Source organism: Mercurialis annua, linkage group LG5 (genome assembly GCF_937616625.2).
Source record: "Mercurialis annua linkage group LG5, ddMerAnnu1.2, whole genome shotgun sequence".
NCBI classification, from domain to species: domain Eukaryota; kingdom Viridiplantae; phylum Streptophyta; class Magnoliopsida; order Malpighiales; family Euphorbiaceae; genus Mercurialis; species Mercurialis annua.
The window spans coordinates 14,734,670-14,878,848 of NC_065574.1; the positions used below are offsets into that span (position 1 = coordinate 14,734,670).

The 144,179-nt window shown below is 33.4% G+C and overlaps 11 protein-coding genes and 4 long non-coding RNA genes across 20 annotated transcripts; 7 read left to right on the forward strand and 8 right to left on the reverse strand.

The window, feature by feature from the left end:
* Positions 1–8,124: 8,124 nt before the first annotated feature.
* Positions 8,125–13,052, forward strand: LOC126681514 (uncharacterized). The gene is made up of 14 exons (XM_056105862.1): positions 8,125–8,862; positions 8,962–9,069; positions 9,194–9,289; positions 9,372–9,464; positions 9,730–10,548; positions 10,627–10,830; positions 11,089–11,214; positions 11,296–11,391; positions 11,462–11,495; positions 11,700–11,826; positions 11,913–12,030; positions 12,113–12,633; positions 12,723–12,876; positions 13,032–13,052. The coding sequence occupies exons 1-14, from the start codon at positions 8,125–8,127 to the stop codon at positions 13,050–13,052; spliced, it is 3,255 nt and encodes a 1,084-aa protein (XP_055961837.1).
* Positions 13,053–13,612: 560 nt separating this feature from the next.
* Positions 13,613–16,873, reverse strand: LOC126683351 (uncharacterized). The gene is made up of 4 exons (XM_050379215.2): positions 16,486–16,873; positions 16,131–16,315; positions 14,283–15,905; positions 13,613–14,153 (listed from the first exon to the last, which is right to left on the reverse strand). The coding sequence occupies exons 2-4, from the start codon at positions 16,311–16,313 to the stop codon at positions 13,737–13,739; spliced, it is 2,223 nt and encodes a 740-aa protein (XP_050235172.1). The 5' UTR covers positions 16,314–16,315; positions 16,486–16,873; the 3' UTR covers positions 13,613–13,736.
* A 496-nt stretch (positions 16,874–17,369) lies between these two features.
* On the forward strand, positions 17,370–19,380 carry LOC126683352 (peroxidase 7). The gene is made up of 3 exons (XM_050379216.1): positions 17,370–18,203; positions 18,382–18,724; positions 18,814–19,380. The coding sequence occupies exons 1-3, from the start codon at positions 17,394–17,396 to the stop codon at positions 19,218–19,220; spliced, it is 1,560 nt and encodes a 519-aa protein (XP_050235173.1). The 5' UTR covers positions 17,370–17,393; the 3' UTR covers positions 19,221–19,380.
* Positions 19,381–20,092: 712 nt separating this feature from the next.
* Positions 20,093–32,617, forward strand: LOC130015466 (uncharacterized). The gene is made up of 2 exons (XR_008790680.1): positions 20,093–20,320; positions 32,331–32,617. It is a non-coding gene; the product is annotated as an uncharacterized LOC130015466 (long non-coding RNA).
* A 1,735-nt stretch (positions 32,618–34,352) lies between these two features.
* On the forward strand, positions 34,353–38,021 carry LOC126681515 (uncharacterized). The gene is made up of 7 exons (XM_050377057.1): positions 34,353–34,614; positions 34,744–35,125; positions 35,692–35,769; positions 35,873–36,131; positions 36,324–36,884; positions 37,065–37,496; positions 37,644–38,021. The coding sequence occupies exons 1-7, from the start codon at positions 34,353–34,355 to the stop codon at positions 38,019–38,021; spliced, it is 2,352 nt and encodes a 783-aa protein (XP_050233014.1).
* A 110-nt stretch (positions 38,022–38,131) lies between these two features.
* Positions 38,132–41,236, forward strand: LOC126679949 (uncharacterized). The gene is made up of 2 exons (XR_008790755.1): positions 38,132–38,627; positions 40,146–41,236. It is a non-coding gene; the product is annotated as an uncharacterized LOC126679949 (long non-coding RNA).
* A 4,807-nt stretch (positions 41,237–46,043) lies between these two features.
* Positions 46,044–49,109, forward strand: LOC126682707 (arginine-specific demethylase JMJ22). The gene is made up of 2 exons (XM_050378454.2): positions 46,044–47,464; positions 48,696–49,109. The coding sequence occupies exons 1-2, from the start codon at positions 46,125–46,127 to the stop codon at positions 48,934–48,936; spliced, it is 1,581 nt and encodes a 526-aa protein (XP_050234411.1). The 5' UTR covers positions 46,044–46,124; the 3' UTR covers positions 48,937–49,109.
* Positions 49,110–52,442: 3,333 nt separating this feature from the next.
* LOC130014621 (uncharacterized) lies at positions 52,443–55,312 on the reverse strand. Its single transcript, XR_007640996.2, has 4 exons — positions 55,059–55,312; positions 54,733–54,969; positions 53,936–54,020; positions 52,443–52,725 (listed from the first exon to the last, which is right to left on the reverse strand). It is a non-coding gene; the product is annotated as an uncharacterized LOC130014621 (long non-coding RNA).
* A 2,357-nt stretch (positions 55,313–57,669) lies between these two features.
* On the reverse strand, positions 57,670–60,936 carry LOC126679830 (uncharacterized). The gene is made up of 4 exons (XR_007640993.2): positions 60,683–60,936; positions 60,357–60,593; positions 59,560–59,644; positions 57,670–58,349 (listed from the first exon to the last, which is right to left on the reverse strand). It is a non-coding gene; the product is annotated as an uncharacterized LOC126679830 (long non-coding RNA).
* Positions 60,937–69,456: 8,520 nt separating this feature from the next.
* Positions 69,457–70,153, forward strand: LOC126682785 (CLAVATA3/ESR (CLE)-related protein TDIF-like). Its single transcript, XM_050378545.2, has one exon. It carries the CDS (start codon positions 69,669–69,671, stop codon positions 69,978–69,980), a length of 312 nt encoding a protein of 103 aa, XP_050234502.1. The 5' UTR covers positions 69,457–69,668; the 3' UTR covers positions 69,981–70,153.
* A 9,050-nt stretch (positions 70,154–79,203) lies between these two features.
* On the reverse strand, positions 79,204–89,275 carry LOC126680785 (uncharacterized). 6 transcript variants are annotated; one of them, XM_050375968.2, is made up of 14 exons: positions 89,132–89,272; positions 88,926–89,047; positions 88,394–88,537; positions 87,676–87,806; positions 86,252–86,485; positions 85,464–85,639; positions 85,097–85,197; positions 83,015–83,170; positions 82,491–82,546; positions 82,347–82,404; positions 81,211–81,331; positions 81,024–81,134; positions 80,706–80,862; positions 79,204–79,295 (listed from the first exon to the last, which is right to left on the reverse strand). In XM_050375968.2, the coding sequence occupies exons 1-13, from the start codon at positions 89,139–89,141 to the stop codon at positions 80,747–80,749; spliced, it is 1,536 nt and encodes a 511-aa protein (XP_050231925.1). In that variant the 5' UTR covers positions 89,142–89,272; the 3' UTR covers positions 79,204–79,295; positions 80,706–80,746. The 6 variants fall into 6 exon arrangements, 3 of the variants coding, with proteins under 3 accessions (XP_050231925.1, XP_050231924.1, XP_050231926.1); XM_050375967.2 differs by lacking the exon at positions 79,204–79,295 and having other exon boundaries at positions 80,373–80,862; XM_050375969.2 differs by lacking the exons at positions 79,204–79,295; positions 89,132–89,272 and adding an exon at positions 88,702–88,822 and having other exon boundaries at positions 80,373–80,862; positions 88,926–89,026.
* An 11,210-nt stretch (positions 89,276–100,485) lies between these two features.
* LOC130015482 (uncharacterized) lies at positions 100,486–101,080 on the reverse strand. Its single transcript, XM_056105733.1, has 2 exons — positions 100,656–101,080; positions 100,486–100,566 (listed from the first exon to the last, which is right to left on the reverse strand). Exons 1-2 carry the CDS (start codon positions 100,981–100,983, stop codon positions 100,550–100,552), a joined length of 345 nt encoding a protein of 114 aa, XP_055961708.1. The 5' UTR covers positions 100,984–101,080; the 3' UTR covers positions 100,486–100,549.
* A 6,497-nt stretch (positions 101,081–107,577) lies between these two features.
* LOC130015481 (uncharacterized) lies at positions 107,578–108,172 on the reverse strand. Its single transcript, XM_056105732.1, has 2 exons — positions 107,748–108,172; positions 107,578–107,658 (listed from the first exon to the last, which is right to left on the reverse strand). Exons 1-2 carry the CDS (start codon positions 108,073–108,075, stop codon positions 107,642–107,644), a joined length of 345 nt encoding a protein of 114 aa, XP_055961707.1. The 5' UTR covers positions 108,076–108,172; the 3' UTR covers positions 107,578–107,641.
* A 12,054-nt stretch (positions 108,173–120,226) lies between these two features.
* LOC126681516 (lysM domain-containing protein ARB_03438-like) lies at positions 120,227–121,362 on the reverse strand. Its single transcript, XM_050377059.2, has 2 exons — positions 121,178–121,362; positions 120,227–120,414 (listed from the first exon to the last, which is right to left on the reverse strand). The coding sequence occupies exons 1-2, from the start codon at positions 121,266–121,268 to the stop codon at positions 120,227–120,229; spliced, it is 279 nt and encodes a 92-aa protein (XP_050233016.1). The 5' UTR covers positions 121,269–121,362.
* Positions 121,363–132,398: 11,036 nt separating this feature from the next.
* Positions 132,399–133,628, reverse strand: LOC126680786 (transcription factor MYB10-like). The gene is made up of 2 exons (XM_050375971.2): positions 133,359–133,628; positions 132,399–133,160 (listed from the first exon to the last, which is right to left on the reverse strand). The coding sequence occupies exons 1-2, from the start codon at positions 133,543–133,545 to the stop codon at positions 132,403–132,405; spliced, it is 945 nt and encodes a 314-aa protein (XP_050231928.1). The 5' UTR covers positions 133,546–133,628; the 3' UTR covers positions 132,399–132,402.
* Between the last annotated feature and the right edge of the window lie 10,551 nt (positions 133,629–144,179).

Sequence of the window (144,179 nt, forward strand, 5' to 3'; positions counted from 1 at the left end):
TTAGGGTTTTGGGTTTAATGTGGTGTCCGGCCGACGGTTATATGATTCACATTCTGGGCCTCATGAATGTATTCTCCCATACATTGCGCTCAATTTGGACCAACAATAATTGAGCGCAATGTATGGGAGAATACATTCATGAGGCCCAGAATGTGAATCATATAACCGTGGGCCGGACACCACATTAAACCCAAAACCCTAAGGTAATGGGTTAGGTAGTCCATCCCACTTATATATTCCACATTCTACTCATATCTTTCCAATGTGGGATTTCCATCACACTTAATATTCAACAATCTCCCCCTTAAGTGTGATACCCTTCCACATTGGACCGGTCAACTTACCTCGGAACTAGACTCCAACCCTTTCGGGATAGTAGACCCGGAATCACCAAGTTCCACCCAGCCGAACCGGGCTTTGATACCAATTGTTGGTCCAAATTGAGCGCAATGTATGGGAGAATACATTCATGAGACCCATATTGTGAACCATATAACCGTGAGTCGGACACCACATTAAACCCAAAACCCTAAGGTAATGGGTTAGGTAGTCCATCCCACTTATATATTCCACATTCTACTCATATCTTTCCAATATGGGTTTTGGGTTTAATGTGGTGTCCGGCTCACGGTTATATGGTTCACAATCTGGGTCTCATGAATGTATTCTCCCATACATTGCGCTCAATTTGGACCAACAATTGGTATCAAAGCCCGGTTCGGCTGGGTGGAACTTGGTGACTCCGGATAGCCATCCCGAAAGGGTTGGAGTCTAGTTCCGAGGTAAATTGAGCGATCCAATGTGGAAGAGTATCACACTTAAGAGGGAGATTGTTGAATATTAATTGTGATGGAAATCCCATATTGGAAAGATATGAGTAGAATGTGGAATATATAAGTGGGATGGACTACCTAATCCATTACCTTAGGGTTTTGGGTTTAATGTGGTGTACGGCTCACGGTTATATGGTTCACAATTTGGATCTCATGAATATATTCTCCCATACATTGCGCTCAATTTGGACCAACAGATTCCTTCCATAAACGCTCCTCTTTCTCTAATTATTAAAAAAAAGTCCAACTTAACATCATTCTCAAATTCCGACTAACAAAAATTAGGAGTGTGCATTACAAAATATGACGATTTGAATTTCTCAATTATCGAATAATGATGTCTTTAATGCTTTATTGGGTTTAAAAGATAAATAAACACTCAATTTGCTCATGATTTGAGTCCCACCTCTATCTTTCCTATGTGAAAGCTTTATAAGCCCCACCAAGAACTTGTGGATAGCTACGACATGAGACTTTCATCTAATTAGGACCGGAACGAAATATTTCATAAGCTTTGTTATAATATATAAAATAAAATATTAGGGTTTAAATATATAAAATAAAATGTTAGGGGAAGCAGGACGAAGCTAGAAATAATTTAAAAGGAAGTCAAATTTTTAGTATATCATAAATTAAAGTATCATTAGGTGTAGTTAAAAATATAAATTGGGCAACATATTAACAAAAGGAGAATTAATAAATAATTTTATAGTAATTTATGAACCATATTACTTAAGAAAAGAAAACAAAAGTTAGGCATTTATGTTACATGTATCGTCGACGGAGGAGGAAGTAAAACTAATAAAAAAAAAGGCCTAATCACTTAAAAACCCCTCAGCTTTAATTTTTTTTTTTCAATTTCACCCCGACGTTAAAAATTTGTCAAGTTCACACATTATGCTTGATTCATAATTTTACCAATTCAAAATACTTAAATTATAGAGAATAAAACAATTTCAACGCAGTCAGAAGCTAAAGATGACAATTTGTCTGCTTTGATATATCCCAAAGTTCACATGTAAAAAGTTGCAAGTTGAGCCCAATTTGAGATTTTAGGCTTTAAATAGTTGTACTTACAAAAACCTTTCTCCCATGTAGAAATTTCAGCACACAAAGTTTACACTAAAAGCAACGGGTGGTTGGTTTTAGCCAGCAAACATGAAGTTGCTAACACTTGTCAGTTAGAATGATGCACTCACAAGTCATAACTATTCATGATGCCAAAATACATTTTCTTTTTTATGAATAAAGATCTACTCCCTCTGTTTCAATTGAATTGTCCATTTTACCTTTATCACACAGTTTAAAAAAAACACTTATTGTTTATGAATTTTATAAAATTTCCTTTAATTTTCTTATCATACTCTTATTTAATATAGAGTTCATTTAAAAATTTACTTATTAGTGGATTTTTAAATAAGGACAATATAAAAAAGTTGAGTGTAAAAATTAGTTATTTTTTAAAAGTGGACAAGAATTTTGGGACAAAAACATTTCTCAAAGTTGACAACTCTATTAGGACGGAGAGAATATGAAAAATTAAAGAGAATATCACAAAAATACCACAAAAATGGCTCAACATTTCATACATTATCACTTAACTCCATTATTTATCATTCCTACCACAAAAGCACAAAAATTTACAACAAACACCATTCCATTAAAAAGGTGAGACATGGCAAACATGACATTATCTTAATAAAAAGAAATAAAAACAGCTAGCACATGTGATTGGCGTGTCAGAGCGCGTCAGAGCGTCAGCCAATAGCACGCAAGCATCAACAAATTATAGACACAGTTTTGTAATATCATCTGATACATCTCTGATACATCTCCGATACATCTCCGAGATATCATTGATACATTCTTCAAAAAGATAAAATTGACAGTTTTTTATTTATCTTTTAAAATATATTTTGATTATATATCGTATTTTACTATTCCTGTATATTTATAAATATAAAAAAATCCACAAAATTATTCAAAGATATATTTACAAAAATTAGAAAGTTAGTTTAATTAACTACAATAAATAATTATGTATCAACGATGTATCAAACAAATATATGTAAAAAATATATAGTGTGTAAATTTAATAAAAATGTATAAATTTAGTAAAAATGTATCTATCATGTATCTATTTAAATACATTTAACAAATATATCTATCGTGTATAAATTATGTATCAGCGATGTATCTATTAAATACATTTAAAAAAATGTGTCTATCATGTTTATATATATATTTTTTTATAGAATTTGACGATGATTTATTTGAATATATCAGATATGTATCCACGCTATAAATAATTATCCAACGATGGCAGTCCTTGAAACTATAGAACTTGACAAATCAGAAATGTATCAGCGATGTATTAAATATGTATCATATATGTATCAGCGATATATTAAATTATATGTTTGATAATTTTTCAATTTTTAACGTAATTTGACAATAGTCTTTTTAAATATGTATAAATTATGTATCAGATATGTATCACATATGTATCCGATATGTACCAAATATTTATCGAATATTTTGCATTTCTACTCATTTTTTTCCTTTCTTCCACCTTGGGCTTCCGGTCAAACCATAAAATCAAACCGATCGAATATAAACAAAACAATAAATATAATAATACTAATTGAAATGAAATAATTATTAGTTTTATTACATATATGTTTATAAGCTTTTTAAAATATAAAAATGAACCAATCGAATTATGTATCATGTTTAATATTTTTTTATAAATATCATGTATTATTATGTATCAAAAATGTATCACGTATGTATTCGAGATGCATTAAATATATATCGGAGATGTATCAAATATTTATCGAAAATTTTGCACTTATACTCTTTTTTTCTTTTCTTCCACCGTGGGCTTTCAGTCAATCATGAAAACAAACCGATCAAATATATATAAAAAAACAATAAATATAATAATACTAATTATAAGCTTTTTTATATATAAAAACGAATCAATCGAATTAGTCAGTTAATTTAATTAATGTATCAAATATGTATCTATCATGTATAAATTGTGTATTAGAGATGTATTAAAAATATATTCAAATTGCAATTAAATATAGTCGATTAGAAATCAATAAGCACTAGAAAAATTCATTTTAATTAGTATTATTACATATATGTTTATAAGTTTTTCTCAATATAAAAACGAACCAATCGAATTAGTCAGTTATTTCAATTAATGGATCAGATATGTATCTATTATGTATAAATTGTGTATAAAATGTGTATTAAAAAATATTCAAATTACGATTAAATGTGATCGATTAGAATTCAATAAACACTAGAAAATAACCTCAGCATCAATAACATATCCAAAAATGCACTATCTAACATTCAAAGATTAAATATTTATACTCAATTCATTAAAAATAAAATTAGAGATGTATCAAAAATGTACCGCAAATGTATCACAAATGTACCAGAGATGTATCCACTCTATTAACAATTTTCTAACGCCGGTCTTGATTTATCAGATTTTGAAAAATAAAATAAAATTGATTCATCTTGCAGAACTATAACAATAGAGGTATTATACTCATTTAACCGAATAAAAATTACAAATAAAAGTAAAATGAATTTAAAAAATGAATTTAATTTTATAACCAATCTAAAGTGAAGAGTAAGTAAAACAAGTAGGGAGCTTCACTGTTACCTTTTTTGCTTGTAAAGTGTCATTTCTTCTATCTTCCGGTATCATTTGAAAAAAAAACAAGTAGCAACAAAATTAGGCCATTGAAATTCATAGGTACACCTATCGAGTTCAAAGTCTAATAGCAAAAGTGCTATATAATGGTTCAGTAATTTTCACAAACAGGTATTCATTCATCCATACATACCACTAAAGATATTCATTATCCATATATACCACTAAAGACATTGAGTACCATCAATTTACTATTAAAAAAATGAAAGAGTATTAAAAAAATTCAGATGAATATATAAACATATAAGTGTATAACTTGTATTAAAAAAATAAAAGAGTCTCAGGTGCACCTTTTGGTGCAAATTTTATTTGTTCAGAATGACCCGCGCGTGATGCGCGGGTCATTTATTAGAGCAGAAATTTGTTAAGAATAGCATGTGCAGGTGCTAACATAGTGGGGACTTTTTTGGTCTAGTTGAAAACTTAAATGAGAGGTGGTATTTTATAAAATGAAAATTGTAACAAAGTAAATAAATCAATTAATATTGTATTATGTGAAATAGTGAGTTATTATTGTGGTTTTTTTGTTATTTTCTCAAATTAAAAATATAGCAAAAAAATATATTCAAAACTACTCAAGAGGCTACAATTTTGAGAGACGAATAAAAATGAGGTCACTGATGCGGAAATAAAATAACCAATTTTTTTTTTTAAATCCAAACCTGAATAAAGAAAACTCATATTACAAATTTTAAAATAAAAACCAACTTATGAAAACAGTTGAAAATCCATTCGTCTCGGTCACAGTTTTCTCTTCAAGAACTCTTTTATTTCCGCTCTTCCAAATTTTCCAAACTAGAATAAACCACAAAATTTCCCACAATTTCCATTATGAACCTCTCATAACCATATTTTGCCATTGTATAGAAAAAAAACTCACCAAAAGAATCCGGCACAACCCATGCCATATCTATTCTATGAAGAACACCACACCAAATACTCCTCACATATACACAGTGAAAAAAAAGATGGGACTGAGATTTCACAACATTACAAAGAGCACAAGATGTATTATCAAAAGAAATAATAAAACGCATAGCAAGGAACTCTATTACGCAAAGCAACCCAAATAAAAACGTTAATGCGAGGGGGTGCTGCCGATTGCCATACTCGAATAAAAGGCTTATAAACAATCATAGGAGCACCTGGACTTACCTCATTATCATCCAAATCCTCATGAATAAAAGAGCTCACATCAGCCTCATTAATAATCGGTAGAGCAGCCTCATTGGATGCCGAAGTAGCTGTTGAATTTGTAGCAGGGACAACCAAAATGGTTGCAGAAGCAGATGCTAAAACACCATCTGGGCCAAAAGATACAACATCATGTACATCACCCATACCATGAATATGATTAAAAACACTCTCAATAATTTCCAAAGAGACATTTCCAAAAGATCTACATTTCTGGACGACAACAAATTTACAAAAAGAAGCCGAAAAGTAAACAACAGAGGAAGAGTTCCAAGTAATTGCATCAACCCTCCTTCAATAAATCTTAATGCATTCAAATTATTCTGAAAATCTTGAAATAACAACAATTTCGACCCTCTCAAACAGCATCTCCACCTCTACTCATCTCGCCAAATATGATTAACAAAAGCACGCTTTTAAATACATAGAGTAAAACGTCTAAGAAATAATTCTAATGTGGTTCCATTTTCTATCCAATTATCATTCCACAACGCAACAAGCACCATCCCCCATCTTAAGACGAACATTATCTATAAAAACACCACTAATAAATTTATCATTGCAACAACTCTTTTTTTTTGGCTTAGTCATTCAAAGATATTTCATTTTTTCATTTTTTCAGTTTTTCTTTATTTTGTATTATATTTCAACCTTTCAAAGATATTAATTCTAATCTAATTTTGATAAGTATACATGTTGCAATTATAACGGCTTAATACATAGTTTGACCTCTGAACTTGTACCCTTTTACCCATCTAACCCCTAAACTTAACGTCTCACCTATCAAACCTATGAACTTGTTAAATAATCCGATTTGACCCCTGAACTTGATAAATATGCAAATATTGAACCCTTCGTGTCCACCTGTCACTTGAAACGTTCTAGAAGAAATTGTGTACGGAGGGGTTCAATGTTTACGTATTTATCAAGTTCGGGGGTCAAATCGGGTTATTTAACAAGTTCAGGGGTTCAATAGGTGAGACGTTAAGTTTGGAGGTTAGATGGGTAAAAGGGTACAAATTCAGGGGTCAAACTATGTATTCAGCCCAATTATAACCTACTCAATTTTTTTAAAAAAAGGCTCAAATGTCTTTGACATTTTTATTATTTATGACTAAACCTTTTAACTTAATTGATGGCAGTCTTATTTTACAAGTATTATTCATTAAAATAAAAGAAAAAGTTAGACCATAAGTAAAAAAAATTACAAATATGTGTAGTTGGCTACAATTGAAATGTATTTATTGAGATTAGATTAGAAATAACATTTTTAAACATAAATTAAAAAATTAAAAAAGATAAAAGATTAAAGATGAAATATTTTTAAGTGACTATATCTGTTTTTTAAAAAGGTTAAACCTATTTTAAATTTTTTAAACTATATGATTTTTTATTAGGGCTTTTTATATGTTTTACGGGTTTTTCCAGCCCAATATCTTTTATACGGGTCAAGCAATTTCTTTACTTTTCATACCGGGTTTTATTACTTTGTTGACCTAGAATTTTAAATTCTTATCTTTTTTACGGAATTCCTTCTCTTAGCTCTGAATTGGCGGTTTCTTTTTCTTTTTCCTCTGAAAATAGCGGTTTCTTTTCTTCTTCTCCACACGATTTCACAGTTGCGCACGATCTCCATTACTTCATTTCCATCTTTATTGCTTCTTTCTCGCTCAACTGTTGCTCCTCCGTTGTTAAATACTTGTGAGTTTCATTTTTTTCAATTAATTTTGCTACTGTAATAACCGGTAATTGCATTTTGATTTTATTGTCTTTGATCTTATTTCTTTCTTATTTATTTGCTTGATTTTGTTTATGTTAATGATTTTGAGGTTTTAATTGTTATTTTGTTGTTGCATGTTGCTTTTAATTTGTTCTATTTTAGTTTTGTTTACTTTTTTCGCTTTATGTTTACATTTTATCATTATTAAATTTTAATTAATGTAAGTTTTAACTGATTTAGGTTTAGTTTAGTTTGATTTTCTTATGTTATTGATTGTTAGGTTTTAACTGTTATTTTGTGATTTTATGTTGCTTTTACTTTGATTTATTTGCTTTTTTTTTAATTTTTTTTGCTTATGTTTATATGTTATGATTGTTAGGTTTTAATTGATTTAGGTTTTAATTTCCCAATCAATTTTTAATTTGAATATGTATTTGTTAATTTGTTATTTTGTTAAATTTAAAATCAGTTTATGTTTACTGCATGTTGATTTTTAATCTGGCTATTTATTTTGTTAATTTGTTAGTGTTTTAATTATAAGTATAGTCATTTCATTTTTAATTTTAAGTATTGTTTTGTTATGTTTATTTTTTTGAATTGTTGTTGTTTGTTATTTAGTTTGTTAACTTCATGTATTTATAATGCGGAGAAAGTCAGTTGGTCATAGACCGTCGAGAGGACTTCCGTCTGTTGCCATGGATTCTGATTCGCAATCTGTGGATAAAAGTGTGGATGAAACAATGTCGCAAGAAACTTTTATTGCTGGTGTTCTGAGGAATGAAGATTCTGAATCTATTCAGAATGAACCGTCTGTTACAATTGATTCTGAATTAGTTGATTCCGTTTTAAAGAGTCAAGGTGAAGTGTTGGAAAAAGCTACATCTGGTGTTGGAGAAATGAATGTAGCTGATGCAATAGAGCAGCGTAGTTCAGTGGAAAATTTTAAGGATGTATCTGAAAAGGAGGATTTAGTGCCTAAAGGAAATAAACCTAAAGTCGTTCGTGCTTTTGAGCGTCGAAGAAAGAGAGATGCTGTGGTTGATTCAAACCTTTTAAAGTCAGAAACTGTTGAAACTGAAGTTGCAACTGCTGTTCCAAAGTTAGCGAAGCAGCCTGTCCGTTCTTCTAAGCGTGTTAAGAGTAGTCCGAGTGTTGGTACTGATTCGATTGCTGTCGAACTTGCGAAATTAAAGGCATCGTATACCGTGAAAAAAGCAGTGAATCAAGTTTCTTCTGAAACTACTAACAGTCCAAGCCATGCTGTTAAACCTAACTCTCCTGAGAAAACTTTGAAGAAAAAGACCGGTGTTAAAAGAAAAGTTTCTTTTGAATCTACTGATTTGGATAGTGCTGCTGACAATGTAGACAATGTTGATAAGGTATTAAACTGTTTTTGTTTTTATTTTTTTATGTTGTTTTTATTATTGTTGTACATATATGTCTTAATTGTTTTTTGAAATCTTTATTTTCCTTTTCAGCAACCTGTTGTTCAGAAAAAAATCACTATTCCAACTTCTATTTTGAAAAAAAGAATTCCTCTTCAAAAGTCTGAATCTGAAGATGTTTCTGTTAATAAGTTAGTGAAGGTAAGTTATTAATATTATTTTTTTAATTTTTCTTGCTTTACAGTTGTGTTAAACATCTTTTTTGTTTTGGTATTTAATGTTTACATTCTGTTTAGTAAATGTTACTTTTATGTTAATTTCCTAGGCTGTGAATAGAAGATCAAGTTCTGGTGTTTTGAATAAAAAAACTTCTTCTGAAATTGTTGATACTAAAGAAGAACAAGCTGATGAGTGCTATAAGGTAATTTGAAATGTTAAATTATTTTTAAATATAATGTTTATTTTATGTTGATATTATGTTTACATTCTTGTATTTGTTACAGCCTGTGAAGAATAAGTCTCCTTCTTCTGCTGTTAAGAAAAAAGCTTCTCTTCAGTCACCTAAATCTGAAGTAGTTATTGGTGATCCCAGTCAGGTTATCTTTTGTTAATTCTTTATTTTTTTTCATTTTTTTAACTATTTTGTATATTTTTGTTTTTGAATATTTCGGTTTGTTAATATGATGTTGAGTTGCTGTTAATGTTATGTTGATATATTGTTTTTTCCAATGTAAATATTGTGTCTGAGTTTTTAACTTGCCATTTTTAAAAAAAATTTATGTATATTGACATTATGTTTAGTTGTTGCACATTGTTTTTGTTTATATACTATCTTATTGTATTTGCTATGTTTCTTAATAGATGTGGTCTCCCCGATGGAATCATACTCAATATTCTTCTACAAGGGTTGATCACTGTATGAAGCAGAAAGTTGTGGATAATTTGAAAAGGAATTTGTCTGAGGAGCAACTTAAACTGTTTAAGGAGACTTCTTTTGGTTTTGTTTTGGATTTGCCTGCTTTTAGTTTGCATGGTCAAGTGATACACTCTCTCCTGTCAAGACAGCTTAATCATCCGCAACGAGACGAACTTTGGATTGGTGTTAACAATTTAAGAATTAGATTCAGCATAGAGGAATTTGCTGTGCTAACTGGTCTGAATTGTGTTGGGGAAATTCAGAAGATTGTTGATGTTGATAAGACTAATTCTTTGGTCGAGAAGTATTTTGTTGGCGTATCCAAGTTGAACAGACAGTCCGTTACAGAGTGCTTTTTGTCTAAGCGATGGGAGTCGGACGAAGATGCTGTTAAAATTGCTTTTTTATATGTGTTAGAAATATATTTTCTGTCTGCTGTTGATGTTACTTTGGTGGAGCGGCACCATTTAGACATTATTGATTCCGGGGACTATAACTCATACCCGTGGGGTAAAGAAGTTTTTGCTGTCACTCTTAGGTCGTTTAAGAGCAAACATATTTGCCAAAAGCAAGAATATGGTTATTACAGAGTGGTTGGCTTTCCTATTGTCCTGCAATATCTGTTTTATGAGTGCTTCCCGACTTCAGATGGTGTTATTTCTACGAAGCTTGGCAGCTATATTCCAAGATGCTTGAACTGGAGTGTTGGCAAATCTGTGAATTTGAGTGTGTTGGACACTGAGTTTTTCAGTTTAGGGTCCAAGGTAATTTATATTAATTATAATGTTATCTTTGTTGTTTCCATTTTTTTTAAATGTGTTTTAACTGTTTTTTAAATGCAGCTGGAGTATACAAGGATTATACCTACCACTGATGAAAGGAATAGCTTAATGTTGGATGGCTTTTTTGGAATACAGAAGAAGCAAGCTGCTTCTGATAGAAGACAAAGTGTTGATGCTGTAGCTGATGATTTAATTGACACAAATGCTGTAAATCCTAGTCAATCAACAGGAAATCAACATAATCTTAACACTGTTTTTGAGAAGGTCTGTAACCTTGAGAAGCAAATTATGAGTATGAAATCTGAGCAGAATCATGTTAAGAAGCAAATGGAAGATTATCATGTTGATTTGAAAAAGGACATTTCAGAAGTTGGTGCTGCTCTTAACAGTTTTGTGATAAAGATGAACCAATTTTTTGAGAAATCAGCTGATGTTGCGGTATATTTTTAATTCATTTTATATATTGTTTTAATTTATTTTTAATATTGTGAATATGGTGTTTATTTTATGTCTCAACTTTAGCATGAGAGTGATAAAGAGCGTCGAAAGGACGATAATGAAGTCTTACCGCATAGAGTTGATGGTAAAGATAATGGTGATAAAGAAAAGCAAGAAGTGTCTGATAAATCTGCGTTTGTTGATAATCAGGTATGTATATTTTGATATTTTATTACCAGTTTATAATAATACTGTTACTTGTTTCTTATTTGTTTTTTGTTTTATATGAAGATATCAATGGAGGATTCAGATGTCGTTTTTACTGATTCTGAATTGGCTAGACTTGACGAGCAACTTGTTTCTATATATAGTACTCGTGAGGCTGATGTGAGTTTCTTGTAGTGTAATTGTAGTTGTATTTTTCAGTTTGGATATTTATATTTTGTTTTTTATATAGGCATTGTTATCAAGTCAAGCAGCTTCTCAACCTGGTAATGTTTTCTCATATTTTTTATCAACAAGTAGTTAACATGTTGTTAATATTTGTTTTAAATTTTATGCTTTTATATCAACTGAATATTAACACAATGTTAACAACATGTCAACATATATCCTACGTGTTATTGATTTGTCTTATAGTCAATTGAGATATTTCTGCACATATAGTTTTTGATAATGTGTTGATTTTTTTACAGTTGTGAATGTAGCTTCATTTGAAGATTATCCGTGCCCTTTTATGGATAATGAGTATAGCTTGCTAGATGCTTATAAAGATTGTGAAATCTTTAATTGGGTTGAACAAGGATTTAATAAGAAGCTTCGGTAATTTAATTGTATTACCTTTTTTAATTAATTTGTTTTTTTTTCATGTCAATTAATTTACTGTTGATTATTTTTTTGTTTATTAGAATTTTTACCGGTAGATATGGTGTAATTGATCCTCCTTTTAAGTTTGCTGGCGAACTACAAGCGAAGAAGAAATGGCTGCATACATTAAATTTTGTGGGCTGTGAACTCTCTACATCTGTAAGTTTAATTTTGTTTTGTTTTTATGCATTAATTTTTTTATTCTAATTTAAAACTTTGTTGATTTTTTTTTCTGTGACAGCATGTTGATACTGTCTTCCACTATTTGAGAAAGAAGAGTGTATTGTTGAATATCCGGAAGCCAAATTTTACAACTGCAGACTCTAGTTTTGGTCAGATTTTGGAGGCAGAATATCGATCTTTTCTTGCTGCCGGTTCGAAGGCTATTGAAATTAACGCCAGTAATACGATTCTTGAATATTACGTGGGTCAAGGGTGTGGATACTCAAAGCCATGGACTGAAATCGATGATCTTCTCATTCCTATCATTGTTACAGATCCAAATCATTGGATTCTGGCGCGTGTTAACTTTGAAGATTGTAAGGTTTATGTTTACAATTCGATGAAGAGTCCGACGATGGATGCCATTGTTCACAATTATATGCAAGCTTACATCCATTATCTTCCCAAATTTCTGAAGAACATGGACTTTTATTCAACGAGGACTAGTTCTAGTTCATTTGCTCTTACTTCAAGTTTGGACAGCAGATACGAGTCATTTTCATATGAAAATGTTCCCTATATGCCAGTTCAAAGTGACAGGTCAGTTCTTTTGTTTTTTGTTTCTACATTATTTGTTTTTATGTTGATTTTTTTTCCGTATTTTTAACTTGTTTCATTTTATTATGCAGCGATTGTGGTGCGTTTGTCTGTTTATTTGCGGAGCATTTCATAAGTTCTAAGAGAATTCCTTCTACATTTTCATTAATGGAAATGGAAACGTACCGTAATAGGCTTGTTCAAAGCTTGATTAAGTATGGGAGGTGGAAGCAAAGTGTGAATCTTGTAAGTGATGGTGAAGAAGAAGCAGGACCTCGAAAAGATTTGAATGCATAGAAAAATATAGGTTGTTGGTTCTGTTTTTATTTTTAGTATTTTGTTATTTTTGTTATGTTATTCTGAATTTGAATCATACGCTGTTTTTTTTTTTTTGTTTTCAGAATGTTGATGTTATTACTTGATTATATTTTAAGTTTTTATTATATATTTAGTTGATTGATGTATCTTTTTTTACTATTTTTGCTCATTAACAAATTGAATTAAATTGTATTATTTTATCCCGCTATTAACATTTTTATCAAAATGTTAATGTTAGTTTATTAACACTAAAGTAACACATAATCAACAGCATTTTAACATAGCTTTTAAAAAAGACAAAATGTTAATGTTAGTTTATTAACACTAAATTAACACATAATCAACAGCATTTTAACATAGCTTTTAAAAAAGAGCAGTGTGTTTTTTCATTCTATTTGAATATTTAAGTACAATACTTTACTACTATTATTTATTAATCTTACTAATTATCAACATGAGATTAACATAATAGTAACACAAGGTCAACATTAATATGTTAGTTTATGATATTTTAGTTTATGAACAATATGTGAACCATCCATAAATGTGGTAGTTTATGATATGGTTTTTTATGAACAATTTATGAACCATCCATAAAATGGTAATTTTATGATTTGACAAATTTTTCCATTTGAAAATACTAATTATCAACATGAAATTAACATAATAGTAACAGAAGGTCAACATTAAATGTAAAATTTCAGCAAAAGTCATATTGTTTTATGAAATATATGAAATGAATTCAAAGTATTTTTATTTAATACAAATAAATCTTTCCTGAATCATAATCATCTTCTGCATGTTTTTTTATTGTGTCCCGTCTTCTTGCAAGCTCCGCATTTATTTTTTGACTTTTTTTCATTTCCTCCCAATATGCGCTTCTTTTTTGGTCTGCCAGATTTGGTTCTTGATTCAGGAGGCAGCACGATTATATCTTTTATTTCTTGCGGCGTATTCCATGTTGATTTATTTGTCATAGGATATACTGTGTGGTTGTACGTGTTGACGTACGTTTCCTTCATGTAGTATTTGGAACAATAGAGCAAAGGGTCCTTGTTGTATTTCCTTATAACAGCAACTGCATGTGCGCAAGGAATTCTATCTGTTTGAAACCTTCTGCAGCAACATGTTCCTGTTTCCAAATTAACCGAGAAGGGTGTTTTTGTTTTAGTCACAGTATATATATTGTCATTTGCTGGGCTGACCTGATAACAAAGAATTCAGTTAAAAAATCAACACATGATTTGATAGATCAACAATATATTAACAACAAGTCAACAACATATTAACATCAAATCAACAACTTATTAACAAATTTTAATTTTTAGAAATACCGTTAGATGCAGAGATCGAATGTAGTTTTCATTCAATATATCTTCAGCTACTTTTGACATATCTGTCTTTAATGATCTTGCACAAATTCTGTTTGCATGAGTCCATTTTTGCACAAGGGAACGTAGAAACTCAAGCATGGTCGTTATAGGAAGTTCTCTTGCAGCTATGTTTGTTGCATTTAATGACTCAGCAATGTTTGAAGTCATTGTTGAATACCTGTTGTTGGTGGAATAAAGTGTTGTCCATTTTTCGAAACCAACGTCATTTAGGTACTCCCTTATCTTTGGGTCAAATTTGTCAAGTTCTTCCATGTGTTTCCCAAACTGCTCAAGCGTATATGCTTTTGCTGCCCCAAAAAAGTGCTCTCTGATTTCACCTTTTGCTCGTCTATATCTTGCTTTGACATTGTTAAAAAGATGGTAAGTACAGATTCCATGATGTGCTTCCGGGTATACTTTTTCAATTGCTTTTTTAATACTGTCGTGTCGATCTGAAATGATGCACATTCCCTCTCTCACACCAAATGTTTCTCTAACTTTGTTGAAAAACCATTCCCACGAAGCATCATTTTCTGAATCTACGACACAAAATGCTAGAGGAAAAATTTTATTTGCAGCATCTTGAGTTGCTGCCGTTAGAAGCGTTCCTCCGTAAGCTGCCTTTAGGAACGTACCGTCAACAACAATTACTGGTTTGCAAAACCCCCAACCCTGAATTGATGCATTCAACGATATGAAAACATAAAGGAATCTCTCTTCTTTTGTTTCCAATTCAGCTACAGAACCTGGATTTGTTGATTTGAGCGCATGTAGATAAGAAGGCAGTAATCGGTATGATTCAGCTGGATTACCCCTTGTAAGCTCTAATCCCTTTTCTTTTGACCGCCATGCTTTTTGGTACGTCAGTTCGACTCCATACTCTTTCTTCATGTCTCTAATAATATCGGCCGGCGTATAAACAGTTTTGAAGTTTGCATACTTATCTTTTACAAAATTTCCAATTAAATCTGACGTGGCTTGTCTTTTATCAGCCATTCTCTCTCCCACTTTGCAGCTGTGCACCTTGTTGAATTTTCGCACGATAAAGACATTTGATCTTTTATTTCTCGAAGATCTCAGTTTCCATTCACACTCTGGTTCATTGCATATTGCTATATATTCAATCTTGCACGACTTGTAAGATCTGAATTGGAAATGATTGTTGATTGCATAAATGCTTAATATAGTCTTCAACGTGCGCTTGTCTTTGTATTTCTGCCCTTCTTCTATTTCTATCGCCTTTACTTCATCAATGACCATATTCTCTACGTACGGGCTCTCGACTTCTTGATCTTCATTTAACAAATTTCCGACATTTGTTGCATATTGAAACATGTTTGAAACCGACTCTGAATTATCAATATTTGTTGAGTTGTCTTGCTGTTGACAAACTTCTGCATTTCTGTTGATGTTTTGTTGTGTTGATCTCGATGATGAAACATATAATGATATATCTCTCATTTTTTTTTCAATTTCAATGCAAAGTGGAAACTGTGTTGGATCTGATTGTTTGCTTTTCATCTGGAAGTAGAATACTAAAGCATCATTATCTTGTATTATTAGCGGTGGATAATCTGGTTTAACCTGTATAAATTTTAAAATAAACAAAGTTTAAATATAGATCAACATGTTGTCAACATGAAGTCAACAATAAAACACTACATATTTGAAAAATTATATAACATTAATACATCATTAACATAATATTAACAATATGTAAACATAATAATAGTAATTATATTCTTACATGATTTTATCAACACAAATTTTAATAAGTTTGTATTGAAAGAATTAATAAATTTACTTTACCTGATACTTGATTTTCAGATTTTCTTCTTCTAAATTCACTTGTAGCTGGTTTGCCAATAATTGTTCAAGATTATTCATACTAGAATCTTTTGGAATAAGAAGTCCCTTAACAGAAAAATCTGTATACTGGAGTTTATCATTCCAATAGCCATTATACTGAATAAAAGTTGCAATTGTATCCATTCCTGATTGAAAGTCAACATTCAAATAAAAAATCAACATTGTTTCAGTTTATAATGTAGTTTAAGATTTTGTTTTAGAATTTCAATTATTACGTATGTTTATATATTTAATCAACATTACAAATACATTAATATCAAAATCTACAAGAAGAAAGTATAAATTTGAGTCTTACTGCTTATGGAGATCTATATTTTCTCGATTTTTCAAACTGTTGATGAAGATGAATAACAGTTGGCTGTAAGATCTTATCTGAGAGAGAAAAACGCCGATCTGAAGATTAATTTGATATTTCAGTGTAGAAGAACACGAATTGAGAGAGATAAAAGTTGAGGGAGAGGAGCTGAGAGAGATGAGCTGAGAGAGATGAGCTGAGAGCGAGGAGAGAAAATCTAATTGTGATGAGAGAGAAAATTAGTTGATTTATGAGGGTTTGACTTGGTCAGCTTATATATGACATCCGTATAAAAGTTATAATTTTCAGCGCTGACGGTAGTTTTCATATTGAAAACTATGGGCCGTATAAAAGTTATATTTCTACAAAAGATGCATGTTTCTGTAAAAAGCCCTTTTTATTACCTGGTCCCTCATCTTTAATTTTGCATTAGAGGCCCCAAATTCTTTTTTTTAAAATAATTGGATCTTTAAATTTCTACTTTTTTCAGTGATTAGGTCATTTTCCGTTCCTTAAAAGGACCCAATTGACAAAAAAAAATAGAAGTTTAAAAACTGGAGAAGACAAAGTTAAAGATGAGGAATCAGATAATTAAAAGTCGTATAATTTAAGGATCCAAAATGGACTTAACCTTTTAAAACTAATTACAAAATGATATGCAAGTCAATCATTATTATTTATACATAAAACAAAATGTTGATTGATACAACAATAAAATCATTATTCCATTAAACTCAATTCTACATGGGAGCATGTCATTCATAATATTGAGGAAATGCCTCTCACGTAGTTCTCTACCTAATCAATAAAATATAACATGTTTCTTTCAATACATAAATATGCCCATTTACTATATAAATCAATACATTTTTGTAGATCCATACTCAATCACTTAATCCATAAACACCATGAAGCTCCTCATTTCTTTAGTTTTTCTTCTCTTAGCTTTTCAGCTGATTTCAGCCTCTCAGTATTACCCTGATAATTCATCACCTCAGCGACAGTATCCCGAAAATAATGCTGATCAGAATCAAAAGGAGCCTGGAAATTACTCAGAGCAACCTGCAAACTACTCCGAGCAAAAGAAAACGCAGCCTGAAAATTTTTCGGATGAAAAGGGGCAGTCAGGAAATTATTCTGAGGAAAAAGAAGAGAAACCTGTAGATTATGCCAAGCATAATGAGTCACAGCCTGCAGGAAATTATGGCCCTGAAAATTCATCACCACAGCCACAGTATCCCGAAAATAATGCTGATGAGAATGAAAAGAAGCCTGGAAATTACCCAGAGCAACCTGGAAAGTACTCCGAGCAAAAGAAACCGCAGCCTGAAAAGTATTCTGAACAAAAAGAAGAGAAACCTGAAGATTATGCCAAGCATAATGAACAGAAGCCTGCAGAAAATTACTCGAAGCAAAAGGAAGAAAAGCCAGAAAATGATGAACAGTCTGGAAACTATTCTGAGCAGAAAAATGAGAATCCTGAGAATTATTCTGAAGAAGAACAAGGAGAAGAATACGGCGACGGACCTTCACTCACCATTTCAACTTTGCTTGATGGCTTGCCTTCTTTGGATGATTTGCTATCTTTTGTTCATTATCATAGAAGCTGTCCAAAAGCTGAATCTATTATTAACAGAAAAGTCAAAGAATGGTTCAAGAAGGATTATACTGTTGCTGCTGCTCTACTAAGGTTGCACTTCCATGATTGTGCTGTCAGAGTAAGATTTTATAACACTTACTTTCAGTTTCATTATTGATTTATTCATTCATTCATTGATTTTATTTAAATAATATTAGATTTACTCCAAATATGGTCCAAATTTATATTTATTTTAAAACATAAGTTTTTGACATAAATATTGAAAGCTAATTCAATTAATAAAATGACTTCAATAGGGGTGTGATGCATCAATTCTGTTGGACTATGAAGGAAGTGAAAGAAGAGCAGAAGAAAGCAAAAGCCTAAGAGGATTTGAAGTGATTGATGAAATCAAAGCAGAGATTGAGAAAGTTTGTCCTAAAACAGTCTCTTGTGCTGACATTCTTACGGCCGCCGCTAGAGATGCTACTGTTCTTCTTGGCGGTCCGTATTGGATGGTGCCCTACGGAAGGAAAGATGGCAAAGTTTCTGTTTATACGGAGACAAGATTAGTCCCGACGGGTCTTGAAAATATTACAACTCTCATTGAATTCTACCAGTCTAATGGCCTCAATGTTGTTGATTTGGTTGTTCTTTCAGGTGAACTTTCCCATCTCATCTCATTTTGTTGTCCATTATAATATAATCGAGTTGAGCTAACTCGTAACCTATTCGAGTCTGTTTTTCAGGTGCACATACAATTGGCAGGGCAACATGCGGATCAATTCAACACAGGCTATACAACTACGAGGGAACAGGCAAGCCAGACCCGTCACTTGACACTAAATATTTGAACTTCTTGACAAGAAAATGTAGGTGGGCATCTGAATATGTTGATCTTGATGGTTCGACTCCAACTACATTTGATAACGAATACTATCAGAATCTTCAGAAGAATATGGGGCTTTTAATGTCGGATCAATTGCTTTACTCCGATCCTAGAACTGCTCCTCTCGTTGACACATTTGCGTCTGCACCTGAAGTTTTCTATCACCAGTTTGCTGTTTCTATGACAAAGCTTGGCAACATCCTTATCCCTTCTGTTCTTGATGATGGGGAAATTCGAACCTTTTGCGGTTCTGTTAACTCTTACTAGATATAGGCTTTTGATCTTTTGTTTTTATATAATACATATTGGGTTCATTTTATTGAATAATTCTCCAAGATTTTGGTGATTGTTCTGTTGTTGTTTATTCACAAAAGTGAAAATCTTGTTCATCAATCTAATACAAATTCAAAGTTGTTTTGATCGATCATTCTTTCTTGTATTGATAGTATCATAGCAGTATTTTTTATTTTGGATAGATGATAAATTATAAAGTAAAACCAGGATTGGAAGGGAAAAATGATCCGAAATAAATAATCAATCACCAGATTTTATCAAGAATTCTATGCATCTAAAAATATCATTTTCAGAAAGGTTAATTACATATAAAATCACCACCTTTACACGAATTTTCAAAAATAACACGACCTTCAAAACGTGTCAATTCAGGGCATCACCTTTCATTTCTTTTCAAAATTAACATGAACACGTTTTTACATAAAATTTTGCTGACTTGGACATTCAATGGGAGTGTCACGTGTCATGCCACGTCAGCAAAAACGCCACTAAAAATGTGCCCATGTTGTTTTTGAAAAGAAATGAAAGGTGGTGCCCTGAATTGATACGTTTTAAAGATCGTGTTATTTTTGCAATTTAGTGTAAAGGTGGTGATTTTATATGTAATTAACCCTTTTCAGAATAAGGAAAATGAGGTGAAAACAAACAAGCATGGATCCATAAAGGTATGTAGGTCAGCTCTCTATCCATTGGTCCGATCTCCGTGTAAAAAGAATATGGATCTTGGGCCAAGGCCCAAATCCACTCCGATACTTAATTTAGTCAAAGGTATGACTGGTATATTAGGAATATGCTGACATATTAAAATGGTATGTACCTATAAAAGTGGTTTTGGGTCCTGCATTTATAGGTCAACGTGTGAGTCTTTCCTTTCTTCAGCGATGTAAGATTTTATACGATTCCATCATTAATCCCCCTTCCATAATAACCGTTTCACTTAGATATTTCATATTTATGTCTAATTTCCCTTTGTGAAATGGATTGTTCGTTTGTTGTTTCTTGGACTCGATAATGGATTTGATCTCTCTTTTTGCGCATACGCCCTTTGACAGGCTGTCATGTCTTCCCTTCGGGTACTGCCACCGTAATTTCATTTCCACTTTCTATTTTAAAAATTGTCTAAAACATTTTGTTGCTGGGTTTTATTGTTATCTCTTATATTCTTTTTGTCTCTTTCTATCTCTTTCTTCTCTTCTTCCTTTTTTCTCTGGTTTTGTTGTTTGTTCTCTGCTCATACAATGTTTTTAAAACCGGACCGGACGGTCGAACCGGATTAATCGAAAACCGGTCACCTGTCCGGTCCGGTTAGATGTTAAAAACAGAAAGTGCAAAAATGTAATACCCCGTAGAATTATAAGTGTTTATTTTCGTGTGTGTCCGATTTTAATTGATTAGGACCTCGAAAATAGTGAATAAATTCACGTGATGAATTTATACGTGTGATAATGTGATTTGGTATGTGTTTGCCTTGAATGTGATTTTTTTGGCAATTTTACGTGTTAAAAGTGAATTTTGTGATTTTTCACTAAACACCGTCAAAATAATTGTTTTAAATATTTTTAAAGGTCCAAAAATATTTTAACTCAGCCCATATGATATGTTTTAATGTTTTTGAATATTTGGTAAAGTTGAGTTTATTTTTCCCCTAGAGTTCGAATTATTTACAAGAATGCCATAATGGCAAACTTGTAAATAATTGAAACATCAAATTAATATCTAGATATTTTATCTAGACCAACTTGATGCCCAAGTCTTTTATCATCTTCTCCATTTGAGTGTGGGTGCCGAACCATTTAAGATCAAAATACAAAAATTTATTCTTTGATTTCTCTCAAAATTTTGTTAACGAAAATCGTCGGGAATATTGCGTAGATCGTTTATGTGTATTTGCATGTTTGTTTGAGGTATAATTTCAAGCTCAAATCTTCGTTTTTAGTTGCTGATGTTGGTTGAGTTTTAGAAACATGCTTAGGATGGTTAAATATTGATGTTTGATGGATAATTAACTAATTTTAGTAATTGTTTATATGGGTTTCGGTTTTAAATAATTTTTTCCGTGAAAATTAAATTATTTATTTAAATTTCTGGGCTGATCTAAATGATGAACTTTATATATGTTTTAAAGTGTAATTTTTGTGGATTAAAAATGTTAATTAATTCGGGTGTTAATTTAATTAGTTGGGTTTCGATTTTTAATGTTTTTAAAGCTTAAAAATCGCTTAAAAGAGTAAATAAATGAATTTTTAATTTCTGAAAATGAGTTTGTTTATGAATGATCTAAATGTTGGGTTGATGTTGATTATATGCTTAATGGTTAATTTTTAACGGTTTAATAATCGGGTTTAATTTTTAATAACTCTATTCGGCTAAAATTGTTTAAAAAGGGTATTTTTGTCATTTTTAGTTTCTGGGCAGAAAATATTCATGAAAAATTTATGAAATATGTTTGATAATTATTTGTGGAGTTTAAATGATTTTTGTGAAGTGTTTTGACAGATTAATAATCGGTTTTGATTATTAGTGATTATTTCGGTTTTAATGGTTAAAATAATGGAAAATATTATTTTAAAAATTATGGGCTGCTGTTTTTACAAGGTGAAAATTAAAAATGTATTTGAAATTGATTTTGGTGAATTTCGTTGTAAAAATGGCTTAAAATGGATTTTTAAGCGTTTTTGAGTTTTCCGGCCAAAACCACCGGAATACGGTGACCGGAGTGTGAGTAGAGGGGATAGAGCATGTTGGCTCAGTCCTAAGCTCAGTTGGCAGCAGTTAGTGCCGAAATGTTTTTGGCAGAAAATAGGGGGGGCCGAGCCCCGGGTCAAAAATATTTTACGGAAAAATATTTTTGGATATTTTTGAATTGTGATATGTTTGTTGATATTTTCTAAAAGTGTATTTTTAGAAAATTATGTGAATTGAATATGTGTTAGATTTATAATTCTATGTTTATTTATTGAAATAAATAAACTATGTGGTGTATCGTATAGAAATACGATGACGCGGAAAGAGATAGTCGGAATCAAATTTGGTTTGTGATTATGTGGTTTATATGGTTGACTCGGTCTAGAATATATCCTAGAATTTAGAGTTAATACATTTATTAATGTTTAATCTCTAAATTAGATCCAGCGAGTTTTGTCGCGGAAACCGGCGAGCAAAGGTTTTGAATATTCGACGGGTGATATTTTTATATTTGGAATAAGCGAGTACTGTGAGTGTGTTTACAACTTATACTGCTAAATATTAGTATTAAAAATATTGCGAACTGCTTTACATGATTTGCAAATGCTTCATTTTATTTTGAATTTAAATCGCATGAACTATTATACATAGTTTTGAAACCGATTTAGATTCATTGAAACATGCTTACTATTGGGCGGCAATAGTGCTGTGTGATCACCGATATTGCATTTAGAATGGGTTGCATGTGAAAATGGTATGTGGAAATCTGGATGACGGTCTGGAAGTCAGGCGACGGCCTAGACATATGGAAACAGATCTTCAGAGGCAACGGAATATAGACGACCAAAGGCAGTTAGAGAAACTGCCGAGATCTGAGAGGTTGAACCTTTTATTAAAAAAAAGTGAAATTGGCGACAGTATTTATGTACTGCCGAAATCCGTTGTATTGTAAGAAGAGTCTGGGACTTTCAAATACGTAAAATAAGAGTAATCGGATTTGACTGGCTAAAAGTACAAAAAGAGAAAATAAATACGGCCAAAGGAAAATAAAAGGTTAACCCGAATGGAATGGAAAAAAAAGGAATATTTATGTTTCCTGTGTTGAAAGCATATAGGAACATGAATCATGGTTTAGGGTTTTGTCACGACCCAATCTCAGAGCCGAGACCGGCGCTAGGGAATGGGAGTGGTTGCTCCGAAACCCGTAGCAAGCCTAAGAACGTAAAATAATTTTTCGCGAAACATAAACGTCATGCATGACATAAGCAAACACGTGTCATGCAGAAGCACACATGCCAGGCACACATATCCTCTGGCAGCCACAAATATATATAACGCAGCAAGCGTAAAACGTTTAAAACTTTAAAACGTTAAAGTAATATTTACAGTAAACTTTATATACAAGCTGACTGACAAAATACTTATCTACTGCAGCTCTAAGAGTAAAGTAATGTTTCTTTACATACTCAAAAATACAGACTTCTGGGAGTAGGATAGAAGTCTGTTGCTTCAAAGCGTCTTTATCCTGAAAGGAAATTTGTGAGGGGTCAGTATATTGGGATATACTGAGTGAGTTCATACATTTACTAATAAGTATTCAAATAAAACATAAAATCGTAATCAATCATATGCAGCCAAGTACAGGATCCGATTGAAACCTTAATCCTCAAACATACTAATAATCAATCAATCAACCCAATCATAAATATCAATTGCGAGTCCGACTCGCTGGTGGCCTTGCCACTAGATACGGGGACTTCCAGGCTACACCGTAGCCGAGTTCACTCTCGTATCGAAATCATAACCCAATCGTAAGTTTCATATTCATCATCAGCTCCCAGCTGAGTTATATCAAAAACTGGTGATCACACAGTCCTATTGTCGCCCAATAGGTAGCACGTTCCATCGGATCAATACTGGTTTCAAATCAAGCATATGCAATTCGTATAAAAGTTTCACATATAAAACATGCGGTTCGATTAATAAGCAATATAAAATAATTGCTTAAATAAATACTTTAAAAGCAAATCATATAAACTCACTGAAAATGCTTATCCAAAAATACGTCGGGGCTTTAGAAACGTCAAGCTTCCCGAACTCCTGGTCCAGCTCTTTCTTGCCTCGCTGGATCTAAAACAATTTCAAAACATTTGACTCACATCAGAATCCTATTCTAAGATTGACTCTAGACTCAAGATTCGACACATTTTACTTTCACTAATCGTCGTGCTTCTCACGCATATCCCATTAAACGATATCAAACTCGTTTACGGATCGCAGATTACTTCTAATTCAATCTTCTTATAACCTCATTAGGTTAACTACTATTCGATTTCCGATTCAATACGTGAATTCCATTAATTCAATCGAGGTACGAAGATTCAGAGTGCGAGAATCGAAGGGTGCACGCTCGTGCAGGGAGGTACACGTTCGTGTACCTTGATGGTACACGTTCGTGTACCTTGGTACACGGTCGTGTACCACATGTTGGTACACGTTCGTGTACCTTGGTACACGGTCGTGTACCACATGTTGGTACACGTTCGTGTACCTTGGTACACGTTCGTGTACCATTGATGGTACACGTTCGTGTACCACAAGTACACGATAGTGTATTGTCGTGCACGATCCCCCGAAATCGATTTCCGGGGTTTCCGACCTGCTAAATACGTAAAAACGCTCCAAACTCAACCAAAACGCATATTCTAATCTCAAAACGCTATATATCAATCCTATACTCGATAAAACGATAAAATCGTTTCGTGGCCTAAAACTTTGAATCGATATAACTTAAAATATAATCAACGAAACAGTAAAACGTCAAGCTTACCGTGATTTGCCTCGAGAATACGATCAATTCGAGCTATTAAACGTCGAAAATGGACGAGAAACGGAATCGAGCGACGGAACCGTAAGCCTTCGTCGAAGAAAATGAGAAAGGAGAAGAAGTTGGAGAGTGAAGGATCTGGATCCTTCAACTGAAGGAAATCTTATGTATAATGGCTAACTTGCCATTTGGTCCTCGAAACTTTTCAAAAGTTTCAATTTAGTCCAAAACCTATTCAATTAATCTTTCTATTAATTCAAATATGTATTATTTATCTCCGAATAAATAATACTAACTTAAAATATAGATTTTCATCGAAAATCCTCCAATTTCTATTTTCGGGCTTAATTGGCTAATTTGCACTTTAGCCCCTAAACTTTTCAAAATTTACAATTTAGCCCCAAAATGTATCCACATCCAAATTTTCAAAATTAATTCCTTTAATCCCGCTAATTGACTCATTAAATTTTATTCTTGAATTTCCGATATAATTAAATTAAATTCTCCTTAATTTAATTTATCGGAAATCACGACACGTGGCACGACGTAATTATCTTAAAATATTTTGGGGTATTACATTCACCCCCCCTTAAAATAAATTCGTCCTCGAATTTAAAATTAGCCACGTACCTTGAGTAAACAGATATGGATATTTCTGCCTCATATCCTCTTCTGTCTCCCACGTGCACTCTTCTACAGATTGACTTCTCCAAAGAACTTTCACCATTGGAATTCTTTTCGTTCGCAATTGTCGTATCTGCGTATCGACAATCTGCACTGGCTGTTCTTCGTAAGTTAGTTCCTCGCTCACGTCCACCACTTGTGGTTGAATTATTCGAGAAGGGTCTGGTACATACTTCCGAAGCATGGAAATATGGAAGACCGGATGAACTTGCGACATCTCATATGGCAAATCTAGCTTATAGGCAACTGAGCCTATACGCTCCACGATCTGATATGGTCTGACATATCTCGGAGCCAATTTACCCTTCTTTCCGAAACGAATTACTCCCTTCATCGGTGATACTTTGAGAAACACGTAGTCTCCGAGCTGAAATTCGATGTCTTTCCTTTTGGGGTCCGCGTAACTCTTCTGTCGACTGGAAGCAGTATTCAAACGTTGCTTTATCAACAGAACTTTTTCTGATGTAATCTGGATGATCTCTGCTCCAGTGAGCTTTCGTTCACCGACTTCATCCCAACAGATAGGGGATCGACACTTGCGACCGTATAATGCTTCGTAAGGAGCCATCTCGATGCTTGAATGATAGCTGTTGTTGTAGGCAAACTCGACTAGAGGTAGGTACGTATCCCAACTACCTCCGAAGTCTAATACGCAAAGTCGAAGCATATCTTCTAACATTTGAATCGTTCGCTCAGACTGTCCATCCGTCTGAGGGTGAAACGCAGTGCTGAAATTTAATCGCGTTCCTAACGCGTCTTGTAAGCTTTTCCAGAAATGAGAGGTAAATACGGAACCTCTATCTGAAACGATTGACACGGGAACTCCGTGTAGGCTCACGATCTTATCGATGTAGATTTCTGCCAACTTTGCTGCAGAATACGTCGTCTTGATAGGTATGAAGTGTGCTGACTTCGTCAAACGATCCACGATTACCCAAATAGAGTCAAACCCTTTCTGCGTCTTGGGTAATCCGATTACGAAATTCATCGTGATCTGCTCCCACTTCCACTCCGGGATGGGTAACGGCTGAAGAAATCCGTAAGGCCGCTGATGCTCCAATTTGACTTGCTGACAAGTCGGGCATTTCGCCACGAACTCTGCGATGTCTTTCTTCATTCCGCTCCACCAATACGTTGATTTGATGTCGTGGTACATCTTCGTGGAACCAGGATGAACGCTATAGATTGTTCCATGAGTCTCCTCCATGATCTTTTGTTTTAGATCTTCCATATCTGGAACGCACATTCGATTGCCGTATTTCAAGATTCCGTTGACGATACTGAAATCTTGACTCTTTCCTTGTTGAATTTCCCCAATTAGATGCTTCAATTGAGGGTCATCCACTTGCAATTCTTTGATCTGATCTATCAACGTCGATTGTATCGTTAATTGAACCATTAGGTTTCCGAGAGATGAGATCTCAAACTCAACCCCTTGGCTAAATATCGTATGAATCTCGTTGATTAATGGTCTCCGCCACGTCGTTGGCCTTGCCTGGATGGTATTGTATTGTGCAGTCGTAATCTTTTAGTAGCTCCATCCATCTCCGCTGTCTGAGGTTTAATTCTCGTTGGTCAAAAATTTACTTCAAGCTTTTATGATCTGTAAAGATCTCACACGTAGCGCCGTATAAATAATGTCTCCAAATCTTTAGCGCAAAAATCACCGCTGCTAACTCTAGATCATGCGTTGGATAGTTCGTTTCGTGCTTCTTGAGCTGTCGCGAAGCGTACGCTATTACTCTATCGTGTTGCATAAGAACACATCCTAGTCCGATTCTTGATGCATCACAGTAAACTGTTAATCCTTCCGTTCCTTCTGGTAGTGCTAAGACTGGTGCCGTCGTTAGGCACTCTTTCAGTTTCAGAAAACTGAGTTCACATTGGTCCGTCCAGTTGAATTTCGTGTTCTTTTGAGTTAGCTTCGTCAAAGGTACAACGATCTTCGAAAAGTCCTGTACAAATCGTCTGTAGTACCCTGCTAAACCAAGGAAACTTCTAACTTCCGTAACCGATTCAGGCCGCTTCCATTCTATCACAGCTTTGATCTTCTTTGGGTCAACCTTAATGCCACTTTGTGAAACCACATGACCTAAAAAAGCCACTTCCGTTAGCCAAAATTCACATTTAGAGAATTTGGCGTAAAGCTGATGCTCTCTTAGTGTCTGTAGTACTATTCGCAAATGTTGAGCGTGCTCTTCTTCTGTACTCGAATAGATTAAAATATCGTCGATAAATACGATCACGAACTGATCCAAGTACGGTTTGAATATCCTATTCATCAAATCCATGAAGGCTGCTGGGGCGTTCGTCAATCCGAATGACATAACGAGGAACTCATAATGTCCATATCGAGTTCGGAAAGCAGTCTTTTGTATGTCATCGTTACTAATCTTCAATTGATGATAGCCTGATCTCAGATCAATCTTGGAGAAAAACTTCGCTCCTTGTAACTGATCGAATAAATCGTCGATTCTGGGTAACGGATACTTATTCTTAATTGTCACCTTATTCAGCTGTCGATAATCGATACATAGTCGAAGCGATCCATCCTTCTTTTTCACGAACAGCACTGGTGCACCCCACGGGGATATACTCGGCCTGATAAAACCACGATCAAACAATTCTTCTAACTGATCCTTAAGTTCTTTGAGCTCTGCTGGCGCCATTCGATAAGGAGGTATCGATATCGGCTTCGTGCCAGGAGCCAATTCGATACAAAATTCAATTTCGCGATCTGGGGGTAATCCAGGTAATTCCTTTGATAAAACGTCTGGATATTCCGACACAACTGGCACGTCACTTAAATTTACACTTTTCTTTCTCCATGTCTCGTACTACTGCTAAGAATCCTTGACATCCCTTCTTCAACATATTACAAGCTTTAATAACTGAAATGATACTCGTAGAAGATTCCATCTTATCACCCTGAATTGAAACCGCTTCAATTCCAGGCGTGTTAAACGTTACCGTCTTCTTCCGGCAATCCACATTGGCATAGTGCTGAGCTAGCCAATCCATTCCTAGTATGACGTCAAAAGCTAAAACCTCAAGTAAAATCAAGTCAACTAACAAATCTCGTCCTTGAACTTCCACAGGACAAGACGGGTAAACGATACTAACTTCCACACTCTCGCCAACTAGGGTAGCTACGGATAAAGGGTTCCTAAGGTACGCTGGTTGCACTCCTAATTTACTAGCAAAACTAGGCGAAACAAACGAATGCGTAGCGCCCGGATCAAATAAAATTAATGCGTCTTGAGAAGCGATAGGAAAGGTACCTTGCACCACTGCATTAGAAGCCTGAGCCTCCTGAGGATTCAGTGCAAAGACCCTAGCCTGACTTCCGCCAGCCTGCGAAGTCTGACCAGTTCCACGTCCTCCGCCATTTCTGCCTCCTCGATTCGCATAACCACGGCCTCTCTGGCCAGTAAAGGTACTTCCTGTCTGATCATATCCTGACGCTATCTGCTGCGCGGTTCTCTGCTGCTGATAAGAAGGCTGTACTACAGTAGTCATTGAGCCTTGGGGCATCTGTCTCGGACAGTCTCTAGCGAAATGGCCCCGTTGACCATAATTAAAACATGCTCCATTAGCAGTGTAACACGCGCCGTAGTGCCTCCTATTACAGTTCAGACATAAAGGAACTCCGCCTCCCATGTCACTCATCGATCTGGCACTAAATCTAGTGCCTGAAGTACTGACTCTAGTCCCACACCGAGCTCTCTTATTTCTCTGTTGACGTGATGAAGGTCGAGAATAACTCCCAGCATATGATCGGGTAGGTGCGCTCTGTACGCTGCGAAACATATTATCTCTCACAGGTGCAACATTGGAAGGGTCAGGAATTCTTCCAAAACGGATAAGAGAAACTTCCATTTGCCTAGCACTATCAATCAGTTGCACTAGGATTCTTCCTATATCAGACGTCAGACTCACAAATTCAGCTCCTAGACCCTCTACAAACCTCGAGTTCACTCTAACAGGGTCTGTAGTCAGGTCTGGTGCAAACCTACTCACTCTGGTAAACTCCGTTACATACTCTTGCACAGACCGATTGCCTCTACTCAGGGTCAACCACTGACTACGATAACTCTCCGTCACCACATATGGTAAAAAGTATTCCTTAAAGTGGTTTGCAAATTCAGCCCAGGTCATAGTATCCATGGTTGGCTGAATATGCTGCTGAAACCAATCTTTCGCAGGTCCTTTCAATGACATTTCCACCATAATGATGGTCTGTCTCTCATTAGCTTGCAGGCGTCGAGCATTACGTTCTACTTCTTCGAGGAAATCGAGAGCATCGCCTGTACTGTCAAACTTAGTTGGCTTGAGGCGCATATAAGCCAAAACGATATCTCGATCAGTGAAAGCAACATTGCGTAGCTGTTGCTGTTGAAGTTGTTCACAATGCATATTCTGCACCTCTGCCTGATTAGCTTGCATAGCCGCAATTCCCGTAAGGAACTGATTCAGATCAAAACCCACAACATTAGGTTGCTGGGCTTGCGCTTGCACTCCAGGTGCCTGCGCCTGGGCCTCTTGGCCACCACCTCCTCCCTGAACAGAAGACTCATCTTGAGCTTTTGGATGGACGTCATGCGCCCCTTCTATAACATTTTGTGCTGCAGCGGCAGCTCGCTCTACTTCTTGTCGTTGGTCAGACATCCTGACCGAGACAAACATCGTTACTTAGCTACATAATCGTATATTATCGCAAATGCATATCGTATTGGACGTGCATCTCATCACAAGCGAACACACACGTAAGACAGACTCACATCCTAGAGGGAAAGCTGAAAGTTTGAAAATCAAATGAATACGTAACAAAGACAAGACTCGAGTCCTATGTGCTGCAATAGATTCCTAGGAAAAATCAATCACTCTTCTGACATAGGCAATGGTAACTGGACCATGCTCTGATACCAACATTATCACGACCCAATCTCAGAGCCGAGACCGGCGCTAGGGAATGGGAGTGGTTGCTCCGAAACCCGTAGAAAGCCTAAAAACGTAAAATAATTTTTCGCGAAACATAAACGTCATGCATGACATAAGCAAACACGTGTCATGCAGAAGCACACATGCCAGGCACACATATCCTCTGGCAGCCACAAATATATATAACGCAGCAAGCGTAAAACGTTTAAAACTTTAAAACGTTAAAGTAATATTTACAGAAAACTTTATATACAAGCTGACTGACAAAATACTTATCTACTGCAGCTCTAAGAGTAAAGTAATGTTTCTTTACATACTCAAAAATACAGACTTCTGGGAGTAGGATAGAAGTCTGTTGCTTCAAAGCGTCTTTATCCTGAAAGGAAATCTATGAGGGGTCAGTATATTGGGATATACTGAGTGAGTTCATACATTTACTAATAAGTATTCAAATAAAACATAAAATCGTAATCAATCATATGCAGCCAAGTACAGGATCCGATTGAAACCTTAATCCTCAAACATACTAATAATCAATCAATCAACCCAATCATAAATATCAATTGCGAGTCCAACTCGCTGGTGGCCCAGCCACTAGATACGGGGACTTCCAGGCTACACCGTAGCCGAGTTCACTCTCGTATCGAAATCATAACCCAATCGTAAGTTTCATATTCATCATCAGCTCCCAGCTGAGTTATATCAAAAACTGGTGATCACACAGTCCTATTGTCGCCCAATAGGTAGCACGTTCCATCGGATCAATACTGGTTTCAAATCAAGCATATGCAATTCGTATAAAAGTTTCACATATAAAACATGCGGTTCGATTAATAAGCAATATAAAATAATTGCTTAAATAAATACTTTAAAAGCAAATCATATAAACTCACTGAAAATGCTTATCCAAAAATACGTCGGGGCTTTAGAAACGTCAAGCTTCCCAAACTCCTGGTCCAGCTCTTTCTTGCCTCGCTGGATCTAAAACAATTTCAAAACATTTGACTCATATCAGAATCCTATTCTAAGATTGACTCTAGACTCAAGATTCGACACATTTTACTTTCACTAATCGTCGTGCTTCTCACGCATATCCCATTAAACGATATCAAACTCGTTTACGGATCGCAGATTACTTCTAATTCAATCTTCTTATAACCTCATTAGGTTAACTACTATTCGATTTCCGATTCAATACGTGAATTCCATTAATTCAATCGAGGTACGAAGATTCAGAGTGCGAGAATCGAAGGGTGCACGCTCGTGCAGGGAGGTACACGTTCGTGTACCTTGATGGTACACGTTCGTGTACCTTGGTACACGGTCGTGCTTCTCACGCATATCCCATTAACCGATTTAGATTCATTGAAACATGCTTACTATTGGGCGGCAATAGTGCTGTGTGATCACCGGTATTGCATTTAGAATGGGTTGCATGTGAAAATGGTATGTGGAAATCTGGATGATGGTCTGGAAGTCAGGCGACGGCCTAGACATATGGAAACAGATCTTCAGAGGCAACGGAATATAGACGACCAAAGGCAGTTAGAGAAACTGCCGAGATCTGAGAGGTTGAACCTTTTATTAAAAAAAAGTGAAATTGGCGACAGTATTTATGTACTGCCGAAATCCGTTGTATTGTAAGAAGAGTCTGGGACTTTCAAATACGTAAAATAAGAGTAATCGGATTTGACTGGCTAAAAGTACAAAAAGAGAAAATAAATACGGCCAAAGGAAAATAAAAGGTTAACCCGAATGGAATGAAAAAAAAAGGAATATTTATGTTTCCTGTGTTGAAAGCATATAGGAACATGAATCATGGTTTAGGGTTTCATATGAATCGGTAATCTGAAATGCATTGCTTTCATATTAATGTTTATTAGTACATGTTGTACGCATTCACTCAGTTTTTATAACTGACCCCGTTGAATTTAATATTTTTACAGGCGAGTAGTTTGAGGTGTGGATTTCCAATTTCTTGTTCCGGAAATCCCTAACTTGAATAAAGTGAGAATGACTTTCCTTTATGTGTCTAGAGTTGCAGTAGCTAGAATAAATGAACGGTGATACCTTAGTAGTCGTTGGACTTATTTATGCTTTATATTTTATTATAACGCTTAAACTTTGATATTATGTAATATGTGAATGCTGTGCGAAAGTCCGAGCGACTGCACTTTAATAAAATGCGATGAACGCATCTGCATAGTGAAATGCAGTTAAGTCCATAGAGAAATGGCCTGCATGGTGAAATGCAGTAATTACCATAGTAAGATGGTATGCATATTGAGATGCATTATAAACCATGGTGAAATGGTTTTGAAACTAAAATGCAATAATTAAAGAGAAAATTATGTGCATGTTTTAAATGGTAATTTTTATAAGAATGTTTTAAACTGCGATTTTTAAAATATTCGAAAATGATTTGAATTCCGCGAAATTTTTTAAGTGATTTTTAATGTATTTTTAAGGCTTGCTACGGGTTTCGGAGCAACCACTCCCATTCCCTAGCGTCGGTCTCGACGCCGAGAATCGGGGCGTGACAAAGTTGGTATCAGAGCAATTATCTAAAAATGGTTTCATTGCCTAAGAAAGGAGTAATGAAAGATGGTATCATTTCCACTAACTGAGTGATAGTCGAAAAGTGGTTGATAGTAAAGGTGGTATAAGTCGTTGATTCCTAGTGCCAAGTAGGTTGACCTTAGGATTGATGAATTGATATAGAGTCTACTGCAACATATAAGTTTCCGGTCATGTCATTTGTTAAGTCATCATTTGTTTTTAAATATTCTCAGCTTCGCTCTAGGAGTGAGTCTGTATGTTTGCTTTGATTGTGAGATTGTGGTGATTAGTTGCGATAGTATACGATTAGAACGTTTAGATAGATTCTTAATAGACGATGTGCTTTGATCAGAATGGCTGATCAGCATGAGGAAAACATTCAAGAGGAGAATGTTCATGATGAGGAGTCCGTTCATAACGATGCGATACCCGCAGCAGGCGAAGGTCGTGGTCGTGGACGTGGACGTGGTCGAGGTCGTGGTAGAGGCCGTGGGCCAAATTTTAATATTCCGGGCTTTGATTTTGAACAATTTTTAGCTGGCATAGCAGCCATGCAAACGAATCAAGTGGAAGTGCAGAATATGCATAGAGAGCAGTTGGATTACCAACAACAGAGAGTTGGTGCTAATGTTGATCGTGATCTCGTTATGGCTTACATGAGGCTTAAGCCCATGAATTTTGATGGATCGAACGATGCGTTAGATTTCTTAGAGGAAGTAGAAATGAACGCTAGACGTCTTAATGCTAGTGAAAGACAGTCTATACTGATGGTGGAGATGTCAGTAAAAGGATCTGCGAAGGATTGGTTTCAAAGGCATATTCAACCAAGTATGGGAGAGATGACTTGGAATGATTTTGTCACTCGATTTAAGGAATTCTTTCTGCCGTTTTCAGTAATGGAGAATTATCGAGAGAAACTGTTGAATCTGAATAAGATAGGAAAGACGGTGCAGGAGTATGTGACGGAGTTCACAAGATTGAGTCGATTGACACCTGATCTGATGTTGGATAGAGATAGGGTGAATTCAAGGTTTATTAAGGGGCTAGGACCCGAATATATTGGATTACTATCTGGTGTTAGAAAGGATTTGGTGCAAATCATCAATAGTGCACGCCAGATGGAAAGTACTTTGATCCAATTTGGAAAGATCAATGTTTCTGGTGAGCTCGTAAGAGAAGGAACTGCTAGTTCGAATACGAATAGGTTCATTGGACCATATCGTAAAGGATTTAAGAAGGGAAAGAAAGATAGGAGATTCGGTACGTCAGGATCAAGTTCTAGTGGGCGAAGTTCAGGAGGAACAGTACCACTATGTAATACTTGTGGAAAGAAGCATTTTGGGGTATGCTTTATGACGAGAGGTTGTTACACGTGTGGATAGCAAGGTCATTTCTCAAGAGAATGTCCTATGTCTGGACCACAAGGTTCAAGTGCTAGTGTTGTTCAACCAGTGTTTCAACAACCTAGACCTGTATATCCTGCAGTGTCTGGGCAGGCACAGAACCAGAATGTGTTTAATGGACAACGTGGAAGAGGATATGGTTTTGGTAATCGTGGTGGAGGAAGGACCACAGGCGAACGAGGATCTGGAGCAACCGCTAGCGGAGGGCAGGCTAGAGTTTTTGCGATCAATCCTCAGGAGGCGAATACGTCGAACGCGGTAGTGCAAGGTATATTTTCAATATCTTCGCATGATGCATCAATTTTATTTGATCCCGGTGCTACGCATTCATTTGTATCGTCGAGTTTTGCATTAAAATTAGGAATTCAACCTGTGTTTTTGCAAAACCCATTGTTAGTTGCTACACCTGTAGGCGAAAGCATAGACGTTACTGTAGTATATCCGTCGTGTCCTGTGTTAATTGGAGAGCGAGAATTGCTTGCGGATTTGTTGTTGCTTAATGTTTTAGAATTCGACGTCATCCAAGGAATGGATTGGTTGTCGCAACATTATGCAAATGTGGATTGTAGAGAGAAGATAGTGACGTTCCATGCACCTGGAACTGAACTTATCTCTATTCGGGGAGAGAAGTTGGAAACCCCAAAGAGTTTAGTCTCGGCTTTGAAAGCGAGAAAGATGTTAAGTAAAGGATGTCAAAGATTTTTAGCTCTGGTACGAGATATTCAGAAGGAAATTGGAAATGTGAATGATGTACCAGTAGTGTCGGAGTATTCTGATGTGTTTCCAGAAGCGTTACCTGGATTACCACCAGATCGAGAGATTGAATTCTGTATTGATCTAGTTCCTGGTACAAGTCCAATATCGATACCTCCGTATCGTATGGCACCAGCAGAACTAAAGGAGTTGAAGGATCAATTAGAAGAATTGATTGATCTTGGATTCATACGACCAAGTGTCTCACCTTGGGGAGCACCTGTGTTGTTTGTAAAAAAGAAGGATGGATCTATGAGACTCTGTATAGATTACAGACAACTCAATAAGGTCACAATTAAGAATAAGTATCCTTTACCCAGAATTGACGATTTATTCGATCAATTGCAAGGAGCGAGGTACTTTTCGAAGATTGATCTGAGGTCTGGTTATCATCAGTTGAAGATCAGAAATGATGATATTCCAAAGACTGCATTCAGAACAAGATACGGTCATTATGAATTTTTGGTGATGTCATTTGGATTGACAAATGCACCAGCGGCTTTCATGGATTTGATGAATCGGATTTTTAAACCGTTTCTAGATCAATTCGTGATAGTGTTCATAGATGATATCTTGATTTATTCGCGCACAGAGGAGGACCATGCGCAACACTTAAGGATTGTGTTACAAACTTTGAGAGATCATCAGCTTTATGCCAAATTCTCGAAGTGTGAGTTTTGGTTAGAAGAAGTAGCATTTTTGGGACATGTAGTATCTCAAAGTGGGATTAAGGTAGATCCTAAAAAGATTGAAGCTGTGATGAATTGGAAAAGGCCAAGTTTAGTGACAGAAATTCGTAGTTTCTTGGGTTTAGCTGGTTATTATAGACGGTTTGTGCAAGACTTTTCTAAGTTGTCTGCACCATTAACTAAGTTGACTCAGAAGAATGCGAAGTTCATTTGGAATGATCAATGTGAAGTGAGTTTCCAGAAGCTGAAGGAGTGTTTGACAACAGCTCCAGTTCTGGCATTACCTTCTGGTAGTGATGGACTTACAGTCTATTGTGATGCTTCTAGGATCGGGTTAGGATGTGTACTGATGCAACATGGACGAGTTATAGCTTATGCTTCTCGCCAGTTGAAAAAGCATGAAGTTAATTATCCAACCCATGATCTAGAATTAGCAGCGGTGATTTTCGCATTAAAGATTTGGAGACATTATCTATATGGAGCAAAATGCGAAATATTCACTGATCACAAGAGTCTGAAATACATATTTGATCAGAGAGAGTTGAATCTCAGGCATATGAGGTGGATGGAGTTGCTAAAGGATTATGACTGTACGATACAGTATCATCCCGGCAAAGCTAACGTAGTGGCTGATGCGTTGAGCAGAAAATCAGCAGGAAGTTTAGCTCATGTTACTTTAGTTGAGAAGAGACCAATGATTAGAGAAGTGCATTCGTTGTTTGATCAAGGAGTTCAATTAGAGGTTTCGTATTTGGGGAGTTTGTTAGCTCAAATGACGATTAAACCTACATTGAATGATCAGATTAAGGAACTTCAGACAACGGATCCTCAACTAAAGCATGTTATTGCAGAAGTTCAAAATGGAATGAACTCTGAATATAATATCAAAGATGGTATTCTGAAATTTGGTACTAGGGTGTGCGTACCAAATGTAGAGGAATTGAAACAGAGAATTATGATGGAGGCACATGGATCTAAGTATAGTGTTCATCCTGGTTCTACCAAGATGTATCACGATGTTAAGCAGATGTATTGGTGGAATGGTATGAAAAGAGATATAGCAGAATTTGTTGCTAAGTGTCCGATATGCCAACAAGTTAAGTTGGAACATCAGAGACCATTTGGATTTTTGCAACAATTACCAATACCAGAATGGAAATGGGAAAGAATAACCATGGATTTTGTCGTTGGATTGCCTAAGTCGCAACATGGTTTTGATTCGATATGGGTTATCGTTGATCGAATGACAAAGTCGGCTCATTTCATTCCGATCAAGGTTACCTATACAGCAGCAAAATTGGCACAGATTTATATTGACAAAGTAGTCAGTTTACATGGAGTTCCTGTGTCAATTGTGTCAGATCGAGGATCAGTTTTTACATCCCGATTTTGGCAAAGTCTGCAAGAGGCTTTAGGAACGCGTTTAGATTTCAGTACGGCGTTTCATCCCCAAACAGATGGGCAGTCTGAAAGGACCATCCAGACTTTGGAGGATATGTTAAGAATGTGCGTTTTAGATTTCGGAGGCCATTGGGATGAGTATCTACCGTTAGTAGAGTTCTCATATAATAATAGTTATCATTCCAGTATTGAGATGGCACCGTATGAGGCGTTGTATGGACGTAAGTGTAGATCTCCAATTTGTTGGGAGGAAGTTGGAGAAAGAAAGTTAACAGGAGCTGAAATAGTACAGATTACGTCTGAGAAAGTGCCGTTGATTAAGCAACGTTTAGAAACTGCATTTAGTCGGCAAAAGAGCTATGCTGATGTGAGGAGAAAGGATATAGAATTTCAAGTCGGAGATTTTGTGTTTCTTAAAATATCACCTATGAAAGGTGTAATCTGATTTGGAAAGAAAGGAAAGCTAGCGCCGAGATATGCAGGGCCTTACGAGGTTATTGAGCGGATAGGAACGGTAGCTTATAAGTTAGCATTACCGTCTGAGATGTCGCAAGTACATCCAGTGTTTCACGTGTCGATGCTTAGGAAGTATATTCCTGACCCTCATAGACTTATTCAACCTCAAGAGGTTGAGATAGACGAGGAGCTATCTTATGAGGAAGAACCCGTAGAAATTGTGGATACCCAGATTAGGAAACTCCGTAGTAAGGAGATACCTATGGTAAAAGTGCTCTGGAGGAGCCGTACAATTGAGGAATGTACGTGGGAAACAGAGGCGGATATGCGGAAACGATATCCCCACTTGTTTGCTCAAGGTAATAGTTTGTTTTGAAATTCGAGGACGAATTTCTTATAAGGAGGGGTGAATGTAATACCCCTTAGAATTATAAGTGTTTATTTTCGTGTGTGTCCGATTTTAATTGATTGGGACCTCGAAAATAGTGAATAAATTCACGTGATGAATTTATACGTGTGATAATGTGATTTGGTATGTGTTTGCCTTGAATGTGATTTTTTTGGCAATTTTACGTGTTAAAAGTGAATTTTGTGATTTTTCACTAAACACCGTAAAAATAATTGTTTTAAATATTTTTAAAGGCCCAAAAATATTTTAACTCAGCCCATATGATATGTTTTAATGTTTTTGAATATTTGGTAAAGTTGAGTTTATTTTGCCCGTAGAGTTTGAATTATTTACAAGAATGCCATAATGGCAAACTTGTAAATAATTGAAACATCAAATTAATATCTAGATATTTTATCTAGACCAACTTGATGCCCAAGTCTTTTATCATCTTCTCCATTTGAGTGTGGGTGCCGAACCATTCAAGATCAAAACACAAAAATTTATTCTTTGATTTTCTCTCAAAATTTTGTTAACGAAAATCGTCGGGAATATTGCGTAGATCGTTTATGTGTATTTGCATGTTTGTTTGAGGTATAATTTCAAGCTCAAATCTTCTTTTTTAGCTGCTGATGTCGGTTGAGTTTTAGAAACATGCTTAGGATGGTTAAATATTGATGTTTGGTGGATAATTAACTAGTTTTAGTAATTGTTTATATGGGTTTCGGTTTTAAATAATTTATTCCGTGAAAATTAAATTATTTATTTAAATTTCTGGGATGATCTAAATGATGAAGTTTATATATGTTTTAAAGTGTAATTTTTGTGGATTAAAAATGTTAATTAATTCGGGTGTTAATTTAATTAGTTGGGTTTCGATTTTTAATATTTTTAAAGCTTAAAAATCGCTTAAAAGAGTAAATAAATGGATTTTAATTTCTGGAAATGAGTTTGTTTATGAATGATCTAAATGCTGGGTTGATGTTGATTATATGCTTAATGGTTAATTTTTAACGGTTTAATAATCGGGTTTAATTTTTAATAACTCTATTCGGCTAAAATTGTTTAAAAAGGGTATTTTTGTCATTTTTAGTTTCTGGGAAGAAAATATTCATGAAAAATTTATGAAATATGTTTGATAATTATTTGTGGAGTTTAAATGATTTTTGTGAAGTGTTTTGACAGATTAATAATCGGTTTTGATTATTAGTGATTATTTCGGTTTTAATGGTTAAAATAATGGAAAATATTATTTTAAAAATTATGGGCTGCTGTTTTTACAAGGTGAAAATTATAAATATATTTGAAATTGATTTTTGGTGAATTTCGGTGTAAAAATGGCTTAAAATGGATTTTTAAGCGTTTTTGAGTTTTCCGGCCAAAACCACCGGAATACGGTGACCGGAGTGTGAGTAGAGGGGATAGAGCATGTTGGCTCAGTCCTAAACTCAGTTGGCAGCAGTTAGTGCCGAAATGTTTTTGGCAGAAAATAGGGGGGGCCGAGCCCCGGGTCAAAAATATTTTACGGAAAAATATTTTTGGATATTTTTGAATTGTGATATGTTTGTTGATATTTTCTAAAAGTGTATTTTTAGAAAATTATGTGAATTGAATATGTGTTAGAATTAGGGAAAAGGTGCAAAAATGACCCTAATGTATAGCCCGTGTCTCATGTTGGCACCTCATGTATTTCGGATCTCAAAAAGGACCCTAACGTCTTGAAAAAGTGTCAAAAATGACCCTTCCGTTAACATTTCCGTTTAAGGCCGTACACATTTATGTTTAACGTCGTCCATGTTTTGTGTTTTTTTGATACTTTTTCGCAACGTTAGGGTCATATTTGAGATCCGAAATACATGAAGTGCCAATAAGATACATGAGGTATACATGAGGGTCATTTTTGCACCTTTTCCCGTTAGAATTATAATTCTATGTTTATTTATTGAAATAAATAAACTATGTGGTGTATCGTATAGAAATACGATGACGCGGAAAGAGATAGTCGGAATCAAATTTGGTTTGTGATTATGTGGTTTATATGGTTGACTCGGTCTAGAATATATCCTAGAATTTAGAGTTAATACATTTATTAATGTTTAATCTCTAAATTAGATCCAGCGAGTTTTGTCGCGGAAACCGGCGAGCAAAGGTTTTGAATATTCGACGGGTGATATTTTTATATTTGGAATAAGCGAGTATTGTGAGTGTGTTTACAACTTATACTGCTAAATATTAGTATTAAAAATATTGCGAACTGCTTTACATGATTTGCAAATGCTTTATTTTATTTTGAATTTAAATCGCATGAACTATTATACATAGTTTTGAAACCGATTTAGATTCATTGAAACATGCTTACTATTGGGCGGCAATAGTGCTGTGTGATCACCGGTATTGCATTTAGAATGGGTTGCATGTGAAAATGGTATGTGGAAATCTGGAAGACGGTCTGGAAGTCAGGCGACGGCCTAGACATATGAAAACAGATCTTCAGAGGCAACGGAATATAGACGACCAAAGGCAGTTAGAGAAACTGCCGAGATCTGAGAGGTTGAACCTTTTATTAAAAAAAAGTGAAATTGGCGACAGTATTTATGTACTGCCGAAATCCGTTGTATTGTAAGAAGAGTCTGGGACTTTCAAATACGTAAAATAAGAGTAATCGGATTTGACTGGCTAAAAGTACAAAAAGAGAAAATAAATACGGCCAAAGGAAAATAAAAGGTTAACCCGAATGGAATGGAAAAAAAATGGAATATTTATGTTTCCTGTGTTGAAAGCATATAGGAACATGAATCATGGTTTAGGGTTTCATATGAATCGGTAATCTGGAATGCATTGCTTTCATATTAATGTTTATTACTACATGTTGTACACATTCACTCAGTTTTTATAACTGACCCCGTTGAATTTAATATTTTTACAGGCGAGTAGTTTGAGGTGTGGATTTCCAATTTCTTGTTCCGGAAATCCCTAACTTGAATAAAGTGAGAATGACTTTCCTTTATGTGTCTAGAGTTGCAGTAGCTAGAATAAATGAACGGTGATACCTTAGTAGTCGTTGGACTTATTTATGCTTTATATTTTATTATAACGCTTAAACTCTGATATTATGTAATATGTGAATGCTGTGCGAAAGTCCGAGCGACTGCACTTGAATAAAATGTGATGAACGCATCTGCATAGTGAAATGCAGTTAAATCCATAGAGAAATGGCCTGCATAGTGAAATACAGTCATTACCATAGTAAGATGGTATGCATATTGAGATGCATTATAAACCATAGTGAAATGGTTTTGAAACTAAAATGCAATAATTACAGAGAAAATTATGTGCATGTTTTAAATGGTAATTTTTATAAGAATGTTTTAAACTGCGATTTTTAAAATCTTCGAAAATGATTTGAATTCCGCGAAAAAATTTAAGTGATTTTTAATGTATTTTTAAGGCTTGCTACGGGTTTCGGAGCAATCACTCCCATTCCCTAGCGCCGGTCTCGACGCCGAGAATCGGGTCGTGACAAAAAAACCGGTCAAAATCCGATTGAATGGCTGAAATCCGATTTTTAATCAAAACTGTGAGAATCCGATTTTTTGAAATTTTTTGCTAAAAGTACCTGGTTGGTTGAAACTGACAGTGTAAGTTTCTTTCATATAGGACACAGGTGCATTAATAGAAATTCTTAGATAGAGTTAGTCCACCACGTCATCCGTGTACTAAACTTATCACATAATGACACGTCATTAAAATGATGGCAATTTTGTAAAATTATTATTCAAATGTGTAAATAAGTAATAAACGAATTTACAAGATTGCCATTATTTTAATGACGTGTCATTTTGTGATAGGTCTAGTTCACGGATGACGTGGTGGACTGAGTGTATCTAAAAATCTCTCGTGCATTATTTCTTTCTAAAGGATTGTTATAGTAGATTAGTAGGCTTTTTGATTAGTAGCTGTTTATTTACTTTTTCTATGTTACATACTTGAATTATTTTTCTTATGGAAATATTACATACTTGAATTGATTCTATTTGTTACTGTGCTTCTTTAATAAAATTGATTCTATTTGACCAAAAAAAAAGTATTATAACTATAAATTTATTGAATAGTAAATATAATATACTCCTGTACATATATATTAACCAAATACTTTTTCAATATATTTTTAAATAAATACAAAGTATTGTTGAAAAATTTAAATATAATGTTTAAAAGAAAACAAATATTTGGATTTGGAAATTGAGAAAAATTAGTACAAAGTAGTTAAACGCGCGCAGTAAAATGTAATAATTGTTTTTATTTATGCTTACTATCAGTTTTTTATCTAATGAATAATTATATAATATATTTTTTAATTAAATAATTTATATTTATTATAATTAAAAATCCGGTTGAACCTGGTTGAACCGGTCGAACCATAAACCTCCGGTGAAACCGGTTTGATCTCCGGTCCGGTTTTAAAAACATTGCTGCTCATGGCCAAAGATTACAGAACCTCTTTTGCTTCTTTGAAGAAGTTTTCTTGTTCGTTACAAGTTGAAGATCTTATTACCATCTGTAGTTTAAATCACTACTAAAAAACAGCCATTTAGAGATAGATTTTCCAGCTGCTAAACGGTCAAAATTCGTCGTTAAACACGTTTAGCGACAGACTAACTTATCGCAAAATTTTGTTGCCGCAGATTTAAATTCATCGCTAATTTTTTAAATAAAAAAATTAAATTAATTAATTAAATATTTTTGATTAAATTGTAAAAAAAAATATTATTTATTTTGTCGCATACCGTCACCCACACATTCGTCATAGGTCACCCTCCGTCATCCACCCGCGATTTTCGCAAACTTCACAACTTCCTAGTAGGTAACACATTTTTCCAATGCTCCCACCCAAAACTCTTCAATTAAAAGGTTCCCTGCGCGTGACTCCATTTTAATCAATTCAGATTCTTGTTATATATCTAACTATATCTATATCTATATCTATATCTATACTATATATAAAAGCACAGATGAGGGGGGACAGGTAAATTTACTGAATAATCTTTTTCAGTTTACTACTAAATAAATGTTTTATAGTCATTAACTAATTAATTATTTAATTAATCACTATTGTAATTAAAGTCCTAATTAGAATAGGTAGCTAAATTATCTCCAAAATAACTAAATTGCATCTAAATTAATAGGAATACCTATCTTTTTAGTTTGATTGAACTATAAAATTAAAATATTGTATTTAGTTAATATATTATTATTTAAATTTCTATCTTATTATTTTAGTTATGGTTATTATAAAACTAAAAGAAGAATAAATTCAGTATGGAAAAAAAATTTAATAACCGAATATATTATATTTACTTTTATAAAAATTCTTAACTAATTTAAATTAATTATAAATAAAAATTGATATACTTATAATAAATTTACCAATATGTTCATTGACGAGTTACGTTACGAGCTACGTGCATAGCACGTAATGCGAAACTAGTTATATTTAAATGTACACTTCTCTTCTAGTAGGGTTGTCGAATGCATTTTTTTTATTTCAGAGCATCCAAAATAGCACACGGCTTAACTTGTCCCTCACTCATTTCCCACACAATCAATTTGGATGCAGGACTTAGTCCACTCATCTGACGATATCCCTCATGATACACAGCTAAGGCATGTTTGTGCATACTCGTAATCTCAGCCTTTGGAACTATAATTCATGCATTGCCATACAATTTTACCGCAATCTTGAAAGTACATTCACACGCTTTCGTATTTATATTCTTTTATGCAGCGGAATCTGAATCTGTGAACGATCCTCTGCACCGCTTACCACAGTTACATTTCAAAATCTTTTGTGTCCCCCCAATTTTGTGAGAAGAAATAACCAACTCAAACCCAATATAAATATCAATTCTTTTTTCCCAGTAAATAGCTCATGTATCACTTTAAAACGTTTTCCACTTACGAACTATTCGCTATAATCGATAACGTCAACGCCAAAATTTTCTAATTGAACCCTTAAAATGTAGATAACTGATTTTAACATGTGAATTAATTAATAAGTAACCAAATAATAAAATTAAACTAACTAATTAAATTTATCACTAAATCCTAAATCAATACTAATTAAAGTAATCAATTTTAGTTAATTCGAAATGATTATGTTTAATTAAAAATTAAAAAAAATAACTGGTGGCAACATTTCTGGTGACCGTCGCCATCAGTGAGGATACGTTTATGGGAATGAGGAGATGTTTTCCAATAAACGTCTCCTTAGAGGGAGGACGTTTTCCGGAAACATCCTCCCTCTGGACCGATGCAATCCGGGTGCGTCGGTCAAGAAAAGTTTTTGAATTTTTTTTTAAAATAAAACAGAAAAAACTAATTTCTTTTATCTCAGGAGTTGTTTCAAAATTTTGATGCTCGTTTTTGACTAATTGGAATCATAATTCGCCATTACGGTTTTAGTACTCGAATGAGGTTAAGACGTAAATTTTTAATGTTTTTGTTAAAATGGCAATGAGGTAATTTGGAGGGGTAGTAACTAGTAATTACGGGTAGATATAGTAAAACTCTTGATTAATGAAAGTCTTTTTTTTTGGGACGATGACAAAAGTACCTAAAATTTTAAAAATATTTACAAAAGTATCTGTAAACTTTTTTTATTTACAAAAATACGACTGATTTAAAATTAATTACAAAAGTATCAAAAAAATGAAAATTAATTACAAAAGTACGATTTGTATAATGTCGGTATAATTATGGTATAATTTTGGAATATTAAAACTATAAATCAGATAATTTAAAAATAATATTTGGTTTATTATTGGTATAATTTCAGTATATTTTTGGTATATTGATTATAAATTTTTATATATATTTTCTAGTTGATAACATGTATTTTTTTTATGTGTATTTTTCACTATAGTTGGTAATGAACAAAACAATTTGTATACTCTTGGTATACTGATGGTATAATTTTGGTATATTATTAATTTAATTTTCAGTATACGATTTGATATAATTTTGGTAAATTTTTATTTAATATTAATAAAATCTCAGTATGTATAATGTTGGTATAATTTTAGTACAATGTTGATATAATGTTAGTTTATTAGTATACTAACATTATACCCACAGTATACACCGTATGTTTGATATTATTTTTTTATTTTTTTGTACTTTTGTAAATATTATTAATATTTTTGTAAATGAAAAAAGTCAACATATATTTTTGTAATTATTTTCATTTTTTTTGGTAAATGGTGTAATTTCCTCTTTTTTTTTAAAAGAGAGAAAAAATCAAGCCCATTGAATAAAAAAAAGGCATAATTACTTAAAAATCACCCACGGTGAATTTTTTTTATTTACAACCCGACGTATGAAAAAACCGTTTATACCCTTTTTTGGGTTTTTAGGTTCACCTCTACCCTAAATAAGGATACAATTGACAATTTAATTAATTTAAGGATGAAAACATTAAAGACAACTAAATCTAAGGGTTATACTATACTTTTTTATGGTTGAAAAAATACAAAAAATTCTCCAGCTTTAAAAATATTCAACCGACCCACTCCGCGACGAGCTGCCGCTGCTCCTTCTCCATCAGAGAAGGAGCTGTCTGATGGGTCTCCGAAATTATTATTTTTCTTTGTTAAAATGTTTTTTACGGTTTTAATTTTTTTAAGAAAATGATGATATTAATATAAATTTATATAAAAAAAATTATTATTATTTTTTTAATTTTTATTTAAAGAAGATGGTGTTTTTATATAAGTAATGACATGAACGTTTAATTAGAATATGAGTTAAAAAAAATTCAAATAAAAAAAATTAATTTAATACTTCGGATAGATGTGAAATATAAAAATTTAAAAAAAAAAGATATGATTGATTTTTTTTTCTACATCAAGATATAAAATGAAAAAAAAAATCTAAAAAAAAACGTTTGTTCTGTCCATGGAGTGACCTCGAAACCCCTTACTAAAACCCTTCACGGTTTTTATTCAAAAAAAAAAAAAAAACCCTTCACGGTTTACCCCTTATCTGCGAGCTCCTCTTTGAAGGAGCCATACCAGACACCACCATCTTCTAACAATGCTAAGTTGCAGAAACTTGTTATTTTCTCGAAAGAGAAACAAGTTCAAGCCCAAAAACAAAGCCAAAATCAGAACTACTCCAAGAAAAAAACAGCTACCCATTTCATTAAATCAAGAAAAAAACAGCAACCCATTTCAGCCAACAGATCAAATTCAAGATTATGAGCCAGTATCAGAAGATGACGATGATGTTCAAGGCTTTCGCCTTAAAAACACAGCTCCATCTCACACTTCTTATGGAGTCCAGCCATTGGGCAATCTTTACTTCAATCCAGGCTCTTCCAATTCAAGAAACATTGGTCTAGGTAATCTCCACGCCCTAACTGATGAGCTTGTTCTTGACATTCTTGGACTTCTTGATGCTACCCAATTGGGTATTTTAGCCACTGTTAGCAAATCTTTTTATGTTTTTGCTAATCACGAACCTTTATGGAGAAATCTTGTATTAGATAACTTAAATGGTGGGTTTTTATTTAATGGGTCTTGGAAATTAACCTATGTTGGTGTTTTTTGCCATTCATTCGATGTTTTGAGCACCGGGATATGTAGTGTGAAAGTTAGAGACTTTTATTCTGATTATCTTTTCCAAAGTTGGTTATGTGCTAATCTTGAAATGAAATCTGAATGGCTTGAGAGGGATAATATTGTTAGAAAGAAGGGTCTTTCTGTTGAAAAATTTGTTTCGGGTTTTGAGGAACCGAATTACCCGGTGTTGCTTGAAGGGTGTATCGATAATTGGAGTGCGTTGCGGAAATGGGATAGGGATTATTTAGTTAAGGTGTGTGGTGATGTTAAGTTTGCGGTTGGACCTGTTGAAATGAGGCTTGAGGAGTACTTTAGGTATGCGGATCAAGTGAGGGAAGAAAGGCCATTGTATCTATTTGATCCGAAATTTGCGGAAAAGGTTCCAATTTTGGGTTCGGAGTATGATGTGCCTGTGTACTTTAGAGAGGATTTGTTTAGTGTTCTAGGTAACGAGAGACCTGATTATAGGTGGATTATAGTTGGCCCAGCAGGGTCTGGTTCGTCATTCCATATTGATCCGAATTCAACGTCAGCTTGGAATGCAGTGATTAAAGGGTCTAAGAAATGGGTGCTGTTCCCACCTGATGTGATACCGCCTGGGGTATTTCCAAGCCCTGATGGTGCAGAGGTGGCATGTCCTGTTTCTATAATTGAGTGGTTCATGAATTTTTATGAGGCTACAAAAGAGTTGAAGAAGCGACCAATTGAGTGCATCTGCAAGGCTGGGGAAGTTATTTTCGTTCCCAATGGATGGTGGCATTTGGTTATCAACTTGGAAGAATCTGTTGCCATCACACAGAATTATGTCAGCAGGTCTGTAATTTCATTCTTTTTATAATGCTTCTACTTCTGAGTTTTGGCCAATGACGCTTAGGTAATTCATCAGAGCACACTGAAAGCACATTACCCTTAATTATTAGGTGAGGAAGGTTTTATAACTGCTCATCTGTTTTATTAGACTCACACTGTTACAGGTAGGATGGTCGCTCTTAAACTTAACATTCGTACTAGCAAGTCATGAAAACTAGTAAACTGTTTGAGCATAAGCCTGGGGCTTGCCTTTAACAACTATGGCAGCAAGTCATGAATACTAGTCAAAATTAACCTCAAGCACACCCAATGATATGTTAACAATAGGTCATAGCCATTAAGAATTGCTAACTATCTCCGAACAGGCCTTTATATGTTTGGTCTTTATCATTCGAGATTGAAAGGAGAGAGCGTGTTGCTATTTGAATACCTTTAGATCTAACATAAAGAACAGAGGACTTTTAGAAATTAGTATTTCCACAATCAAAGTATGTCGTTCAAAGTAGGGTGTATCATAGACATGGACATACCGTTGATCTAAGTGGGTATAATGTGAATGTTAACATCTACTCCTGGAGGTTGTTTTTTTTTTTTTTTTTTTTGGGGGGGGGGGGGGGGGTGGGGGGGTCTTCAATTTATATGTTTTCAAAAATGCAAAAATGACGCAGAAATAGTCAATGCTGTGGCTGGCTTACTTGTGCCTCATGGATATGTGGAAGTCAGTTTTCTTGTTATTAATGTAGACTCGACGTCTGTGCATAGAATTGAACTTTTCTCAGCGACCAAGCTTATCGAGGGCTTTTATTTCTTATCTCATAATATAAATAGATTGATGAGGTAAATATGGAAACACACTTCTAGTCAGACTTAGTATGGTACCAAGTTGTTTCAAGTCGCTTTTCTCCTTGAACGTTAGCCTCAACCTTTTTTTATCTTTTAAATCTACTCACTTCTCTCTCTTTCTGTTTGTCTCTCTAGCTCATGTGTTCTTTTCTAAAATGAAATACAGATATTCAGAAAGAGATCAATCTAATCAGAATATGACAATCAGCCACACAAGTTTGAACCTCATTTTTGATTAAGTCATCCCTAGGAATGCAAGCTACATAGAGGAATTGTAGTGATTTCAAATTGCTTACTTTCTTTGAGTCGTCTGTGCAATATACTTTTAGGCTTTTAGGGTAGAAGATGAAAAAAGGGAAAAAATAAATATAACTGCTGTTCTGTGCTGCAGGAGAAATTTGTTGGATGTTTTGGAGTTTCTTAAGAGGCCAAATGCAAATGAGTTAGTATCAGGTACCCGAGACCGTGTGAATCTGCATGACAAGTTCAAGAATGCTATTGAAGCAACATTTCCTGGAACCATCGATGGTTTGGAGCTTAAAGCTGAAGAGAAAAGGGCACAACAGAAAAAACCTTCATTCTGGGACTCGGTAATAGATTCCCATGCTGGAGCTTTCAAGTTCAGTTTCTAAAAAAGCACCCTTCAAAGATACTTGTCAAAGGTAACAGACTATTGAATAACGCAACTAGTACATTATGCTAGGGCACCTAGTATACTATTCTAGTCTTTTTTGACTGTTAGCAATTTAAACGACACATAACTTCCATAAAAAGAACAATGAGAAATAATTTTGATTTTGATTTATTTATTGATTTTTCGTTGTTATTTATTGTAATTTGTTCCCGCCTGATATCGGATGTCTTGTTTACATAATCGAGTGGTAGATGAACTTATACATGCTATAAAAGATTGGGTGAGGATGGTTTGAGTGGCTTATAATGCTTAAGATTCAACTGCCGCATAACCATCGGGGGTCAATGGATTGGGCCTGCAAGTTAATTTAGGCTATTACACCTTTTTGAGTGTCTTTAAGGACGCGGGATCGTTATTTTAAAGTCCAAGAATCGTTGTTTACTACTCAAATGGGTCTGGAAATTACTTAATGCAGATATGAATTCTCATTGGTTCTCAGTTATTTTTTTAAGTCCTTCAATTGAAAATTTGTTCGATTTGGAATCTAATAATCCGGCTACTATGTCCCATCTCTGGAAAGGTATTCTCGAGTCTCGAGTTTATCATCATAAAATTTGGAAACTCTTCTATTGTTAGGTTTCAATTACGCTGGGCAATGGAAGACTTGCCCACTAATGGCATGATAAATAGGCGGGTGATTGTGTGATGCTAACTCGGTTCCCTAGCTTGTTCAAAATTTCCAGAAATCCTAATGCTCTTAAGTGATATCTTTGACGATTCAAGTCAGTCTTTCTCCAATTTTTCATGGAAACGGCATCTAAGAATAGATGAGCAGCAAGCTGTTTCTTTATTGTAGATTTTGTTATCCTCTTTTGGCTTGAATTTTGCAGCTTCAGACAGGTTTTTCTGGTTATAAAACCATCATCATTCCTCTCGCTCAATGTCAGTTCTTCTCCAGCTGAAAATGAAACCGGAATTCGTATAGTCATGCACTGTACATATGCTTGGAAATTCTGGTCTCACTTTACTAAGGCTTGCAACATTTCTTGGGCAAGTCCTCCTCCTCTGGGAATTTTATCTAATACTTGGTCTAATCTTTGCAAGAACGGTATCAGAATCTATGACAGCTTCTTTAGTATTTTTGCATTTTAGAATTATGAAAAACAAGAAATGATAAGAGTTTTCAAGAACGAGTAAGTTTCGATTGGTGCTTTGGTTTACAGCTCCATTTGTAAGGAGGTAGTTTTTTACAAATTGCATCATCGAGTATTTAGCTATTCGGGAAATGATGTTTACATAAATTTAGTCCTTTTCTGTAATTCAACTTAGCTATATTTGTCTTTTTCTTTGTCCGCTGTGTGGTTGTGCTAATATATTTATCATTTATCCAAAAAAAAGAGAAATAAAGAGAAATGGACTCTAAACGATTAAAAATAGAGAAAATTACACCAAATCACTCAAAAATTAAAATATTTGTGTTTATAACCCAGCTTTTTATTTTTTGCAAAAATCCCTCTTTTTTCAAATCATCTTTCCACGCATACCTTTTTATTTTTTAGTTTCCCATTCTATCCTTATTCTCTATTTCTACTATTATTGTGTGCGTATTACAACAATTTGCTTCAGGCCGGAATCAATGGACAATCTCATCTCTCCCCAACAATATCTCCGCCGTCACCACCAGCTTACCCATTGTTTTCATGCTTAACGTAGTCATTTTTTTGCTTCCTTCCTATTAATAAACTTGATGATTTCAATGAAAATTTTCTTAAGATCTACCATAAACACTTCTCAGATCTACAGTTATTTTAAAGAAAAAGGAAGAATGAGATGAGATGGTAATGATGGATTCTAAGGCACCATAATTGCATAGAATTCTTGCCAATTGTATAGATTTTATAGCATCCAATTTGTTGAAGCAGCAAATGGTCCAGCTCCGCCACTTGAGTGAGATGAGAAGACGATAAGAAGAATTGATCCAAATGATTATAAGTGGGATGAGAAGATGATAAGAAGAATTGATCCAAATGATTATATTAATTTAGTTTTGAAATAAGTCTGAATTATATAAATTTTAATTTTTAATTTTTGAAAAGAATTTTAAATTTTACTTGTAGCAGTAGTGGTGAGTTTGGTTGCTGGAAACATCCTTTCTTAATTGAAAGTGGTGAGATGGGTATTTGAGGGTATTAGGGGTTTCATTTTGTTGTTATTGGTGCATGGTGCTGGTTTTTTTGGTGGGTGGAGGTTGAAAATGAAATTAATGAAGAAGAGGAGGAAGAAAATTACAAGATTAAGGACAAGAATTCACCACCTTGCATAAAAAGCCTATTTTCTTGGACTTTGATTATTTTGAATATAAATTATAGAAAATATTACCATACATTCCAAATTCTAAAAAGTTTATGTTAGTGACCAAATATAATTTGTCACTATATATCCTAAATCAACTTGATGGAACTTCTATCAACTGAAATACCTTAATTCAAGTTTTAAAAAAAATTGTATTGATGTTCAGTACAATCTTAACTCACATTTTATATTAAGAGAAATTTGAGATTTAGCATAATATACAAACTGAATATCTCTTTTAAATGAAATGTATTTGACTGTTTATAAAATCAAAAATCAACCTGATATGAACCTGATGTAAACTTATATTAACTGAACTACCTTAATTTAATTTTTAATAAAAATTTATTTTCCCGCTCTTTGCAATCTTAACTGATATTTTATATAGAGAGAATTTTGAAATTTATTTTATATAGAGAGAATTTTAAAATTTAGTGTAATATACAAATTGAATATTTTTTTTGAAGTGAAATGTATGTGATAGTCTATAAAATTAAAAATCAACCTGATATGAACCTGATGTGGACCTAGATCAACTGAACATCTTAATTATACTTTTAATAAAATTTATCTTACTACTTTTTACAATCTTAAATGAAATTTTATATAGAGAGAATTTTGAAATTTAGTGTAATATGCAAATTGAAATCTTTTTCAAGTGTATTGTATTTGATAGTCTATAAAACCGAAAATCAACCTGATATTAACCTGATGTGAACTTATATCAACTAAATTATCTTAATTCATTTTTTTTATAAAAATTGTCTTAATGTTGTTTACAATCTCAATTGACATTTTATACAGATAAAATTTTGAGATTTAGTGTAATTTACAAAATGAATATATTTTTTAATGTATTTGGGAGTCTATAAAACCAAAAATCAACCTGATGTGAACCTATATCAACTGAACTACTTTAATTCAATTTTTAATAAAATTTATCTTGCTTTTCTTTACAATCTTAAATGGCATTTTATATAGAGAGAATTTTGAGATTTAGTATAATATACAAATTGATATCTTTTTTAAGTAAAATGTATTTAACAGACTATAAAACCAAAAATCAACCTGATGTGAAACATATGTGAACCATATGTGAATCTATATCAACTGAACTATTTTAATTGTCACGACCCAAATTTATGAGTCGCGACCGGCGCTAGGGAATGGGAGTGGTAGCTCCGAAACCCGTAGCAAGCCTAAAATCCTGTGTAAATTTTTTTTCTCAAATCAAATTATTTTCATATATCAAAATACATGTGACCCCATTTTACAAAAATATCAGAGTTAAAATGCGCTATATAAATACATAGACAAAGACATCTAGACTACTGCGGACCGCTAGAATGAAAACCTTCTTTAACTTCTTGTGCAAATGACTTCCGAGAATTTAAAACTTCGGAAGCTTGACTCTCCAAATCATATCATACTATTCCTGAAAAATGGGAGGAGCAACGGGGTCAGTATAAAACTGAGTGAGTTCACCAAATTACACGCAATATCACATAAAGGGTTAAAACCATTGAAAACCCATTTTACATATAGAAAATACTCCTTTGAAATCATATTTCATACCCTCTCTACTTTCCTTCATAACTTTTTGTTTATTTCATAAACTTATAGTTTATACGTATTTGGCATCTTCGATTTCTTATTATGGTGTTGATATTTTTCTTTCTCGTTTTGTTGCCTTAATTTTCGACAGAATCTTAAATCGTAGTTTATATCATCATGATTCTAAGTCGAATTAAATCATTGGCAAGTCTCTTGTGACTTGATCCTTATGGTTGGGTCCCGAGATAGTTCAACCGAGTTACCTTCAACCATATGGTACAGTCCCGAGATAATTCAACCGAGTTACTTGTACCATTTCTCAATCCCAAACGATCGATAGGAGTCCCGAGATAATTCAACCGAGTTACTCCTTAGACACGGGTCCCGAGATAGTTCAACCGAGTTACCTTCGTGTCTACATTCGGACTCTGCACCCTGCAGGTCTTTTGAACTTAATTGTCGATTCATATGATTCCTATTGACATTTAATAGGAGTGTTTGTTCCGTATTGTTTCGCGATCTTGTTTCGTACAATTTCTCGATGTATATTTACTTTTTATTTCGTATGAGTCCCGAGGACTATTATCGAGAATGGATGAGATACGGGTCCCGGGATAGTTCTACCGAGTTCGACCTCGTATCTTAGTTTTTATTATTGGTTGTACCATAGTACAATTCTCACTTTACGTTTACTAATTGATTTTGTATTTTTCGTTCTGTTATATTGATCCTTTATGGACCATGGCATGCACATTACAATCTACACGCATACATCTATCACACGCACGTATGGGTATTTATTATGTTTGATAGTATATATCGGAATGTACTATATTTCCTTATTCATATTTGATTCGATGTTCGATTTCATATTGTATAGCTTTACCCTTCCCCGGTATTTAAATAAGTATATTCTCTTTGTTTATTTATGTTATTATGAAAATAACATAATACAATAAACAGGTATTTCAAAACATATATACGTAGTACATTTGCAAACATATATTTCAAATATATAAATATTCATATAGCCTTTCGTATGAAAATACGCGGCTTTATGAATATTGACGAGTAATTTAAAGTGTACTCACCACTTGCTATCCAAATTCTTCAAATAAACACGAAGACATCTCGATCTTTTCCCCTCGAGCCTTGTCGACAGTCGCTTCGTCCGATCTATGTAAATATAATAATAGCAAGAATTAATAAAATTCTAGCTATTTTTAACTTATCCAAAATTATGTTTCTAGCCAACTTCGGCTATCGAAACCGCTTACTTAAAATAGTCTGACCCCTAAACAAAATTGACATTCTTAAAGTTTAGAACGTCGCCTACAACTTTCGTTTAGGTCTCGGACCATGAAACGCACCCGAAGGTGTCGAAAACAAGCTCATAAGTTAAGACCTTGAGCAGTCCCGAAATAATAGGGCAGATTACACCCCAAAATGTTCTGCCTAAAATGAATACCGTAGAGTCCGATTCAACAGAAACTCAAACTTAAACAATTATAGTTAACATCCTAAAGTTTCCGTATCAACAAACGGAACGTGATTTAGAGTTATAAAACTCGAGATATGGTTCACACAAGATGGCTGTTCTGCAAGAACAGATTCTACAAAACGTCCAACTAGTTTCCGTAGTAACGTCTATTAAAACTAACTAAACGAAAGCCAATCCGGGGCATGAGAGGGGCTGGACAGAGTCTACTAAGGTCAACAATACACAAACACAATCCTCAAACTCACCATCAATTCATTCAACAATTCAATCAACAACTAATCCTATACACAATTCAATCATCAAGCATCGCTAATCATCACAAAACTCTACTCATTTCTCATTTAATTTCATCAATTCAAACTCATCCAACTTCAAAAAATCCCTTACCTTAAAGATAGTCCATGACCGAAGCTTCCAAGCTTCAATTCATCATCAAAAATCCTCCATTAAAGCTCCATTTCACCTCGCATCAATCAATTAAACAAAACCCCAATTACACATCATAAACTCTAATCTTTACTATCATCAATCCATGAAAACTAACCATGAAACCTAAAATTGATTTTCTTACCTTGAAAACCTTAGCTCCATCATCATTTGCATCCAATTCAAGCTTATAAACACCTGACAACATCAATTAAACACTAACTTCATTAAACCTAAAAATTCCGAAATTCACAGCTTAAACCTCAACCATATTTTGATTTTCTTACCTCAAATTGAAACCATAAATCTGTAGATAATCGTTTCCTCGTTCCGTGGCCGCAAGAATCGCTAAATTTCGTTGAGAAACGAAGAAGTTATGATCATTTGAATTTTGGAGAAAATTGGAGAAGAAGGGCTACGGGTTTCATCCTTTCTTGCTGCAAATTTTGGCTTGAAATGAATGAATATTCATTCATAAATGATGGTAATAAGTGAGGTAAAAGTCCATTTAGATCCTTGAAGTTGCCACCTCCTTAACCTTCATTTTCTAACTTTTCTTTTGTCCGATTTAGTCCACTAATCCTTTAATCATTCGGTTCTCGATGAATTCCGTATTATTTATTTTCCAAATAAATAATATTAGTATCATATCTTATAATATCACTTTCAACAATTTATTTTGGCAATTTTGGCCAAAAACGCTCAAATTTCCATTTTGAGCTAATTTGCACTTTTTCTCACTTTTTCGTCCAATTTAGATATTAATGACTATCGATAACCACTTTATCGATATTATTTTCTTATCTTGAGAAAATAGAGTAGAACACAACTTCCTCCGGAAGTTTTTGGTTAAAAGTCCACTTTAGCCCTTAAAGTGGCTAATTTGCACTTTAATCCTTATTCTTAACTAATCGTCAAACTATCTTCTAAAACGATTTCGTATACTTACGAAATTTTGACGATCGTTTATTAATAATATTTCACGGACCTTGGCGTGAATATTATTCGCTCTGACTTTCCAACTTATTTTTTTTTTATTCCTCCTTTTTTTTTGTCTCGATTAAATCCAATTTATCGCATAATAATTTTCCATTTAAATTATTATTCTACGATAATTCCAATAGACCCTCTTCGGTCTAAGTCCTTATTATCCAATCCTAATTTGATTTTCTCGTTCTTAATCTTTACGATTATGCCTCGTGGCACTACACGTAATACCTCAAAAATTTAGGTTATTACAATCTTCCCCCCTTATAAAAATTCGTCCTCGAATTTTTCATAATCTTCTAATATCACTTAACCAATCCTTGTTCAAACCTTATCATTCACTTCCTTCCACACTTCCGCTGCGATACTCTGATTAGTTATTCACTAACTGTTGACTTTACAATTAGGTTTATACGGTCATCTCGATATACTTATTGAGTAACTTCTTATGCTAACAATCCTAACCATCTTGTTACTTCTTGATTCATAACTATTATGAATCAATTCTCTTTATTCGACCTTTCTGAACAACATATGTTTGTTCGTAGGGTTCTTATCCCCTGACGTAACTAACTTCTATGTTTGATTTCCTCATCCTAGAGGTAAACGTTCTTCGAGTTTAAACGTGGCCGCTATCACTTTACATATTTGTAAAGTAGCGTCGTTGTTTTGTATTTAATATACAAGACCGCTTTAGAGATTTGCAATCCAAATCTCGATATATTGCGATTCGCATTACACTACTCGTCATTCTATATACTTGTCGTGTTACATACGTATATTTTCATATAGGCCTAACAAGATGATCAGTCTTGTCCTATGCCTCTATATACAGAGTCTTTGTCTGAGCTTACTTACGTTGGAAAACTCATCCGTTTAAAATCACGATACTTTTCATTTCTCAAATCATGTCATAATTGTGCACCGGTGTGATGACTTCTCTCATCACAAGAGTTGCAATGACACTCCTCTTTTCTTTTCAGACACACAATGTATATGATGCATGTCCTACTAGTGAATGCAATATGGATGTAGTGATGCAATTCTATTCGTGTCAATGCAATGTCATTATGAATCGTGTCCGGGCACAATTATGTCTTTTCAAAACATTTTATTTCGATCAAATACTTTTATTTTCATAAAACGGGGTTTACGTAAGTTGCTCTCGACATAAGACTCTGCACTATCTATTAATTATCTTTCTATCGTTCGCAACTATTTACATTCTTTACACATGTAAAGATGCAACTCTATTCGCCTGATTCTGACGTCATTCAAAAGACACGTCCTAAACGTTCGCGTTTACACTAGGCTAGCTCAAAAGGTCTGATCACTTTCGAGCTTCTAGTGTTTGGACTTCATGATGTTTGTCTCGATTACATCGTATATCTGGTTGTGTCTAACTAGAAGTCGTCGCGACAACTCTGTCTTTTAGGAAAAAGGTTGTTTCGTGTTGCCCGTGGTATCGTACTACTCGGGATGTGGGCATTCTTTCACGTGGTAACCTTGTTGTCCACATCGAAGACATATGTATGTCCTCTCTTGACAGCTACTCGAGCATCTCATATCACATAGCGAGTGTATGAAACTTGCATAGTTGGAACTTCCTTGTTCCGACGACAAACTAATAGTGCTTGCCCTTTTTAGCTTCTTTCCCTTATCTATCTTTCCTATAAATCCGACTATCTCGCCTTTCTAAAGTCTTGCGAGCATTTCGCTCAGCATAGACTTAGCAAACTTTGCATCATTGAATCATAAGAAACTATTTCTATTCATAACAATCGATTACAATATATAAATTTCATGTATCGTATAAATTATCATAGGCTTACATACCTGTGAGCATATCACTCTCCTGAGTGATCGCGCTGCAAACATACATATCTTATTTGTTACATCACATCACTCGTATAATATCCAATCCAACCAATTTATAATTCAATCACTGTCCATAACGATATTCATACATCATATGAGTCTCGAGAGTATATAACTCTTCGCAGACTATAGATACTCGAAAGCGTATTGCTTACTCGAGTAAACAAAAACATATATTATGCTCGCGCACACATCTAACTCGACTCCTAATAGCACATATAGAAGGGGACGTCTTCGTAAAACGTTTGAAAAATCGATGAAAAAGATGATAACGTTCAAAAGACATGACTGGAAATCCCTATAATCCGCAGTAGTTCCTAGGAAGTAACTGACTCTTTCCTATACTCCAATCACAAAAGAACAATGGCCTAGGAACACTAAACCATTGCTCTGATACCACCTTTGTCACGACCCAAATTTATGAGTCGCGACCGGCGCTAGGGAATGGGAGTGGTAGCTCCGAAACCCGTAGCAAGCCTAAAATCCTGTGTAAATTTTTTTTCTCAAATCAAATTATTTTCATATATCAAAATACATGTGACCCCATTTTACAAAAATATCAGAGTTAAAATGCGCTATATAAATACATAGACAAAGACATCTAGACTACTGCGGACCGCTAGAATGAAAACCTTCTTTAACTTCTTGTGCAAATGACTTCCGAGAATTTAAAACTTCGGAAGCTTGACTCTCCAAATCATATCATACTATTCCTGAAAAATGGGAGGAGCAACGGGGTCAGTATAAAACTGAGTGAGTTCACCAAATTACACGCAATATCACATAAAGGGTTAAAACCATTGAAAACCCATTTTACATATAGAAAATACTCCTTTGAAATCATATTTCATACCCTCTCTACTTTCCTTCATAACTTTTTGTTTATTTCATAAACTTATAGTTTATACGTATTTGGCATCTTCGATTTCTTATTATGGTGTTGATATTTTTCTTTCTCGTTTTGTTGCCTTAATTTTCGACAGAATCTTAAATCGTAGTTTATATCATCATGATTCTAAGTCGAATTAAATCATTGGCAAGTCTCTTGTGACTTGATCCTTATGGTTGGGTCCCGAGATAGTTCAACCGAGTTACCTTCAACCATATGGTACAGTCCCGAGATAATTCAACCGAGTTACTTGTACCATTTCTCAATCCCAAACGATCGATAGGAGTCCCGAGATAATTCAACCGAGTTACTCCTTAGACACGGGTCCCGAGATAGTTCAACCGAGTTACCTTCGTGTCTACATTCGGACTCTGCACCCTGCAGGTCTTTTGAACTTAATTGTCGATTCATATGATTCCTATTGACATTTAATAGGAGTGTTTGTTCCGTATTGTTTCGCGATCTTGTTTCGTACAATTTCTCGATGTATATTTACTTTTTATTTCGTATGAGTCCCGAGGACTATTATCGAGAATGGATGAGATACGGGTCCCGGGATAGTTCTACCGAGTTCGACCTCGTATCTTAGTTTTTATTATTGGTTGTACCATAGTACAATTCTCACTTTACGTTTACTAATTGATTTTGTATTTTTCGTTCTGTTATATTGATCCTTTATGGACCATGGCATGCACATTACAATCTACACGCATACATCTATCACACGCACGTATGGGTATTTATTATGTTTGATAGTATATATCGGAATGTACTATATTTCCTTATTCATATTTGATTCGATGTTCGATTTCATATTGTATAGCTTTACCCTTCCCCGGTATTTAAATAAGTATATTCTCTTTGTTTATTTATGTTATTATGAAAATAACATAATACAATAAACAGGTATTTCAAAACATATATACGTAGTACATTTGCAAACATATATTTCAAATATATAAATATTCATATAGCCTTTCGTATGAAAATACGCGGCTTTATGAATATTGACGAGTAATTTAAAGTGTACTCACCACTTGCTATCCAAATTCTTCAAATAAACACGAAGACATCTCGATCTTTTCCCCTCGAGCCTTGTCGACAGTCGCTTCGTCCGATCTATGTAAATATAATAATAGCAAGAATTAATAAAATTCTAGCTATTTTTAACTTATCCAAAATTATGTTTCTAGCCAACTTCGGCTATCGAAACCGCTTACTTAAAATAGTCTGACCCCTAAACAAAATTGACATTCTTAAAGTTTAGAACGTCGCCTACAACTTTCGTTTAGGTCTCGGACCATGAAACGCACCCGAAGGTGTCGAAAACAAGCTCATAAGTTAAGACCTTGAGCAGTCCCGAAATAACAGGGCAGATTACACCCCAAAATGTTCTGCCTAAAATGAATACCGTAGAGTCCGATTCAACAGAAACTCAAACTTAAACAATTATAGTTAACATCCTAAAGTTTCCGTATCAACAAACGGAACGTGATTTAGAGTTATAAAACTCGAGATATGGTTCACACAAGATGGCTGTTCTGCAAGAACAGATTCTACAAAACGTCCAACTAGTTTCTGTAGTAACGTCTATTAAAACTAACTAAACGAAAGCCAATCCGGGGCATGAGAGGGGCTGGACAGAGCCTACTAAGGTCAACAATACACAAACACAATCCTCAAACTCACCATCAATTCATTCAACAATTCAATCAACAACTAATCCTATACACAATTCAACCATCAAGCATCGCTAATCATCACAAAACTCTACTCATTTCTCATTTAATTTCATCAATTCAAACTCATCCAACTTCAAAAAATCCCTTACCTTAAAGATAGTCCATGACCGAAGCTTCCAAGCTTCAATTCATCATCAAAAATCCTCCATTAAAGCTCCATTTCACCTCGCATCAATCAATTAAACAAAACCCCAATTACACATCATAAACTCTAATCTTTACTATCATCAATCCATGAAAACTAACCATGAAACCTAAAATTGATTTTCTTACCTTGAAAACCTTAGCTCCATCATCATTTGCATCCAATTCAAGCTTATAAACACCTAACAACATCAATTAAACACTAACTTCATTAAACCTAAAAATTCCGAAATTCACAGCTTAAACCTCAACCATATTTTGATTTTCTTACCTCAAATTGAAACCATAAATCTGTAGATAATCGTTTCCTCGTTCCGTGGCCGCAAGAATCGCTAAATTTCGTTGAGAAACGAAGAAGTTATGATCATTTGAATTTTGGAGAAAATTGGAGAAGAAGGGCTACGGGTTTCATCCTTTCTTGCTGCAAATTTTGGCTTGAAATGAATGAATATTCATTCATAAATGATGGTAATAAGTGAGGTAAAAGTCCATTTAGATCCTTGAAGTTGCCACCTCCTTAACCTTCATTTTCTAACTTTTCTTTTGTCCGATTTAGTCCACTAATCCTTTAATCATTCGGTTCTCGATGAATTCCGTATTATTTATTTTCCAAATAAATAATATTAGTATCATATCTTATAATATCACTTTCAACAATTTATTTTGGCAATTTTGGCCAAAAACGCTCAAATTTCCATTTTGAGCTAATTTGCACTTTTTCTCACTTTTTCGTCCAATTTAGATATTAATGACTATCGATAACCACTTTATCGATATTATTTTCTTATCTTGAGAAAATAGAGTAGAACACAACTTCCTCCGGAAGTTTTTGGTTAAAAGTCCACTTTAGCCCTTAAAGTGGCTAATTTGCACTTTAATCCTTATTCTTAACTAATCGTCAAACTATCTTCTAAAACGATTTCGTATACTTACGAAATTTTGACGATCGTTTATTAATAATATTTCACGGACCTTGGCGTGAATATTATTCGCTCTGACTTTCCAACTTATTTTTTTTTATTCCTCCTTTTTTTTGTCTCGATTAAATCCAATTTATCGCATAATAATTTTCCATTTAAATTATTATTCTACGATAATTCCAATAGACCCTCTTCGGTCTAAGTCCTTATTATCCAATCCTAATTTGATTTTCTCGTTCTTAATCTTTACGATTATGCCTCGTGGCACTACACGTAATACCTCAAAAATTTAGGTTATTACATTAATACAATCTTTTAATAAATTATTTTGATGCTATTTACAATCTTAAATATAAAAAGAATTTTTAGATTTAGAGTAATATACAAATTGAGTATCTATTTTAAGTGAAATGTATTTGACAGACTATAAAACTGAAAATCAACCTGATTTGAACCTGTATCAACTGAACATATAAACTATTAAAAAATTAACTAAAAATCAACCGAGAATTTTCAGATTTAGTGTAATATAAAAAGAGAAAATAACAAAATTACCATAAAATGGCTTCTATTTTCACACAATATCATGTCATTATAATAAATTTCATCTATGCCATCTTTTAAAAAAAAATTACAGCAGTGTCATTTTTATGGTGTCAGTGCGCGCCAGCGCGTCAGGCCAGCTGACGCGTTATTTAATAACACTGACCTGCGGGTCAGTGTATCAATTAGACCCAATTCAACTGCTGAATTGGGTCCAATTTATTTTGTACCCAATTCAGCAATCTGAATTGGGTATTCATTTATTGTTTTTTGATTTTTTTTTTATAAAATAGATGATTTATTTATATATTTATTTGAATTTTAAAATATTAATTTTAAAAATATAAATATACACAAATGATACAATTTTAAAAAATAAGTATAATTTTATAAATTATGCATCGAATACATTGTTGATATAAATCGAATACGGATCTAATGTATACATAATATATCTATCATGTATATTATGTATCAGAGATGTATATATTAAATATATTTAAAAAAAATATATATTATGTATAAATTATTTATCAACGATATGTCCATTTAATTTTAAAAATTGTACCTAGCATGTATAAATCGTGTATCAGTAATGTTTCATTATTCGTTAATTCCGGGTCGTTTTGTTGCATTCACTTATAACAAGAAACAACCACCATCGTTTGTTGCAGCACCTGTATTTTGGTGTATTCTTCTTTTATTAAGTGCATTTAATTTTTTTTTATCTATCATGAATAAATTATATGATAAAAATAGCACTATCATGTATAAATTATATATCAACCATGTATCTATCAATTACATTTGAAATGTATTTATCATGTATAAATTATGTATCGAAGATGTATCTATTAATTACATTTAAAATGTATCTTTTATGTATAAAATATATATCGGAGATGTATTGAATATGTATCAGAGATTTATCTATCATGTATAAATTTAGAAAAAAAAAAATCTAATCATGTATGTACCAAATATGTATAAAACAATATACATGTGATGTGTAATAAAATTTTCGATTCGTCAAAGATGTATAAAATATGTATAAAATATGTATGTAATAAAAGTAAAAAAAATGGTTCGAACAATCAAATATGTATCGGAAATTTACCAAATATGTATCTGAGATGTATCAAATATGTATATATATATATATATATATATAATAAAACTTAAAAAGAAGATGTATAAAAATAAAAAAAGATTTGAATGATCAAATATGTATCAAAAATAAATCGGAAATGTAACAAATATGTATCAGAATTTCGGAAAAGTATCAAATATGCAGCGGAAATGTATCAGATATGTATCGGACATGTATCAGATATTTACCACAGATATATAAATGTATGTCGCAGATGTATCTAATTTTTAACTACTAAATCTGGACTATATTTAAAAACAAAAAAAGTAGTATATTGCAAAAAAATTAGACAAATATAACTACTAAATCTGGACTATATTTAAAAACAAAAAAAGTAATATATTGCAAAAAAATTAGACAAATATAACTTCATACTCGCCCTTTACAGTTTACAATGTAATTAAATATGCTTGGAGAGAATTTATTATTCAAACTGTCAGAGATTATTGAAATATACTCAAATACAAGAATTACTATTCTAACTAGTTTTTATTATTTGCTAAACAAACTTATAAACACAGGCTCTACTTAAGAAAAAATAAAAAATATTAAGCAGATTCATACAAAAGATGGTTGTTTTCATCAGTTAAAATCTGTGACACATGCCCAACCCTTTTAGTTTTGCATAAAATGGACAAAACAAAACCATAAAAATCATATAAAAGAAAAAAAGAAAAAGAAACAAAATCCATTGAAGCCTTATCATATGTAAAAAAATTGACAGGCACAAAATCAACCACACAAGTACCCAATTTGAGCACCATATTCAATCTCTCTTATTTTTTCTCTATCCACAAAAACCTTTGAGAACACAGGTAAGACTTTATGCAAGTTTCATTCTTTTCCTCTCAATGTTTCAATTATTCTGAGTTTCTATAACTCAGATTGAAATGTGTTGTTTTTAACAATAATGCCGGCCACGATGAAAGTCCTGATGCTCAACGCAATCCATTGTAGAGTCTGTTCGCCGGATTTGGATGAGGTGTACCTAACACCGCCGTCGGAGGAGAAGCTGCCTCGCTGGATCTGCTGGTTGCTTCCGTCGGTCTGGAGAAAAGAAGCTGCTGGTTGCTACCGCCGGTCTAGAGAGAAAAGAGCTTGCCACTGGTCTTTATTCAGAGCTGTTGCCTCCGTTCATGGAGATTCTTGTTTGTATTTTTGAAGATGATGATAAAGAGGCGCGTGTTCTGTGGAGAAGAATGTTAAGAATTTGAACAAAAATAAAAGAGATCATGACACCTGTTTCTCTATTATAGAAGAAGAAAAATGACAGTAGATGAAAAGAAATCATAAAAAATGGCAGCGATGAAAAGAAATTATAAAAAATGGTAGTAATGGAAAGAAATTAAAAAGTGTGGTATTGTGCGAAAAAAGGAGTTAAATAGTGGGTTTTCTTGTTATTTTCTCATATAAAAATTGAATCAATATATAAAGTGACATATAAACTACTAAAAATTTGAAAATAAACTATATAAGATTTTTGCGGCGGTCTGTGTAAATTCAATGTTAACTTGACATCAACTTTAATTATAGAAATCAGTAGTCCTCGATTTGAACTGTTCACACTGAATTGAATATCTCTTTTAAGCGAATTATATTTGACAGTCTATAAAACCGTAAATCAACTTGATGTGAACCTATATCAAATGAACTACCTTAATTCAATTTACATTGAACTTTATAAAATGAATTTATAAAGTTAACTTACTCTAACCAAAGTAAATCTTTTAGTAAATTATTATAATTTTAAAAATTGACTTAATATCTACTCAATATAAATTTAATATCAACTCAATATAAACTTAATATCAACTCAACATCGACTTAATGTCAACTCAATGTAAAGTAAATGTCAAGCCTTAATTTTTTTAGTAAATCATTATAATTTTAAAAATCAACTTATTTTAATCACATTAATTAATATAAAATAAATTATTATTAAACTAATTATAAATATAATATTAACTTATTTTAATCAAATCATTAAAATAAGAAGAAAAATGTAAATTTTAATCAGGAAAACTGAATTATGTATAATCAAAATAATAAACAACAAACAATATTTATATTTTTAACTATCTTAAAAAATAATAAGACGAACAATATAATTGCAGTAGTGTTTGCCTCCAAATTCATCCATTTTCTTCTTCAAATGGCTGTCACTTTCTTCCAAATAGTTCTCATGTATTTGTTTCTGAATCATTACAATCTTAGTGATCATTCTAGTAATTATAACAATACAAACACAACTCCAATTCATAATAGTTGTGCCTGCAAACACCATATTTTTCTTCGCTTGCAATTAGCACTCATCAATGAATATATGAGCTGTACATTTTAGAACAAGCACAACCTTTCCAATCAAAGAGCTCTGCTCGAGTCTCAGTTTTGATGTCTTCAAAGCTGCAACTCTAAGATCCAGCTTACAATTCCACTATATCTCCATGAACAAATACTAATTAGAAATGACAGTGGAAACATCAAAATTTTGAATAATAACACCTTTATTGAGATTCTATAATTTGATTTGTTAATAATATAAAGAATATAATTTGCTGTCATTTTTGTAAGATAAAATCAAATTACATCGATTAAATCTCCTTGTGAAAGCTACTGCCATGATAAAGATAATCACATCAATGATTCTCTTCAATCTTACCGGCGATGGATCTTTGTTCGACCACCGCGCCGCCGTTCGACCACCACGCCGCCGTTCGACCACCGCGCCGCCGTCTGATCATCGCGCCGCGACCACCGTGCTGCTGGTTTGACCAACGCAGTCCAAGCAGAATGATAATACTAGAGCCGTATTCAATTTTTTGTTCTGTGTTCCATTTGGGAAGAAGAGGGCATAAATGTCCTATTTAATGTTAAAACCAATTTATTTTGAGTCATGAGGGAATTGTGAAAAAATTTCTATTTTTTTAAGTGATTACTGCAAAAACAAAAAAGATGAGGTAAAAACATAAGACAAGACCATTTTTAGGGGATTCTTGTAAATTACCCTTAAAAATATATAGATTATATTAATTACAGAATCATGCTCTTTTTGGGCTTTAATTACATGGGTACTTTTATCTCCAAAATATTACATGTATACCAAATAATGTCAAAATATTACACACAATACCAACTTTGCTGACGTCAGTGCGCGTCAGTAGGCCTGACGCACGTGTCAGGCCTACTGACACGCTGTCTAGTGCACCAGCACAATTGGTGCAGTGGCTAGCACATTGACCCGCGTGATGTGCGGGTCAGTTTGTTTGGATCATTCAAATTGAAAAATTCAAAGGTCTGTTTCTTTGAATTGTTCACTTTGAACAATTCCAAAATTTATTAAAAATATTTATTTATTTTATTAAAAATATTATTTATATATTTCCTCTTAAATATAACTATTTATGTATTTATTTATCTATTTATTCAAATTATACTAAAAAATAACTTGTTCTAAAATTCTATTACTAATATATATTTTTTTAAATTCAAAAACATTATTTATTTATTTTCTTACTTTTTATGTCTTTTTTTAAATTTTAGATTTTATACATCTCAGAAACTTATCGAAAATAATTTGTTTTATATATCTTTAAAAAATACTAATATTAATTTTTTAAAACATTTTGGATCAAGAAGTGAATTATATGTAGTAAATTAAAGTTTAATCAATTTGATACATACAAAAGACATTTAAAATATTTCCAATACATATTTGATACATATTCGTTTTTCAAAATCTTTTTCTTTTTTATGTCTTTTTTTAAGTTCTATTACTAATATTTTTATACATATCGGCGACTTGTCAAAAATTTAATTGAATCAACTGATGCATATATGATACATACAAATGGTATTTGACAAATATATTTGATGAATATCTGATACATATTTGATACATCTCCAATAAATATTAAATACATATTCGTTGTTTGAAACCTTTTCCTTACTTTTTATGTCTTTTTTTAAGTTCTATTATTAATATTTTTACACGTCTCAAAAATTTATCGAAAATTTTAATACATGCTTTACATATATATTTTCTATATACATTTTTTTAGATGTAGTAAATTGAAGTTTAATTAATTGAATTAATTGAATTTTTAGATTATCATTTTTTTATTTTTATCAATTTAATTGAATCAAATGATGTATATTTGATACATACAAAAAGTATTTGAAAAATATATTTGATGCTTGTCCGATACATATTTGATACATCTCTAATACATATACAGTACATAATTGATATATCTCGAATACATATACAGTATATAATTGATATATCTCTAATGCATATACAGTACATAATTGATACGTATTCGTTGTTCGAAACTTTTTCCTTAGTGTTTGTCTTTTTTTAAGTTTTATTATTAATATTTTTATACATCTCTAAAACTTATCAAAAATTCTATATTTAATAAATATGGATTTTAAAAAAAAAATTATATGATAAAAAATGCCTACTTTTTCTATTTTTATGAGACGAAAAAAATATTTTTTATATTTATTATATATTTTTATATTTTTAAATTATAATATTTTTAAATTTTAAGATTAAGATTAAAATTAAAATTAAATAAATAAATAAATATTAGTATTTTAAAATTTATTAAAATATTAGTATTTTGGAATCTAAATATTAAACAAGAAAATAAATAAGTAAGATGAAAAAAATTAGATAAACCATTTTTTTTTAAATGTGAGGTTAAATTTAAATATTAAATAAATAAAAAAATTAAAGAAATAATTTGATTTAAGAAAACGGATAGGTTAGCTGACCCGCGCGTCACTCGATTTAACTCCTGATGCTGCTGACGTCATAGTAGGTATTAAATGTAATTTTTTACTGAAAATTTATGCCGCGTGTTATTTTTTTATACTGATTGTACCGCATGAAAAGTCAAACTCTTTTTTGGACACTTATGTAACTAACCCTAGATTACATATTATTTTCGTTGGTATTAATCCTTACTATAGAGTCCAATAAATTTTTAAAATAAAAAGTATAACCCCTATCATTAAAAGCCCAATATTTATATATTTACTGGATTAATTACTATTACGACCATACAATTTAGTCCGAAATACTATTTTTTCATGAGTTTTAAATTCGACCATTTTCTCCTTTAATTTTATTTTTCAGCTAACTAAAACCCCCTAATGAAAGGGAGTTAAATGTGGGAAAAGATATACTCCTTCCTTCCCACAAGCATAGGTGAAATTTCTATTTTGAGTATTCCATAATATAGACAAAGTTGCTATTTTAATTTGAATTGTCAACTTGAATTACCACTATTATCCCTCATTAATTTTAACCACTTTTACTATATGTTCTCTTAATTATCATTAATTATTACTTTATTCAATACAAAAATTAATAATAAATTTAGTTTTTCAAAATTATATCACAATTCCAATAACAATTGTTGTTTCCAAAATAGATAGTTAATAAAATTTAAAATATCTAGATTATTAAATCAAGGTATAATAAGAAATTGACAAATATATAACTAATTTAATTTTTATTTCTTAATTTTTGTGCAAAGTTGGTTAAGCCTATCTTTATGAGACCGAACGAGTATTTTTTTTAGAAATTCATAAGGGAATAGTATCCCGGAAGAAACTTCATGTGGATTAAACTATCTCTTATTTATTTATATTAGAAATATTGGTGGGAGTAATTGATTTTATATAGGTGAAAATGTGACAACCCCACATGCTTATGAGAGTGTTTAGGTTCAATCATAACCTAATAATTAGAACTAGTTAATAGGTGGTTGAACCTTTACACTTATAAACTCATTTATATTTATTCTTTTAAGCAATGTCGGATTATCTTTAACAATAATGACTATAAAAATATGGGACCCTTCAAAATTTATTTCCCTAATTATTAAGGATTCAAATATAAGATAAGAAATGAGACTAAATAGAGTGATTTTTAAAATATCAGTTAAAACTCACATTACATGCAAAATAAAATTTTATCCATTTATTCATTTAACTCCTAAAATTAACGTTTCACCAAACCTCCAAACTTGTTAAATAATCCAATTTGACTTCTAAACTTGATAAATACATAATTAAACTCCTCTGTATATAAATCCTTCTAGAATGTTTCAAGTGCTAGGTGGACGCAGAGGGGTTCAATGTTTATGTATTTATCAAGTTCAGTGATCAAATTGAATTATTTAGCAAATTCAGAGGTTTGGTAGGTGAAACGTTAAATTTAGAGGTTAGATAGGTGTAGCGAAAAAGATTGATTCAACTAGATATGTCGTGTCTGCATTAAATCATTTTTAAAAAATAGTACAAGTTAAGAGGTAAAACTATATATTAAATCAAATATTTTCAGGACATAAAACCTTGAAAGAATAAGTCCTCACATATTGCTAAAGCACTCCACCCCATATTTGTTTTTCTTTCTTTTCTTTCTTTCCTTTTATTTACTCTCTTTATCTCTCCCTCTCTTTTGAATTCTTATATTCTTAATATCATATATTTTCACAACCTATCCCTTTAAAAAAAGAAATCTCAATTCAGTAATTGTAATTGGCGCCTACACATTTATATATTAATCATTTACATGTTAAGTAAGCTTTTACTTCTGATGCTTCATTCTTTAATAATCCACTAAGTTTTGCATGGCTAGTAGTAATACTACTAGAAGCTGTCATCTAATCTCTCTCTATACCACTTCTTTCACCATCTTCTTCCTTCTTTTATTCACTGTGCACTCATCCATGGCTGCCCGAGATGTACAAGCTTTGTTGCACAACAGCACAACAAGATTCGGAGAAGGCGATGCGAAGTTAATTTCAAAGGACAAACGTAATATTCCTCATGAAGTAAGGTTTAGAAGAGGTCACAGATCTCCATTGCCATGGCAAGAAAAAATGTTGAATGCAAGTGCACATGAAGTTCCCAGTGGTCCGAATCCCATTTCGAATAGGTAAAAACATAAATAAAATGAACCATTTCAGTTCCCTAATCATGCATATTTTTGGTTTGTGTTCTTGTTTTTATTTTATTTTAGGGCAGAGGGATAGAAATATATGTATACGGTAATTATAGCAATTTTGTAATGAGATCACTACAGTTTATTCTTATTATTATTGTGTTTCCCAAACAGATTTTATCCTACCAATGATTTAACTCTTAAGGATATGCATATGGTAAATGCTGTCTTAGGGTTTCTTTTTCTTTTACTTTTTCTTTTTTTGATGTTGAATGTAATCATTAGTACTATGCTACGTACACTTAATATTTATCTACTTCTCTTGATTATTGCTGTGGTTGTCCTTAACCATAATGTTCTTATCACCCAATTTTTTTCCTTTTGTTTCTCTCTTTACTATCACTATATCAAATCTAATGCATACATATATGGAAATCAACTAAATTTATTTAAGAAAGGTTGTATATTCGTTTTTTGATGAATTTGTTTTATGGAAAACAAAAAAGTAAACACAAATTAAATGAAGAACTTACGAGCGAAGGGGATGAAGTATTTTTCATTTAAATAAGCTTTCGAATATGCGGTTAGAAGAATAGTCTATTATTCCTTGCACTTAAAACATCATTTTTTTCATTCTCTTATTAATTTTATTTCTTTTTCGGTCACCGGTCACTTAGTCTCTCGTCTTGAAAACAAAAGTTATGAGGTTTAGTTATTCTAAATAAGCTCTTGAATTTAAATTGTTTTTGAGTGAAAAATTAGTTACTAAGGTGCATTTAAAAAGCAACCATCATAAGGGAAAAAAAGGAGAAAAGGCCCAAAAATGAACCGTTGTTTTGCGTGTAAAGTCATAGGAGTCTGGCATCCAAAGCTGCAGTGAATGGTCCATTAATGGTTAAATTTCATAAAACACCCTTGAAATGTTGAATTTAGTGAAGAAAAAGGCCTTGATTTACTTTGTTTGTATTCTTTACTTGACTGCCGTGCTGCTACTTTGAGTTGTTTCTTCTATTGGCTGCTCTTGAATGTCTTTGAACATCAACTTCATATTTTTAGAAAGATTTCAAATTTTTCGAAATCATGAATGTATGTGTGCCTTCATTATCGTCCAATCCAAATTTCTATGCAATCATAGTCTATACATGCATTCTACGCATTTTAGTGCAATCCATCATAAATTGATGGTTCAGATTAATCTATCATACGATAAGGATTGATTCTAAAACCCTACTTAAAGAATATGCCAGTATCGGTATTTGTTGATACAATTGTTGTAAAAGAACTGAGCACGATGAGGCTAAATCGTGGACTAGGTTGCTCTCTTTTAAACATTTTGCGGTACAGCTCGGTGGTGTAAAGCTGACTAACAACCACGGCGTCCTTAGAATAAAACAACCGGAAAAATATTGTTCTCACTGCACTGTGAAAACAGCTCTATAAACACTTCTATTGCTCTGTATTGTTTTTTCCGTGTGTTTTGAAATGAAAAGAGGGACCAGTATTTATAGGCTCAAAAAAAGTTGTTGGAAAAGAATTAAATATGAAAAATAAATTGAAAACATTTTGATAATAAATTGTAGTAAAAAACGTATGGAGCAGTTTAAGAGTTATGTTTTATCTGAAAAGTAAAAAATGTTATGTAATAAAAAATTATTTACGTATTTAAAAATAATAGTGTCAACCGAACCATCCAATCCAAACCAGGCCGGCCGACCAGACGGGATGCACATGTGTGATAAACACGGAAGGATGTAACTCCTAGCCTATTGGAGAAGAAGGCGGCCACTGTTCGTCTTCTCCATTCTTGGTGACTGTCCTGAGTGCGAGAGGGCGGCAGCGGGACTAGAATTTCGTGATGAATTGTATCTTTGAATAAAAATGAAGTTTGGAGATTAATCGAAATTTAATTTAATTAAATAGAATTTTAAATTAGTTTTAATATATTCATAAAATAAATTTATTTGATTTAAATTAGTTTAAATTAAATTTAATTAAATAAATTAAAAAATTTAATTAATTTTAATTTTTTAATTAAGAAATATTTAAATTTTGAATTTAATTTTGATTTGATTATCAATGTGGTTTGGTCAGATGCCACGTCAGCAATTTGCTGAATTAATAGTGACGTGGTAAATTAATTGGCAAAAAATCGGCTCGATTTAAAAATACAAAAATAACGAATATGTTAAAACGGGCTAGTTCTGCCGATTTTTAAAAATTTGATTATAGCTGACAAACGCGAAAAATCTTTTACATTCATTATAGATTATAAATAGATATATGTATAGCAAACATATTAAAATTGTGGATAGATAGATTAATTAATATTTCATTAGCGATTACGAGCTGTACTTTTATTTGTTTTATAATTACATTAATATGTTATAAGCAGTAAAAATAGTTACGGTTAATTTTTATATATCTTAATAGTAAATGCAGAGAAGAATAAAAAGAATTGAACAATTTCTTGCAAAGTGAATAAGGATTTTGATTAAGAGTTTAAGTTTCTGTGAAATTTGAATAATCAAGGTGCCCTACAAGTTAAAGTGACAACATAAATTTGTAATTGATTATATTCCTTCACTTTCCATGATTGTAAAAACTTTGTTAAAAGAATGTTTTATCACAGTCAAGACAGACACACCTATATTTTGCTAATATTTTTGTCTTGGCTTAAGAGTCTCTTTCTTTTTCTCAATCCCATAACAACAGTTTTCACTAAAATAAGCTATTAACTTTTCGGATAAATACTTAAATAATTACTTTCTCCATTTTTGAAATATTTGTCCATGTAGCCATTTTTACATAAATTAAAAAAATATTAAATATGTCTAAATCTATAAATATTTTTACTAAAATACCCTTTTCTTAAAAATTATTGATGTTTATAATTATGAACTTCTCATTATATTTTTGTATTTTTTTGTGAATTAATAAGGGATATGTATAAAAATAATAACTGTAATTTTTTTTGATATCATAGAATCGCAAGTATTTTGAACCAAAAGAATTTTTCTAAAGTGATAACTAATATAAAACGGAAATAGTATATATTATTCACATGAATAATGTTATATAACTCTCTTTTTAATTTATTTTTTTAACTTACATGACGTGGCAATAAAAAAATAGAAAAATTAAAGGTTGGTTTTTTAAATGTACACTTTTAAAGAAAAATTGGACGAATAAAATATGAGAATATCACAAAAATACCACAAAAATGGCTCAACATTTCATACATTGTCACCTAATTCTATTATTTATCATTCCTACCACAAAAACACAAAAGTTTACAACAAACATCATTCCATTAAAAAGGTGACACATGGCAAACATGACATTATCTTAATAAAAAGGAATAAAAACAGCTAGCACATGTGATTGGCGGGTCAGAGCGCGTCAGAGCGCGTTAGAGCGTCAGAGCGTCAGCCAATAGCACGGAAGCATCAACAAATTATAGACACAGTTTTGTAATATCATCCGATACATCTCTGATACATCTCCGATACATCTCTGATACATCTTCGATACATCTCCGAGATATCAATGATACATTCTTCAAATAAATAAAATTGACAGTTTTTTATTTATCTTTTAAAAATATATTTTGATTATATATCGTATTTTATTATTCCTGTATATTTATAAATATAAAAAAATCCACAAAATTATTCAAAGTAATATTTACAAAAATTAGAAAGTTAGTTTAATTAACTACAATAAATAATTATGTATCAATGATGTATCAAACAAATATATGTAAAAAATATATAGTGTGTAAATTTAATAAAAATGTATTAATTTAGTAAAAATGTATCTATCATGTATCTATTAAATACATTTAAAAATATATCTATCGTGTATAAATTATGTATCAGCGATGTATCTATTAAATACATTTAAAAAAATGTGTCTATCATGTTTTTATATATATTTTTTACGATTTATTTGAATATATCAGATATGTATCCACGCTATAAATAATACTCCAACGATGGCAGTCCTTGAAAATAGAACTTGACAAATCATAAATGTATCAACGATGTATTAAATATGTATCATATATGTATCAGCGATATATTAAATTATATGTTTGATAATTTTTCAATTTTCAACGTAATTTGACAATAGTCTTTTTAAATATGTATAAATTATGTATCACATATGTATCACATATGTATCCGATATGTACCAAATATTTATCGAATATTTTGTATTTCTACTCATTTTTTCCCTTTCTTCCACCTTGGGCTTCCGGTCAAACCATAAAATCAAACCGATCGAATATAAACAAAACAATAAATATAATAATACTAATTAAAATGAAATAATTATTTCATTTTAATTAGTATTATTACATATATGTTTATAAGCTTTTTAAAATATAAAAACGAACCAATCGAATTATGTACCATGTTTAATATTTTTTTTATAAATATCACGTATTATTATATATCGAAATGTATCACGTATGCATCCGAGATGCATTAAATATATATCGGAGATGTATCAAATATTTATCGAATATTTTGTACTTATACTCTTTTTTTCCTTTCTTCCACCTTGGGCTTCCAGTCAAATCATGAAAACAAACCGATCAAATATATATAAAAAACAATAAATATAATAATACTAACTATAAGCTTTCTTATATATAAAAACGAATCAATCGAATTAGTCAGTTAATTCAATTAATGTATCAAATATGTATCTATCATGTATAAATTGTGTATTAGAGATGTATTAATAATATATTCAAATTGCAATTAAATATAGTCGATTAGAAATCAATAAGCACTAGAAAAATTCATTTTAATTAGTATTATTACATATATGTTTATAAGTTTTTCTCAATATAAAAACGAACTAATCAAATTAGTCAGTTCATTCGATCAATGTATCAAATATGTATCTATCATGTATAAATTGTGTATCAGAGATGTATTAAAAATATATTCGAATTACAATTAAATATAGTCGATTAGAATTCAATAAAATATGTATCAGAGATGTATACATTTTTTAAAATATAATAACAAACCGATTGAATTACTCGGTAGATTTAATTAAATCGATAAAAAAAATGTCTGAACGATCTAAATTATATATCAGAGATGTATCAATTATGTATCGGAGATGTATCGTATATGTATCCAAATATGTATCGAAACTACAATTTGTTTAGCATAGTTGCCTAAGAGATCAGACCTTCACTGTTTAATTTTTTTCTTGCTAAAAATCGAACACAAAGGAGTTTTTCTTGAAACTCAGAGAAAATAGAGCTGAAAATATGAAGTTTGTTCTATATTTTTGTTTCCGTACACTATTTTGTCTCTAAAATTTTATTAATTTTCAAATTTTGTTAATGGGTTCCACTAGAATCCATTAAATTGCAGTACTAACTTAGCTAAACTTGCGTGTCTTAGTCTTCACCGGCAACCACTTTTTCAACGGCAACAACCGGATTCATCCCTTCATCGGTAACAACGGCCAGACACATCGCCAGTGTCTTCTTCCCATAAAATCATCAGTAGATGATTCCTGATCTTTTTCTTACGGTCTTCATCATTAGATGAAATAATCCGAGTTAATAAAAGCCGATTTTTCTTAAAATGTTAACTATTTTTTTTTTTGAATCTGTACAGTGTTGGTGCAGTAAAAATTTAGGAGAAATTATGAGAATTTAATTCTTTCTTTTCACTGCTAAGCATGATTTACTATATGGGTGTGGGTTTGGAAAGATGACGATGAAGAAAGAATTAACTATAGGTGTGGGTATCTAGAAAGATGGTGCTGGTGAAAAGTATTAGAGAAAAATTGTAAGGTTGTAATAAAATAGGTAAGGAAGTAAACTGTATAAGAAAAAAAGTATTGTGTGAAAATAGAAGCTCTTTTTATGGGTTTTTTGTTATTTTCTCATAAAATATTACCACAAAAGAATAATTATAAAAGATGCGTTAAAAAAGTGGATTATATAATATTTTTCTATTCACACAGTCTGTGAAGATTGACATTATATTTTACTTTCTAAATAGGTCACGGCTACCCTAGTTAAGTCGGTGAATATTTGTCAATAATTTTTGAAAAAAAAATTATTCATAAACTAATCCATTATATTATGAGACGTTATTAAAATATACAATAAACACGTGGCATGCATGCTTGGTGTCTAAGCCACCCAAAGTAAAAGAGTGGTTATAGTTTTCAAACAAAGGGCTCTCTAAGTCTTTAGAGAGATGTGACATAAAGAGAAGATACTAAAATTGAACTTTGTTCATTTAACAGAATCTGCCTACAAACTGCATTTGTTTCTTTAAGCTTACTACAAAATGTAGTTATTCTTTTTCTACTTATAAATTCATATGAATTAAAAATACTTATGTTATGCAACCATTTTTTTCTATTTTAGTTGATTGGTTCGGTAGGCTGAATTGTGTTTGAGATTAAATATTCCAATGTCTAATAAAATAATTTTTTTTATAGTTTTAATGAAAATTAATTTTTTAATTAATTTACAATATTTTAGAAAATTATTAAACTGCATATGATTATCTAAACAGATTAGATAGAAAAGTTCTTTTTTTATAATTCCTTGTGATGCCAAATATGTCATAGTTAATATTTGATTAAATATATTTTTAATGCATAATTTTAACTATTTTATTAAATATATCTTAAAAAATATAATTTAACTGCAAATTGAAATATTGTATCTGACCCTTAATTTAAACATATTCTCGACCACATAGTTTTTATTTTAACTACCCTACCTAAAAGGAAACTGTCTTCGCATAGGAATAATACGGATTCTCTCAAGTTCAAATGAACTTGAGAGGGTTAGTTCACGATCTACACCGTTCAGTGTATAATAAACGATGTAGATTATTTTGATTAAAATTGTACATTTTTGATCTATACTGTTTATTTTACAATGAACGATGTATATCGTGAATATGACCCTCTCAAATTTAAAATGAATTTGAGGAAATCTCATCCATCCGCAAGAGTTTCTCTTGCAGAGCAACCCTAGACTCAAACTCTCGACACAGTTACTTCTTTACTCGGACGTATGAAAAATTTCGCCAACCTTTTTTTTGATTGATGATTAATTGAAATCCTTTCAAGTATATATTCTCCCTCTACAACTTACAACTCTTCTAATTGTGATGTTGTGGTTAGAAAGAGCAAATACAAACTCTATTTATAGTCAAGAGTTAATGGATAAATCCAACACTCTTAGGACATATATCAAATACATGTGTAATTATAAAAAGAAATTGTGTGCTTAGACATATATTTTGTCTAAGTACATGTTCATCATGTAATTAGTGAAAATCCAATTTGGATAATTCCATTAAGTATGCTTAGTGCTAAAAACATGAGTTAATTCCACTAATTACTCATTTTAGCCATTAATCGCATAGACTTAGATAAAATATAATTAGGTTTTTTTTAAATTATAATATTTACAAATTAGCTAATATGTACTCTCTCTTTTTTTATCTTAAATCAAATTTGAGACATGTTTTTTATTTATTACAAATTTGATCTTTCGTAAAACAATTGGTTGCACACCCTATTATGCGTGACTAACTAGGTTCACATCTATATACAACGAGAGACATAAAAAAATGCTTGTGTTTATATTTAATAATTAACATTAATTACTAATTTTCATAAATTGTGAGTGACGTAGCAACATATCACGACTCTCAAATAGAGATAAATGTTTCGATGCATTCTTTATAAACCAATATTCATGATTAGCGTACACTTAAAATTCCATTCATCTCAAATTTCGATCTCGACTAATGTCATGGATAGTCAAACATTGTTTGTTTCGGTCATTACCTCATCTCTCAATTCTAATTTTTAATAAATATGACTTCCACTAGAAACAACTTTCTAGTGTTAGAACTCATTCTAATTAAATCATATACACTAGCGCAGATTTTATCATCCATCAAGAACAATTTGAGATAGCATAGAATCTTGTCTCCGGATGAACCGTTTTTAGGTTAAACCCCTATATTCATAAACAACTAACTAGAGTCAACACATCCCGCGACCCTAACTCATAAAAGATCTAGAAATAAGGAGTGTCAAACTCTAACCACATATATACGAGATAATGTTACCGCAAGTCCAAGAACATATGTACAATCATGAACTAGATGATATTAAATTGACCTTGATGATATACCATATATAAGTCATCTAGCATCACATTATCAACCTCTTGAGTGTTCACATGTTTATTCTGAATCTCATCAAGTAATATGAGACTCACTACTTTCTATAATTACTACTCTTTACTAATCAAATAAAGGTGACGATCTTTTTGTGATAATACGATGCCATATTCACAGGGCCCATCGATTGTGAACATTTATTTAGACCATTTGTATAATAGAATATGTTTGTCATATTCTTAACACCTTAAAAATAGATTTTATCGCAACGTGATAAATACGATACGTAATAAATGAACATTTAATTCATATATATATGTATGTATGTATCTTTGCCATTTGAGATTTGTTGATACAAATATACAAATAAAATGATCATAGGCACATACTACTAATAATATTTTAATAAAAAAACAGAGATGACTATGCATTATATATATGTCGACATCTCATTTATCTTTCACATATACATAAGATACAATTGTCCCGATCACCATTTGTCGCCACTACTAACCACTGCTTATTCGATTTAAATTTTTTTGTTTGCATTCTATTTACATGCGATTTATTTTAAATTTACATTTAGAAAAACTATAGTTTATCATTTTTTTTATTTTTCAATTTGTATATTAATTTCCAATAATATTTATTTTTAATAAATATTTTAATTAAACTAAATTTATTTAAATTTATGTCAATTCACTGATGATTACTTTAAGTTAATTTATTTTAGATCTAGCACTCACTTTTCATTTAGTTTATTTTAGATTAATTTATTTTTAATTAACATTTATTTTTTTCATAACTCTACACTTGCATCCATTTTTCATAATCCATTAACGCGTGTAACTATCTCATTAGTCATGCATTTCATATATATTACTAAACATGTGCAAATATAGAATTGGGATTCGCTCAAGTTCATTTGAACTTGAGCGAATCATGTTCACAATCTAAACCGTTTATTGTAAAATGAACAGTGCAAATTAATTTGATTGAAATTATATTTCTTTTATCTACATCGTTCATAGATCGTAAATATAACCTCCTCAAGTTGAGGGAATCACAATCTGCAAATGTATTACATATACAAAACCACTATAAGACCACAAGTTTGAAACCTGGCAGAAGCAAAATATTAAAATTATAATGAGAGAATGTGAACAAAAAAATTGCATAAAAATAATTAACGCTAACGTAAACTTTGGAAAAGTTGTAGAACACAATTTCTTTTTTATTTTTATTTATTTTTGGAAAATGCTGAGGTGAAAATTGTACATGTATATATATGCCCCTTGTTTTCTAGTTTTTTTATATATACCACATGCGCAGCCACATCAACATATATATTAAAGATCAGACCATTCTCAAATAGGGATGACAATGGGGCGGGTCTCCATGGGAATTGGGGAATCCCCTCCCCGTCGCCATTAGAGGTGTAACTGAGTCAAGCTAACTTGCGAGCTACTCGGGATTGACTCGAAAAATACTTGAAATCGACTCGACTCAAATCGAGTCAAGCTCAAGTTCGAGCTACTCGAGTTAATTATCGAGTCGAGTTCGAGCTCCAAAATACTTGACTCGATGAGCTCGCGAGCCTAATCGAACTTCGGTTAATTTACCTTTTTACCCTTTTTATTTATATATATTTATAATAGTACCTTTATTTTAATATTAAAATATAATTTTTAAATATTTATATTGATAATCGAGTCGAGTCGAGTCGAGTTCAAGTCTCATTTATTCTGTCGAGTTCGAGCTCGAGCTCCCAAAATAAAAGTCGATCGAGCTCGAGTCGAGTTTCGAGCTTAAGATTTTAGAGTCGAGTCGAGCTCGAACTTGGCAGTGACTCGGCTCGGTTACACCCCTAGTCGCCATCCCTAATTTCAAAGCATTAAATTGTGTTTTGGCACCTATTCTTACATGAGGAGCTTACTTGAACTACAGATCAACTTTAAGGGCAGATTTGCACCTTTTTCCTATATCCTAGTCCTTTTTAAGAACACAATATTCTAGTTCACGTCAACATCAATACTACCATTTCCATAAATCTCGAGCAAAATAGCTATGATTTTACAATCCAGGGACTCAAATTGATGAATATTCAAAACTTTGAAGTCCGAATGAAATGAATATAGCCTACAAGTAAATTATGTTGTCGGTATCAAAGCACAAGTTTTCATATAACAGGAATATAATTAAAGAATGTGCCAAGACCCTAAAAATGTGCTGAGTACCCTTCATATCATTCTGATTATGATTTGTGTTTTAAAGGTTCAACCCTCATAGTTGTTAGTCGTTAGATTCGAAAAGCCACCAATTCGATGGACAAGTACAAGCACCCTTTTGCTACCTAAATATATTTATTGTGCACCTGAAATACGCAATAACCTATGTTTTTCCTAAGGAAAAAAATTCATAGAGAAACTAAATAAAGAAAAGTGTTATTTCCTAACTAGTATCTACCTAATAGCAAATTTAAACAAAATTGGCAGCTTTGTAAAATGCATCAAATTTCTTGCATTTCAGACCTGCTTTTTTGACGAACTGGTCCCCATTTGAGAACCGTGAATCATGACCAGTGCATGTAGAATAGTCCTTTCTCCGACGCACACCATGTTCCCCAGTTACTCATCTCAGATAAGCACCCTTCATAGCTTTCATTTTCGCTTGGTATTCTCTTAGGTCCTGCATACAAGTTTACCATTTAACATCAGCTTAACAAACATATTCAAATGCATCTAGAAGTTACCCCTCTATTTATAACCTCCCTCCCCTTCCTTCCTTTTTCGGACCCAATTAAGTCTTTACAAGCATAAATAATTAAAAGTTAGTCCTAGTGGGCATACTCTCAGGTCCCTGCCAGCGAACAGTTGAGAGGACGGAATCAGAAATTTTTTCTTCAAAAAGTAATTCACCGGACTTTATGCTCCAAAGACGTAAATTGCAGTCTTCTCCGCCTAAGTAAAACGATAATAAAAGGATTAACTTTGAATAACATCAAAAGAAAATAAGACAGATTCAAATGATGTAAACCTGCCATCAGAAATCTCTCAGTTTGGTCTACTCCAAACTGTAAACGAGTATGCGAATTTACATGTCCTTCGTAAGATTGTATTGCACCTCTCTTAGCCATACGATGATCGTAAAGCTTGATCTGTAATGGGAGATAAATGGAAGAACATAAGAACTTGCTAAAACATAATACTTGGTTAGCAGAATATAGAGCACTCTGAAAGTGATATTACAACAGAACACAAGGTCTGTGGGATAAATGTTCTTGCATTATTATTATTTTTGTCATTTGACATTTCTCCACAGACAACGAGCATCAGATAATCGGCCTGTGTTTCTATATTTCAAACAAAAGTTTGACTTTGTTTTTCAAGTTGTGATTAACGATGTGGATTAACACAAAGGGGTCTAGGAAAATTTGGCTATTAGAACAGCATGATATCAAATCTCTTTAAGCTAACAAAGCACACACTCCAGAGTATGGAGCGAAAACCCTCGAAAATAAGATAAATAGTAAATATTTTAAGGAAGGAATTCAAGAATCAGTTTTCATACATGTTGGTCAATTTAAAGTTAAGATAAGAAATACCACAAAAGCAATCAAAGGCGATATATGATAAAACATAACCCTCCAACAAGTCATGACTCATCTGAAACCAGCATATAATAGCCATCAAACAGCATCAACTAAGTTTGAAGTTTTCATTTCATTGGTCAGATCAACTCAAGTTTTGTTTCCTACAAGATCTATGATAGGCATATCTACTTCTAAGAACTTAGTCTCCTTGTGACAAATAATGATTATCTCTAGTCTAGGTTCAGTTATCATAACTATTTGTTTCCAAGAACAATGCCTTTAAGACAACAAATAAAAACCTAAACTGTTTCAGACTTGGGCCTCTATTTCCCCTCACTACACCTTCCTAGTTCCTAGAAATACAAAAACTCGTAGGCAAACAAACTTCAATGGAGTAGAACACCCACATCAAAAAGAAAAAAGCAAAATACAACAAAAGACATCTATACTATAAATAGGTAATACCCTACACAGATACTCTTAACTATATTCTTTTCTAAATGAAAAGATCCTCCAGATTAGTTTTTTCGATAAACATCCATGTTTAATTCAAGATTCTAGAGGCAAACAGAGAGCTTACCGATCCGTCCATGGAGCTGGCCAAGAAGTACTGGTCATACGACTGAAGTGAAACCAAACTAGAAGTGTAAAACAAGGGTAAATTACATAAATTCAAAAGCAAACTTATAAAGTAGATAATAATACAAATTTTGTATTCACATACCAGCATATAGATGAAGGCATATACAAGGTGCAAGAAGGATCTATATTTCCTCTGAGCTGCAAACCATCACATCAAAGTGAGTTGCCATAATTCCATTAAAAACAGCAGTTCTAGACGGGTAATCAAGTTTTGTCGAAAAACAAGTTTAAAAGCCCACACACTAGTGTAAGTATGGTCTGCTGGTTTTTTAATCATTCTATTTGAAAGTGGAAGTGCCTAAAGAGAGTACATCGCATGAAACAAAAATACTACATAGTTAATAAACTAAATTCTAGCGCCAGATACAAATGGTCTGCCCGGTATTCTAATTTAAGAAAAATATGCACCCCATAGATTTACCAACAGAGCTGATCTCGGTTGGAACTTAGTACAATCTAAGGTGTTCATCAAATTTCAATAGCCACGTTAGTCATGCTAGAAGTTCTTGATATCTTTTAACAATTTTCTCTATAGGAAATGCCAATTTTTGAGACTTCAGATTCATAATATGATGGTTTAACAGTTTATTAAAGGAAATGCAATACCTCAAACCACTGTTTGCTGGAATTTTGACGAGATGTAGCAAACTGTGAATAAGGTATTCTGTGTCTGATGAGTCTACCAGAAAACCCTTCTCGTTTTTCCCGAATATCCACTGTCAAAATTGCTCCGTTTCTCAAACCACACAAAACATTATTACCCTGTAGCAAGGAGAAATAAGCTAGATCAGATCCAAAAGAAAAACCTGGATAACAGATGCATTTTCTTTTTCACATAGAATAGAATACAGTTGGTTGGATAAAACACAGATCGGACTTATCCAAATTCCATGGAAATGATGCCATTAGCATTGTTATATACTTTCCAGTATCAGACCTCAAAAAGTGCACCAAGGTCCTAAAAGCTGGTCAGATGTCATGTCAGATCTTAATGGAAATCTAGGCATCAAACATAAACAAAATGTTAACAAGGTGGGATGCAGAAAGTTATGTTAGTTTCATTATCACGCCATCAGAAAATCTGCATAGGAAAATAGTGTATTTACAAAGTTCAGGTTTTCCTGAGCCCATAAAAATTACAGGAGGAAGGCGCTAAGAGAAGCCAAGGGATCCTAGTGCCTGAAGCAAGGGGCGCGGGGCGCCCAGTGCAGGGCGCGATCCTTTCAGAAGAAAGGCGCCAAAAAAAAATTACACAATAAAATATGTAAAAAGTACTATGATCATAAGGAGGGGAGATGTTGTCTTGATGGGCTGTTTTTGCTTACTGTTGATGTCTTCTTTTTCAAACAATCACTTTGTTGCGTTTTGAAGAAAAGTGTATGTTTTCAACGTTAAATTAAAAAAATTGAGTTATCAGGGTGTGGGTGTATACCAACAATGCTGCCTGAGCCATAAAGAAGCAAATTCTTATCAGTGAATGCTATATGTGTGTGTTGAAAATACACAATTAATTAATTTAAAATTGAGAGAGAGAAAATATAGTAACATGGAGAAGAAAGTAATAAATTAGTATCTCCAGGGTTTCTGTATAGTTGTGTGGCTAGAAGTTTAAGAGTCTGTCTTGAAAATCAGAAAACAAAAAAAGAGGGAAGAGCCAAAATGTTGAAGCCCATCTGTTCTTTCTAGTTGTAGCAGGGCAGGGAGTCACCATCAAATTTCAACAAGGGGCATGGATTCTCCGGACAGTTGGGATAAAAAAGGCATCATTATTTGTGGATAGTTTTACACACAGGCAGCCACTAGTCTCACACACAAGTGTAAGTTCATTCTCCAGCATATTTGTGTGTGTCGGAGTTGTGTGCATCTTTGTGTAAGAGATAGAGACAGCAATTTCAACAAGTTAAGAGTTTGGAAAATTTGAACAATTCTTTGATTTATCAAGCCATTAGACTTCTAATGCACAGGCAACAAGTCATCTAACTTCTTATGTTTAGTCAACATGGGCCCTCTTGCGCGCAGTTATTTTAAGTAGAGATTACGCTATGCACATAATAAAGACATAGAGGTAGCTTTTTGAAGAAGCTCTATTTCTTAAAAACAATAAGGGTTAAATGCAATTTCATACACCAACTTTGACCTAATTTGCAATTACAACGTAAACTTTTAAACTTGGCAATGTCGGTAATGAACTTTGCACTTTTGGCAAATCGATACACCAATTATTTTCGGGACAATTTTGCTGAGTTGGAAGCCGGAAAGAACACGTATACTAACACAATGGATTTCAGTATTTGCCACGTAATTTGGCACGTTTGCAAATGAAATCACAAACTTTAGCGTAATTTGCAATTACAACACTAATTTTAAAATTTTGGCAAAAACAGGCACCAACTTTTACTTTTTGGCAAATCGAAACACCATTTATTTTTCAACTTCCCGACTTCCAACTCGGCAAAAATGTCCCGGAAAAATATCGGTGTATCAATTTGCCAAAAGTGCAAAGATCATTACCGATATTGCCAAGTTTAAAAGTTTATGTTGAAATTGCAAATTAGGTCAAAATTGGTGTATGAATTTACATTTAACCCAAAAAATAATCTGCTTTTTCATTATCTCGACTTCTGCATATAACTATAACAGAAAGCAGTGAACAACTAAAGTTGAGACATAAGATGATTTGAATGTTACCGACTGATCAAGCTGCTGGGCCAAAACATCACTTTTACTTTTACAAATCCATGTGGACGTTCCTGTTTCCAAATTCACCATAGCAGCTCCAAGACTTGTTCCTAACAGCCAGCAAAAAAGATCAACACGTTGACATCCAAACAATATTAGGGATCTAAAGCCAACTCATGGGCAAATTACAGGTTCAGCAAATTGACATTGACTGCAATTACATTTCCATTCTACATGCTCAAGTGGAAAAAATAAAAATAAAAAAGTAGCAGAACCAAAACCTGAGAGAAATGAAGCAAAGCTAATATGAAAACATGCAATTCCGAAACAACATACAGCACAATTAAAAATGTATAGCTAAAGACAAAGTACATACCGATCACTGCTTGACTTGCATTGTGATTACAATCAGCAGTCCAAATGGTACAGTTGAAAGAAGCAATCTCACGGACCATTTGTCTTATAGAAGTAATTGAATAAGGATCTAAAGGTTCTGGAATATTGAGTAAACAAACAGATCCACCGGCTGTCTCGGATCCCAGAGTAGTTATTCTGTTTTCTTAGATTAAGGAATCCAGGTGCAACAAGACCTTCCTTTGGTTGAGTTATTATTCAAGTGTAATGTGATGTACAAAGCAAGAATAGTAAAAAGGATATCTCAAAAGAGCAAACAAAGACTTCTAAAAATTGAACTCCGATATGCAAATTAAAGGAGTCACATATTAGGTAGATACCTAAGAAGGCAAAAACAGTTATGGAGGAATCCAAAAAAAATAGCTTGCCTAAAGAATTGAATCTGATAAAAGATGCCATCAGTTCTCTCTAGTCCAAGGAAGTGCACCAGTCCAGACCCCTTATAAATTGAGAATAAACCCACAAAAGCACAGCCAGTATGCAATGCCCAAAGAGACAAAATCTATCAAGAATCCAGACAAGGTTGCATAACATAACAACGAAGATTTAGGAACTTCCAATCAAACTTTGAGAGTTTCGGATCGTAGCTTAAACAATTTTAATTGCGAGGACCTTTAAAAATCACTGCTGTCAGGGAGCTTCACATGAAAGAAGACGATCCTCCCACTGCTCCACAACAGAATTTCAAACTATATTATAAAATAGAAGAGCAATTTGTAAAGAGAATAACCATATCCATGAATAGGATACAAGCCTCGTTGGACACTAAAATTGTCATCAGCAGCATATGGAGAGTGCCTTCCTGACATTTTAATATAAGAAATATTTGAAGGCATATACAGTGAAGCTCCTGCAGGTTGCCAAATATGTCCAGGGGCCTTGCTCCACTCTGCTTTAGTTTCTTCAATCACAGGACTCACACGATCAGGCATGAATTTTATCCCATTATGAGAACGTTGTCCAGGTTTTCCAGTTTCCAAAAGACTGCAAAAGCACCAAACTTCAAAAGAAAGAGTGGGTAATGGACAACAACCCAGGTGTAGTTGAAACTTTAAGCACAACAAATCTACATGGGGTACAGCATAAAGATTAATGTTTGATGTATAAATTTGCTAATGAGAAACGCTAAGCTTAGTGCAATAACTTGTAAAAGAATAAGGAAAAGAAACAGGATAGTGATTAGTTCCTATAGAAGTAGAAGTGAATTCTGCTACTGAACTTGAGATATTGCAAACAATAATATATGATGACTTTGATGATAAGGAATGGAGGCAGGACAAAATCTATTTTTAATTGAGGAAAAGAATGCACAAAAAGACACCATAACATAGCCAAGCTGGAAGCACACACCAATTGTCATGGATAGAGCCAATTGGATCATGGCAACCGACAACAAATTATGAGGTCATATCTTCACAATTTCCCACATTAGACAAAGGCAATGTAATGCACATGCATAATCAAATGACACCATAGATGCACCTATTAACTTACTCTTGCTGCTAGTAAATCTCTCAACTAGGACAAAGTACAAGTGCCCGACCCCCTCTTACCCCACAAATAAAAAATGAAAACAAGAAAAAGAAGTACCATAGCTAAAGCTCTGAAGAATGAATCAAAAGATGCCACTAAGAGCATAATACTTTATGTAGTATATAAAAGGGATAATTATATGTTTTTTTCATTTTAATCATGCTGTTTAAATTGTCATTTTCATGCACGAGCTACCACCTTTTTTTCAAATTCATACACGGTGGCAGTGCTGAGGTGTCACGGCTCCATTGGTGTAATTCGCTGAATGAATGAGTGTCATCTCAGCGCCGTGTATGAATTTGAAAAAAAACGATAGTTCGTGCATGAAAATGACAAAATTTAAACTGCGTGATTAAAATGAAAAAACATGAAAAGTTCGTGATAATATAAAATGACCATACATGTTTTGACTGTAATCCTCAGTTTGAGATTCAATCACAGAAGCATTTTTAGCTACATATAACTTCCACATATAAAAAAATTGTTTCAATTAAGGATTTTATGTTGTCTCTCCAAATTTGGGGATGGCTTTCTTTTTCGAACATAAGCAATTGGAAGAAAAAAAAAAATTGGATCACACGCACATTGTTTTGTTATAAATGCTTGCATAACTAATAAGACTAGATTAAATTTGATTATACCTTAAGAACCCATTTGTGCCTCCTGTAATGAGGCCATGGACCTCAGTTTGACCTTCTAGAGTTTGTATCCGCATAAGAAATTGGTCTAAAGCACCATCACCCATCTTTTCTGTCCCCCGAAACTTCCAGACCTGCAAGACATATGACATATCATATGAAAGAAAAAAAAATCATTCCGCAATTTATAGAAAAACTAACAAAAACCACCAAAGATTTTAAAAAATCAGCAATAAATTAGAAGTAGGCACGACGACGATGAACTGCAAATCATCTAGACAGACACTGTAAATGTTTCCCATTCTTGATATACAATTTCAAACTTGGCTGGGCGAAAGTAATATGATCTTGACAGTGGTTATTAAGGGTTAAAAAAACTATGAAAGCATCATTCAATGAGGTTGGCCAAAGATGGTATATGGAAAGAAAATAGAATTTTCCAGAAAAACAGACTAAATAATAAAGAAAATCGTAGTTTGGTTCTGTTCTTCCCTTCAATAACTTTAAATGAATCCATAAACAAGGTAAGTATCCAACTTTACAAAACGAAACCATCGACTTTAAGGTTAAGTCCGTAGAAACTTAACTAGAAGCAGCTTTTGAAATTAAAAATTTAGTCATTCATAAATTTCCACAAGAATTACAACTCACAAACAGAAAAGCGAAACCAGAATGATTCATTTAAATTAAAAAATGATAAGCCCATATTTAATCAACATACCATAGGCTGAGATGCTTGTTTCTTTAAAACTTCCTCCATGAAGTTACATTTCCCTTTAATAGAATCAACAAGGTTACCACTCAATTCCCTAGCCTGAAGCAGCTTAGAAGTTCTTACTCTATTTCTCCTACAAAAATTTGTTCCCTGCAATGAAATAGCTCCAAATGAGAGCATGAATTAATGACCGATAATTAAAGAACTAAACGAAAACAAGCTAACGAGGAAGTGAAAACTAAACAGATTCCAAATCCAAACTTAAAACATAACCATTTTTTCTAGGGTTATTTATTATCATAAAAAATCCCCACCTTACGCGGTTTTTTCGAATTAAGCACATTTTACCAAACGTGGCACCCCACGTCCCAACCTTTCCAAACTTTTCATCCTATAGTCAGTGCCATTTTAGGCGTTTTTTCCAAACTTTTCATCCTATAGTCAGTGCCACAATGCGAAATCAATAATGTGCAAAATTAGTAGTAAACAGCAGTCAATCAATCAACAGAATTACTAGAACAACTTAAGAAAAACTGACCTGGGTAGGGTTTAAAGACTGTTTTTGAGCAGTCTTTTTAACTGCAGAGGAAGAACCAGGAATTGGGCCCTTGAGAGGGAAGTACCTGTTCTTCTCGGCATCATAATAAAAACCGGCAAGTTCTGATTTTGAAAATTTACTGTTAGTTATGAATTTATTGATGGATGAAAAAAAAATTAAAAATTGTAAAAGTGATGAAGAAGAACCTTTTGGCATGATATGTAATTTATGGAATCAGGGGAGCTGAGCCACGGCTTTTGTTCTGTTAATCTGTTGGCTCTTCTTCTGCCGCTTCTGATTTCAAACAGTTAGACCCAAAATTTCTTCCTAAATTTAAAACTAATGGCGAAAGGTAAAAAAAAAGTTCTAATTACATAAAAAAAAGAAACTTTAAATTTTTTTCGTTGATATTTTGACTTTGTAGAAAAAATCATTTGTATCTAATTTTTGTTTATTATTTTTCATCCCTACCCAACAGAAGGATATAATTGACAATTTAATAAATTACAAGATAAAACCATTAAAAACAACTAAATTAAAGGTTATATCATATTTTTTCTATTTTAAAAAATACAAACAAGTCCTTCAACCTGAAAAACGTTCAAATATATTCTAATAATTAATTAATTTTTTTATATTAAAAAAAGTAAAAAAAATTTTAAAAAAATTCCCGGAACAAACCGAGGAGTCGCCACTGCTCGGGCTGGTTTAGGGGTTGCACAAGCAGTCCCTAAACGTGGCTGCTGCCCACACCTTAAACAACCTCGGTTTTGCTCCTGGAGCAGAACCGATCTTGTTGGAACCTATCCCGACGTGCTCACGCCACATACGAAGAATTCCCGACAAAAAAACGCTATAAAACCGACCTCCGAACACCAAATAATTCATCTCAACAACTAATCACAAACCATAAATTTATCTCTACTTAATCTCAACATAGCTCAACAAATACCTAACCAATATCAGTTCTGCAAGTTTTACCTTGAGTCTTGATGAAGTGACTGTCCAACCAAGCCGAAATTAGCAAAAACGAATGTCGGAAAATGAAGAAATAAGCTCTGTCGTCCTTTTGCTCTAAGAAAAATAACGAAGTGATGGTGATGAGGTAGAGGGTGCAGCAATGGAAGGTTCAGAGAGTTAGGGTTTTTGGTTGCTATCTAAAATGAAGAATGAACTTTGTTCCTGGGCGCCTTATCACTGATAATGCTTTTGTGGCGTTTGAGATGTTCCACTCAATGGCTAAACGGTCAAAGAGCAAAAGGGGGTCGGTGGCAATCAAGCTAGATATGAGTAAAGCCTAGGATTGGGTTGAGTGGTCGTTTTTAGAGGGAGTGATGGGGAAGATGGGTTTTCCAGCTCATTTTATTCGGCTCATTATGAGTTGTGTTAGTTCGGTTTCCTTTTCGGTTATGGTGAATGGGAGACCTCGTGGGAGAACTGTGCCGCAGCGTGGTCTGAGACAGGGAGACCCAATATCTCCATATCTCTTCCTGTTATGTATGGAGGGCTTGTCGGCGTTGCTGCGAAAGGGCGAGAATGAGGGCAGGTTGTCGGGTGGAAAGGTTTGCAGAGGGGGTCCTACAATTAATCACCTTTTTTCCGCTCATGATAGCATTCTCTTTGCTAAAGCTAAAGTCAATGAGATTAGGTATATAAAAGATGTTATTAATGTCTTTGAGAGGGCTTCGGGCCAAGTGGTGAACTTCGATAAGTCAGAGATGTTTTTTAGCGCGAGTACCCAAAGGCAATTCGTACAGCAATAGGTAATATCTTAGAAGTGCGAGAAGTAGGGTATTTCCAAAAGTACCTAGGAATGCCTACGATGATCGGTAGATCGAGAAAGCCTATATTTGCTTTTCTTCGCGATAGACTCCATAAGCGAATGGATGGGTGGAAGGAAATTTTTTTATCAAAGGCAGGGCGTGAAGTATTGATTAAGTCTATTGTTCAAGCTATCCCTACCTATATCATGAGCTGCTTCACTTTGCCTATTTCTTTTTGTAATGATATGCAGAGGTCTATGGCGAGGTTTTATTGGAGTGGATCTGATGATAAACGAAAGATTTCGTGGGTAAGTTGGGAAAAAATATACAAAGCGAAGAAGTTTGGGGGTCTAGGTTTTCGAAACATTAGAGCATTCAACTTAGCGATGCTCGCTAAGCAAATTTGGAGATTACATCAATTTCCAGATTCGTTATGTAGGAGAGTTTTCAAAGCTAAATATTATGCTAATTGTAATACCCCAAATAATTAAGTCGTGTCACGTGTCGCGAATTCAGATAAATTAAATTAAGAAGAAATTAATTTAATTATATCGGGAATTTGGAATAAGTTTTATTAAGCGGTTTTACGGGAATTAAAGAAATAACTTCGAAAATTAATATATAAAATATAAATCCCGTAATGGAATTTATTTCGCCAAAGTCCGCGAAATGATTTATAGCATTTATAGTAAAATTCTCGGGTCAATCGGAGACCTTTGAAAATTTGGACGCGGATGCATTTTGGGGCCAAATTGCAATTTATGAAAAGTTTAAGGACTAAAGTGCAAATTAGCCAATTAAGCCTCGAGAATAACAATTAAAAGATTATTCATGGAATATGATAATTTTGGGTTAGTATTATTTATTTGGATATAAATAATATGTAAGTAATTGAGTTAAAATGAGAAATTAACTATTTGATTAAAAGGATAAGTTTTAAAGAGAAATGATTTAAGTTAAAGAAGTGAGGGATTAAAATGATCTTTTAGCCAAACGGATATAAGGATTGAAATGAGAAAGGAAGCGTCCAGAACCATAAGCAGATCACTTTCATTCATTTCCTTCGTTCGTTGGTTTCTTACGGTTCCGTCGCTCGATCTCCGTTTCTCGTCCGTTACCGACGTTCTATAGCTCGAAATGATCGTATTTCAGTGGCGAATCACGGTAAGCTTGACGTTTTATCGTTTGGATGGATTAATTTCATTATATATCGAGTTAAAGTTTTAGTCCACAAAACGATTTTATCGTTTTATCGATTATAGGATTGAATTTGGATGTTTTGAATAGAGATCAAGCGTTTGGGATGCGTTAGGAGCGTTTTTACGCCTATGGCATGTCGGAATGCCCCAGAAAACGATTCCGGGGATTGTGCACAAAAGTGCACGAACGTGCACCATCAATGGTGCATGAACGTGCACCTATACATGGTGCACGACCGTGCACCCCAAGGCACGAACGTGCACCTGGATCCTTTCGCCCTATCGTATTGTTTTGCGACCCGTTCCGTATTCGCATATCGAGATTGAAATGGATCGATTATCGATGGATTGAATCGCTAACCTAATGAGGTTAAACGTGAGATAACTTGGAAATGATATTCGATCTGTAAACGAATTAGATATCGTTTATCGGAATAAATACGTGAGAAGCACGACGGTTGAAGAGTATGACGTGTCGTGTCTCGAATTTGGAATCAATCCTATAATAGGATTCTGATAAGGGTCGAATATTTTGAAATTGTTTTAGACTCGGCGAGACAAGAGGCAGATGGACAAAGAGCTCGGGAAGCCTTATGGTTCAAAGCCCTCAAGTGTTTTTGGATAAGCGTTTTCTGTGAGTATATTTTAATTACTCGTTAATATTCATAAAGTCGTGTATTTTCATATACGGGCGACTATATGAATACTTATATGTTTAATAATATGTTTGAAAAAGTATATGTATGTATGCTTTGAAAACGATTACTTTCCGTATAGTGTTGTTTTAAGAATAACATAAATAGATGAAAAGAACATATATGCTTAAAATACTGGGAAAGAGTTAAGCAATGTAAATCGTAACCAAATATCGAATAATATACGAGTATCGAACCAAATATGCACGAGAAAAGTATAGTACATTCCAATATGTACTATTATTCATATGTTTATAAAGAAACATAGTACGTTCCCATACGTACTTTTAATTATAATGAATACCATATGTGTGTGTGTTATAGATGTATGATTGTAGATTGTAATGTGCATGTCATGGTCCATAAAGTATCAATAACAGAACGGAAAAAATAGAATTAAGTAATAAACGCAAAAGAAGAATGGTACGATGGTATAGCCTAATATAAGAACTGAGATACAAGGTTGATCTCGGTAGAGGTATCCCGAGACCTGTATTTTATCCATTCTTGATGATAGTCCTCGGGACTCATATGAAGATAAAATCAAGCATAATATATTAAGAATCAATGTGAGATAAAAGTAATAATTAAGATATGATATAAGACACATCGGTTGGCATGGCTATCGATGTCAGGTGATTAAAAACATATCGGTTGACTTTACTATCAATGTCAGATATGTAAAATATATCAGTTGGCTTTGCTATTGATGTCAGATATGCGTAACACATCGGTTGGCTTTGCTATCGATGTCAGACAGGTGAAACACATCGGTTGGCTTTGCTATCGATGTCAGAAAGATGAAGTTAGAGAAGCTTAATGAGAAGAATAAAGACACTCAAAATTATAACAGTAAACAAAATATGTTAAGTATGTACGTAGTATAAACGTACATGAGACATAAGAATAAGGCAAGGATATTAAGTGCGTCTATAATATAAACGCTTAGTTTATGACACGTACATGACCTATAAAAGGTATGAGCGAATATACGAAGTAAGGTCGTATGAAGTACGATCCAAAAAGAATATTTTCTATATAAAGAGGTTTTCAAACGTTTTCACTCTTTATGTAATATTGCTCATAATTAAATGTATTCACTCAGTTTTATACTGACCCCGTTGTTACTCCAATTTTTACAAGTTGAGTTAGGTACGATGTGGAGAACGAAGCTTCCGAAGTTTTTAATTCTCGAAAGTAGTACGAGTCATGAGACTAGGCTCTCATTCTAGCAATTTCGCGGTAGTTTAGAATAGTCAGACTCTATTGTGAAGCGCTTTAACTCTGATGTGTATTTCAAACAGGGGTCGTGTATATTTTGTTATTATTAAAATTTATGAAATAAGATTTGATTTGCGAAAAATTAGTATGTATTTTCAGGCTTGCTACGGGTTTTGGAGCTACCACTCCCATTCCCTAGCGCCGGTTGCGACTCATAATTTTGGGTCGTGACACTAATGCTGATGTTTTAACTGCTTCGGTGTGTCGAAGAGCTAGCTACGTTTGGCAGAGATTTGAGGAAGGTAGAAAGGTGTTGCAAGCGGGTCTGGCGTGGCGTATTGGTAATGGACAGTCGGTTAGGGCGAAGAGCGATAAATGGATTACCAATGTTAACTATATGCTACCGGTGGGAGCTGCTGTTTCAGATGATTGTCTAGTGAGTTCATTTATTGACGATGGTAATGGTTGTTGGGACGTTGCAAAGGTTAGACAAGTGTTCTCGGATAACGATGCTCACAATATATTGCAGATTCCAATCAGTAATAGACTGCCACCTGATAAGCTTTTCTGGCCCCATGAGAAAAAGGGTACGTTTATTGTTAAGTCAGCGTATTATGTGTCGATGAACATGAACAGAAGCGATGTTGCTGGCTCCTCAAATGAGAATGGATCTTCTGGCTATTGGAAGAATATATGGAGTTTGTCCGTCCCTCCAAAGATCAAACACTTTCTTTGGCGGATTGGTCATAATACACTGGCCTGCAACGCAAATCTGGTTAAAAAGAGAGTTCAGGTTCCTAGCTTCTGTCCGAGGTGCAACGCTGCTGAAGAGACCGCTATTCGTTGCTTAAAAGATTGTGACGAGGTAAGAGGCATGTGGCTAGTGTCGCCTATTAGTTTTTAGAGTAGACAGATATCGTTGTGAAACGATGCAGGAGTGGATTTCTCTCATGTGCAGGACGTTGAAAAGTGAAGATCTCCAGATGTTTGTTATGTCGTTATGGCTGATTTGGACTGATAGAAATAATATCGTTTTTGAGAATCAACGATTGCCCACGCCGGTTCAATTCAGGGGTATTCCTTCGATGATGGTGATAGGGAACAACCCAATGCTGAGAAGCATTTCAATACAGAGTTGTAATCTGTCATGGAGCCCCCCTCCTCCCTTGTGTTTGAAGATTAATTCAGATGCCGCTATGTCTGTGGAGAAAAAGCTTTCAATCTTTAGTGTAGTGTGTAGGAATTCTTATGGGGAAGTTATTAGATGTGGGGTTTCTGTTCTGAATGGCTGCATTGATGCTGAATTTGCGGAGGCAAAAGCAGTTAATTTTGGACTTCAGATTGCGCAGGAGCTTCAGTTCGACAAGATTGTGTGTGAAATGGATGCACTAAATGTGGCGAGTAGACTTCAAAAGCCAGCGAACGCAGCTGATTATTTGCATGTGATTGTTGAGGACTGTATGGTTGTATGCAAGGACTGTGATGTAAGTTTTCAATATGTCAATAGGTCTTGTAACCAAGCTTTAGCCAAATGGGGTAATTTCTTCTGTCGAGATCGCGTTTTTGATGGGAACATTCCGTTTCCGGTTAATGAACTTGTAACTGTTATTGATCATTAATAAAGCGCTTCTTGTTTCAAAAAAAATGAAGAATGAAGAAGAAGATGAGTGAGTGAGTTAGTGGAGGATCCTATTTATAGGCAAGCCCTAATGGGCTAAAAGCACATGCAAGTGCTTGAAGAATCACAATCTCCAACTAACTTTAAACCTCTACTTTTCTTTCACTTTGATCCAAAATAATTTTGCAATTAAACGAAATTTTGACAATACTTTCTTAATAATAATTAACGGACTATGACATAATAAAAATTAGCCTGAAATTTTAATTTATTTTACTTTAATTTTTCTTAATTCCAATTTTTCTTCCGTCTGTTAATTCCACACCTAACCAATAAAATTCTCAATTTAACTTATCAATTCCCGATAATTAAAATAAACTTTTCTTGGTCTAATTTCTCATTAATTTAATTTAATTTGGGCTATCTCGATTAAATACTCCAAATTATGACACGTGAAAAAATGTAAAACTCTAAAAATTTACGAGTATTACACAAACGGCGGCTCGTCGTGCGACACTATGGCACGAAATGCCACCAAGGTTTTCTCCCTCAAATGTCGATCTTCCAACTCCGACGCATCCCGACTTGATTCCAATGTTGGGTTTTATTGGTTCATAACGCAGCGGAATTTCAAAAATTTATCTAAAAACCCAAACCAAGATCCATGTAATTCGAATTAAACAGAACAATTACTTACTTGTATGTCGAATTTAACAGCAATGTAGGAAGGAAGGAGGTGGTTCACTTTGGTGATACCTGGCCTCGGATCAGAAACGCCTCCAAAAGAACGCGTCCTCTACGAGTATCCACACGAACAGACCTTAGCCAAAACTAGTGCTTGTGTGCTAGCACTATTGCTTCACAAGCAATTTCGAATTTTAGTGATTTAGTGAATAATGAATTTCGTGATTCTCAAACCAACTGCTTAATGAGTATTTATAGTGATAAATAACACTAGGGTTTGAGACAAATTCGAATTTCAATCTCATTGCAATTCTACAAGTTTATGTTTATCAAAAACTCCTTTTTGATAATTATCCATATATATTAATTACTATATTTATTATCTTCCAAAAATAATAAATTAAGGAAAACACTTATCCTTAAATTTCGAATTAATATATATATTTATTAATATATATATATTACGAATTATATATATATATATAATTAATCACTTAATTACATTGGGTACAACCCATAACTGTTTTGGGCCTGTTCTTAGTGTGCGACCCTGTAGGTTCATATAACGTTGGCAGTAGGCTCGAAATCCCTATTTCAGCCCACAAGTCATAAGTGGCCTCTAGCAAGACATTATGACTACCCAAGTTATATGAATATCGATAATCCGATTTAACCATTTACAATAATATTTTAATCCCTTTATCTCTCGATATCCAGATTGAATATAAGGCATAGTTATGTCATCCTTATAACATTCAATCATTAGTTTCTTGACTCTAAGTAGACTGAAAATGATAACTTCTTATCAATTAGCATGGCCATGCATTTACTTCAGTCTATCTTCTTCAAGGGGCCCATAGATATCTTACTCAAATAAATGAGGGACAAATTCCTTCTCAGTCACTCACATTTCTCACATAGTTACTTTCATATCCAATGACAATCTATTCCATTATCCTGTTAAAGATAATGTAAGACTGTATCAAAATATGAAATAGCTATGTAGAAATCCATGATGATTTCAAGGTCAAAGGATTATACTAATAGAACTGTAATGAGAATTACTTATGACAGTGATCTATGTAGTATTCTCACAGTGGGTCATCCAGTGCCTTATTTCTCAAATAGCACCTATGATTTGACTTAATATCTCATATACATGATTAGTAAAACATAATCATCAGTCAACATCATACTAGTCTCAATGTTCTATTAAGACTAGGGATAGATGGTATATAATTCTTTTATTAAACCTAAGGGTTCTACTATCAAGTCACATACTCGATGACCTTAGAAAGAATTAACCATTCAAGTATTTTAATCATTAATATAAAATGATAAAAACTGCCAATCAATAAATAATAAAATGATAAAGTCAAAACATGGTCAAACATGATTGACCTAGTGCATATCACTAACAATCTCCCACTTGCACTAGGCCCAATCTACATTAAATCTAATTCCCATGGACCTAGTATGACTCTCATGCTTAGGCTGTGGAAGAGCCTTAGTTAGCGGATCAGCAACATTATCATTTGTCGAAACTCTGCATATCTTCACGTCTCCTCTCTCAATGATTTCTCGAATGAGATGATAACGTCTAAGTATGTGTTTGGATCGCTGATGTGATCTGGGCTCCTTTGCTTGTGCTATGGCCCCATTGTTATCACATAACAAGTTCACCGGATCCGATATACTAGGAACAACTCCTAATCCAGTTATGAACTTTTTGATCCAAACAGCCTCCTTAGCTGCGTCTGAAGCAGCTATATACTCAGCTTCTGTTGTAGAATCAGCAACGGTGTCCTGCTTCGAGCTCTTCCAGCTGAAAGCACCTCCATTCAAACAAAACACATATCCTGACTGTGATTTATAATCATCAATGTCAGTTTGGAAGCTAGCGTCTGTGTAACCCTTTACAATCAGCTCATCTTCCTGACCACCATATAGCAAGAATGCATCCTTGGTTCTTCTCAAGTACTTAAGGATGTTCTTAACTGCTGCCCAGTGACTTTCACCTGGATTTGACTGGTATCTGCTCGTTGTACTCAAAGCATACGAGACATCAGGTCGAGTGCACAACATTGCATACATGATAGATCCAATAGCAGAAGCATATGGAATCTTACTCATGCGGTCTTGCTCATCCTGTGTCTTAGGACACTGAGTCTTGCTGAGACTGATGCCATGTGACATTGGCAAGAATCCTCTCTTGGAGTCTTGCATACTAAACCTGTTTAATACCTTATCAACATAAGTGCTTTGACTTAGGCCAATGAGTCTTCTAGATCTATCTCTATAGATCTTGATGCCTAATATATAAGCAGCATCGCCCAAGTCTTTCATTGAAAAACACTTCCCTAACCATGATTTAACATTTTGCAGTATGGGAATGTCGTTTCCAATGAGTAGTATGTCATCAACATAAAGCACTAAGAAAACAATCGCGCTCCCACTAACCTTCTTGTATACACAAGGTTCATCTTCATTCTTGATGAATCCAAACTCTTTGATTGCTTCATCAAAACGAAGATTCCAACTCCGAGAAGCTTGCTTTAATCCATAAATGGATTTTTGAAGCTTGCAAACCTTTCCAGAATTCTCTGGACTGGCAAAACCCTCAGGTTGTGTCATGTACACATCCTCAAGTAAGTTTCCATTAAGAAACGCTGTTTTGACATCCATTTGCCATATCTCATAGTCATAATATGCAGCTATGGCAAGGAGAATTCGAATGGATTTGATCATAGCAACTGGTGAAAAGGTTTCATCATAGTCTATACCATGTATTTGTCTGAAACCTTTCGCAACTAGTCTTGCTTTATAGGTATGCACATTGCCATCCATGTCAGTCTTCATTTTGAAGACCCATTTGCACCCAATGGTTTTTACACCATCCGTTGGGTCAATCAAGGTCCAAACTTGATTATCATACATGGATTGCATTTCAGATCTCATGGCTTCGAGCCATTTTTCAGAGTCAGGACTATTTATGGCCTCTTGATAGGATGTGGGTTCTTCTTGATCCACAATCATCACATCATTGTTCTCAGTAATGAGAAATCCATATCTCATAGGATTATGACGTGTCCTATCAGACCTCCTTTGGCCTTGTGGTACTTGTACTGGTTCAGCAATTGCTTGTTGATTCTTTTGAGGTTCCATACTTGGTACAATGCTATTTTGTGGTTCTTGAATTTCTTCAAGTTGTACTGTACTCCCACTGGTTCCTTTGGAAATAAATTCTTTTTCCAAAAAGATACCATTTCGAGCAACAAACACTTTGTTCTCATAAGCATTGTAGAAGTAATATCCTTTAGTTTCTTTAGGATATCCTACAAAAAGGCATTTGTCAGATTTGGGTGCTAATTTATCTGAAATTAGTCGCTTCACATAAGCTTGACATCCCCAAATCTTAAGAAAAGACAAACTAGGAGTTTTTCCAGTCCATATCTCATATGGTGTCTTTTCAACTGCCTTTGATGGAACTCTATTCAAAATGAATGCAGCGGTTTCTAAAGCATAACCCCAAAATGAGATTGGAAGATCAGTTTGACTCATCATTGATCGAACCATATCCAATAGAGTTCGATTTCTCCGTTCAGACACACCATTCCATTGTGGTGTTCCAGGTGGAGTCAATTGAGAAACGATCCCACAATCTCTTAGATGATCTACAAATTCTTGGCTTAAATATTCACCACCTCGATCAGATCTTAGTGTTTTAATATTTTTACCAAGTTGATTTTGTACTTCATTCTTAAATATTTTGAACTTTTCAAAAGATTCAGATTTATGTTTCATCAGATAAACATAACCATATCTACCGAGATCATCAGTAAAAGTAATGAAGTACTGAAATCCACCTCTAGCATTTGTACTTAATGGACCACATACATCTGTATGTATAAGGCCCAATAAGTTTTTAGCTCTTTCACCTTGTCCAATAAAAGGTGTTTTTGTCATTTTGCCCATTAGACAAGATTCACATGTTTCAAATGATTCATAATCAAATGAATTCAAAAGTCCATCTCTTTGAAGTTTTGATATGCGTTTCTCATTTATATGGCCTAAACGACAATGCCAGAGATAAGTAGAGTTTAAATCATTTGACTTAAACTTCTTAGCATTGATGTTATAGACTGATTTTTCATTAGTGTCGTCAACATTTAAAATATAAAGACCACTACTGCGTGGAGCATATCCATAAAGAATGTTATTATGCGAAATACTGCATTTATTATTCCTAATAATAAATTCAAAACCATCCTTGTCCAAACAAGAAACAGAAATAATATTCCTACACATGGTAGGTACATAATAACAATTGTTCAAAGATAAAATAAGTCCACTAGGCAAAGATAACTCATAAGTCCTTACAGCTAAAGCAGCAACTCTTGCTCCATTGCCAACTCGTAGGTCCACTTCGCCTTTTGTCAGACTTCTACTCCTTTTGAGACCCTGCACATTAGTACAAATGTGAGATCCAGATCCAGTATCTAATACCCATGAATCAGAAGTAGAAAGATTAATTTCTATAACATGAATACCTGAAGTGGTAGTCTCACTACCCTTGTTCTTCTTCAGATCATCCAGATATTTCTTGCAATTCCTTTTCCAATGTCCAGGTTCCTTGCAGAAAAAGCAAGTTCCTTCCTTTGGCGGTTTTGCTTTGGGTTCATCCTTGGTCTTGGGCTTGGACTTGGGCTTAGACTTCTTGAAAGCCTTTCCCTTGCCCTTACCAGACCTTTTCATACCCTTTCCCTTGTTGACCATAAGAACATCCTTAATCTCATTCTTGATGTTCTTTTCAGCAGTTTGAAGCATCCCATGCAACTCTGTGGTGGTCTTCTCCATATTATGCATATTGAAGTTCATGATGAAACCATCATAAGCCTCAGGCAAAGATTGGAGAATAATGTCTGTAGCCAACTCTTGGGCAATTGGGAGACCGAGCCTGTCCAAATGTTCAAGATGACCCTTCATCTTCAAAACATGAGGACTAACTGAGCCGCTAGTAGTCAACTTGCAAGAAAGCAAATCCTTGATGGTATTGAACCTTTCAATTCTTGCTCTCTCTTGGAACATTTCCATGAGATCAGTAATCATGGTGTTCGCATCCAATTCCATCATTTGCTTTTGGAGTTCATTCTCCATGCATCCAAGCATAATGCAAGTGACATCAGTAGAGTCATTGAGATGCTTCGTATAAGCATCCCTTTGAGCTCTAGTAGCAGCAGGAGCTGGTTCCTCAGGGAGGGGTTGATCAAGGATATATTCCTTTCTTTCTTGCCTAAGAACAATTCTTAGTTTTCTGCACCAGTCCAGAAAGTTAGTGCCATTGAGCTTATCCTTCTCAAGGATTGATCGCACTGATGAAGTAGGTGTAGTGTTTGTAGCCATCTCTACAACAATAAATATACAAGTAGCATTTAATAAAAGGCACAATAAAATTCCCACAACATATATCCATAATTCATATAAAAACCCTTAATGTTAATTTCAACAATTGAAAAATAATAGTGGGACAAGATTCATATTTCACCCTACTTCAAGTAAGCTTTGGCTTATCACTTTAAGTGTGGTTTATTTAGGTAGGTAACACTTTACCAATTACATCTCATGCAATTCTTGAACATAGAATATTAACATCACATGTAGTCTTGATATTCTATCTTATACCCTAGGTTCAAAACTATTTTGATAACCTAGTTAAGTCTAACCAAATCAAACATATGGATATCACTTTTATCCAACTTATCTTACTTAGATGACTTTATACATTATGCTTTGGCATAGCCTATACATAGCAATCTAAGTTTTGATAAGTGTTATTACAATGGGAGGTATATTGAAGACTTAATATTAAATAAGGGTTTGTTATTTATCCTATTTAGTTATCCTATCTTATCACATATAAAATAATCATGCAAAGCATATAACCAATAAGATAAACATTAAAAACATATTATTTCACTATTTTAAATCATATTTAACAACAATCATATAAATATGTTATTCATGATAATTTAAATCATATTTAAAATTTATCATTAAAGTATTAAAATAAAATACATGACAAAAACACGCCGGCTTAAAAGGATAACGGTCCTTAATGGGGTGTATCAGCGGGGTCCAAGGGGCAGCGCCCCTGGCGGGGCCCGGGGGCAGAGCCCCAGGCGGTGGTCCAGAAATTTTTCTCACATGTTACTCTTAACAGAATTAAAATTTCTTTATCCGAAATCAATAATCTTAACTGATTACAGTTTATTTTAATATGTTCAAAACAGATTAAAATAACCCCAAAACCCTAATTACTGCATCTTAAAAACTGTTCAGAAACAATTTATTTAACACTTAAATAACAACAGTTTCATTAATTCGGCTCATAGCAGAATTAAATACAGTTTTATAAATTATGTTCATAACATAATTAAACACAGTTTTATCAATTGAATCAAAACAGTTTCACAAACAGTTTACTAATCCTATTCAAAACAGAATTACTAATAGAATCAAAACAGTTTCACAAACAGTTTACTAATCCTATTCAAAACAGAATTACTAATAGAATCAAAACAGTTTCACAAACAGTTTACTAATCCTATTCAAAAACAGTTTTCCTAATGGAATTAAAACAGTTTCATAAACAGTTTACTAATCCTTATTCAAAAACAGTTTTATTATTCTGTTTCCCCTTTTCTTATCAATTCGTATGAACATTAATACTACGAAACCTTTAATCAAATTAAAACGTAATATTAATTTAGAACAGTATATTCGAAGTTTTAATCACATTAAACAATTAATCAAATTAATTCTTCATACTATTTTTCATACAATTAATCACATAAACGTTTTATTTATAATTACAACGAATTATAATTCCTTCAAAAACAATTTCGAAAAACAACCCCTTTTTCAAAACAGAACATACAATAAGCATATATCACATATATACTCAGAATCTAATTAATCAAATTACAAGCAGCTCCGATACCACTGTTGGGTTTTATTGGTTCATAACGCAGCGGAATTTCAAAAATTTATCTAAAAACCCAAACCAAGATCCATGTAATTCGAATTAAACAGAACAATTACTTACTTGTATGTCGAATTCAACAGCAATGTAGGAAGGAAGGAGGTGGTTCACTTTGGTGATACCTGGCCTCGGATCAGAAACGCCTCCAAAAGAACGCGTCCTCTACGAGTATCCACACGAACAGACCTTAGCCAAAACTAGTGCTTGTGTGCTAGCACTATTGCTTCACAAGCAATTTCGAATTTTAGTGATTTAGTGAATAATGAATTTCGTGATTCTCAAACCAACTGCTTAATGAGTATTTATAGTGATAAATAACACTAGGGTTTGAGACAAATTCGAATTTCAATCTCATTGCAATTCTACAAGTTTATGTTTATCAAAAACTCCTTTTTGATAATTATCCATATATATTAATTACTATATTTATTATCTTCCAAAAATAATAAATTAAGGAAAACACTTATCCTTAAATTTCGAATTAATATATATATTTATTAATATATATATATTACGAATTATATATATATATATAATTAATCACTTAATTACATTGGGTACAACCCATAACTGTTTTGGGCCTGTTCTTAGTGTGCGACCCTGTAGGTTCATATAACGTTGGCAGTAGGCTCGAAATCCCTATTTCAGCCCACAAGTCATAAGTGGCCTCTAGCAAGACATTATGACTACCCAAGTTATATGAATATCGATAATCCGATTTAACCATTTACAATAATATTTTAATCCCTTTATCTCTCGATATCCAGATTGAATATAAGGCATAGTTATGTCATCCTTATAACATTCAATCATTAGTTTCTTGACTCTAAGTAGACTGAAAATGATAACTTCTTATCAATTAGCATGGCCATGCATTTACTTCAGTCTATCTTCTTCAAGGGGCCCATAGATATCTTACTCAAATAAATGAGGGACAAATTCCTTCTCAGTCACTCACATTTCTCACATAGTTACTTTCATATCCAATGACAATCTATTCCATTATCCTGTTAAAGATAATGTAAGACTGTATCAAAATATGAAATAGCTATGTAGAAATCCATGATGATTTCAAGGTCAAAGGATTATACTAATAGAACTGTAATGAGAATTACTTATGACAGTGATCTATGTAGTATTCTCACAGTGGGTCATCCAGTGCCTTATTTCTCAAATAGCACCTATGATTTGACTTAATATCTCATATACATGATTAGTAAAACATAATCATCAGTCAACATCATACTAGTCTCAATGTTCTATTAAGACTAGGGATAGATGGTATATAATTCTTTTATTAAACCTAAGGGTTCTACTATCAAGTCACATACTCGATGACCTTAGAAAGAATTAACCATTCAAGTATTTTAATCATTAATATAAAATGATAAAAACTGCCAATCAATAAATAATAAAATGATAAAGTCAAAACATGGTCAAACATGATTGACCTAGTGCATATCACTAACAATCTCCCACTTGCACTAGGCCCAATCTACATTAAATCTAATTCCCATGGACCTAGTATGACTCTCATGCTTAGGCTGTGGAAGAGCCTTAGTTAGCGGATCAGCAACATTATCATTTGTCGAAACTCTGCATATCTTCACGTCTCCTCTCTCAATGATTTCTCGAATGAGATGATAACGTCTAAGTATGTGTTTGGATCGCTGATGTGATCTGGGCTCCTTTGCTTGTGCTATGGCCCCATTGTTATCACATAACAAGTTCACCGGATCCGATATACTAGGAACAACTCCTAATCCAGTTATGAACTTTTTGATCCAAACAGCCTCCTTAGCTGCGTCTGAAGCAGCTATATACTCAGCTTCTGTTGTAGAATCAGCAACGGTGTCCTGCTTCGAGCTCTTCCAGCTGAAAGCACCTCCATTCAAACAAAACACATATCCTGACTGTGATTTATAATCATCAATGTCAGTTTGGAAGCTAGCGTCTGTGTAACCCTTTACAATCAGCTCATCTTCCTGACCACCATATAGCAAGAATGCATCCTTGGTTCTTCTCAAGTACTTAAGGATGTTCTTAACTGCTGCCCAGTGACTTTCACCTGGATTTGACTGGTATCTGCTCGTTGTACTCAAAGCATACGAGACATCAGGTCGAGTGCACAACATTGCATACATGATAGATCCAATAGCAGAAGCATATGGAATCTTACTCATGCGGTCTTGCTCATCCTGTGTCTTAGGACACTGAGTCTTGCTGAGACTGATGCCATGTGACATTGGCAAGAATCCTCTCTTGGAGTCTTGCATACTAAACCTGTTTAATACCTTATCAACATAAGTGCTTTGACTTAGGCCAATGAGTCTTCTAGATCTATCTCTATAGATCTTGATGCCTAATATATAAGCAGCATCGCCCAAGTCTTTCATTGAAAAACACTTCCCTAACCATGATTTAACATTTTGCAGTATGGGAATGTCGTTTCCAATGAGTAGTATGTCATCAACATAAAGCACTAAGAAAACAATCGCGCTCCCACTAACCTTCTTGTATACACAAGGTTCATCTTCATTCTTGATGAATCCAAACTCTTTGATTGCTTCATCAAAACGAAGATTCCAACTCCGAGAAGCTTGCTTTAATCCATAAATGGATTTTTGAAGCTTGCAAACCTTTCCAGAATTCTCTGGACTGGCAAAACCCTCAGGTTGTGTCATGTACACATCCTCAAGTAAGTTTCCATTAAGAAACGCTGTTTTGACATCCATTTGCCATATCTCATAGTCATAATATGCAGCTATGGCAAGGAGAATTCGAATGGATTTGATCATAGCAACTGGTGAAAAGGTTTCATCATAGTCTATACCATGTATTTGTCTGAAACCTTTCGCAACTAGTCTTGCTTTATAGGTATGCACATTGCCATCCATGTCAGTCTTCATTTTGAAGACCCATTTGCACCCAATGGTTTTTACACCATCCGTTGGGTCAATCAAGGTCCAAACTTGATTATCATACATGGATTGCATTTCAGATCTCATGGCTTCGAGCCATTTTTCAGAGTCGGGACTATTTATGGCCTCTTGATAGGATGTGGGTTCTTCTTGATCCACAATCATCACATCATTGTTCTCAGTAATGAGAAATCCATATCTCATAGGATTATGACGTGTCCTATCAGACCTCCTTTGGCCTTGTGGTACTTGTACTGGTTCAGCAATTGCTTGTTGATTCTTTTGAGGTTCCATACTTGGTACAATGCTATTTTGTGGTTCTTGAATTTCTTCAAGTTGTACTGTACTCCCACTGGTTCCTTTGGAAATAAATTCTTTTTCCAAAAAGATACCATTTCGAGCAACAAACACTTTGTTCTCATAAGCATTGTAGAAGTAATATCCTTTAGTTTCTTTAGGATATCCTACAAAAAGGCATTTGTCAGATTTGGGTGCTAATTTATCTGAAATTAGTCGCTTCACATAAGCTTGACATCCCCAAATCTTAAGAAAAGACAAACTAGGAGTTTTTCCAGTCCATATCTCATATGGTGTCTTTTCAACTGCCTTTGATGGAACTCTATTCAAAATGAATGCAGCGGTTTCTAAAGCATAACCCCAAAATGAGATTGGAAGATCAGTTTGACTCATCATTGATCGAACCATATCCAATAGAGTTCGATTTCTCCGTTCAGACACACCATTCCATTGTGGTGTTCCAGGTGGAGTCAATTGAGAAACGATCCCACAATCTCTTAGATGATCTACAAATTCTTGGCTTAAATATTCACCACCTCGATCAGATCTTAGTGTTTTAATATTTTTACCAAGTTGATTTTGTACTTCATTCTTAAATATTTTGAACTTTTCAAAAGATTCAGATTTATGTTTCATCAGATAAACATAACCATATCTACCGAGATCATCAGTAAAAGTAATGAAGTACTGAAATCCACCTCTAGCATTTGTACTTAATGGACCACATATATCTGTATGTATAAGGCCCAATAAGTTTTTAGCTCTTTCACCTTGTCCAATAAAAGGTGTTTTTGTCATTTTGCCCATTAGACAAGATTCACATGTTTCAAATGATTCATAATCAAATGAATTCAAAAGTCCATCTCTTTGAAGTTTTGATATGCGTTTCTCATTTATATGGCCTAAACGACAATGCCAGAGATAAGTAGAGTTTAAATCATTTGACTTAAACTTCTTAGCATTGATGTTATAGACTGATTTTTCATTAGTGTCGTCAACATTTAAAATATAAAGACCACTACTGCGTGGAGCATATCCATAAAGAATGTTATTATGCGAAATACTGCATTTATTATTCCTAATAATAAATTCAAAACCATCCTTGTCCAAACAAGAAACAGAAATAATATTCCTACACATGGTAGGTACATAATAACAATTGTTCAAAGATAAAATAAGTCCACTAGGCAAAGATAACTCATAAGTCCTTACAGCTAAAGCAGCAACTCTTGCTCCATTGCCAACTCGTAGGTCCACTTCGCCTTTTGTCAGACTTCTACTCCTTTTGAGACCCTGCACATTAGTACAAATGTGAGATCCAGATCCAGTATCTAATACCCATGAATCAGAAGTAGAAAGATTAATTTCTATAACATGAATACCTGAAGTGGTAGTCTCACTACCCTTGTTCTTCTTCAGATCATCCAGATATTTCTTGCAATTCCTTTTCCAATGTCCAGGTTCCTTGCAGAAAAAGCAAGTTCCTTCCTTTGGCGGTTTTGCTTTGGGTTCATCCTTGGTCTTGGGCTTGGACTTGGGCTTAGACTTCTTGAAAGCCTTTCCCTTGCCCTTACCAGACCTTTTCATACCCTTTCCCTTGTTGACCATAAGAACATCCTTAATCTCATTCTTGATGTTCTTTTCAGCAGTTTGAAGCATCCCATGCAACTCTGTGGTGGTCTTCTCCATATTATGCATATTGAAGTTCATGATGAAACCATCATAAGCCTCAGGCAAAGATTGGAGAATAATGTCTGTAGCCAACTCTTGGGCAATTGGGAGACCGAGCCTGTCCAAATGTTCAAGATGACCCTTCATCTTCAAAACATGAGGACTAACTGAGCCGCTAGTAGTCAACTTGCAAGAAAGCAAATCCTTGATGGTATTGAACCTTTCAATTCTTGCTCTCTCTTGGAACATTTCCATGAGATCAGTAATCATGGTGTTCGCATCCAATTCCATCATTTGCTTTTGGAGTTCATTCTCCATGCATCCAAGCATAATGCAAGTGACATCAGTAGAGTCATTGAGATGCTTCGTATAAGCATCCCTTTGAGCTCTAGTAGCAGCAGGAGCTGGTTCCTCAGGGAGGGGTTGATCAAGGATATATTCCTTTCTTTCTTGCCTAAGAACAATTCTTAGTTTTCTGCACCAGTCCAGAAAGTTAGTGCCATTGAGCTTATCCTTCTCAAGGATTGATCGCACTGATGAAGTAGGTGTAGTGTTTGTAGCCATCTCTACAACAATAAATATACAAGTAGCATTTAATAAAAGGCACAATAAAATTCCCACAACATATATCCATAATTCATATAAAAACCCTTAATGTTAATTTCAACAATTGAAAAATAATAGTGGGACAAGATCCATATTTCACCCTACTTCAAGTAAGCTTTGGCTTATCACTTTAAGTGTGGTTTATTTAGGTAGGTAACACTTTACCAATTACATCTCATGCAATTCTTGAACATAGAATATTAACATCACATGTAGTCTTGATATTCTATCTTATACCCTAGGTTCAAAACTATTTTGATAACCTAGTTAAGTCTAACCAAATCAAACATATGGATATCACTTTTATCCAACTTATCTTACTTAGATGACTTTATACATTATGCTTTGGCATAGCCTATACATAGCAATCTAAGTTTTGATAAGTGTTATTACAATGGGAGGTATATTGAAGACTTAATATTAAATAAGGGTTTGTTATTTATCCTATTTAGTTATCCTATCTTATCACATATAAAATAATCATGCAAAGCATATAACCAATAAGATAAACATTAAAAACATATTATTTCACTATTTTAAATCATATTTAACAACAATCATATAAATATGTTATTCATGATAATTTAAATCATATTTAAAATTTATCATTAAAGTATTAAAATAAAATACATGACAAAAACACGCCGGCTTAAAAGGATAACGGTCCTTAATGGGGTGTATCAGCGGGGTCCAAGGGGCGCGGCCCCTTGGCGGGGTCTGGGGGCAGCGCCCCGAGCGGGGTCCAAGGGGCAGCGCCCCTGGCGGGGCCCGGGGGCAGAGCCCCAGGCGGTGGTCCAGAAATTTTTCTCACATGTTACTCTTAACAGAATTAAAATTTCTTTATCCGAAATCAATAATCTTAACTGATTACAGTTTATTTTAATATGTTCAAAACAGATTAAAATAACCCCAAAACCCTAATTACTGCATCTTAAAAACTGTTCAGAAACAATTTATTTAACACTTAAATAACAACAGTTTCATTAATTCGGCTCATAGCAGAATTAAATACAGTTTTATAAATTATGTTCATAACATAATTAAACACAGTTTTATCAATTGAATCAAAACAGTTTCACAAACAGTTTACTAATCCTATTCAAAACAGAATTACTAATAGAATCAAAACAGTTTCACAAACAGTTTACTAATCCTATTCAAAACAGAATTACTAATAGAATCAAAACAGTTTCACAAACAGTTTACTAATCCTATTCAAAAACAGTTTTCCTAATGGAATTAAAACAGTTTCATAAACAGTTTACTAATCCTTATTCAAAAACAGTTTTATTATTCTGTTTCCCCTTTTCTTATCAATTCGTATGAACATTAATACTACGAAACCTTTAATCAAATTAAAACGTAATATTAATTTAGAACAGTATATTCGAAGTTTTAATCACATTAAACAATTAATCAAATTAATTCTTCATACTATTTTTCATACAATTAATCACATAAACGTTTTATTTATAATTACAACGAATTATAATTCCTTCAAAAACAATTTCGAAAAACAACCCCTTTTTCAAAACAGAACATACAATAAGCATATATCACATATATACTCAGAATCTAATTAATCAAATTACAAGCAGCTCCGATACCACTGTTGGGTTTTATTGGTTCATAACGCAGCGGAATTTCAAAAATTTATCTAAAAACCCAAACCAAGATCCATGTAATTCGAATTAAACAGAACAATTACTTACTTGTATGTCGAATTCAACAGCAATGTAGGAAGGAAGGAGGTGGTTCACTTTGGTGATACCTGGCCTCGGATCAGAAACGCCTCCAAAAGAACGCGTCCTCTACGAGTATCCACACGAACAGACCTTAGCCAAAACTAGTGCTTGTGTGCTAGCACTATTGCTTCACAAGCAATTTCGAATTTTAGTGATTTAGTGAATAATGAATTTCGTGATTCTCAAACCAACTGCTTAATGAGTATTTATAGTGATAAATAACACTAGGTTTTGAGACAAATTCGAATTTCAATCTCATTGCAATTCTACAAGTTTATGTTTATCAAATACTCCTTTTTGATAATTATCTATATATATTAATTACTATATTTATTATCTTCCAAAAATAATAAATTAAGGAAAACACTTATCCTTAAATTTCGAATTAATATATATATTTATTAATATATATATATTACGAATTATATATATATATATAATTAATCACTTAATTACATTGGGTACAACCCATAACTGTTTTGGGCCTGTTTTTAGTGTGCGACCCTGTAGGTTCATATAACGTTGGCAGTAGGCTCGAAATCCCTATTTCAGCCCACAAGTCATAAGTGGCCTCTAGCAAGACATTATGACTACCCAAGTTATATGAATATCGATAATCCGATTTAACCATTTACAATAATATTTTAATCCCTTTATCTCTCGATATCCAGATTGAATATAAGGCATAGTTATGTCATCCTTATAACATTCAATCATTAGTTTCTTGACTCTAAGTAGACTGAAAATGATAACTTCTTATCAATTAGCATGGCCATGCATTTACTTCAGTCTATCTTCTTCAAGGGGCCCATAGATATCTTACTCAAATAAATGAGGGACAAATTCCTTCTCAGTCACTCACATTTCTCACATAGTTACTTTCATATCCAATGACAATCTATTCCATTATCCTGTTAAAGATAATGTAAGACTGTATCAAAATATGAAATAGCTATGTAGAAATCCATGATGATTTCAAGGTCAAAGGATTATACTAATAGAACTGTAATGAGAATTACTTATGACAGTGATCTATGTAGTATTCTCACAGTGGGTCATCCAGTGCCTTATTTCTCAAATAGCACCTATGATTTGACTTAATATCTCATATACATGATTAGTAAAACATAATCATCAGTCAACATCATACTAGTCTCAATGTTCTATTAAGACTAGGGATAGATGGTATATAATTCTTTTATTAAACCTAAGGGTTCTACTATCAAGTCACATACTCGATGACCTTAGAAAGAATTAACCATTCAAGTATTTTAATCATTAATATAAAATGATAAAAACTGCCAATCAATAAATAATAAAATGATAAAGTCAAAACATGGTCAAACATGATTGACCTAGTGCATATCACTAACATCCAAGGCCTTAAGTTAACCCCCTAGGCCCGAGGCACACAAAAACAAGTCCAAATGACACACCGAAGGTCACACGGGTCAATGCACAATTTCAAAGAATCAAACCACAAAGAAAACGAATCACCCTAGACTAACGAAGCACAAAACCAAACACAGCGGCATCGAAAGATTAATCGAAACTATCTGGAAAAGTACGGGGTATTACATGAACAATCCCCTTAATCCAAATTTAATCAAAATTCATCTTAGTTAACATTTGCAGAATGAAATTCTAAGAAATATAATGAAAAGCCTTTTTAAATCAAGATTAATTAGAAAAACTTGATCTTTCTGTTTGTTGGATAACTAAATCAATTCTGAATCAATCATGTGATAATCATGAATATTGCTACCTTTAATAAAACTAAATTGGGTTTTTTAAATAATTAAAGGCAGAATGGAAGATAATCTGTTGGCCAACACATTAGTGATAAGCTTAAAAACCTTGTTTATCAAACTGATAGGCCGAAAGTATTTAATATATGAAGCTTCCTTCGTCTTAAGAATTAAAACCAAGCCATGTTTAATTTTGGAGGAAAATACCCGGTTTTGTAAATGTTATTAAATAAATTAAGAACGTCTTGCTTTTGAATCGACCATGCTCGTTTGTAAAAAATGAAATTGAAGTCATCAGTTCCTGTAGCTTTATTATCATCACAACCCGATAAAGTAGCATAAATTTTGCTTTTCGATAATTCTTCAACCAACGCGACTGCTTGAGACTGAGTGAGGGTCTTTATGGGCTGATCGACAAAAGAAAAAGGAACTTGGTAGTTTTTTGTTAACAAGTTCTTATAAAAAGCCTGAATATGAAAACGAATATCATCCAGATAAGAGTAAGATTGATTATCAGCTGTTATCTTGCTAATTGAATTGCTACGAGAGTGGACTGAAGAAATAGTATGAAAGAATTTCGTATTCTTGTCTTTGTGAAAATTCCAATCCGGTCAAGATTTCTAATGCCAAACCGATTCAAATTATTTCAAGACCTCATAACATTTAATGTGTAAATCCGCCAATTTTTCCGAATCCATATCTGAAACAACACCATTATCCATTTCTGCTTTGAGAGCTTGAATCTCGAACTGCACCTTGTCAAATTTGGTATTCAGATTACCAAAAATATTTTTGTTCTAATGCTTTATGATGACGTGAAACTCTCTCATCTTGATGACCAAATCTTCCCTTGCGTGTTTATTAGAGATGGTTGTCCAAGAACTCAAAATAAGATTATGAGAAGAAGAAGAAGAAGAAGAATTCCACCAAGCGTTAATAGACTTGAACGGTTTTGGTCCCCAATCAATATCAAGAATCGAGCTAAAAAATAAAGGAACGTGATCTAAAAAGCTTATAGGGAGAGCTTTCAAAATAAAGTTAGACCATATAGGAAAAAACCAAAAAAGACACAAAACATTTATCAATCTTCGATCTAGAGTGATTATTCTGCCAAGTAAAGTATCGACCATTGAAATGCGCCTTTTTAAATTACGAGTCTTAATGAATTCCATAAAGTCACACATTTCTAAAGTATAACCCGCAAAATTTAATCGCTCTTCCGGCTGAAATATCTCATTTAAATCGCCAATCAAAAAGCAAACCTTGTCTAATCGAAGTTCAAGAGTTAAATCAGCCCACAAAGATAGCATGTTTGCTGCAAAGAAACAATCATGGATTAAAATAAACTTCAGTTGGATTGAAGTCAACTCAGAATCAATACTAATCCATCGAGAAAAGGTGACAACACGGGAAGGAGTTAAAACATTCGAATTCCAAATACAAGCTAGACCTCTAGAAGCACCAATAGAAGGAAAAAAAAGCAATAACCAAAATCATTCGTAGGCCAAAAACGACTAATTAAAAAACTCATCCATCGTCTCTTTTTTAGTTTCAATCAAACCAATAATAGAAACTTGATTTTTAAACACCAAAGATCCAATAATGCATTATTTCCTTAAAAACGATAAACCAACTCGGAAATTCCATGCAATACAATTAAAATGACTAATCATTGAGAAATAAAAAACCTTGAGAGAAAAAGAACCTAGTTAAACCAAGTTCGGTTATTCCTTGTCCAAGGCTTGAGTAAGGAGCCTCAAAATTTCCTCTTAATTCGCTATCGAAAATAATCCCAATTACATTCCAATATCCCAAATTTTTCTTACTTCTGAGACGAAATTGGCCTATTGCGAATTTAATAAGCTAAGCATTAAAATTCTTGATTAATTCATCGGATTCAACCGTTTCCGTATTCTGTGAGCATGAGTTCAACTTCCGTGATGGAGTAATTTACTTTATCTTCTTTCGTTATGTAATAAAACAACAATCTAGATCTGGAAAATTGGCTTTTGAATTGATAGAATTGACTGAAGATGAAGATTGGCTGCCAGAGTTCATCTTTGTACGTTGTTGTTTGGAGCTCAATCGTGTTTATTCAATCTGCTGGTCAGAGTTCAGTGGAGAGTTGCTATGGTCTCAAGAAACCCTTCCTCTGGGGCTGGAAATGTAATACCTGAAAAATTGGACGTTTCAAAAGTAAGCCGAGCATTTCATTTTAAATTATCAAAATGAAAAAAATAAAAAGATTAGTGGAATAATTAAATAAAAGGAGATCCGTATTTTTGCCAGCATGGACTTTAATTTTCATAAAATTATTTAATATTGCTAAAACAATCATCTATATAAACTTATTTATCAACAAATGAGTCATTCATTAGTAGAAAATCAAAAATTTATTCTTTTGAAATTAAAAATCATACTAAAAACAATTGTTCAAATAATTTTGTATTGCTAATTTTTTTTGTATTTATAGATGAACAAAGGGTCAATTCACCCCCTCAACTTGGTACAAAATATCAAATGAGTCACTCTTGCTGTTTTTGATACAAACAAATCCCAAATTTTTTGTTTCTGTATCAAAAACCCTTCCCCCGCTCTCATCAAAGCAATTGAGCTACACTCTCCCTAAAAAGATGAAAAAAGTTTAAAAAACCCCTCAATATTTTATTTATTTCTTAAATTAATTTTTGATAATTTTTAATTTCAATTATATCTTTATAATATTAAAAAATTTATAATTATTTTATTTTTTTAATAAAAACATAGAGACCCTTTTTTCCTTTTTCCCCTTTCTTCTTCCCTCATCTTCTTCTTTCTTCTTCCTCCAGCACCGTTCGTCCTCCGCCCACCTCCACTCCCATTGCCGTACGCCTCCATTATCGTTCATCCCTTGTAAGGATGTACAGACGCTGATCATCCCTAAAAGGGATGAACATATCGTTCATCGATCCCTAAAAGCGATGAACACATCGTTCATCGATTTTAGGGATGAAGAATCTGTTGTTCATCCCTAAAAGGGATGAACGATTGTTTATCTCTTTTAGGGATGAACGTCAGATCTGATCTTCATCCCTACAAGCGATGAATCAACTGTTAGGTTGGGTTGGGTTGGGTAATTTCTTTTTATTTTAATTAAATATAGGGGTATTTTGATGACGTGGCGCCGCCAACTTATTTTTTAGAATGTCTATTGACTAAAAACAACGGCGCCATGGGTATTTTTGTTCTCGGGTTTAGCGAGCGCCACCACAAAGATTAGAGGGTTTACTGATCGTTTTTAAACATTAAGGGGTTTAGCGATCGAACCCTAAAGATCAGGGTCATGGGTGATTATTAGCCAGCAAATCCGGAAATACAAAGGCATTGATAGACAAAGATAGCATCGCAGTGGAGATTTGCATTGATGGAAGCGAAGAACTCGATTGTCAAACCGAACTGCTGAGCAATGCTCATACAAGTATCTCCATCTTTTACACCTGACGTTGAATCACATTCTGCAGTTGATTTTGCACCTCCAAATCCAACTATATTTCATTTTCAATTATAAAATAAAATAAAAAAGCACGTTAGTTGTATAATGTCATAATCATAATATATAAAAAAGTTATAATGTCACAGGGGAAAATTAAAAAAATTCACGTTAAAATTTGACTTGAATATCAACTTATTCCTTAATCTTGTAGAAACATGTTAAAAAAATAACTTTATAAAAAATTATTTATTTTAGGATATATTTTTTTATATTTTAAAGCTTGCTCGCTTCTCTGATAATAACACTATTGATACTCAAACTGAACTCAATGCTCGTTACTCTGTTTGTAATGGGTCTCCTCTGCCAGATCCAATTTTGTATAGAACGGTTATCAGAAGTTTGGTTTATCATACTATTACTCGTCTTGATACTGCATATGTTATTCATATAATCATTTAGTTTGTTATTTCTCCTACTACAGTTCTTTTGAATGCTGTTATTCATATCTTGAGATACCTATGTGGCATTTAGTTTCAAACTCTTTTGCTCTCATCTTCTTCATCTTTAAAATTACGTGCTTACTCTGATGCTGATTGGGTTGGTGATCCCACTGACCGCAAATCCACTATTGGCTTACATATTTTTTTTGGTGATTCTCTTATCTTTTGGAGAAATAAGATGTAGGATGTTATATAAAGGCTTTAAATGAAGACTGGATATCGTGTTAAGGCTTCCACTACATATGACATAGTTTGGTTGTGATGGTTGCTTGTTGATATGAGTGTTTTTCTGCGACGACCAACTCAAATACAATGTGATAGTAACAATGTTACTCATATTTCTCATAACTTGGTCTTCCACAAAAGTACCAAGCATATTATCATATTACTTGCCATCATTTTAGAATGACACTCTGATATTGATATATCTTTCTTTCTTACAACTTGCATATAATTTGTTTATCAAACCACTATCCTCTCGTGCTTTAATTATTTTTTGACCGACAAACTCTCAATGGTTATCGCTTTCGCATATAAGGGAGGGATGTTAAATAGGTTATTATGTTTACTATTATGTAATAGTAGTGTATTCTTTTCCTTCTTTAACTTAGCCTATATATATCACCTCTTGTATTGTTTTAGGATAAAGGCTTTCTATTCTAAACTCAGTCTCCTCTTTTTGTATCTCCTTTTCTTTTAATCTTAAATATATTCAATCTTCTATTAATGTTATCATTAGTGACTAGTTTGTTTAGCAACTATCTCAATTAAGCATTGAGATGGTGCAGAAGTTCGTAACAGTAATATGGTGTTGTTGGCTTAATCGATATACGATATTCTAAAAACCGATAATGCTCTACTTTCATCTTGTTACCGAAATTAATACAGACGTGGACACGTAATTGAATTTTTTTGAAAAAATAGATTGAAAAACTGGATAATGGTATTTGGTAATTTTGTGAAAATAGGTGGCGTGCGATTTAAACAATTTCTGGCCTAATTTCATTAAAAACGGGCTAATGATCAATACTCATGAGCTATGCTCATGAATTTTTTGGGTCAAATTTAATCGTGTTGGAATCTAGAATTGTGATTTATGTTTCATTTAGTAATTTTTTTTTAATTTAGATTAGGATATCAATAATTTTGGAATTTAAATATAACTTTAAGACTTGTGAGGCGATTTTTGATATTTAGAACAACTCCTTTTTTTATTTTCAATTTTGTTATGCAATTGAATTAACGAACATTTTGAGTGCTTAATTCCTATTATTCGTTCGAACTAATAGGTTTTGGAAGCTAAGATACAAATTATATTAATAATCATATTTATAGATTTATCTTAAGTTTATCGTTACTTCCATGCCTAATAACAAAAAAAGGCCAAATTTTTTTAAAAACAATTCACAAAAATCCAACCTTTGAAAAGTCTATGTTTCGTCCTGAAATGCAGAATTTTCGTTTCAAAAATGTCCAAACCTTTTAAAAGTATATGTATCGTCCTGAAATGCATGTTTTCGTTTCATACATGTCCTAAAACGATTTAAACTTTAAAGGTCTAAACATTTTTAGAGAAAATTTTAAAACTTAGTTGCACTTTTAACCTAGTGTTTGCGATGGTGGCATATGTGTGGCACACCATGTAGACGCCACATAAGTAAAAGCGTGTGCCTTTTGAGGGTTAGACATTTTTTTAAGCGAAAATCCGCATTTCATAACGATATTGATAATTTTAAAAGGTTTGCGAATTTGTGAAATTTTCTTTAAAAATTTGTCCTATTTTGGTTATTTGGCCTTACTTCTGTCTAAAATATGGTTATGAATATACGTTTCAAGATGGTTGCAATCTGGCCAGCCACGTACTAGCACACTGCCAAATCGAAACGATCAACCACAGGGTGTTATTAGATGGAATCCTCCAAGAATGGGTTGATTAAAATAAAATATTAAAGGTTAATGTCAAAAAAAAAAATCACAAACTTTACACGTTTTCTCATTTTAATCACACAGTTTAAATTTTCTCATTTCATGCACGAACTACCATTTTTTCTCAAATTCATACACGGCGCTATGGTGGCACTCATCATTGGTGTAAGATGACCTCCATCTCAGTGAATTACATCAATGGAGCCATGACAACTGCACCATGTATGAATTTGAGAAAAAAATGGTAGTTCGTGCATGAAAATGAGAAAATTTAAACTGTGATTAAAATAAAAAAACATATAAAGTTCGTGGTTTTTTTTTAACATTAACCCAAATATTAACGGGCATTATTTAAATAAGATAATAAAGTTTCACAGGGCTATTCTATGTGGTTTTAATGGAGTGTTTGTTGCTGGTTTTTCAACTTGGTGAAGAAGACGTTTTTCTCTAATGTAGACGGAAAGCTTTGCGATTGTTCAACGTTCTCTCGAATTCCATGATCATGTTACTTCCTTAGATTTTCTTCTCTAAAATTAAGCTAATAATCACCCATGGCCCCTGACCTTTAGGGCTACGTGCACAAAACCCCCTGAAGTTTAAAAACGGGCACTAAATCCCTTAATCTTTGTGCGGCGCTCACAAAACCCCATAAATACCAAATATGACCAAAATACCCCTAACGCCGTCTTTTTCAGTCAACGGTCAGTCTTAAAAAAAAAAATGGCGGCGCCATATCAGCTGCTACGTCATCAAAATACCTTAAAAATTTTAAACACCTCAAATACCCCTAATTTAATTTAGAAAAGGACAAAAAAATCAACCCAATCGATTAACCAAACAACTAACCCAACCAACCACCACCACCCAACCACCGCCGCCAACCCAACCACCACCGGAAATTTTTTCGGTCATCTTCTTCAAACGAATGATGTCCGAAAATTTTTTCGGTCATCAAACCTTTGGATGACCAAAAAATTTTCCGGTCATCATTCACTCGGAGAAGATGACCAGAAAATTTTCCGGCGATGGTGGAGTGGTGGCGGTGGTTAGATCGGTGGCGGTTTGGGTTTGAATGGGTGGTTGGATTTTGGGTTGGATTTTTTGATTTAATTAGATATTATATTTAGGGGTGTTTTGGGTATTTTGGGTATTTTTTTTTGTCTTTTGATGACGTGTCAATTGACATATGGCGCTGTCAATTTTTTTTTCTATTTTAAAAGACAGTCGCCAAACAAAAGACGGCGTCAGGAGTATTTTCGTCCATAAGTGTCGTGGTGAGTGCCGCCACAAAGTTCAGGGGGTTTAGTGCCCGTTTTTAAACTTCAGGGGGTTTTGTGCACGTAGCCTTAAAGGTCAGGGTCATGAGTGATTATTAACCCTAAAATTATGAGCTCATTTTTTCTTAATGTTGTTCCATTAGGCTCTGTTCACCGCATTATTAGCCCAAATGGTACCAAAATTTTGTATCTTATATCAATATGGTACCATTATTTAATTTGAATCTTCGTGGTATCATAATTTCAATTATTTGTTTCAGATAGGTGTGTTTCTACAAATTCCGGCCACTTTCAATGGTGCCAACCGGTGCAAGAATACTATTTTATTTTTTACCACATCTGATTGACACATCCGATAAACTTATCTAATAGTATCATTAATAATTAAACTTATCTAATGTGTCATTTAACGCGCGCGGAAAAATCCGATTACCACGTCATTAAAAGTGGCCGGAATTTGTAAAAAAGAATAACGAAAAACAAATAATAGAAATTATAGTACTAAAAAGATACAAACTAAAGAACAAATGCCATTTTGAGATAAGGTACAAAGTTTTGTACCATTTTGGCTAATACCCGTTTCTTTTTTAGTCATAATCCGGCAAGAATTTCACTTGCTAATCCTTTTTATTCAAGCTCATCCACTTTATATTGCTGGACCAATAGTCAATGATTTATATATACCTTATTTAATGAAGATCTTATATCAGAAAAAAAATCAGGGTCTATAGAGCTCATGAAATTAAGGCTCCTATAAAGAAGCACTAATATTTCTATGTATATTATATATAAAAAACACGTGTGAAACACGTAAAACGATACAAGTGTTGTAAATAAGAAGAAACATCCGTTTCTCTCTTTATTCAAATTACGCATCACTTAGAAGATAACTTCAGAAGACATAACTATATATGAATTAAGGAGATCCAGAGATGCAGAGCCATTGACCTACGAAAATATCATCGCAGTTGATGTTCGGATTGATGGAAATAAAGAACTTGAGAGTCATACCGAACAGCTGAGCAACGCTAGTACAAGTATCGCCATCTTCTGCACCCGTTACTGCAACACATTGTGCTGTAGGTTTTGCACCTCCAAATCCAGCTAAATTGCAATTTCAATTGTAAAATTAAAAGAGGATATTAATTGTTGGCCTAATGGTAAAAAAACCAAACCTTTACGACTTGTTGCAATTATATCAAAACCTTTTAATTTTTACAATAATATCCAAATTGCATTTTTTTGTTGCAATAATATCCAAATTGCATTTTTTGTAGCAATAATAGTCAAATTGATGGCTAAACTTGTTGTTTTCAATTAAGATATTAGGCTATTATTATGTTTTGATGTATAATAATATAGTAAAAGTCCCAAAAATGGCAAAAAAACTCAAAAAAATTCACATAAAAAGTGCAATTTGGATATTATTACAACAAAATAATGTAATTGGGATATTATTGCAAAAATTAAAAGGATTGGATATAATTGCAACAAGTCGTAAAGGTTTGGATTTTTTTTGCCATTAAGCCTTAATTGTTTTATATCACTTAAAATAATAATAAGTTTTACGATAAATCATGTCTCACTTAAATATCAATTTGCTTCATGAATTTACATGTAATGATTAGAATGAAAACATTGTTTATTTGCTCTCTCTAAAATTAAAGTATCGAAACCCGTTAAATGGATAGGTCTGAGCGGATATTTGATTCATTAAGTTATATAGATGTATAAACTATACTTTTCTAATCAAACTTACAATAAATGATAATTTTTTTATGAAACTAATAATAAAATTATTTTTTATGCGAATTGAGGACGCGGATACAAATTTAGAGTAAATAATATTAAAATCATAAACACTTACTTGAAACCTTTCTAGCCTGAGCAGTGGAGATCATGAGAAGCAGAGAGAGCACAATGGCCAAAAACATGGATGCTTTGTTAAACTTGGCCATTGCTAAGATCAGTTTGTTAACTGCAATTCTGAGATTATTTTGTGCATTTAGATTGGGAGTTAGGTTCTATTTATATAGAAGAATAAGCATTGGATTTTTACAGAAGCCGGCAATTTCATTTATTTTTTTACAGAAGCCGGCTTCTCTATACATTTATATTGCTACCTCACTCCATTATGAGGATTATCTTATATATCAAAGTGATACCATAATTTTAATTTGTAAACATTTGATAACTTAAATTTTGAATTTGAATTTATTTGTTTTGAACTATGTAGACATATTAGCTTAGAATGCAGGCCATTGTTAGCATGGATTGGATTTTTGCCTTTGTTTTGTTCTTTTCTCAATAAAGAAGCATTGTCTTTTAATTATTACTCTATCTTTTTAAATAAATTGTATATGGCATTAGGTAAAAATTAATGACTATAAAAGTAATTTATTTTTAGTTATTGGGAGAATGTTATAAAAGTTCATATACTATACATGTTTTTTCATTTTAATTATTTACACACTTTAAAACGTCTCAATTGTATGTATGAATTTTTATTTTTTTCTCAATTCGATACATTAGTTATAATATGATGATGTGGCTGCCAATAATGATGTCCACCTCAACAATATTACACCAATGAATAAGTGACACGTCATCATATGCATCGACATCGAATTAAGAAAAAAATAAAATTAAAGTAATAATCTCTATTAAATTAATTTAGTAATTTATTTTTCATTATCTAATATTAAGATTAGCATTGTAATTATTCTTAATGTTGATTATTAATGAAATTCATGATATTATTAAAACTAAAACTAACAGAGATTTTATACTCAATATTTTAAGTAACAAAAATTGAAACAATGATCCAAAACTTAAATAGTTAGGTGATAAATCACTGGAAATAGGGGATTCTGCTAGAACTCCATGATGTGAGAACAGAAAACACGGTAATGGATTTTTTGGACGCTCACTCCGATCCTCAAATAAATATTAAGTGAAGAAGAAAAGTGAAAATAGAGATAAAAACAAATATCTTAAAATTTTAGGATAAAGTGGTTTGTACAGTGTAGTTTTTCTTTTGCATTCGTACATCCAGTTGTGAGGTGTCCTCTATATTATAGACTAAGTTGTCCTTTTTCAGTTATTTTAGTGTTTGAAGTGTGGACGTATATGTTCTCTTTTCAAATAATTTTCAGTGGTCCCTTGGGCTAACGTGGACTTCCTTTCTTTCTATACAAGTAATGTCCTTTGTGCCTCAAGCCCGGCTGCTTCCTTAGTGATACTGGTCTGAGATGATATACAAGGTAATCCCAAACAAGTACTTCTGCAGTTCGGGATTGTGATTCTCGTGGGCTTGTGAACCTGCTCCATTCGTTTTTGCTATAGTTGGTGATATATGTATTTTTGGAGGTTCCTCCGCCTCTATCGGATTATCACTAGTCCCCCCTTCCAAGTCATTCAGATATTCATGTCCAGAGTAGAGGCTATGCTTCAATTCGCCTTCCATTCATTATGGCCGGGATCCAATGTAGAGTGTATGTCCTCGTAACCAGGGGTGGGTGTTATGTTGTATCTTACATAAACTATGTGAGGAGGTGCCTGTATTTTGAATTTTTAGGCGCCTCTAATCCTCATTTGGCAGTTATCATTTCGTGTCAGATGGCACTTTATGATTGTTCCTTCCAATATAGGCCCTTTGTGTTCCGTCGTGACTTTTGATTATCCTTAAATTTCCTTTATTTCTCATGTTTTCTTTCTTTGTTATTTTTGTTGTCTTGCGATCTCTTCTTCAAATTTTTAAAAGATTATTTCGTCAATCTCTTGAATTTCCTTTTCTATTTGCTTCAATAAGCTCATTCCTCCAGTTTCAACTAGTAATTGCTATGATTTCTTCTTTTCTGATCTTTAGGTTTTCTATTCATCATATGTAATCTTCTTTACAACTGCTATTAAGTATAAAAAGAAAAACTTTTCATGTTTATACATTCTGTGGTCAATAGATTTTACTACGTCTATTAGTGTTCCCCTTGATTACTCTGTGTTTATTGCCTTTCCATTCCTTGTGCCTACAGAATTATGGCTTCCAAAACTAAATCTGTTGGGAAAGATGGTAATAATAGTGGTGGTGACAAGTGTCGTCTAGATGTTATCACTTCTTAGAAAGAGAGGGCAAATTCCTCTGCCCATTCATCCTCTTCTTCTTAAATTCTTTGATTAGAAGTCCATGCATTACTAGTTAGACTCACTCTTTGAGTATTTGTTTTCATAAACTATTTCAGTTTTATCTTCTCTTCCACAAACTTGGCATAACAATCTCTATTTACAGTTCATCTGGATGACATTTTAAACGTAAGACATGCAATACTCATCATTCTCTTAAAGCCTTGTTTTTCAACAAATTTCAGAGGTAATTCATCAAAACAATCATATAAGACACAACTTTCCTAATAGCTTCCTGATCAAAGTTCCAATTAGCAACATTACAAATAGCAAGACGACTGTTTGGGACTAGCCTCAGATTCACAACAGGCTGAAAGGATAACAATGCTTGGCTAGTTGCTAAAGTCTGTGGGTGTTTAGTGCATCTAAACAAGTGACCTCTTAAAGTGGAATGTGCCATTTTTGATAGCATGACAGTTATAAATACGAGCACAGTAGGAACACTCAGCTTGTATGATTACCCCATCAGCATCTTTAATAGCATTGAAATGGTCCCATACCACTAACCTTTGGTGGATTTCCTTACCATTTTTTGGTATTTGCTTCCACTAGATTATTTTGTCCTCCAATGTTGCTAGCAGGATTAGGGTCTGTGTTAGTATTTGCTTCCACATGAAGTTGGTCAGGTGGGGCAATTCCTTGGACAACAGGATGTTGGCCACCAATGGATCCTTGTCCTTTTACAGGGTCAGGGTCCAATACATCAACATACAGACAGAAAAAAAGAATAAATTAGCTCACGTATGACATAACAAAACAAAATCAACTAAATAGAATAAAATTTCAAATGTAAAACAAACATTACCTTTCCATCAAAGTTTCAGAGCTTCCACCAAAGCTTTTAGCCCAATATATTTCATCAAAACACATGAAATGAAACAAACAGAAAGCCAGAGGACACAAATTAGGGTTTGAAACCACCAATCATTTTAAAATCAAATAGAAAAGTCAGATAACAGAGATGGATTTTACCTATGACATAATTAAAGCTTCCACCAAAGCCTTTAGCCTATGAAAATTTCATGAAACAAAAAAAAATAGAAAACCAAAGGACACATATTAGGGTTTGAAACCACTACACATTTTAATATCAAAGAGAAAAAGTTAGATAATAGAGAGATGGATTTTACCTATCACAAAAATAATCGCAGTCACAGAGCTTCCACCAAATCATTTAGGCTATAAATATTTCATAAAACAAACAAACAGAAAGGAAGAGGATACAAATTAGGGTTTGAAACACCATTGTTTTTAAAATTGAAGAGCTAACAGTAGCAGGGATGGTTTTAAGTAGATATGCAAGAATACTCACAAATCAAAAGAGAATAGTTAAATTTTTAAAAAAATAAACAATCGATCAAAAGAAAAACAAATTAGCGATTCCTATTACCTTAAGATTCATGTAAATCTTCACGAAAGACCATGACCTATCATCAATTCGTGCTTTGCGTTCCAAAAACGTAGCGTGCAAAGAAGAAATATGGATTTACTTCACTGGAAAAGAGTAACAGGGGACCTTAATTAAAGAATTGATGACAAATAATCATGGGGGAGATTTTGAATTTCAGAAAAAACGAGTGGAAAAGCATAAGAAGTGACTGGAATTTAAAAGTTTGTAGAGAGAGGATGTAGCGTTTTAGTTAGGGTCTGTAGAGAGGGGGAGGAGGCGCTGAAAAATGAAGTGGAGTAGAAATGAAATTAGGGTTAAGGGTAATAAAATTGTTTATATAGTATAGGTTTAAAATAAGTAAAACATCATCGTTTAAAAGTTCACTAACAACAGAATCAATAGAAGGCAGCAGATGACGATGCAAAATGGACCCTCGAAGTCCTTCAAACTCATCATGAAGAGCCATTAAAACTGTACTAATCTCTGCTCCTCTCTTCGTGCAATATAAGCCTGAAAGGCGCAGCAGATTCTGTGAGAGCCAGTTGATCCCACAAATCCAAAAGACGACTAGAGAAATCGCCAACCAGAGAGATAAATCAATGACAAGAGCGATACCATAATAAGAATAATGAGAGAAATAGCAAATATCATTGATAAGAGAAAAGAGAAGATGGAGTCTAATATTAGAAGGGAAAGCCTTAATCCCTAAAACAAATGTACATATATATATATATAGGCTAACTAACTTAATGAGAAAAGTATACTTGACCACTACTCCAAATTTTATACTTGACCACTACTCCAAATCTTATACTTAAATAAAAAGCTTTTATATAGGCTACCCTAAATAATAACAGAAAAGGACTATATTTTTTTTGATAAAAATGATCGATATATTAGCTCACCACAAGGAGTGGATGCAAAAGAATCAAGAGTCAATACAAATCAAGTCTAAATTACGAATAACAACTCCGCATGAATAAGAAAATCCAGGATGCCAAGATTTATAGAAGGCCACTGCCTTGCTAATAATAACGAAATAAAGTTTCTCCGGAGAAATGCCAACATTGGTGAATTGCCTATGATTTCTAGCCTTCCAAATCTCCCAAATAGCGAAAAACCAAATCAAAATCCATAGCTCCCTGTATTTCTTCTTAGCAATATACAGCCATTGCCAATAAAAAGAATCAATAGAGTTCGGCATAACCCAAGAGACATTAACATTTGACAGAAAGAGAGACCAAGTTGTCCAAGCAAACCTACAGTGCCCAATAATATGCATCGACGATTCCACTTCCCTGCAAAAGGAACAAGACCCGTCTTCATGCTGCAAAATACCTCTCCTAATCAAGGATAACTTCGAAGAAATCCGATCTCTTGCCAAGAGCCAGCTGAAGAATTGGATACGAGGAGGAAGTTTCGTTTTCCATATAATACGGAAGAAACTTAAATCTGAAATTCCTAACTGCCCCACTCGACGATTCTTCCAAGACATAGCAGCCATTGAAGCTGAAGAAAAAGCATCCTTCTTCATCCAAATAAACCGATCCTGATGCAAAAAATTCAGAACAACAGATTCCACTAGCAGTTGAAGACGCTGCAAATTTTGAAGCTCACCAATACGCAGAGAACGAGACCAGCGAAGAACATCCTGAGATATCCGACCCCTTTCCATAACTTGCTGGACAGTGACATCTTTGGCTTTGGACAAATTGAACAAACTGGAGAAGGAGGCAGAAAATATCACATCCCCAATCCATTTATCCTTCCAAAACCGAACACAAGAACCATTTCCCAAAGAAACTGATGCATTAAGATTGAAAAGCTCCCAAGAATCCGTATGAGAGTTGCAGCAGGTAGTAATCCCTTTCCATAAAGGAGAAAGATTCAAAGAAGCGAATGATTCCATCTGAAACCAATGAGAGATACCACAACTTACAGAAACAACTGAATACCAAAGCGAATCATGAGAAGCATTCATCAATTTCCAGAACCATTTAAATAACAAACACCTATTCTTTAAGCAAAGAGGAAGAATATTCAGACCCCCATCATTAAAAGGAGAACAAACATCTTGCCAAGCCACTTTACTGAAGTAATTGCCTTCTACAGACCCATTCCAAAGGAATTTACGCATAGATTTCTCAAGACAATTAATAACCGAGATTGGAGCAAACAGCGAACACATAAAATAAACCGGAATACTGCTTAAAACTGATTTAATGAGAGTTAACCGACCTGCCGGAGATAGTAAATTCCCGCGCCACTTGGAAAGCTGAGAGGAGAAGTTTCGAATAACCGGATCCCATTCCTTCGCTGACAATTTCTTTATCGACAAAGGTAATCCCAAATAAGTAATTGGGAATTTCTCTATCTTGCAGGATAAAGTATCAGCTGCCAAACTGACTGAGTAGTCATCCAAATTAATCCCTGTAATAGAGGACTTTTGATAATTTATTTGCAGGCCTGAGATAACTTCAAAACAATGCAAGATGCGACGCAAGTTCTTTAACTTTTCCAAGTCATAAGGGATGAACACCAAAGTGTCGTCAGCAAATTGTAATAAAGAAACCGGATTAACATACCCCTCAATACCAATCCCATCGATTAAACCTCCAGATATTGCCTTGTCAAAAATAGCCCGAAGACCTTCTATTGCTATCACAAAAAGAAGGGGCGAAATTGGGTCTCCTTGACGCACACCCTTTTCCATAAAAAAATTCTCTGAAGGACTACCGTTAACCAAAACAGCTAACTGAGAACTTTTAAAAAGAGCTGAAATCCAAGTAATCCAAGTTTTATCAAAATTCATGCGCTTAAGCATAGAAATAATAAAACTCCACGAAACTGAATCAAACGCTTTCTTGAAATCCAGTTTAACCATTAGAACTTTCTCTCTACGTCTATGCACCAAGTGAATAATCTCTGACGCTATCATATGGCAATCGTGGATGTTTCTCCCTTTAACGAACCCAAACTGACTTTCTGAAATAATTGAAGGAAGAATGGTGGAAAGTCTTTCAGCTAAAACCTTCGAAACCCACTTCCGAATGCCATTAACCAAGCTAATTGGTCTGAAATCAGCTATATCCGAGGCACCTTTGAATTTAGGCAATAGAACCAAAAAAGCAGTATTCAATCCTGTAGGGAAAAAACCTGAGTTGTAGAAATCAGCAAATAACTTCAAGATATCCCCTTTAAGAGTCTTCCATGCTCTCTTATAGAAGAAGAAATTAAATCCATCAGGACCCGGAGATTTATTGTCATCGAAACTAGATAAGGCACTGAAAATTTCTGATTCTAAGAAAGGAGCCGAGATATAATCAGCTTGAGAAGTCGTTAGCCCGCAGATAGGAAGATTTAACAGGGAAAAAGGAGGAGTTTGACACTGCTCCTTGAACAAATTTCTATAGAAAGAATGCACCTGAACTTTAATGTCATCCGGGTTTGCGTAAACCACATCGTTCACTGAAATTTCATTAATCATGTTTGAGCTTGACCGAATAGAAGCTATAGAATGATAGTACTTTGTGTTCCTCTCCCCAAATTGGTTCCAATTTAATCTAGACTTTTGAAGCCACAGAGAATCAAGTTGATTCAAAACCGAATGGGATTCAGCTTGTAAAGAGAACAATTGCGTAGATTCCAAATCTTCCAACGGCCGAGTATCTGCAATCGTTTCCAACTCTATAATTGATTGTTGAACACCCTCCATCTTCTTGTTCAAATCCCCAAAATGGTTCTTATTCCACAATTTAATTGCTGTTCTTAACTCTTTCAGCTTAGCAACTAAACTCCCTGCAACCATATTTTCTGAAATTAAGGCCCAAGAGCTGTCAACAAAAGTAGGAAAATGAGGATGATTCCACCAAGCGTTGATGGATTTAAAGGGTTTAGGGCCCCAATCCGAAGCAACTTCTGAGCAAAATAAGAGCGGAATATGATCAGAAAACGATCTCGGTAATGCCGTGAGAAGATGCTTAGGCCACACATTCAAGGAGCTTGGAGAGATAAAACACCTATCAATTTTAGATCTCGACACTCTATTATACCAAGTAAACAACCGGCCTTGCAAAGGAACTTCTAAAAGGGACGAATGATGAATAAAACTCATAAAATCCTTCATAGAATTAGAGAACCCCGAACAATTAAGCCTTTCACAAGGCTCCAAGATTTCATTAAAATCCCCCATCAAAATACAAAGCTTGTCAGACACCAATTCTAGAATGATTTCTTGCCAAAGAATGGATCGATCCTTTGGACAATTACTTGCATAAACCAAAATCAAACGGATGTTAGTAGAATACCAGCAATAATCCAGAATAATAAACCTCGAAGAATTAAAAATTCTAGTAGGAATAACCGAAAGCTTATTCCAAATCATAACTAAACCCCCAGAAGCACCTTGAGAAGAAGAATAGCTGAAATCAAAATGAGAGTTAGGCCATATTCTTCTAATATCAAACTCGTTCAAACTTTCTTTTTTAGTTTCTATCAATCCAAGAACTGAAATATGATTTTTAGTAACCAACAAGCGAATGAATCGCTGTTTTCTATAAAAAGATAGACCCCCTCGACAATTCCAGGAAATAATATTAAGAGAGCTAGACATGGAAAATATCTAAACCTTGAGAAAACGCAAAATCATACAGACTTCGCAAAGTCCTGTAGATTTCTACGAGAAAGAAGTTCTAAAATAGCCTCCTCTTTTTCAACCTCAAACAGACCCAATTGTAAGCCTACACTCCACGTCTTCCTTACTTCCGCCTCCTTATTAGCATTAGCGAAATTAATTTTGCTCCTATGTCTAATAATAGCATTTGAAAAGGATGAATCTGATCCTCTCGAGCAAGTGAAATTCGAGCAGAAGTTGCCCTTATTATCAAGACGTTTAAATTTTCTTCTTGGCTCAACAAAACCCTTAAACCCTGCCGGAGTACTTTCTGCTAAAGGATTACTGTGAGCTGGTGATTGATCAGACCTGATGATATTGAAATCTTCTGGAAAAGAATTAACAGCCTGAAGCTCTTCACCACCTGAAGCCACTGTTTTAATATCCTCTGAACGTGAATGAGTAATAAACGCTGGGGAAGAAACTTCTGATAAACCTTTCTTAACCAGCGAGTCTGAGAAGTCTTCATCTCCCTGTTTGTCCAAGTCAGAAAACGACCCTTGACTGCTCGAAGATAATGATTCCAAACCATCCCATTCTTCCAATATAATTGGAATATCTGATTCCGAAATTCTAATACTGAACTCTTTTTCGGAAAAAACCATTGGAACTGAATCCACAATATTATCTCTAGAAGTGCAAATCAAGACAGAACCTGTATCCATCCTATCTTTCGAAAGAATCATTGGGTGGACTGAAATAGACTCACCATATCTATTCCCTACCTGCATGAAGACATCCTCTTCCCATGCACCAATAGGAATACCAACTATATTAAGCCAAATAAACCTCCCATTACTCACATCAAATCTTCCTAAGGGTTTAAAAGAAGAAAAGAATTCCAGCAGAGACGGAAAAGTACTTAATTCAAAAGCCAATCGTGCCTCCTTAGAGCAAAACCTAAGAATGATTTCAGCACCTCCCAAAAAAGACATATTATCATAGACCACACCTTTGGCTTGCAGGTACGATGATACTTGTAGCAACGAACGAATATGTCTAACCGTGATAATGAGAGAATCCGAGTAATCAACTTCTGATGTCTGTGAGAAAACAAGCGGTTCAGCTTTCAGAACCTGAGCAAAAGACCTGCTATCCCTAACAGAGGGTTTGAAAGTATGTTGTTGTTGCTGTTTAGGCTGATGAGCTGAATGTGCTTGATCAGATTCCTTCAAACCAATAGAACCTGAAACCCTAGCTGGGTATCTTGCATCGTATGCCCTAATCCGATAATACCCAATACTTACCATATTCAAACGGGCTTTAACCGTATTGAAATCTTCCTCCATGTTAGGTCTAAAAAACCCAAATCGTTTGTTCCTCACATTACGTTTCCTTGCTAAGGTGACTCTTCCCGCTACACCAAACTTCAAAAAAGCTTGCTGGAGATTAATATAATTCCAATTATCCGGATAGTTTTCAAAATAATAAACAGGGGCATGCTGACGGTTGTCGATAGGATTAGCTGCCGGAGTACGGTGGTATGAGTTGGCCAGATGAGGTTTAGGGTTAGGGTTGGGGAGGGGGAGAGACATCTCGATTTTTCCCGTACCTTTGGAGAATTTGTTTCACTATCTTTTCTGAAACTTAATTAGAAAAGGACTATATTACCCTTATATAAGTATAATATAATTATCTTAATAATCTCTTTATCTATTTTTATATTAAATTAATCATTTAAATATATCTCATCTTTATGATGTTTTTTGACTTAAAATTTTTAAATCTTTAATTTCAATTTTTTTTAAAAATTAATTTTAATTGTTGCCATTGTATCAAATTAGAGTGAATATTTAAATATATTGTTCATATTACTTCATACTGTTCCAACTTATATTTTTATCATAAAACACTTCAAATATGAAGTAATGTGAATGGTTTACTTCATCCCTCTAAAATAAAATTTCGGAATAATTTCGTCCTTAATTGGACTAAATAAACAAAAAATGATCAAAATTAAAAAAAAAACTAAATAAATAATAAATAATAAATTTGACATAGGATGGTGACAAATATAGAAATACAAAGACTAACTAAAAAAACAAAGTAAATCAAGGACGAACTTAAAAAAAAAAAATGAAAGATACAAAAACGTGAGAATGGTTTTACCGTGAATAAATGACTATCATTAAAAAATGGGCATGCTTATTTTAAAAATTTGTGCTATAAACAAAAAAATTGGAAAGAGTAGGGTACATTCAAATGGTTAAGCTTAGAATAAAATATACTAAATTTGATTATCATTTCGTGGGTAAACATATTGGTGTAAAATGTTTAACTTTACTTTTCAAAAAGACAAGTCCGTACGTAAACAATTTACAATGTGTGCATTAATTAACAAATTAAGCATGCCGCCATTTTTACAAAATCAATATCTTCTGCAAGTCTAATCAAACTTTCTTTACATGAAACACCATACATACAAAAATAACAAAAATAAAAGGCTTAATACATAGTTTGACCCCTGAACTTATACCCTTTTACCCATCTAACCCTTAAATTTAACGTCTCACCTATCGAACCTCTGAAGTTGTTAAATAATCCGATTTAACCCCTGAACTTGATAAATAAGTAAGCATTGAACCCTTCGTGTCCACCTGTCACTTGAAACGTTCTAGAAGTAATTGTGTACGGAGGGGTTAAATGTTTACGTATTTATCAAGTTCGGGGGTCAAATCGGGTTATTTTACAAGTTCAGGGGTTCGATAGGTGAGACGTTAAGTTTGGAGGTTAGATGGGTAAAAGGGTACAAGTTCAGGGGTCAAACTATGTATTCAGCCAAAATAAAACAAAGTGAGAAAAATGATATCAGTAACTAAGTTACATATCAGAATTAGCTGCAGACTGTGAATTAATCCCATGTAAGTTGATCTATAAGGCTTGAACTATGATACATGTCTGCAGCAAAATCAAAATCAAAATCAAAGTTAGAGTATTGATCAAAATAATTATCCATGTTTTTCTTTCCATAACTAAACTCATTGATCATTTTCTCATCAGTTTCAACAACTTGTAGTTCTTGATCAAGTCTTGAGGGTTGAATCATGGGTTCACTCCTCAAGCAGTTGTCGTCTATAATCGTCCCGAACGCAGATGGATTCGAAGCGGAACAAGACTGAGTTGTGCAATCAAAGAAACTAGGGTTTTGGTTTGAAGAAATATGAAATGGAGGAGGGACAGGGATAACTGGTTCCGTAGTTTTCTTCATGTCCAAGGAAAAATTGTTACTGATTGTGAAGACTGAAGTTGGTTGTTGTTGATTTGATTTGTCTGAGACGAACCTGCATGGATTAACAATAATATGGTTGTTCCTGTTGCAGCGGTTTTGCTTATGACAAGAATTATAAGTAGCAGAGATAAGATTATGAGTGTTGGGATCTAAGCCTTGTGCAAGAAGTTTCTTCTTGATGCATGAGTTCCAAAAGTTCTTCACTTCATTGTCGGTTCTACCTGGTAAATGTTTAGCTATTTGAGCCCATTTGTTGCCAATAATTCTATGAACATCAACAATTGTCATCTCTTCTTCAGCACTAAATGAACCTCGTTTTAGATCTGGTCTCAAGTAGTTTATCCATCTCAATCTGCAACTTTTTCCACATCTTTGCAGCCCTATAAATTAACAAACAAAACCACCACCTTCAAACCTTCGAAACTCAAGTTCGAGTCCTGCATCCAATTAAGATGCAGGAGAAATAAACACATTCAACTGTTATTAAAACTGTAAACTCTCGAGTTCGAGTTTCGGGTGGATCCGATGAACCAAAAAAGAAGAGAAAATAACTAAAGATGAGTGAATAAAAAGTATACCTGCAAGCTTAGGGACAGAACTCCAAGAAGCATGAGCATGGGTTGTAATGAAGTTGATTAGTTTCTCATCTTCTTCAGGAGACCATAACCCTCTCTTGACTTTTTGTTTGCTGCAACATTGATGTCCCATTCTTTTGATTATCGAAACCACCTTCTCAAATGTATGATCAGTGCTAATCAAAACCATTTACTGTGGAACATGCTCCTTTGTATACTACTTAATTCCTTTTGCTTAGTGATGCAAACCTCTCCTCTCTATATATATAAATGGCTAATGTATTTATCTACCCACAACTTTAATATGTTTGCTAAATATACTGTAATCTTAAAAAAAATTCATACAAATTATCATATATCTAATTTTTGTCAAATATACCTACAATTGGATTAAATACTTTTGGGGTCACCGAACTATGACCTCTTTATAAAATGGTTACCTAACTATAAAAAGTTACAAAATGGTTACCAAACTATACAGTTTTTTTTCAAAAAGATTACCGAACTATAAAAAGTTATAAAATGATTACCGAACTGTTATTTTTTACAAAAAGGTTACCTTGCTATGCATCTTTTCTTTGTCAACGTCATCAAGATGGTAACCCTTATGTATACAAAATGATAGTTTGGTAACCATTTTTTAACTTTTTATAGTTTGCTTACCGTTTTGTAAAAAAACTATAGTTTGGTACTTTTTGTAAAACTATTTATAGTTCGGTGACCTCAAAAATATTTAACCCACCTGCAATTCGTTTGGAACTGATGTGGCAAGATGTTATATGCGCCATCGGGGACGAAGCCAAGAATTATTTTTGGAGGGGTAAAAAAAAAATTAAATAGTTGGAGGAACATAAAAAAATTTAAAAAATATTAATGGGTCAAAATTCTATATCTATTTAGACACGAGTTTATCACTTTTATGGTGAATATATAAGAGAATAATCTATTTTCTATTATACAACTCACAATAGTCTAATTAGAGTCGATTTAGCTAAAACTATATATTATGGAATAACACAATTATGCTGGATATATAGCTAATAAAGCGGGCTTGCGCTTTAAATCTAGTAGCAATTTGCATGTTGAATATGTCAGAAATTAATAACATATAGTTTGAGTCGCAACATAATAGTTTAAATTTTGGAAAGGTATTGTTTCATAAAAAAAAAACATTTTTTAAAATTACCAAAATAGTTAATGTACAGAAAAGTATATATAATTTCCTCACTTGTGCTACAGTGCCATATTTATGAAAAGAAAAACATTTTGTAGTGAGAGAGAGTGGAAATTGAACTTTGGGTTTACTCATGATAAAGAACCACTAGTCTAATTGAGTGTGTTGGTAGCTTCAAGCCTTGGATTGAACAATTGCTCTTAATTTGATTACTACTTTTCTTTAATTAACTAATTATATTTTACTCACTGGTTAGTAATTTTGTATGAGTTGCACAAAACATGATAATTTTATAGTTAATTAAATGCATGTTTTCAAAGAACTAGTCAATTCAAGTTAACCTATTTCTTTTCGTTATGTTTAAAGTTTTAAACCTTGTTCAATACATGTTTGTGGATAATTAATTAATTATAGGCAGAAATGTTTATGTTTGTTTGCGTATAGATCACAGATATGGTTGGTATAGATTTTAGATATGTACATACTCCATTTTTTCCTTTCTTAATATTTTGCAAAGGTACAAAAAAAACCCTTCAAATTTTCTCCAACGAACAATGCAGCTTTTTTACTTTTTTGGACGCAAAAAAACCCTTATTGTTTTTAAATCGAACAAAAAAAATCCTTCCGTCTATAATTTTGACTAACGGACATTAAGTTGCTGACGTGGCGATACAAAAAAAGGTTTAAATACCGCCTTAATGTTTAAAATAATTACCAATTTTATATTTATAATTTTTTTTATATTATTTCACCATCTTCTTCTAATTAACTCTAATTGAATTTTTTCCATAAAAAAACTATAATTTATTTATTTTATTAAACATAACTAAATCAATTAATCAATTATACCTAACCATTAAAACCCAATTAATAATATCAAAATTAATTAACCTATCAAAATTCAATTAAACCTAATTAATTAGTTAATCAATTAAATCTAATTAAACTTAAACTCAAATTAAATCTAATTAAATCTAATTAAAATCTCATTATATTTAAATTTAAAAATTGAACCGTCGTCACCCGACCTTCCTGAAACAAACGACCACCGACACACTGAATTGTTCTTTTTTAATTCAAAAATTACGACCACCGGCACACCGTCCAATAGTTGAAAAGCGCCAACATAGAGAGATGGAGCGCCTCCAGAATCGGAAACCTGTGCAGGAACAGATAGCGGGCGTTGGCTCCGAAGGTATGCAGCCAAAGCATTACGAACATGGTTGGAATCCAAGGGAGAACCTTTGGGAAGAATGAAACAATTTTGGTTCACAACCCCACCTTTGAAAATAAAAGTAGAACGAGGAACATCTCAATGCGGACGAGAAGCCGGCTTAGAGGAGGAGTCAGGAGGACCGAAGGCAGGATGCTTCCTCGTCTCCTCAGAAGAAACCAAAGGAAGAGAAGCAGACGACGTAGGCACCAGAGATGTAACTACCACAACCGACACAGAATCAGTAGTAACCGATGATATAGCCCCAGGCAAAGAAGTAGCAGGCAAAATAGCAAGAAGACATGCTAGGAAGGCAGCAGCTGTAGGGGCGGGAGAATCACCAGGTGCAGCGGAGACCCCATCCTCATTATCAGATAAAAGGAAAATGAAAGGAGTAGACGGCCGGTCAAGCAGAGGAAGACTGGGCATGATAGTGACCTCATCATCACTCAACATATCCGCATCTATAGCATCAAAGATGTCAATTTCCATTCTCGCGAAAAGAAACTGAAAGCAGCAAAAGCAGCAGAAGACTGATAGGTGTAGAATTGCACCTATAATACTTGTCTATTTTGAGTTATTAATGTCATGATAGTGTCCATTGAAGGTGTTTTATTGCTCATTTTCATATCGAAGTGTTTCAGGTACATATTGGCGAGGACCGGGCAAATTGGAGCGTATTTGGAGAAATCGAAGTCGGAAAAAGCAGATTTATTTAGCCCAGAGGCTGTTTCTGCCGAAACAAGGAGTATTTCGGCAGAAACACAGCCAAAAGAGGTCTGTCTCGTCCGAGACAGGCTATGTTTCGGACGAGACAGGGTCTGAACGTGTCCAGAAGTTTTCCATTCCAAGGCCATTTCGGAAGAAACAAGCCAACTTCTGACAGAAACGTATTTTTAATGGAAAAACGTGATGAAGAGCTGAAATGACACATATGGGCATCTCATTGGTCTATTTTCATTGGTGGCTTCATTTAGACTTGTACTAGGATGTAATTTTGTAACCTTTTTGTCCCTGAACTATAAAAGGACCCCTTTATTTCCTTCTTAGGGTTATGCACTCTTATTAGAATTTGTAGCCCCCATCTTATTTTACTATTCTCAGATTTTCAAATTACTCTTGTTCTTAGATTACTTTTCAAGCTTTATTGTGGATTGAAGTTATTAATTAATAGAAGATTATTGTTCTTTTCATCTTGGTTATTCTTCATTATCTATTTAATGCTTTGGGTTTTTTCTATTTACAAGGTAATTACTTCTTACACAATGTTTAATTTTAGTTCTTATTTGTTAATTGCTATCATGTTAGTAGTTAGTAGCTAAACCCCCTTATTTAGGGGTTGTTAATGAAGTTTGATTGTGATTAGTTGATTAGGGTTTGATTGTGTTTAAAGGTTTGTAGTGATTTGTATGCTTAATGCCTAGGAAAGATTGATCTCCTAATCCTAGGTTTAAAGGTTAATTAATTAGGCGAGAGTCATTTAATTATCCGGAATAAGCAAATCACTTAATTAGGGCTTAATCACGCGAGAGCGGTTTAGGGCTTAATCGGTTATAGGTTAGCTTCGTGATTGGATTCAATTAATATAATCGAAATCTAATTACGCGAGAGCGATTTAGATTTAGGTGTATTAATTTAATTACAATTAGTTCTAATTGCGGACTCGAGAGAGCGGATTAGACATTTTAGAAAGACTTGACCCAAACCAATTATTCAATCAACCCCGATTACCTAGGAACGTTTTCAAACCTAATTAGCAACCTCTAAGCACCTTTTACCTATTTGTTAAAACCGTTTAGTACTTGATCATTTGATTTATAAATTGCTTGCCTAGTTGTTAATTGTTTGTTTAATAATTCAATTGTTCGTTTTATTAGTGTTTAAATTATGTAGTTGCTAATTTAAATCCAATTGCTCGTTTGCTTTCCGAATTGAAATTCAAAATCCATGTTCGTTCACTTTGAACTTCTTGTCTCCGTGGGATCGATACTCGACTTGTCGAGTTACTACAAGTTAGCGAGTAAAGTTGCTAACAAAGACGATGAAAAGAGCAAGAAAGATCAAAGAGAACATCCTAAAAGAAGTAAACAGAAAAACAAAATAAGAAGGGTTTATTTATAATCTTTCTCTCGAAGGTAAAAAAGGGAAAACAAAAGAAGGTATAATAAATAGCAATAAAATAATTGCAACTACTGCCAACGCTAGGAACGAGGAGGAACTAGCAACCCAACCGTAAAAAACAATCAAGTAACAACGGTACAATGTGCAAGAAAAGAGGAGAAGTCAAAAAGACAAGTCAGCTGTAACGCATTGCCCAGGATGTTATAAATACAAGAAGAGAAAAGCCAAAAACGCATACTAGAAAACAGCCATTTAGCGACGGATTGTTCCGTTGCTAAATGGATAAATTCCGTCGCTAAACGAGTTTGTCCGTCACTAAATTTCTTATACTAATTTTACAGCGACGAAAAAAAAAGCAATTGTGGCGGATTTAAAAAAATTAGCGACTAATTTAAATCTTAATTAAAATCGTAAAATAAAATATTATTTAATCGGTCACCCACCGTCACACACCAACCCGCTATCCACCACACAGTATCACCCACCCGCAAATTTCCCAAATTTCCAGTAGGTCACTTATCCCTCACATTGCTCCCATCCAATTCTTTGTAGTTCCCCCACGTGTGACTCCATCTTAACCAACTCAGATTCTTGTCATATATCTATGTATATAATATTTAAATATACATGAAATTAACAAAAAGTTACTCCCGCAATTTACTCACATATTATAAAATAATTATTTTTCATACTAATTATTTTTAAATAAATAAATAATAAATTATTTTCTAATAATTATTTTAAATAAAAACAACAAATTATTACTTTTGCACTTTACTTCCGCATTCTAATATAATAATTTTGTTAAAAAATAATAATTTTTTTAATAAATAATAATTTTTTAATAAATATTTTTTTTTGAATAAATATTTTTTTAATAAATATTTTTTTAATAAATAATTATTTTGTTAATAAATAATTATTATTTTATAATTAATATTATTTTTATTAATAAAGATTTTTCTAATAAATAATATTTTAATTTATATTTTTTGATAAAAATAATACTTTTAGCGACGAATTTTGTAATCCGCCGCTAAAAGTAAGCATTTAGCGACAAATTTTGTAATCCCCAATCATTTTTTAGGATTTAGTGAGATATTCAAAATTCGTCGTTAAATCAGTCGCTAAATGTGATTTTAGCGACCGTCGCTAAAATCTGTTGCTAATCGACTGTTTTTTAGTAGTGAAAGAAAAAAGAAGAGGGAAGGAGTTTTCTCGAATACTTTGTAGCTTTTTTAGGTTTGGTTAAACAAAATCTAGAAAACCAAAACAAGTTACAAAATGCACGAGGCGCACTCGAAGACCAAGGAAAACACGTATAGGGGGTGGACACTTTCGTAGCTTGTTTTGGTTCAGTTTACACAGAAATATAGCCAAAACTCGCTACAAAAATGGATGAAAAGAATCACAAAAAACGGACAAACTCTCAAAAATCAGGTAATCATGAGGCACAAACGGACGAGACAGCACTAAACAAACAAGGAACGTCAAGAAAATAGAGATACAGTAAAAACAAAAGAAGGAACTACTAGAACTTGAACATTGCGATGAATAAATCAAGGCATAAATATCTAGTCAACGCAAAACAAAAGGGAGGGATTAATGATGGAATAGGTATAAAACGAGATAGTAAAAGGAGCACAAAGAAATCCCACATCAGCTAAGAGAAGGCAGACATGCTGAAAACACTATAAATAGAACACGAAGCCAAACGCATGGAGGTACGACTAATCCTAATCAACATATACTTTACTCATTAAAACTATCAACTAACTAGAGTTTCGGAGCGGGCACGGGGTTCAAAGACCCGTCGTAACTGATCCTCTACCTATTGTCCACTTTGGAGGGTCGAAGACGCACGCCTAACATCCGGATCCATCAAAAAAATCCAAATATTAGTCCAAAGTTTAGAACAACTACCATACAAAACAATAGGAATCCATTGAAGAAAAAATTTGTCAGGAGAAGAAGGCATCACCCAAGCTATACCCAACTTTTGAAACATCACATACCAAATTTTACTTGCAAAAATACAATGCAAAAAAATGTGATCTTGAGTCTCCATATCACCACAAAGAGCACAATCCATATTACCATCGCTAATAATTCTCCGAGAAGCGAGAAAAAATAAGGATGGTATACTTTCATACAAGGTCGTCCAAAAGAAAAACTTTAGGTGGAACCTCCAATTTCCAGCAAACATTGAATAAAGCTGACCTGTTTTGAGCAAATGGATGAGTACACCTGATAAGATTCTACACCGAAGCAGCTGAGAAGCCTCTGCTTCCATGCTTGCAGATTATGTCATCTTCACAGCACCAGAAGCTAAACTGACAATACTGGCGTATCGAGAAAACAACAGCAATAGCTCTTCAAACTGAGCTATTTCGTTCAACCTCAACCGTCTGCGCCAATGCCATCCCAAAGTGGTCACTGAGCTGACAGTAGCATGTTTCAACGGCACCCAAAGTAAGAATTACCTTAATTGTTTCACAAAAATAGGTATGGAACTTTACCAATTATATTGCATTATGAATAGCTAGAGCATATATAGATGATCGGATAACTCTTCTCAATTCCAAATTTCCTCCATTTTTCTCAAGTGTATTTAGATGGGCGACACATAAATAAAATTATAAAATAATTATTATATTAAATCTCATTTTACTTATTTATCATCTATTTACATAAATTTGAGAAAAATGTAATAAAAAAAGTATACTTGAAAATATGCATTCCCAGAATAATCTATATGGTTATATGATGGAAAATTTATTATAATAAAAAGGAAAATATCAAATAAGTAGGGGCGGAACCAGCCTTTTGGCTGAGGTAGCGACCGTCCCTGCAAATTTTCTTTGTTTTTACAAAATTACCTCTTGAAGTTTAATTTATTTTGTTTAAATATGGTCATTTAATTTTAACTTTTATATAATTAGCCACCTCAAATTTTTTAGAAGAATGTGTAATAGAAATTGTTAATGAGTAGTTTTTGTTTTTGGTCCTCATTAATTTAATTAGTAAAACATGATTATGTTTCTGTGGAGTTACCGAGAAAGTCATTTCCAAATAAGTACTTCTTTTGATTCTCTTTGATACATCATGATGATAGGTTGAAATTATTTATATTATATTAATTCATACTACTTATGGGATATTTATATAAAAGGTGTAGAGATTAATGATAATATGACTAATTAAGGGAAGACCAAACCTAATAATCAAATAAAGAAAACACAAGATCTTTTCTTGCATCCAAATTCAGCATGAAAGAGCTAGCTCTTTTCTCATATTTCTTTTTAATTATTAATTGTATACAATCAATTGCAAATTATACCATACATGTACAAATGCAAGTATGCAGAGATAGTTCTGTTTGATTCGGCTTAATGAATTTACAATCAAATCATATTTTAAGTGATAAAATAAAAATTAAACTGCATTAAATGTTTATACAAAAATTATATTCAATTTGATTTGATTCAGTTTCTAAACAACTTTATATAATTGCATAACTAAAAGCACGATGTATGATTACTCTCCGATAATTAAATTATTTTCAAATATTTTTTTAATAATTTTTTTTTTAAACATATCACACACCTCTTCCATAATCAGCTATGCATAGGCGACCGCGATCGCCTACGCCAGCTAGAATCATCCTAAGGGAGTCTAACTGCCCCGCTCGCCTTATGGGGAGGCACTCCCCCTTGTTTAGTCTACTATTATTCAAATTTAAATTAATTATATTGATTTGATAATCTATTAAATTCAAATTACATAAATAATAAATTAAGGAACTTAATTTAGTTTTACTTTGATAATGTTTTATATTTATTATAAACCATCATACAATTTAATTATTTTATTATCAGATAAACTATGAACTTTTTTAAAATAATTTTTTAAATAATTTTTAAAAAACAATCACGAAGAACAATTATTAAATAACTCATCATAAATTTTTTAAGTGATATTCATCATGTTTTGAAGAATATATGTTTACTGGTTTGATTTTATTTGATTTTTACTAATTTATTTTTTTGATATCATAAATTAAAGGGATAATGTCAAAACAAATCACGAACTTTATATGTTTTTTCATTTTAATCACGCAATTTAAATTTTATCATTTCATGCACGAAATACCATTTGTTTTCAAATTCATACACTATGCTGAGGTGTCACGGCTTCATTGGTGTAATTCGCTGAGTTGGATGTCATTTTACATTAGAGATGGGAATGGAAACGGGATTCTCCGATCCCCATGGGGACCCGTCCTTAATGGGGCGGAAAATCCACACCAATTGTCCCCATGGGTACAGGAATGGGAGAAGATTTTTTCCCATTCACGGGGATGGAGAGGGGACGATTGGTGTAGTCCCATCCCATGGGGATCCGGTTTATTTTTATATAATATTTATTATAATTTTTAATATATTGTTCATGGTTTTTTATAATTTAATTTAATTCTTTTAAAAAAGATTATTTTTTTGTTTGTAAGAAACTTTTAATTACTTATAAAATAAGATAAAAAAATTTAGAGAACTTTTTATTTTGTTTTGATTATTTTATATTAATATTTAAAATTGCTGAATATTTTAGATGATTAATTAATTATTGGCATAATTTAATTTTAAAATACTAATATGAATAGTTAATATTTATTTTTTCAAATGTTTCATAAATATAATAAAAATATTTAAATATTTATATTAAAATTATACGGGGATGCAGTAATCTCTATGAGAATGGAGAATTTACGGGAATGGGAATGGAGAATTTACGGGAATGGGAATGAAGATGGATTAGTTCCCTTAAATAAATGGGAACGAGGATTCCTCATAGAAGCGGGAACGGGGATGGGAATAGTTTCCCCACCCCCAACCCGCCCTATTGTCATCCCTACAATAAAGAGAAAATTACAAGAATGGGCTGAATGTAGGCTTTTTTTACAAAAATGCTAAGGCTTCCATATTCTTTCATCAGTGCTAACTTTTTCTTTACATTTTGGAGCTAATGACGGTAAAATATTACAATCTATACCTAAATGATCCTTGCCTTACACTTGTCATCTTTGATTTAATTTTTCATAAATCTAACACATGTTGCTCTTCTTCTTCTTTTTTACTCTTTCTATTTTTGTATTTCTTCCATTAAGGTTGCCATTTTTTCATACACTGCATAATTAAACAGCTTTTTTTGCCATCACAATCACAGTAAATTTTCCATCTTTAACATAATTAGAGAAAATCAAATCTAAAAAAATTCGAAATTCACCATCACGACAATGAAATAGATAATTTAAGCTTTATATTTATTTTCGGCATTAGTCTAATAAATTTAAAAAGTTAACTAAAACGGTTTTATAACTTGTCAACTGTGTAACTAAATTTAGTTGAGCAGTAATCGTGATTCCATACCATTTTGTAAATTAGCACTAATGATTTGTTTATCATTTAAAACTGAAAAATCCTCGAAATAAGCAGCGAACAATAAAAACCTAACACTGTTGAAACTCAAACCTTATTAGAAAAGACGTTTTTTTCTTAATTTATGCAACTCTCTTTTTGGCATTTGCTTCTTGAATTGGGACTTTATTTCATGCTACAAGCCCTCCCCTTCCAACTTTTTGCATTCTATTTTGTTTTCCAGTTTTCTGGATAATGCATGGTGTATATGTGTTTCAATACATTTTTGTAGGTCAAATGTTATAAAAAGACCAAACCTTTCACAAAAGTTTCACAAAAGTCCTGACCTTTCAATTTTGTCGATTTGGCCAAAAACTGATTATTTGATTTCACAAAAGTCCCGACCTTTCAATTTTGTCGATTTTGGCCAAAAATGGATTATTTGGTTTCACAAAAGTCCTGACCTTTCAATATTTGGCACGCCACATAGGCGTCACATAGGCGCCACATAAGCAAATTGAAATCAAATTGAGAGTTGGCCACAATTGAAACCAAATAATTTATTTTTGGCCAAAATCGACAAAATTGAAAGGTTAAGACTTTTGTGAAACTTTTATAAAAGGTTTGGCCTTTTTAAGACATTTGGCCCATTTTTGTACTCAGGTAATTGTGTTACTGAATTGTCCTTTTATTTTGCCGAGAAACTTGTTTGGTTTGGTCCATCCTTATTGAGGTCAAAGCTTTTAGACTAAACAAAATTGTTCATATAAAATCTGTAGTAGTGAACGATTGAGCCATTATTCTCATTTTGCTCTACATTTTGCCTATTTGAAAATTAGATGGTCAATTTTTATTTTTATATTTTTGTGAATGTTAGTCATTAAACCACTAAACTTTAAAAA

Coding starts and splice junctions, on each gene's coding strand:
- LOC126681514 (XM_056105862.1), top strand. CDS start 8,125: ATGCGGAGAAAGTCAGTTGGTCATAGACCGTCGAGAGGACTTCCGTCT. Junction 9,070..9,193: donor CTGTTAATAAGTTAGTGAAG/GTAAGTTATTAA, acceptor TTAATTTCCTAG/GCTGTGAATAGAAGATCAAG. Junction 10,549..10,626: donor TTTTCAGTTTAGGGTCCAAG/GTAATTTATATT, acceptor TTTTAAATGCAG/CTGGAGTATACAAGGATTAT.
- LOC126683351 (XM_050379215.2), bottom strand. CDS start 16,313: ATGGATACAATTGCAACTTTTATTCAGTATAATGGCTATTGGAATGAT. Junction 15,906..16,130: donor ATCTGAAAATCAAGTATCAG/GTAAAGTAAATT, acceptor AAATTTATACAG/GTTAAACCAGATTATCCACC. Junction 14,154..14,282: donor TTCGATCTCTGCATCTAACG/GTATTTCTAAAA, acceptor CTTTGTTATCAG/GTCAGCCCAGCAAATGACAA.
- LOC126683352 (XM_050379216.1), top strand. CDS start 17,394: ATGAAGCTCCTCATTTCTTTAGTTTTTCTTCTCTTAGCTTTTCAGCTG. Junction 18,204..18,381: donor TCCATGATTGTGCTGTCAGA/GTAAGATTTTAT, acceptor TGACTTCAATAG/GGGTGTGATGCATCAATTCT. Junction 18,725..18,813: donor TGATTTGGTTGTTCTTTCAG/GTGAACTTTCCC, acceptor TCTGTTTTTCAG/GTGCACATACAATTGGCAGG.
- LOC126681515 (XM_050377057.1), top strand. CDS start 34,353: ATGTCTGGACCACAAGGTTCAAGTGCTAGTGTTGTTCAACCAGTGTTT. Junction 36,885..37,064: donor AGTGTCCGATATGCCAACAA/GTTAAGTTGGAA, acceptor ATTCCGATCAAG/GTTACCTATACAGCAGCAAA. Junction 37,497..37,643: donor TACAGATTACGTCTGAGAAA/GTGCCGTTGATT, acceptor TGATTTGGAAAG/AAAGGAAAGCTAGCGCCGAG.
- LOC126682707 (XM_050378454.2), top strand. CDS start 46,125: ATGCTAAGTTGCAGAAACTTGTTATTTTCTCGAAAGAGAAACAAGTTC. Junction 47,465..48,695: donor ACACAGAATTATGTCAGCAG/GTCTGTAATTTC, acceptor TCTGTGCTGCAG/GAGAAATTTGTTGGATGTTT.
- LOC126682785 (XM_050378545.2), top strand. CDS start 69,669: ATGGCTAGTAGTAATACTACTAGAAGCTGTCATCTAATCTCTCTCTAT.
- LOC126680785 (XM_050375968.2), bottom strand. Junction 87,807..88,393: donor AACAAGCATCTCAGCCTATG/GTATGTTGATTA, acceptor TATGTCTTGCAG/GTCTGGAAGTTTCGGGGGAC. Junction 80,863..81,023: donor TCGCTGGCAGGGACCTGAGA/GTATGCCCACTA, acceptor ACTTGTATGCAG/GACCTAAGAGAATACCAAGC.
- LOC130015482 (XM_056105733.1), bottom strand. CDS start 100,983: ATGAACTTCAATATGCATAATATGGAGAAGACCACCACAGAGTTGCAT.
- LOC130015481 (XM_056105732.1), bottom strand. CDS start 108,075: ATGAACTTCAATATGCATAATATGGAGAAGACCACCACAGAGTTGCAT.
- LOC126681516 (XM_050377059.2), bottom strand. CDS start 121,268: ATGGCCAAGTTTAACAAAGCATCCATGTTTTTGGCCATTGTGCTCTCT. Junction 120,415..121,177: donor TCAGGCTAGAAAGGTTTCAA/GTAAGTGTTTAT, acceptor ATTGCAATTTAG/CTGGATTTGGAGGTGCAAAA.
- LOC126680786 (XM_050375971.2), bottom strand. CDS start 133,545: ATGGTTTTGATTAGCACTGATCATACATTTGAGAAGGTGGTTTCGATA. Junction 133,161..133,358: donor TTCTGTCCCTAAGCTTGCAG/GTATACTTTTTA, acceptor GTTAATTTATAG/GGCTGCAAAGATGTGGAAAA.